This window comes from Xylocopa sonorina, unplaced genomic scaffold (genome assembly GCF_050948175.1).
Source record: "Xylocopa sonorina isolate GNS202 unplaced genomic scaffold, iyXylSono1_principal scaffold0125, whole genome shotgun sequence".
In the NCBI taxonomy this organism is placed as follows: domain Eukaryota; kingdom Metazoa; phylum Arthropoda; class Insecta; order Hymenoptera; family Apidae; genus Xylocopa; species Xylocopa sonorina.
Genome location: NW_027490196.1, coordinates 438,752 through 582,930, shown reverse-complemented (window position 1 = coordinate 582,930; position 144,179 = coordinate 438,752).

The window sequence follows — 144,179 nt, the reverse complement described above, 5'->3', positions numbered from 1 at the left end:
GTATCGCAGCAATAGAGTTCAAATGCTTCCTAAAACGCGATATCGCATCACTCTTCTATGTTTCATGATAAGGTATAATATTCATTACGAAGTGTCATGTATACCTCGTATTCACTTCAAATCAATGTAAATGCGACCCTTCCATGCTAGGGAATAGCCTTTGCAGATGTCTACGTATCGTAGCAATAGAGTTCTAATGATTCTTAAAATGCCGTATCGCATCTCACTTCTATGTTTCATGATAAGATATAATTTTCATTGCGAAGTGTCATGTATATCTCGTATTCACATCAAAAGAATGTAAATGCGACACTTCCATGCTAGGAAATAGCGCTTCCAGATGACTACGTATCGTAGCAATAGAGTTCTAATGCTTCTTAAAACGCGATATCGCATCTCACTGCTATGTTTCAAGAGAAGATATAATGTTCATTGCGAAGTGTCATGTATATCTCGTATTCGCATCAAAAGAATGTAAATGCGGCACTTACATGCTAGGAAATAGCGTTTGAAGATGTCTACGTATCGTAGCAATAGAGTTCTAATGCTTTTTATAACGAGATGTCGCATCTCATATCTATGTTTCATGATCAGATATAATATTCATTGCGAAGTGTCATGTATACCTCGCATTCACTTCAAAAGGATGTAAATGCGACACTTCCTTGCTAGGAAATAGCGTTTCCAGATGACTACGTGTCGAAACAATAGAGTTCTAATGATTCTTAAAATGCCATATCGCATCTCACTTCTATGTTTCATGATAAGACATAATATTCATCGCGAAGTGTCATGTATATCTCGTATTCACTTCAAACGAATGTAAATGCGACACTTCCATGCCAGGAAATAGCGTTTGCAGATGTCTACGTATCGTAGCAATAGAGTTCTAATGCTCCTTAGAACGCGATATCGCATCTCAGTTTTATGTTTCATGATAAGATATAATATTCATTGCGAAGTGTCATGTATACCTCGTATTCACTTCAAAAGAATGTAAATCCGACACTTGCATGCTAGGAAATAGCGTTTGCAGATGTCTACGTATCGTAGAAATAGAGATCTAATGCTTCTCAAAACGCGATATAGCACCTCATTCCTATGTTTCATGATAAGATATAATATTCATTGCGAAGTGTCATGTATATCTCGTATTCCCTTCAAACGAATGTAAATGCGACACTTCCATGCTAGGAAATAGCGTTTGCAGATGTCTACGAATCGTAGCAATATAGTTCTAATGCTTCTTAGAACGCGATATCGCATCTCACTTTTATGTTTCATGATAAGATATAATATTCATTGCGAAGTGTCATGTATACCTCGTATTCACTTCAAAAGAATGTAAATGCGACACTTCCTTGCTAGGAAATAGCGTTTCCAGATGACTACGTATCGTAGCAATAGAGTTCTAATGCATCTTAAAACGCGATATCGCATCTCACTGCTATGTTTCAAGAGAAGATATAATGTTCATTCCGAAGTGTCATGTATATCTTGTATTCACATCAAAAGAATGTAAATGCGACACTTACATGCTAGGAAATAGCGTTTGCAGATGTCTACGTATCGTAGCAATAGAGTTCTAATGCTTTTTAAAACGAGATGTCGCATCTCATATCTATGTTTCATGGTCAGATATAATATTCATTGCGAAGTGTCATGTATACCTCGTATTCACTTCAAAAGGATGTAAATGCGACACTTCCTTGCTAGGAAATAGCGTTTCCAGATGACTACGTGTCGAAACAATAGAGTTCCAATGCTTCCTAAAACGCGATATCGCATCTCCCTTCTATGTTTCATGATAAGGTATAATATTCATTGCGAAGTGTCATGTATACCTCGATTTCACTTCACAAGAATGTAAATGCTACACTTCCTTGCTAGGAAATATTGTTTGCAGATGTCTACGTATCACAGCAATAGAGTACTAATGCTTCTTAAAACGAGATGTCGTATTTCATATCTATGTTTCGTAATAAGATATAATATTCATTATGTAATGTTATGTATACCTCGTATTCACTTCAGTGGAATGTAAGTGCGAAATTTCCTTGCTAGGAAATAGAGTTTGCAGATGTCTACGTATATAGGCAATAGAGTTCTAATGCTTCTCAAAACGCGATATGGCACCTCATTCCTATGTTTCATGATAAGATATAATATTCATTGCGAAGTGTCATGTATATCTCGTACTCACTTCAAACGAATGTAAATGCGACACTTCCATGCTAGGAAATAGCGTTTGCAGATGTCTACGTATCACAGCAATAGAGTACTAATGCTTCTTAAAACGAGATGTCGTATTTCATATCCATGTTTCGTAATAAGATATAATATTCATTGTGTAATGTTATGTATACCTCGTATTCACTTCAGTGGAATGTAAGTGCGAAATTTCCTTGCTAGGAAATAGAGTTTGCAGATGTCTACGTATATAGGCAACAAAGTTCTAATGCTTCTCAAAACGCGATATAGCACCTCATTCCTATGTTTCATGATAAGATATAATATTCATTGCGAAGTGTCATGTATATCTCGTATTCACTTCAAACGAATGTAAATGCGACACTTCCATGCTAGGAAATAGCGTTGCCAGATGTTTACGTGTCGAAACAATAGAGTTCTAATGATTCTTAAAATGCCATATCGCATCTCACTTCTATGTTTCATGATAAGATATAATATTCATTGTGTAATGTTATGTATACCTCGTATTCACTTCAGTGGAATGTAAGTGCGAAATTTCCTTGCTAGGAAATAGAGTTTGCAGATGTCTACGTATATAGGCAATAGAGTCCTAATGCTTCTCAAAACGCGATATAGCACCTCATTCCTATGTTTCACGATAAGGTATAATATTCATTGCGAAGTGTCATGTATACCTCGTATTCACTTCAAAAGAATGTAAATGCGACACTTCCATGCTAGGAAATAGCGTTTGCAGATGTCTACGTATCGTAACAATAGAGTTCTAGTGCTTCTCAAAAGGCGATATGGCACCTCATTCCTATGTTTCATGATAAGATATAATATTCATTGCGAAGTGTCATGTATATCTCGTATTCACATCAAAAGAATGTAATTGCGACACTTCCATGCTAGGAAATAGCGTTTGCAGATGTCTACGTATCGCAGCAATAGAGTTCAAATGCTTCCTAAAACGCGATATCGCATCACTCTTCTATGTTTCATGATAAGGTATAATATTCATTACGAAGTGTCATGTATACCTCGTATTCACTTCAAATCAATGTAAATGCGACCCTTCCATGCTAGGGAATAGCCTTTGCAGATGTCTACGTATCGTAGCAATAGAGTTCTAATGATTCTTAAAATGCCGTATCGCATCTCACTTCTATGTTTCATGATAAGATATAATTTTCATTGCGAAGTGTCATGTATACCTCGTATTCACTTCAAACGAATGTAAATGCGACACTTCCATGCTAGGAAATAGAGTTTGCAGATGTCTACGTATCGTAGCAATAGAGTAATAATGCTTCTTAAAACGAGATGTCGCATCTCACTGCTATGTTTCATGATAAGATATAATATTCATTGCGAAGTGTCATGTATATCTCGTATTCGCATCAAAAGAATGTAAATGCGGCACTTACATGCTAGGAAATAGCGTTTGAAGATGTCAACGTATCGTAGCAATAGAGTTCTAATGCTTTTTATAACGAGATGTCGCATCTCATATCTATGTTTCATGATCAGATATAATATTCATTGCGAAGTGTCATGTATACCTCGTATTCACTTCAAAAGGATGTAAATGCGACACTTCCTTGCTAGGAAATAGCGTTTGCAGATGTCTACGTATCGTAGCAATAGAGTTCTAATGCTTCTTAAAACGCGATATCGTATCCCACTGCTATGTTTCATGAGAAGATATAATATTCATTATGGAGTGATATGTATACCTCGTACTCACTTCAAAAGAAAGTAAATGCGACCCTTCCATGCTAGGAAGTAGCGTTTGCAGATGTCTACGTATCGTAGCAATAGGGGTCTAATACTTCTTAAAATGCGATATCGCATCACACTTCTATGTTTCATGATAAGATATAATATTCATTGCGAAGTGTCATGTATATCTCGTATTCACATCAAATGAATGTAATTGCGACACTTCCATGCTAGGAAATAGCGTTTGCAGATGTCTACGTATCGTAGCAATAGAGTTCTAATGCTTCTTAAAACGCGATATCGTATCCCACTGCTATGTTTCATGAGAAGAAATAATATTCATTATGGAGTGATATGTATACCTCGTACTCACTTCAAAAGAAAGTAAATGCGACCCTTCCATGCTAGGGAATAGCCTTTGCAGATGTCTACGTATCGTAGCAATAGAGTTCTAATGCTCCTTAGAACGCGATATCGCATCTCACTTTTATGTTTCGTAATAAGATATAATATTCATTGTGTAATGTTATGTATACCTCGTATTCACTTCAGTGGAATGTAAGTGCGAAATTTCCTTGCTAGGAAATAGAGTTTGCAGATGTCTACGTATATAGGCAATAGAGTTCTAATGCTTCTCAAAACGCGATGTAGCACCTCATTCCTATGTTTCATGATAAGATATAATATTCATAGCGAAGTGTCATGTATATCTCGTATTCACTTCAAACGAATGTAATTGCGACACTTCCATGCTAGGAAATAGCGTTTGCAGATGTCTACGTATCGTAGCAATAGAGTTCTAATGCTTCTTAAAACGAGATGCCTCATTTCATTTCTATGTTCCGTGATAAGATATAATATTCATTGTGGAGAGTCATGTATATCTCGTATTCACTTCAAACGAATGTAAATGCGACACTTCCATGCTAGGAAATGGCGTTTGCAGATGTCTACGTATCGTAGCAATAGAGTTCTAATGCTTCTTAAAACGCGATATCGCATCCCACTGCTATGTTTCATGAGAAGATATAATATTCATTATGGAGTGATATGTATACCTCGTACTCACTTCAAAAGAAAGTAAATGCGACACTTTCATGCTAGGGAATAGCCTTTGCAGATGTCTACGTATCGTAGCAATAGAGTTCTAATGCTTCTTAGAACGCGATATCGCATCTCACTTTTATGTTTCATGATAAGATATAATATTCATCGCGAAGTGTCATGTATATCTCGTATTCACTTCAATCGAATGTAAATGCGACACTTCCATGCTAGGAAATAGCGTTGCCAGATGTTTACGTGTCGAAACAATAGAGTTCTAATGATTCTTAAAATGCCATATCGCATCTCACTTCTATGTTTCATGATAAGATATAATATTCATTGCGAAGTGTCATGTATACCTCGTATTCACTTCAAAAGAATGTAAATGCGACACTTCCATGCTAGGAAGTAGCGTTTGCAGATGTCTACGTATCGTAGCAATAGGTTTCTAATACTTCTTAAAATGCGATATCGCATCACACTTCTATGTTTCATGATAAGATATAATATTCATTGCGAAGTGTCATGTATACCTCGATTTCACTTCACAAGAATGTAAATGCGACACTTCCTTGCTAGGAAATATTGTTTGCAGATGTCTACGTATCACAGCAATAGAGTACTAATGCTTCTTAAAACGAGATGTCGTATTTCATATCTATGTTTCGTAATAAGATATAATATTCATTGTGTAATGTTATGTATACCTCGTATTCACTTCAGTGGAATGTAAGTGCGAAATTTCCTTGCTAGGAAATAGAGTTTGCAGATGTCTACGTATATAGGCAATAGAGTTCTAATGCTTCTCAAAACGCGATATGGCACCTCATTCCTATGTTTCATGATAAGATATAATATTCATTGCGAAGTGTCATGTATATCTCGTATTCACTTCAAACGAATGTAAATGCGACACTTCCATGCCAGGAAATAGCGTTTGCAGATGTCTACGTATCGTAGCAATAGAGTTCTAATGCTCCTTAGAACGCGATATCGCATCTCAGTTTTATGCTTCATGATAAGATATAATATTCATTGCGAAGTGTCATGTATACCTCGTATTCACTTCAAAAGAATGTAAATCCGACACTTCCATGCTAGGAAATAGCGTTTGCAGATGTCTACGTATCGTAGCAATAGAGATCTAATGCTTCTCAAAACGCGATATAGCACCTCATTCCTATGTTTCATGATAAGGTATAATATTCATTGCGAAGTGTCATGTATACCTCGTATTCACTTCAAAAGAATGTAAATGCGACACTTCCATGCTAGGAAATAGCGTTTGCAGATGTCTACGTATCGTAGCAATAGAGTTCTAGTGCTTCTCAAAAGGCGATATGGCACCTCATTCCTATGTTTCATGATAAGATATAATATTCATTGCGAAGTGTCATGTATATCTCGTATTCACATCAAAAGAATGTAATTGCGACACTTCCATGCTAGGAAATAGCGTTTGCAGATGCCTACGTATCGCAGCAATAGAGTTCAAATGCTTCCTAAAACGCGATATCGCATCACTCTTCTATGTTTCATGATAAGGTATAATATTCATTACGAAGTGTCATGTATACCTCGTATTCACTTCAAATCAATGTAAATGCGACCCTTCCATGCTAGGGAATAGCCTTTGCAGATGTCTACGTATCGTAGCAATAGAGTTCTAATGATTCTTAAAATGCCGTATCGCATCTCACTTCTATGTTTCATGATAAGATATAATTTTCATTGCGAAGTGTCATGTATATCTCGTATTCACATCAAAAGAATGTAAATGCGACACTTCCATGCTAGGAAATAGCGCTTCCAGATGACTACGTATCGTAGCAATAGAGTTCTAATGCTTCTTAAAACGCGATATCGCATCTCACTGCTATGTTTCAAGAGAAGATATAATGTTCATTGCGAAGTGTCATGTATATCTCGTATTCGCATCAAAAGAATGTAAATGCGGCACTTACATGCTAGGAAATAGCGTTTGAAGATGTCTACGTATCGTAGCAATAGAGTTCTAATGCTTTTTATAACGAGATGTCGCATCTCATATCTATGTTTCATGATCAGATATAATATTCATTGCGAAGTGTCATGTATACCTCGCATTCACTTCAAAAGGATGTAAATGCGACACTTCCTTGCTAGGAAATAGCGTTTCCAGATGACTACGTGTCGAAACAATAGAGTTCTAATGATTCTTAAAATGCCATATCGCATCTCACTTCTATGTTTCATGATAAGACATAATATTCATCGCGAAGTGTCATGTATATCTCGTATTCACTTCAAACGAATGTAAATGCGACACTTCCATGCCAGGAAATAGCGTTTGCAGATGTCTACGTATCGTAGCAATAGAGTTCTAATGCTCCTTAGAACGCGATATCGCATCTCAGTTTTATGTTTCATGATAAGATATAATATTCATTGCGAAGTGTCATGTATACCTCGTATTCACTTCAAAAGAATGTAAATCCGACACTTGCATGCTAGGAAATAGCGTTTGCAGATGTCTACGTATCGTAGAAATAGAGATCTAATGCTTCTCAAAACGCGATATAGCACCTCATTCCTATGTTTCATGATAAGATATAATATTCATTGCGAAGTGTCATGTATATCTCGTATTCCCTTCAAACGAATGTAAATGCGACACTTCCATGCTAGGAAATAGCGTTTGCAGATGTCTACGAATCGTAGCAATATAGTTCTAATGCTTCTTAGAACGCGATATCGCATCTCACTTTTATGTTTCATGATAAGATATAATATTCATTGCGAAGTGTCATGTATACCTCGTATTCACTTCAAAAGAATGTAAATGCGACACTTCCTTGCTAGGAAATAGCGTTTCCAGATGACTACGTATCGTAGCAATAGAGTTCTAATGCATCTTAAAACGCGATATCGCATCTCACTGCTATGTTTCAAGAGAAGATATAATGTTCATTCCGAAGTGTCATGTATATCTTGTATTCACATCAAAAGAATGTAAATGCGACACTTACATGCTAGGAAATAGCGTTTGCAGATGTCTACGTATCGTAGCAATAGAGTTCTAATGCTTTTTAAAACGAGATGTCGCATCTCATATCTATGTTTCATGGTCAGATATAATATTCATTGCGAAGTGTCATGTATACCTCGTATTCACTTCAAAAGGATGTAAATGCGACACTTCCTTGCTAGGAAATAGCGTTTCCAGATGACTACGTGTCGAAACAATAGAGTTCCAATGCTTCCTAAAACGCGATATCGCATCTCCCTTCTATGTTTCATGATAAGGTATAATATTCATTGCGAAGTGTCATGTATACCTCGATTTCACTTCACAAGAATGTAAATGCTACACTTCCTTGCTAGGAAATATTGTTTGCAGATGTCTACGTATCACAGCAATAGAGTACTAATGCTTCTTAAAACGAGATGTCGTATTTCATATCTATGTTTCGTAATAAGATATAATATTCATTATGTAATGTTATGTATACCTCGTATTCACTTCAGTGGAATGTAAGTGCGAAATTTCCTTGCTAGGAAATAGAGTTTGCAGATGTCTACGTATATAGGCAATAGAGTTCTAATGCTTCTCAAAACGCGATATGGCACCTCATTCCTATGTTTCATGATAAGATATAATATTCATTGCGAAGTGTCATGTATATCTCGTACTCACTTCAAACGAATGTAAATGCGACACTTCCATGCTAGGAAATAGCGTTTGCAGATGTCTACGTATCACAGCAATAGAGTACTAATGCTTCTTAAAACGAGATGTCGTATTTCATATCCATGTTTCGTAATAAGATATAATATTCATTGTGTAATGTTATGTATACCTCGTATTCACTTCAGTGGAATGTAAGTGCGAAATTTCCTTGCTAGGAAATAGAGTTTGCAGATGTCTACGTATATAGGCAACAAAGTTCTAATGCTTCTCAAAACGCGATATAGCACCTCATTCCTATGTTTCATGATAAGATATAATATTCATTGCGAAGTGTCATGTATATCTCGTATTCACTTCAAACGAATGTAAATGCGACACTTCCATGCTAGGAAACAGCGTTTGCAGATGTCTACGTATCGTAGCAATAGAGTTCTAGTGCTTCTCAAAAGGCGATATGGCACCTCATTCCTATGTTTCATGATAAGATATAATATTCATTGCGAAGTGTCATGTATATCTCGTATTCACATCAAAAGAATGTAATTGCGACACTTCCATGCTAGGAAATAGCGTTTGCAGATGTCTACGTATCGCAGCAATAGAGTTCAAATGCTTCCTAAAACGCGATATCGCATCACTCTTCTATGTTTCATGATAAGGTATAATATTCATTACGAAGTGTCATGTATACCTCGTATTCACTTCAAATCAATGTAAATGCGACCCTTCCATGCTAGGGAATAGCCTTTGCAGATGTCTACGTATCGTAGCAATAGAGTTCTAATGATTCTTAAAATGCCATATCGCATCTCACTTCTATGTTTCATGATAAGATATAATTTTCATTGCGAAGTGTCATGTATACCTCGTATTCACTTCAAGCGAATGTAAATGCGACACTTCCATGCTAGGAAATAGCGTTTGCAGATGTCTACGTATCGTAGCAATAGAGTAATAATGCTTCTTAAAACGAGATGTCGCATCTCACTGCTATGTTTCATGATAAGATATAATATTCATTGCGAAGTGTCATGTATATCTCGTATTCACTTCAAACGAATGTAAATGCGACACTTCCATGCTAGGAAATAGCGTTTGCTGATGTCTACGTATCGTAGCAATAGAGTTCTAATGCTTCTTAATACGCGGTATCGCATCTCACTGCTATGTTTCATGAGAAGATATAATACTCATTATGGAGTGTTATGTATACCTCGTACTCACTTCAAAAGAATGTAAATGCGACCCTTCCATCCTAGGAAATAGCGTTTGCAGATGCCTACGTATCGTAGCAATAGAGCTCTAATGCTTCTCAAAACGCGATATAGCACTTCATTCCTATGTTTCATGACAAGGTATAATATTCATTGCGAAGTGTGATGTATACCTCGATTTCACTTCACAAGAATGTAAATGCGACACTTCCTTGCTAGGAAATATTGTTTGCAGATGTCTACGTATCACAGCAATAGAGTACTAATGCTTCTTAAAACGAGATGTCGTATTTCATATCTATGTTTCGTAATAAGATATAATATTCATTGTGTAATGTTATGTATACCTCGTATTCACTTCAGTGGAATGTAAGTGCGAAATTTCCTTGCTAGGAAATAGAGTTTGCAGATGTCTACGTATCGTAGCAATAGAGTTCTAATGCTTCTCAAAACGCGATATAGCACCTCATTCCTATGTTTCATGATAAGATATAATATTCATTGCGAAGTGTCATGTATTTCTCGTATTCACTTCAAACGAATGTAAATGCGACACTTCCATGCCAGGAAATAGCGTTTGCAGATGTCTACGTATCGTAGCAATAGAGTTCTAATGCTCCTTAGAACGCGATATCGCATCTCAGTTTTATGCTTCATGATAAGATATAATATTCATTGCGAAGTGTCATGTATACCTCGTATTCACTTCAAAAGAATGTAAATCCGACACTTCCATGCTAGGAAATAGCGTTTGCAGATGTCTACGTATCGTAGCAATAGAGATCTAATGCTTCTCAAAACGCGATATAGCACCTCATTCCTATGTTTCATGATAAGGTATAATATTCATTGCGAAGTGTCATGTATACCTCGTATTCACTTCAAAAGAATGTAAATGCGACACTTCCATGCTAGGAAATAGCGTTTGCAGATGTCTACGTATCGTAGCAATAGAGTTCTAGTGCTTCTCAAAAGGCGATATGGCACCTCATTCCTATGTTTCATGATAAGATATAATATTCATTGCGAAGTGTCATGTATATCTCGTATTCACATCAAAAGAATGTAATTGCGACACTTCCATGCTAGGAAATAGCGTTTGCAGATGCCTACGTATCGCAGCAATAGAGTTCAAATGCTTCCTAAAACGCGATATCGCATCACTCTTCTATGTTTCATGATAAGGTATAATATTCATTACGAAGTGTCATGTATACCTCGTATTCACTTCAAATCAATGTAAATGCGACCCTTCCATGCTAGGGAATAGCCTTTGCAGATGTCTACGTATCGTAGCAATAGAGTTCTAATGATTCTTAAAATGCCGTATCGCATCTCACTTCTATGTTTCATGATAAGATATAATTTTCATTGCGAAGTGTCATGTATATCTCGTATTCACATCAAAAGAATGTAAATGCGACACTTCCATGCTAGGAAATAGCGCTTCCAGATGACTACGTATCGTAGCAATAGAGTTCTAATGCTTCTTAAAACGCGATATCGCATCTCACTGCTATGTTTCAAGAGAAGATATAATGTTCATTGCGAAGTGTCATGTATATCTCGTATTCGCATCAAAAGAATGTAAATGCGGCACTTACATGCTAGGAAATAGCGTTTGAAGATGTCTACGTATCGTAGCAATAGAGTTCTAATGCTTTTTATAACGAGATGTCGCATCTCATATCTATGTTTCATGATCAGATATAATATTCATTGCGAAGTGTCATGTATACCTCGCATTCACTTCAAAAGGATGTAAATGCGACACTTCCTTGCTAGGAAATAGCGTTTCCAGATGACTACGTGTCGAAACAATAGAGTTCTAATGATTCTTAAAATGCCATATCGCATCTCACTTCTATGTTTCATGATAAGACATAATATTCATCGCGAAGTGTCATGTATATCTCGTATTCACTTCAAACGAATGTAAATGCGACACTTCCATGCCAGGAAATAGCGTTTGCAGATGTCTACGTATCGTAGCAATAGAGTTCTAATGCTCCTTAGAACGCGATATCGCATCTCAGTTTTATGTTTCATGATAAGATATAATATTCATTGCGAAGTGTCATGTATACCTCGTATTCACTTCAAAAGAATGTAAATCCGACACTTGCATGCTAGGAAATAGCGTTTGCAGATGTCTACGTATCGTAGAAATAGAGATCTAATGCTTCTCAAAACGCGATATAGCACCTCATTCCTATGTTTCATGATAAGATATAATATTCATTGCGAAGTGTCATGTATATCTCGTATTCCCTTCAAACGAATGTAAATGCGACACTTCCATGCTAGGAAATAGCGTTTGCAGATGTCTACGAATCGTAGCAATATAGTTCTAATGCTTCTTAGAACGCGATATCGCATCTCACTTTTATGTTTCATGATAAGATATAATATTCATTGCGAAGTGTCATGTATACCTCGTATTCACTTCAAAAGAATGTAAATGCGACACTTCCTTGCTAGGAAATAGCGTTTCCAGATGACTACGTATCGTAGCAATAGAGTTCTAATGCATCTTAAAACGCGATATCGCATCTCACTGCTATGTTTCAAGAGAAGATATAATGTTCATTCCGAAGTGTCATGTATATCTTGTATTCACATCAAAAGAATGTAAATGCGACACTTACATGCTAGGAAATAGCGTTTGCAGATGTCTACGTATCGTAGCAATAGAGTTCTAATGCTTTTTAAAACGAGATGTCGCATCTCATATCTATGTTTCATGGTCAGATATAATATTCATTGCGAAGTGTCATGTATACCTCGTATTCACTTCAAAAGGATGTAAATGCGACACTTCCTTGCTAGGAAATAGCGTTTCCAGATGACTACGTGTCGAAACAATAGAGTTCCAATGCTTCCTAAAACGCGATATCGCATCTCCCTTCTATGTTTCATGATAAGGTATAATATTCATTGCGAAGTGTCATGTATACCTCGATTTCACTTCACAAGAATGTAAATGCTACACTTCCTTGCTAGGAAATATTGTTTCCAGATGTCTACGTATCACAGCAATAGAGTACTAATGCTTCTTAAAACGAGATGTCGTATTTCATATCTATGTTTCGTAATAAGATATAATATTCATTATGTAATGTTATGTATACCTCGTATTCACTTCAGTGGAATGTAAGTGCGAAATTTCCTTGCTAGGAAATAGAGTTTGCAGATGTCTACGTATATAGGCAATAGAGTTCTAATGCTTCTCAAAACGCGATATGGCACCTCATTCCTATGTTTCATGATAAGATATAATATTCATTGCGAAGTGTCATGTATATCTCGTACTCACTTCAAACGAATGTAAATGCGACACTTCCATGCTAGGAAATAGCGTTTGCAGATGTCTACGTATCACAGCAATAGAGTACTAATGCTTCTTAAAACGAGATGTCGTATTTCATATCCATGTTTCGTAATAAGATATAATATTCATTGTGTAATGTTATGTATACCTCGTATTCACTTCAGTGGAATGTAAGTGCGAAATTTCCTTGCTAGGAAATAGAGTTTGCAGATGTCTACGTATATAGGCAACAAAGTTCTAATGCTTCTCAAAACGCGATATAGCACCTCATTCCTATGTTTCATGATAAGATATAATATTCATTGCGAAGTGTCATGTATATCTCGTATTCACTTCAAACGAATGTAAATGCGACACTTCCATGCTAGGAAACAGCGTTTGCAGATGTCTACGTATCGTAGCAATAGAGTTCTAGTGCTTCTCAAAAGGCGATATGGCACCTCATTCCTATGTTTCATGATAAGATATAATATTCATTGCGAAGTGTCATGTATATCTCGTATTCACATCAAAAGAATGTAATTGCGACACTTCCATGCTAGGAAATAGCGTTTGCAGATGTCTACGTATCGCAGCAATAGAGTTCAAATGCTTCCTAAAACGCGATATCGCATCACTCTTCTATGTTTCATGATAAGGTATAATATTCATTACGAAGTGTCATGTATACCTCGTATTCACTTCAAATCAATGTAAATGCGACCCTTCCATGCTAGGGAATAGCCTTTGCAGATGTCTACGTATCGTAGCAATAGAGTTCTAATGATTCTTAAAATGCCATATCGCATCTCACTTCTATGTTTCATGATAAGATATAATTTTCATTGCGAAGTGTCATGTATACCTCGTATTCACTTCAAGCGAATGTAAATGCGACACTTCCATGCTAGGAAATAGCGTTTGCAGATGTCTACGTATCGTAGCAATAGAGTAATAATGCTTCTTAAAACGAGATGTCGCATCTCACTGCTATGTTTCATGATAAGATATAATATTCATTGCGAAGTGTCATGTATATCTCGTATTCACTTCAAACGAATGTAAATGCGACACTTCCATGCTAGGAAATAGCGTTTGCTGATGTCCACGTATCGTAGCAATAGAGTTCTAATGCTTCTTAATACGCGGTATCGCATCTCACTGCTATGTTTCATGAGAAGATATAATACTCATTATGGAGTGTTATGTATACCTCGTACTCACTTCAAAAGAATGTAAATGCGACCCTTCCATCCTAGGAAATAGCGTTTGCAGATGCCTACGTATCGTAGCAATAGAGCTCTAATGCTTCTCAAAACGCGATATAGCACTTCATTCCTATGTTTCATGACAAGGTATAATATTCATTGCGAAGTGTGATGTATACCTCGATTTCACTTCACAAGAATGTAAATGCGACACTTCCTTGCTAGGAAATATTGTTTGCAGATGTCTACGTATCACAGCAATAGAGTACTAATGCTTCTTAAAACGAGATGTCGTATTTCATATCTATGTTTCGTAATAAGATATAATATTCATTGTGTAATGTTATGTATACCTCGTATTCACTTCAGTGGAATGTAAGTGCGAAATTTCCTTGCTAGGAAATAGAGTTTGCAGATGTCTACGTATATAGGCAATAGAGTTCTAATGCTTCTCAAAACGCGATATGGCACCTCATTCCTATGTTTCATGATAAGATATAATATTCATTGCGAAGTGTCATGTATATCTCGTATTCACTTCAAACGAATGTAAATGCGACACTTCCATGCCAGGAAATAGCGTTTGCAGATGTCTACGTATCGTAGCAATAGAGTTCTAATGCTCCTTAGAACGCGATATCGCATCTCAGTTTTATGCTTCATGATAAGATATAATATTCATTGCGAAGTGTCATGTATACCTCGTATTCACTTCAAAAGAATGTAAATCCGACACTTCCATGCTAGGAAATAGCGTTTGCAGATGTCTACGTATCGTAGCAATAGAGATCTAATGCTTCTCAAAACGCGATATAGCACCTCATTCCTATGTTTCATGATAAGGTATAATATTCATTGCGAAGTGTCATGTATACCTCGTATTCACTTCAAAAGAATGTAAATGCGACACTTCCATGCTAGGAAATAGCGTTTGCAGATGTCTACGTATCGTAGCAATAGAGTTCTAGTGCTTCTCAAAAGGCGATATGGCACCTCATTCCTATGTTTCATGATAAGATATAATATTCATTGCGAAGTGTCATGTATATCTCGTATTCACATCAAAAGAATGTAATTGCGACACTTCCATGCTAGGAAATAGCGTTTGCAGATGCCTACGTATCGCAGCAATAGAGTTCAAATGCTTCCTAAAACGCGATATCGCATCACTCTTCTATGTTTCATGATAAGGTATAATATTCATTACGAAGTGTCATGTATACCTCGTATTCACTTCAAATCAATGTAAATGCGACCCTTCCATGCTAGGGAATAGCCTTTGCAGATGTCTACGTATCGTAGCAATAGAGTTCTAATGATTCTTAAAATGCCGTATCGCATCTCACTTCTATGTTTCATGATAAGATATAATTTTCATTGCGAAGTGTCATGTATATCTCGTATTCACATCAAAAGAATGTAAATGCGACACTTCCATGCTAGGAAATAGCGCTTCCAGATGACTACGTATCGTAGCAATAGAGTTCTAATGCTTCTTAAAACGCGATATCGCATCTCACTGCTATGTTTCAAGAGAAGATATAATGTTCATTGCGAAGTGTCATGTATATCTCGTATTCGCATCAAAAGAATGTAAATGCGGCACTTACATGCTAGGAAATAGCGTTTGAAGATGTCTACGTATCGTAGCAATAGAGTTCTAATGCTTTTTATAACGAGATGTCGCATCTCATATCTATGTTTCATGATCAGATATAATATTCATTGCGAAGTGTCATGTATACCTCGCATTCACTTCAAAAGGATGTAAATGCGACACTTCCTTGCTAGGAAATAGCGTTTCCAGATGACTACGTGTCGAAACAATAGAGTTCTAATGATTCTTAAAATGCCATATCGCATCTCACTTCTATGTTTCATGATAAGAAATAATATTCATCGCGAAGTGTCATGTATATCTCGTATTCACTTCAAACGAATGTAAATGCGACACTTCCATGCCAGGAAATAGCGTTTGCAGATGTCTACGTATCGTAGCAATAGAGTTCTAATGCTCCTTAGAACGCGATATCGCATCTCAGTTTTATGTTTCATGATAAGATATAATATTCATTGCGAAGTGTCATGTATACCTCGTATTCACTTCAAAAGAATGTAAATCCGACACTTGCATGCTAGGAAATAGCGTTTGCAGATGTCTACGTATCGTAGAAATAGAGATCTAATGCTTCTCAAAACGCGATATAGCACCTCATTCCTATGTTTCATGATAAGATATAATATTCATTGCGAAGTGTCATGTATATCTCGTATTCCCTTCAAACGAATGTAAATGCGACACTTCCATGCTAGGAAATAGCGTTTGCAGATGTCTACGAATCGTAGCAATATAGTTCTAATGCTTCTTAGAACGCGATATCGCATCTCACTTTTATGTTTCATGATAAGATATAATATTCATTGCGAAGTGTCATGTATACCTCGTATTCACTTCAAAAGAATGTAAATGCGACACTTCCTTGCTAGGAAATAGCGTTTCCAGATGACTACGTATCGTAGCAATAGAGTTCTAATGCATCTTAAAACGCGATATCGCATCTCACTGCTATGTTTCAAGAGAAGATATAATGTTCATTCCGAAGTGTCATGTATATCTTGTATTCACATCAAAAGAATGTAAATGCGACACTTACATGCTAGGAAATAGCGTTTGCAGATGTCTACGTATCGTAGCAATAGAGTTCTAATGCTTTTTAAAACGAGATGTCGCATCTCATATCTATGTTTCATGGTCAGATATAATATTCATTGCGAAGTGTCATGTATACCTCGTATTCACTTCAAAAGGATGTAAATGCGACACTTCCTTGCTAGGAAATAGCGTTTCCAGATGACTACGTGTCGAAACAATAGAGTTCCAATGCTTCCTAAAACGCGATATCGCATCTCCCTTCTATGTTTCATGATAAGGTATAATATTCATTGCGAAGTGTCATGTATACCTCGATTTCACTTCACAAGAATGTAAATGCTACACTTCCTTGCTAGGAAATATTGTTTGCAGATGTCTACGTATCACAGCAATAGAGTACTAATGCTTCTTAAAACGAGATGTCGTATTTCATATCTATGTTTCGTAATAAGATATAATATTCATTATGTAATGTTATGTATACCTCGTATTCACTTCAGTGGAATGTAAGTGCGAAATTTCCTTGCTAGGAAATAGAGTTTGCAGATGTCTACGTATATAGGCAATAGAGTTCTAATGCTTCTCAAAACGCGATATGGCACCTCATTCCTATGTTTCATGATAAGATATAATATTCATTGCGAAGTGTCATGTATATCTCGTACTCACTTCAAACGAATGTAAATGCGACACTTCCATGCTAGGAAATAGCGTTTGCAGATGTCTACGTATCACAGCAATAGAGTACTAATGCTTCTTAAAACGAGATGTCGTATTTCATATCCATGTTTCGTAATAAGATATAATATTCATTGTGTAATGTTATGTATACCTCGTATTCACTTCAGTGGAATGTAAGTGCGAAATTTCCTTGCTAGGAAATAGAGTTTGCAGATGTCTACGTATATAGGCAACAAAGTTCTAATGCTTCTCAAAACGCGATATAGCACCTCATTCCTATGTTTCATGATAAGATATAATATTCATTGCGAAGTGTCATGTATATCTCGTATTCACTTCAAACGAATGTAAATGCGACACTTCCATGCTAGGAAACAGCGTTTGCAGATGTCTACGTATCGTAGCAATAGAGTTCTAGTGCTTCTCAAAAGGCGATATGGCACCTCATTCCTATGTTTCATGATAAGATATAATATTCATTGCGAAGTGTCATGTATATCTCGTATTCACATCAAAAGAATGTAATTGCGACACTTCCATGCTAGGAAATAGCGTTTGCAGATGTCTACGTATCGCAGCAATAGAGTTCAAATGCTTCCTAAAACGCGATATCGCATCACTCTTCTATGTTTCATGATAAGGTATAATATTCATTACGAAGTGTCATGTATACCTCGTATTCACTTCAAATCAATGTAAATGCGACCCTTCCATGCTAGGGAATAGCCTTTGCAGATGTCTACGTATCGTAGCAATAGAGTTCTAATGATTCTTAAAATGCCATATCGCATCTCACTTCTATGTTTCATGATAAGATATAATTTTCATTGCGAAGTGTCATGTATACCTCGTATTCACTTCAAGCGAATGTAAATGCGACACTTCCATGCTAGGAAATAGCGTTTGCAGATGTCTACGTATCGTAGCAATAGAGTAATAATGCTTCTTAAAACGAGATGTCGCATCTCACTGCTATGTTTCATGATAAGATATAATATTCATTGCGAAGTGTCATGTATATCTCGTATTCACTTCAAACGAATGTAAATGCGACACTTCCATGCTAGGAAATAGCGTTTGCTGATGTCTACGTATCGTAGCAATAGAGTTCTAATGCTTCTTAATACGCGGTATCGCATCTCACTGCTATGTTTCATGAGAAGATATAATACTCATTATGGAGTGTTATGTATACCTCGTACTCACTTCAAAAGAATGTAAATGCGACCCTTCCATCCTAGGAAATAGCGTTTGCAGATGCCTACGTATCGTAGCAATAGAGCTCTAATGCTTCTCAAAACGCGATATAGCACTTCATTCCTATGTTTCATGACAAGGTATAATATTCATTGCGAAGTGTGATGTATACCTCGATTTCACTTCACAAGAATGTAAATGCGACACTTCCTTGCTAGGAAATATTGTTTGCAGATGTCTACGTGTCGCAGCAACAGAGTTCTAATGCTTCTTAGAGCGCGATATCGCATCTCAATTCTATGTTTCATGATAAGATACAATATTCATTGCGAAGTGTCATGTATATCTCGTATTCACATCAAAAGAATGTAAATGCGACCCTTCCATGCTAGGGAATAGCCTTTGCAGATGTCTACGTATCGTAGCGATAGAGTTCTAATGCTTCCCAAAATGCGATATAGCACCTCCTTCCTATGTTTCATGATAAGATATAATATTCATTGCGAAGTGTCATGTATATCTCGTATTCACTTCAAACGAATGTAAATGCGACACTTCCATGCTAGGAAATAGCGTTTGCAGATGTCTACGTGTCGTAGCAATAGAGTTCTAATGCTTCTTAGAACGCGATATCGCATCTCACTTCTATGTTTCATGATAAGATATTATATTCATTGCGAAGTGTCATGTATACCTCGTATTCACTTCAAATGAATGTAAATGCGACACTTCCATGCTAGGAAATAGCGTTTGCAGATGTCTACGTATCACAGCAATAGAGTACTAATGCTTCTTAAAACGAGATGTCGTATTTCATTTCTATGTTTCATGATAAGGTATAATATTCATTGCGAAGTGTCATGTATACCTCGTATTCACTTCAAATAAATGTAAATGCGACACTTCCATGCTAGGAAATAGCGTTTGCAGATGTCTACGTATCGTAGCAATAGAGTAATAATGCTTCTTAAAACGAGATGTCGCATCTCACTGCTATGTTTCATGATAAGATATAATATTCATTGCGAAGTGTCATGTATATCTCGTATTCACTTCAAACGAATGTAAATGCGACACTTCCATGCTAGGAAATAGCGTTTGCAGATGTCTACGTATCGCAGCAATATAGTTCCAATGCTTCCTAAAACGCGATATCGCATCTCTCTTCTATGTTTCATGACAAGGTATAATATTCATTGCGAAGTGTCATGTATACCTCGTATTCACTTCAAATGAATGTAAATGCGACACTTCCATGCTAGGACATAGCGTTTGCAGATGTCTACATGTCGTAGCAATAGAGTTCTCATGCTTCCTAAAAAGCGATATCGCATCTCACCTCTATGTTTCATGATAAGATATAATATTCATTATGGAGTGATATGTATACCTCGTACTCACTTCAAAAGAATGTAAATGCGACCCTTCCATGCTAGGGAATTGCCTTTGCAGATGTCTACGTATCGTAGCAATAGAGTTCTAATGCTTCTTAGAACGCGATATCGCATCTCACATTTATGTTTCATGATAAGATATAATATTCATTGCGAAGTGTCATGTATACCTCGTATTCACTTCAAAAGAATGTAAATGCGACCCTTCCATGCTAGGAAATAGCGTTTGCAGATGCCTACGTATCGTAGCAATAGAGTTCTAATGCTTCTCAAAACGCGATATAGCACCTCATTCCTATGTTTCATGATAAGATATAATATTCATTGCGAAGTGTCATGTATATCTCGTATTCACTTCAAACGAATGTAAATGCGACACTTCCATGCTAGGAAATGGCGTTTGCAGATGTCTACGTATCGTAGCACTAGAGTTCTAATGCTTCTTAGAACGCGATATCGCATCTCACTTCTATGTTTCATGATAAGATATAATATTCATTGCGAAGTGTCATGTATATCTCGTATTCACATCAAAAGAATGTAAATGCGACACTTCCATGCTAGGAAGTAGCGTTTGCAGATGTCTACGTATCGTAGCAATAGAGCTCTAATGCTCCTTAAAACGCGATATAGCACCTCATTCCTATGTTTCATGATAAGATATAATATTCATTGCGAAGTGTCATGTATATATCGTATTCACATCAAAAGAATGTAAATGCGACACTTCCATGCTAGGAAATAGCGTTTGCAGATTCTACGTATCGTAGCAATAGAGTTCTAATGCTTCTTAAAACGCGATATAGCACCTCATTCCTATGTTTCATGATAAGATATAATATTCATTGCGAAGTGTCATGTATATATCGTATTCACATCAAAAGAATGTAAATGCGACACTTCCATGCTAGGAAATAGCGTTTGCAGATTCTACGTATCGTAGCAATAGAGTTCTAATGCTTCTTAAAACGCGATATCGCATCTCACTGCTATGTTTCATGATAAGATATAATATTCATTGCGAAGTGTCATGTATATCTCGTATTCACTTCAAACGAATGTAAATGCGACACTTCCATGCTAGGAAATAGCGTTTGCAGATGTCTACGTATCACAGCAATAGAGTACTAATGCTTCTTAAAACGAGATGTCGTATTTCATTTCTATGTTTCATGATAACGTATAATATTCATTGCGAAGTGTCATGTATACCTCGTATTCACTTCAAATGAATGTAAATGCGACCCTTCCATGCTAGGGAAAAGCCTTTGCAGATGTCTACGTATCGTAGCAATAGAGTTCTAATGCTTCTCAAAACGCGATATAGCACCTCCTTCCTATGTTTCATGATAAGATATAATATTCATTGCGAAGTGTCATGTATATCTCGTATTCACATCAAAAGAATGTAAATGCGACGCTTCCATGCTAGGAAATAGCGTTTGCAGATGTCTACGTATCACAGCAATAGATCACTAATGCTTCTTAGAACGAGATGTCGTATTTCATTTCTATGTTTCGTAGTAAGATATAATATTCTTTGTGTAATGTTATGTATACCTCGTATTCACTTCAGTGAAATGTAAGTGCGAAATTTCCTTGCTAGGAAATAGAGTTTGCAGATGTCTACGTATATTAGCAATAGAGTTCTAATGCTTCTCAAAACGCGATATAGCACCTCATTCCTTTGTTTCATGTTATGATATAATATTCATTGCGAAGTGTCATGTATATCTCGTATTCACATCAAAAGAATGTAAATGCGACACTTCCATGCTAGGAAATAGCGTTTGCAGATGTCTACGTATCGCAGCAATAGAGTTCCAATGCTTCCTAAAACGCGATATCGCATCTCTCTTCTATGTTTCATGATAACGTATAATATTCATTGCGAAGTGTCATGTATACCTCGTATTCACTTCAAATGAATGTAAATGCGACACTTCCATGCTAGGAAATAGCGTTTGCAGATTCTACGTATCGTAGCAATAGAGTTCTAATGCTTCTTAAAACGCGATATAGCACCTCATTCCTATGTTTCATGATAAGATATAATATTCATTGCGAAGTGTCATGTATATCTCGTATTCACTTCAAACGAATGTAAATGCGACACTTCCATGCTAGGAAATAGCGTTTGCAGATGTCTACGTATCACAGCAATAGAGTACTAATGCTTCTTAAAACGGGATGTCGTATTTCATTTCTATGTTTCATGATAACGTATAATATTCATTGCGAAGTGTCATGTATACCTCGTATTCACTTCAAATGAATGTAAATGCGACCCTTCCATGCTAGGGAAAAGCCTTTGCAGATGTCTACGTATCGTAGCAATAGAGTTCTAATGCTTCTCAAAACGCGATATAGCACCTCCTTCCTATGTTTCATGATAAGATATAATATTCATTGCGAAGTGTCATGTATATCTCGTATTCACATCAAAAGAATGTAAATGCGACGCTTCCATGCTAGGAAATAGCGTTTGCAGATGTCTACGTATCACAGCAATAGATCACTAATGCTTCTTAGAACGAGATGTCGTATTTCATTTCTATGTTTCGTAGTAAGATATAATATTCTTTGTGTAATGTTATGTATACCTCGTATTCACTTCAGTGAAATGTAAGTGCGAAATTTCCTTGCTAGGAAATAGAGTTTGCAGATGTCTACGTATATTAGCAATAGAGTTCTAATGCTTCTCAAAACGCGATATAGCACCTCATTCCTATGTTTCATGATAAGATATAATATTCATTGCGAAGTGTCATGTATATATCGTATTCACTTCAAAAGAATGTAAATGCGACACTTCCATGCTAGGAAGTAGCGTTTGCATCTGTCTACGTATCGTACCATTCGTGTTCTAATGCTTCTTGGAACGCGATATCGCATCTCACTTCTATGTTCCATGATAAGATATAATATTCATTGCGAAGTGTCATGTATACCTCGATTTCACTTCACAAGAATGTAAATGCGACACTTCCTTGCTAGGAAATATTGTTTGCAGATGTCTACGTATCACAGCAATAGAATTCTAATGCTTCTTAGAACGCGATATCGCATCTCACTTCTATGTTCCATGATAAGATATAATATTCATTGCGAAGTGTCATGTATACCTCGATTTCACTTCACAAGAATGTAAATGCGACACTTCCTTGCTAGGAAATATTGTTTGCAGATGTCTACGTATCACAGCAATAGAAATCTAATGCTTCTTAGAACGCGATATCGCATCTCACTTCTATGTTTCATGATAAGATATAATATTCATTGCGAAGTGTCATGTATACCTCGTATTCACTTCAAAAGAACGTAAATAAGACACTTCCACGCTGGGAAATAGCGTTTGCAGATGTCTACGTATCGTAGCAATAGAGTTCTAATGCTCCTTAAAACGCGATATAGCACCTCTTTCCTATGTTTCATGATAATATATAATATTCATTGCGAAGTGTCATGTATATCTCGTATTCACATCAAAAGAATGTAAATGCGACACTTCCATGCTAGGAAATAGCGTTTGCAGATGTCTACGTATCGCAGCAATAGAGTTCTAATGCTCCTTAAAACGCGATATAGCACCTCATTCCTATGTTTCATGATAATATATAATATTCATTGCGAAGTGTCATGTATATCTCGTATTCACATCAAAAGAATGTAAATGCGACACTTCCATGCTAGGAAATAGCGTTTGCAGATATCTACGTATCGTAGCAATAGAGTTCTAATGCTTCTTAAAACGCGATATCGCATCTCACTGCTATGTTTCATGAGAAGATATAATATTCATTATGGAGTGTTATGTATACCTCGTACTCACTTCAAAAGAATGTAAATGCCACCCTTCCATCCTAGGAAATAGAGTTTGCAGATGTATACGTATATTAGCAATAGAGTTCTAATGCTTCTCAGAACGCGATATAGCACATCATTCCTATGCTTCATGATAAGATATAATATTCATTGCGAAGTGTCATGTATATCTCGTATTCACATCAAAAGAATGTAAATGCGACACTTCCATGCTAGGAAATAGCGTTTTTCAGATGTCTACGTATCGCAGCAATAGAGTCCCAATGCTTCCTAAAACGCGATATCGCATCTCTCTTCTATGTTTCATGACAAGGTATAATATTCATTGCGAAGTGTCATGTATACCTCGTATTCACTTCAAATGAATGTAAATGCGACACTTCCATGCTAGGAAATAGCGTTTGGAGATGTCTACGTGTCGTAGCAATAGAGTTCTCATGCTTCTTAAAAAGCGATATCGCATCTCACCTCTATGTTTCATGATAAGATATAATATTCATTGTGTAACGTTATGTATACCTCGTATTCACTTCAGTGAAATGTAAGTGCGAAATTTCCTTGCTAGGAAATAGAGTTTGCAGATGTCTACGTATATTAGCAATAGAGTTCTAATGCTTCTCAAAACGCGATATAGCACCTCATTCCTTTGTTTCATGTTATGATATAATATTCATTGCGAAGTGTCATGTATATCTCGTATTCACATCAAAAGAATGTAAATGCGACACTTCCATGCTAGGAAATAGCGTTTGCAGATGTCTACGTATCGCAGCAATAGAGTTCCAATGCTTCCTAAAACGCGATATCGCATCTCTCTTCTATGTTTCATGATAACGTATAATATTCATTGCGAAGTGTCATGTATACCTCGTATTCACTTCAAATGAATGTAAATGCGACACTTCCATGCTAGGAAATAGCGTTTGCAGATGTCTACGTATCGTAGCAATAGAGTTCTAATGCTTCTTAGAACGCGATATCGCATCTCACATTTATGTTTCATGATAAGATATAATATTCATTGCGAAGTGTCATGTATACCTCGTATTCACTTCAAAAGAATGTAAATGCGACCCTTCCATGCTAGGAAATAGCGTTTGCAGATGCCTACGTATCGTAGCAATGGAGTTCTAATGCTTCTCAAAACGCGATATAGCACCTCATTCCTATGTTTCATGATAAGATATAATATTCATTGCGAAGTGTCATGTATATCTCGTATTCACTTCAAACGAATGTAAATGCGACACTTCCATGCTAGGAAATGGCGTTTGCAGATGTCTACGTATCGTAGCACTAGAGTTCTTATGCTTCTTAGAACGCGATATCGCATCTCACTTCTATGTTTCATGATAAGATATAATATTCATTGCGAAGTGTCATGTATACCTCGATTGCACTTCACAAGAATGTAAAAGCGACACTTCCTTGCTAGGAAATATTGTTTGCAGATGTCTACGTATCACAGCAATAGAGTTCTAATGCTTCTTAGAACGCGATATCGCATCTCACTTCTATGTTTCATGATAAGATATTATATTCATTGCCAAGTGTCATGTATACCTCGTATTCACTTCAAAAGAATGTAAATGCGACACTTCCATGCTAGGAAGTAGCGTTTGCAGATGTCTACGTATCGTAGCAATAGAGCTCTAATGCTCCTTAAAACGCGATATCGCATCTCACTGCTATGTTTCATGAAAAGATATAATATTCATTATGGAGTGTTATGTATACCTCGTACTCACTTCAAAAGACTGTAAATGCGACCCTTCCATGCTAGGAAATAGCGTTTGCAGATGTCTACGTATCGTAGCAATAGAGCTCTAATGCTCCTTAAAACGCGATATAGCACCTCATTCCTATGTTTCATGATAAGATATAATATTCATTGCGATGTGTCATGTATATATCGTATTCACATCAAATGAATGTAAATGCGACACTTCCATGCTAGGAAATAGCGTTTGCAGATTCTACGTATCGTAGCAATAGAGTTCTAATGCTTCTTAAAACGCGATATCGCATCTCACTGCTATGTTTCATGATAAGATATAATATTCATTGCGAAGTGTCATGTATATCTCGTATTCACTTCAAACGAATGTAAATGCGACACTTCCATGCTAGGAAATAGCGTTTGCAGATGTCTACGTATCACAGCAATAGAGTACTAATGCTTCTTAAAACGAGATGTCGTATTTCATATCTATGCTTCATGATAACGTATAATATTCATTGCGAAGTGTCATGTATACCTCGTATTCACTTCAAATGAATGTAAATGCGACACTTCCATGCTAGGAAATAGCGTTTGCAGATGTCTACGTATCGTAGCAATAGAGTTCTCATGCTTCTCAAAACGCGATATAGCACCTCCTTCCTATGTTTCATGATAAGATATAATATTCATTGCGAAGTGTCATGTATATCTAGTATTCACATCAAAAGAATGTAAATGCGACACTTCCATGCTAGGAAATAGCGTTTGCAGATGTCTACGTATCACAGCAATAGAGCACTAATGCTTCTTAAAACGAGATGTCGTATTTCATTTCTATGTTTCGTAATAGGATATAATATTCATTGTGTAATGTTATGTATACCTCGTATTCACTTCAGTGAAATGTACGTGCGAAATTTCCTAGGCTAGGAAATAGAGTTTGCAGATGTATACGTATATTAGCAATAGAGTTCTAATGCTTCTTAGAACGCGATATCGCATCTCACTTCTATGTTCCATGATAAGATATAATATTCATTGCGAAGTGTCATGTATATCTCGTATTCACATCAAAAGAATGTAAATGCTACACTTCCATGCTGGGAAATAGCGTTTGCAGATGTCTACGTATCGCAGCAATAGAGTTCTAATGCTCCTTAAAACGCGATATAGCACCTCATTCCTATGTTTCATGATAAGATATAATATTCATTGCGATGTGTCATGTATATATCGTATTCACATCAAATGAATGTAAATGCGACACTTCCATGCTAGGAAATAGCGTTTGCAGATTCTACGTATCGTAGCAATAGAGTTCTAATGCTTCTTAAAACGCGATATCGCATCTCACTGCTATGTTTCATGATAAGATATAATATTCATTGCGAAGTGTCATGTATATCTCGTATTCACTTCAAACGAATGTAAATGCGACACTTCCATGCTAGGAAATAGCGTTTGCAGATGTCTACGTATCACAGCAATAGAGTACTAATGCTTCTTAAAACGAGATGTCGTATTTCATATCTATGCTTCATGATAACGTATAATATTCATTGCGAAGTGTCATGTATACCTCGTATTCACATCAAAAGAATGTAAATGCTACACTTCCATGCTGGGAAATAGCGTTTGCAGATGTCTACGTATCGCAGCAATAGAGTTCTAATGCTCCTTAAAACGCGATATAGCACCTCATTCCTATGTTTCATGATAATATATAATATTCATTGCGAAGTGTCATGTATATCTCGTATTCACATCAAAAGAATGTAAATGCGACACTTCCATGCTAGGAAATAGCGTTCGCAGATATCTACGTATCGTAGCAATAGAGTTCTAATGCTTCTTAAAACGCGATATCGCATCTCACTGCTATGTTTCATGAGAAGATATAATATTCATTATGGAGTGTTATGTATACCTCGTACTCACTTCAAAAGAATGTAAATGCGTCCCTTCCATCCTAGGAAATAGAGTTTGCACATGTATACGTATATTAGCAATAGAGTTCTAATGCTTCTCAGAACGCGATATAGCACATCATTCCTATGCTTCATGATAAGATATAATATTCATTGCGATGTGTCATGTATATCTCGTATTCACATCAAAAGAATGTAAATGCGACACTTCCATGCTAGGAAATAGCGTTTTTCAGATGTCTACGTATCGCAGCAATAGAGTTCCAAAGCTTCCTAAAACGCGATATCGCATCTCTCTTCTATGTTTCATGACAAGGTATAATATTCATTGCGAAGTGTCATGTATACCTCGTATTCACATCAAAAGAATGTAAATGCGACACTTCCATGCTAGGAAATAGCGTTTGCAGATGTCTACGTATCACAGCAATAGATCACTAATGCTTCTTAGAACGAGATGTCGTATTTCATTTCTATGTTTCGTAGTAAGATATAATATTCATTGTGTAATGTTATGTATACCTCGTATTCACTTCAGTGAAATGTAAGTGCGAAATTTCCTTGCTAGGAAATAGAGTTTGCAGATGTCTACGTATATTAGCAATAGAGTTCTAATGCTTCTCAAAACGCGATATAGCACCTCATTCCTTTGTTTCATGATAAGATATAATATTCATTGCGAAGTGTCATGTATATCTCGTATTCACATCGAAAGAATGTAAATGCGACACTTCCATGCTAGGAAATAGCGTTTGCAGATGTCTACGTATCGCAGCAATAGAGTTCCAATGCTTCCTAAAACGCGATATCGCATCTCTCTTCTATGTTTCATGATAACGTATAATATTCATTGCGAAGTGTCATGTATACCTCGTATTCACTTCAAATGAATGTAAATGCGACACTTCCATGCTAGGAAATAGCGTTTGCAGATGTCTACGTATCGTAGCAATAGAGTTCTAATGCTTCTTAGAACGCGATATCGCACCTCACTGCTATGTTTCATTACAAGATATAATATTCATTATGGACTGATATGTATACATCGTACTCACTTCAAAAGAATGTAAATGCGACCCTTCCATGCTAGGGAAAAGCCTTTGCAGATGTCTACGTATCGTAGCAATAGAGTTCTAATGCTTCTCAAAACGCGATATAGCACCTCCTTCCTATGTTTCATGATAAGATATAATATTCATTGCGAAGTGTCATGTATATCTCGTATTCACATCAAAAGAATGTAAATGCGACACTTCCATGCTAGGAAATAGCGTTTGCAGATGTCTACGTATCACAGCAATAGATCACTAATGCTTCTTAGAACGAGATGTCGTATTTCATTTCTATGTTTCGTAGTAAGATATAATATTCATTGTGTAATGTTATGTATACCTCGTATTCACTTCAGTGAAATGTAAGTGCGAAATTTCCTTGCTAGGAAATAGAGTTTGCAGATGTCTACGTATATTAGCAATAGAGTTCTAATGCTTCTCAAAACGCGATATAGCACCTCATTCCTATGTTTCATGATAAGATATAATATTCATTGCGAAGTGTCATGTATATATCGTATTCACTTCAAAAGAATGTAAATGCGACACTTCCATGCTAGGAAGTAGCGTTTGCATCTGTCTACGTATCGTACCATTCGTGTTCTAATGCTTCTTGGAACGCGATATCGCATCTCACTTCTATGTTCCATGATAAGATATAATATTCATTGCGAAGTGTCATGTATACCTCGATTTCACTTCACAAGAATGTAAATGCGATACTTCCTTGCTAGGAAATATTGTTTGCAGATGTCTACGTATCACAGCAATAGAATTCTAATGCTTCTTAGAACGCGATATCGCATCTCACTTCTATGTTTCATGATAAGATATAATATTCATTGCGAAGTGTCATGTATACCTCGTATTCACTTCAAAAGAACGTAAATTAGACACTTCCACGCTGGGAAATAGCGTTTGCAGATGTCTACGTATCGTAGCAATAGAGTTCTAATGCTCCTTAAAACGCGATATAGCACCTCTTTCCTATGTTTCATGATAATATATAATATTCATTGCGAAGTGTCATGTATATCTCGTATTCACATCAAAAGAATGTAAATGCGACACTTCCATGCTAGGAAATAGCGTTTGCAGATGTCTACGTATCGTAGCAATAGAGTTCTAATGCTTCTTAGAACGCGATATCGCATCTCACATTTATGTTTCATGATAAGATATAATATTCATTGCGAAGTGTCATGTATACCTCGTATTCACTTCAAAAGAATGTAAATGCGACCCTTCCATGCTAGGAAATAGCGTTTGCAGATACCTACGTATCGTAGCAATAGAGTTCTAATGCTTCTCAAAACGCGATATAGCACCTCATTCCTATGTCTCATGATAAGATATAATATTCATTGCGAAGTGTCATGTATATCTCGTATTCACTTCAAACGAATGTAAATGCGACACTTCCATGCTAGAAAATGGCGTTTGCAGATGTCTACGTATCGTAGCACTAGAGTTCTAATGCTTCTTAGAACGCGATATCGCATCTCACTTCTATGTTTCATGATAAGATATAATATTCATTGCGAAGAGTCATGTATACCTCGTATTCACTTCAAAAGAACGTAAATAAGACACTTCCACGATAGGAAATAGCGTTTGCAGATGTCTACGTATCGTAGCAATAGAGCTCTAATGCTCCTTAAAACGCGATATAGCACCTCATTCCTATGTTTCATGATAAGATATAATATTCATTGCGAAGTGTCATGTATATATCGTATTCACATCAAAAGAATGTAAATGCGACACTTCCATGCTAGGAAATAGCGTCTGCAGATGTCTACGTGTCGTAGCAATAGAGTTCTAATGCTGCTTAAAACGCGGTATCGCATCTCCCTTCTATGTTTCATGATAAGGTATAATATTCATTGCGAAGTGTCATGTATACCTCGTATTCACTTCAAATGAATGTAAATGCGACACTTCCATGCTAGGAAATAGCGTTTGCAGATGTCTACGTATCGTAGCAATAGGGTTCTAATGCTTCTTAAAACGCGATATCGCATCTCACTGCTATGTTTCATGAGAAGATATAATACTCATTATGGAGTGTTATGTATACCTCGTTCTCACTTCAAAAGAATGTAAATGCGACCCTTCCATCCTAGGAAACAGCGTTTGCAGATGTCTACGTATCATAGCAATAGAGTTCTAATGCTTCTTAGAACGCGATATCGCATCTCACTTCTATGTTTCATGATAAGATATAATATTCATTGCGAAGTGTCATGTATACCTCGTATTCACTTCAGAAGAACGTAAATAAGACACTTCCATGCCAGGAAATAGCGTTTGCAGATGTCTACGTATCGTAGCAATAGAGTTCTAATGCTTCTTAGAAGGCGATATCGCATCTCACTTCTATGATTCATGATAAGATATAATATTCATTGCGAAGTGTCATGTATATCTCGTATTCACATCAAAAGAATGTAAATGCGACACTTCCATGCTAGGAAATAGCGTTTGCAGATGTCTACGTATCGCAGCAATAGAGTTCCAATGCTTCCTAAAACGCGATATCGCATCTCTCTTCTATGTTTCATGACAAGGTATAATATTCATTGCGAAGTGTCATGTACACCTCGTATTCACTTCAAATGAATGTAAATGCGACACTTCCATGCTAGGAAATAGCGTTTGCAGATGTCTACGTTTCGTAGCAATATTGTTCTAATGCTTCTTAGAACGCGATATCGCATCTCACTTCTATGTTTCATAATAAGATATAATATTCATTGTAGAGTGTTATGTATACCTCGTATTCACTACAAAAGAATGTAAATGCGACACTTCCGTGCTAGGAAACAGCGTTTGCAGATGTCTACGTATCGTAGCAATAGGGTTCTAATGCTTCTTAAAACGCGATATCGCATCTCACTGCTATCTTTCATGATAAGATATAATATTCATTGCGAAGTGTCATGTATACCTCGATTTCACTTCACAAGAATGTAAATGCGACACTTCCTTGCTAGGAAATACTGTTTGCAAGATGTTTACGTATCACAGCAATAGAGTACTAATGCTTCTTAAAACGAGATGTCGTATTTAATTTCTATGTTCCGTAATAAGATATAATATTCATTGTGTAATGTTATGCATACCTCGTATTCACTTCAAAAGTATGTAAGTGCGACACTTCCTTGCTAGGAAATATTGTTTGCAGATGTCTACGTATCGTAGAAATGAAGTTCTAGTGCTTCTTATATCACGATATCGCATCTCATTTCTATGTTTCGTGAGAAGGTGTAATATTCACTGCGAAGTGTCATGTATACATGGTATTCACTTCAAAAGAATGTAAATGCGACACTTTCTTGCTAGGAGATATTAATTGCAGATGTATACGTATCGTCGCAATAGAGCTCTAATGCTTCTCAAAACGCGAAATCGCAACTCATTCCTATGTTTCATGATAAGATATAATATTAATTGCGAAGTGTCATGTATATCTCGTATTCACTTCAATAGAATGTAAATGCGAATCTTCCATGCTAGGAAATATCGTTTGCAGATGTCTACGTATCCTAGCAATAGAGTTCTAATGCTTCTCAAAACGAGATATCGCAAATCATTCCTATGTTTCATGATAAGATATAATATTCATTGCGAAGTGTCATGTATATCTCGTATTCACTTCAAAAGAATGTAAATGCGAAACTTCCATGCTAGGAAATAGCGTTTGCAGATGTCTACGTATCGTAGCGATAGAGTTCTATTGCTTCTTAGAACGCGATATCGCATATCACTTCTATGTTTCATGATAAGATGTAATATTCATTGCGAAGTGTCATGTATACCTCGTATTCACTTCAAAAGAATGTAAATGCAAAACTTCCAGGCTAGGAAGTAGCGTTTGCAGATGTCTACGTATCGTAGCGATAGTTTTCTAATGCTTCTTAAAACGAGATGTCGCATTTCATTTCCATGTTTCGTAATAAGATATAATATTCATTGTGGAGTGTCATGCATACCTCGTACTCACATCACAAGAATGTAAATGCGACACATCCATGCAAGGAAATAGCGTTTGCAGATGTCAACGTATTTTAGCAATTGAGATCTAATGCTTCTCAATACGCGATATCGCATCTCATTCCTATGTTTCCTTATAAGATATAATACTCATTGCGAAGAGTCACGTATACCTCGTATTCACTTCAAATGAATGTAAATGTGACACTTCCATGCTAGGAAATAGCGTTTGCATATGTCTACGTATCGTAGCAATAGAATTCTAATGTTGCTTAGAACGCGATATCGCATCTCACTTCTATGTTTCATGATAAGATATAATATTCATTGCGATGTGTCATGTATACATCGTATTCACTTCAAAAGAATGTAAATGCGACACTTCATTGCTAGGAAATAGCGTTTGCAGATGTCTACGTATCGTAGCGATAGAGTTCTATTGCTTCTTAGAACGCGATATCGCATATCACTTCTATGTTTCATGATAAGATGTAATATTCATTGCGAAGTGTCATGTATACCTCGTATTCACTTCAAAAGAATGTAAATGCAAAACTTCCAGGCTAGGAAGTAGCGTTTGCAGATGTCTACGTATCGTAGCGATAGTTTTCTAATGCTTCTTAAAACGAGATGTCGCATTCCATTTCCATGTTTCGTAATAAGATATAATATTCATTGTGGAGTGTCATGCATACCTCGTACTCACATCACAAGAATGTAAATGCGACACATCCATGCAAGGAAATAGCGTTTGCAGATGTCAACGTATTTTAGCAATTGAGATCTAATGCTTCTCAAAACGAGATATCGCAAATCATTCCTATGTTTCATGATAAGATATAATATTCATTGCGAAGTGTCATGTATATCTCGTATTCACTTCAAAAGAATGTAAATGCGAAACTTCCATGCTAGGAAATAGCGTTTGCAGATGTCTACGTATCGTAGCAATAGAATTCTAATGTTGCTTAGAACGCGATATCGCATCTCACTTCTATGTTTCATGATAAGATATAATATTCATTGCGATGTGTCATGTATACATCGTATTCACTTCAAAAGAATGTAAATGCGACACTTCATTGCTAGGAAATAACATTTGCAGATGTCTACGCATCGTAAGAATGGAGTTCTAATTCTTCTTAAAATGAGATATCGCATCTCATTTCTATGTTTCATGATAAGATATAATATCCATTGCGAAATGACGTGCACACCTCGTATTCACTTCAATGGAATGTAAATGCGACACCTCCATGCTAGGAATTAGGGTTTGCAGATGTCTACATATATTAGCAATAGAGTTCTAATGCTTCTCAAAACGCGATATCGCATCTCACTTCTATGTTTCATGATTAGATATAATATTCATTGCGAAGTGTCATGTATACCTCGTATTCACTTCAAAAGAATGAAAATGCGACACTTCGTTGCTAGGAAATATTGTTCGCAGATGTCTACGTATCGTAAAAATAGAGTTCTAATGCTTCTTAAAACAAGATGTCGCACTTCATTTCTATGTTTCGTGATAAGATAAAATATTCATTGCGAAGTGTCATGTATACCTCGTATTCACTTCAAAAGAATGTAAATGCGACACTTCCATGCTAGGAAATAGCCTTTGCAGATGTCTACGTATCGTAGCAATAGAGTTCTAATACTACTTAAAACGTGATGTCGTATTTCATTTCTATGTTTCGTGATAAGATATAATATTCATTATGGAGTGTTATGTATACCTCGTATTGACTTCAAAAGAATGTAAATGCTACACTTCCTTGCTAGGAAATAACATTTGCAGATATCTACGCATCGTAGCCATAGAGTTCTAGTGCTTCTTAAACAGCGATATCGCATTTCACTTCTATGTTTCGTGATAAGACATAATATTCATTGCGAAGTGTCATGTATACCACGTATTCACTTCAAAAGAATGTAAATGCGACACTTCCATGCTAGCAAATAGCGTTTGCAGATGTCTACGTATCGTAGCAATAGAGCTCTAGTGCTTCTTAAAACGCGATTTCGCATCTCGCTTATATGTTTCATGATAAGGTATAATATTCATTGCGAAGTGTCATGTACACCTCGTGTTCACTTCAAATGAATGTAAATGCGACACTTCCCTGCTAGGAAGTAGAGTTTGCAGGTGTCTACGTATCGAAGCAATAGGGTTCTACTGCTTCTCAAAACGCGATATCGCATCTCATTTCCATGTTTCATGGTGAGATATAATATTCATTGCGAAGTGTCATGTATACCTCGTATTCACTTCAAATGAATGTAAATGCGAAACTTCCATGCTAGCAAATAGCGTTTGCAGATGTCTACGTATCGTAGCAATAGAGTTCTAATGCTTCTTAAAACGCGATATAGCACCTCATTCCTATGTTTCATGATAAGATATAATATTCATTGCGAAGTGTCATGTATATCTCGTATTCACTTCAAACGAATGTAAATGCGACACTTCCATGCTAGAAAATGGCGTTTGCAGATGTCTACGTATCGTAGCACTAGAGTTCTAATGCTTCTTAGAACGCGATATCGCATCCCACTTCTATGTTTCATGATAAGATATAATATTCATTGCGAAGTGTCATGTATACCTCGATTTCACTTCACAAGAATGTAAAAGCGACACTTCCTTGTTAGGAAATATTGTTTGCAGATGTCTACGTATCGTAGCAATAGAGTTCTAATGCTTCTTAGAACACGATATCGCACCTCACTGCTATGTTTCATGATAAGATATAATATTCATTATGGACTGATATGTATACATCGTACTCACTTCAAAAGAATGTAAATGCGACCCTTCCATGCTAGGGAAAAGCCTTTGCAGATGTCTACGTATCGTAGCAATAGAGTTCTAATGCTTCTCAAAACGCGATATAGCACCTCCTTCCTATGTTTCATGATAGGATATAATATTCATTGCGAAGTGTCATGTATATCTCGTATTCACATCAAAAGAATGTAAATGCGACACTTCCATGCTAGGAAATAGCGTTTGCAGATGTCTACGTATCACAGCAATAGATCACTAATGCTTCTTAGAACGAGATGTCGTATTTCATTTCTATGTTTCGTAGTAAGATATAATGTTCATTGTGTAATGTTATGTATACCTCGTATTCACTTCAGTGAAATGTAAGTGCGAAATTTCCTTGCTAGGAAATAGAGTTTGCAGATGTCTACGTATATTAGCAATAGAGTTCTAATGCTTCTCAAAACGCGATATAGCACCTCATTCCTATGTTTCATGATAAGATATAATATTCATTGCGAAGGGTCATGTATACCTCGTATTCACCTCAAAAGATCGTAAATAAGACACTTCCACGATAGGAAATAGCGTTTGCAGATGTCTACGTATCGTAGCAATAGAGCTCTAATGCTCCTTAAAACGCGATATAGCACCTCATTCCTATGTTTCATGATAAGATATAATATTCATTGCGAAGTGTCATGTATATCTCGTATTCACTTCAAACGAATGTAAATGCGACACTTCCATGCTAGGAAATAGCGTTTGCAGATGTCTACGTATCGTAGCAATAGAGTTCTAATGCTCCTTAAAATGCGATATAGCACCTCATTCCTATGTTTCATGATAATATATAATATTCATTGCGAAGTGTCATGTATATCTCGTTTTCACATCAAAAGAATGTAAATGCGACACTTCCATGCTAGGAAATATCGTTTGCAGATGTCTACGTATCGCAGTAATAGAGTTCCAATGCTTCCTAAAACGCTGTATCGCATCTCCCTTCTATGTTTCATGATAAGGTATAATATTCACTGCGAAGTGTCACGTATACCTCGTATTCACTTCAAAAGAATGTAGATGCGACACTTCCATGCTAGGAAATAGCGTTTGCAGATGTCTACGTATCGTAGCAATAGAGCTCTAATGCTTCTTAAAACGCGGTATCGCATCTCACTGCTATGTTTCACGAGAAGATATAATACTCATTATGGAGTGTCATGTATACCTCGTACTCACTTCAAAAGAATGTAAATGCGACCCTTCCATCCTAGGAAATAGCGTTTGCAGATGTCTACGTATCGTAGCACTAGAGTTCTAATGCTTCTTAGAACGCGATATCGCATCTCACTTCTATGTTTCATGATAAGATATAATATTCATTGCGAAGTGTCATGTATACCTCGTATTCACTTCAAAAGATCGTAAATAAGACACTTCCATGCTAGGAAATGGCGTTGGCAGATGTCTACGTATCGTAGCAATAGAGTTCTAATGCTTCTTGGAACGCGATAACGCATCTCACTCCTATGTTTCATGATAAGGTATAATATTCATTGCGAAGTGTCATGTATACCTCGTATTCATTTCAAAAGAACGTAAATAAGACACTTCCATGCTAGGAAATAGCGTTTGCAGATGTCTATGTATCGTAGCAATAGAGTTCTAATGCTTCTTAGAAGGCGATATCGTATCTCACTTCTATGATTCATGATAAGATATAATATTCATTGCGAAGTGTCATGTATACCTCGTATTCACTTCAAAAGTATGTAGATGCGACACTTCCATGCTATGAAATAGCGTTTGCAGATGTCTACGTATCGCAGCAATAGAGTTCCAATGCTTCCAGAAAGCGATATCGCATCTCTCTTCTATGTTTCATGATAAGGTATAATATTCATTGCGAAGTGTCATATATACCTCGTCTTCACTTCAAATGAATGTAAATGCGACACTTCCATGCTAGGAAATAGCGTTTGCAGATGTCTACGTATCGTAGCAATAGAGTTCTAATGCTTCTTAAAACGCGATATCGCATCTCACTGCTATGTTTCATGAGAAGATATAATACTCATTATGGAGTGTTATGTATACCTCGTTCTCACTTCAAAAGAATGTAAATGCGACCCTTCCATCCTAGGAAACAGCGCTTGCAGATGTCTACGTATCATAGCAATAGAGTTCTAATGCTTCTTAGAACGCGATATCGCATCTCACTTCTATGTTTCATGATAAGATATAATATTCATTGCGAAGTGTCATGTATACCTCGTATTCACTTCAGAAGAACGTAAATAAGACACTTCCATGCCAGGAAATAGCGTTTGCAGATGTCTACGTATCGTAGCAGTAGAGTTCTAATGCTTCTTAGAAGGCGATATCGCATCTCACTTCTATGATTCATGATAAGATATAATATTCATTGCGAAGTGTCGTGTATATCTCGCATTCACTTCAAACGAATGTAAATGCGACACTTCCATGCTAGGAAATAGCGTTTGCAGATGTCTACGTATCGTAGCAATAGAGTTCGAATGCTTCTTAAAACGCGATATCGCATCTCACTGCTATGTTTCATGAGAAGATATAATATTCATTATGGAGTGTTATGTGTACCTCGTACTCACTTCAAAAGAATGTAAATGCGACCCTTCCATCCTAGGAAATAGCGTTTGCAGATGTCTACGTATCGTAGCAATAGAGTTCTAATGCTTGTTGAAACGCGATATCGCATCTCACTGCAATGTTTCATGAGAAGATGTAATACTCATTATGGAGTGTTATGTATACCTCGTTCTCACTTCAAAAGAATGTAAATGCGACCCTTCCATCCTAGGAAACAGCGTTTGCAGATGTCTACGTATTGTAGCAATAGAGTTCTAATGCTTCTTAGAACGCGATATCGCATCTCACTTCTATGTTTCATGATAAGATATAATTATCATTGCGAAGTGTCATGTATACCTCGTATTCACTTCAAAAGAACGTAAATAAGAGACTTCCATGCTAGGAAATAGCGTTTGCAGATGTCTACGTATCGTAGCAATAGAGTTCTAATGCTCCTTAGAAGGTGATATCCCATCTCACTTCTATGATTCATGATAAGATATAATATTCATTGCGAAACGTCATGTATATCTCGTATTCACTTCAAACGAATGTAAATGCGACACTTCCATGCTAGGAAATAGCGTTTGCAGATGTCTACGTATCGTAGCAGTAGTGTTCTAATGCTTCTTAAAACGCGATATCGCATCTCACTGCTATGTTTCATGAGAAGATATAGTATTCATTATGGAGTGTTATGTATACCTCGTACTCACTTCAAAAGAATGTAAATGCGACCATTCCATCCTAGGAAATAGCGTTTGCAGATGTCTACGTATCGTAGCAATAGATTTCTAATGCTTCTTGGAACGCGATAACGCATCTCACTTCTATGTTTCATGATAAGATATAATATTCATTGTGAAGTGTCATGTATACCTCGCATTCACTTCAAAAGAATGTAAATGCGACACTTCCATGCTAGGAAGTAGCGTTTGCAGCTGTCTACGTATCGTACCATTCCTGTTCTAATGCTTCTTGGAACGCGATATCGCATCTCACTTCTATGTTCCATGATAAGATATAATATTCATTGCGAAGTGCATTGTGTACCTCGATTTCACTTCACAAGAATGTAAATGCGACACTTCCTTGCTAGGAAATATTGTTTGCAGATGTCTACGTATCACAGCAATAGAATTCTAATGCTTCTTAGAACGCGATATCGCATCTCACTTCTATGTTTCATGATAAGATATAATATTCATTGCGAAGTGTCATGTATACCTCGTATTCACTTCAAAATAACGTAAATAAGACACTTCCACGCTGGGAAATAGCGTTTGCAGATGTCTACGTATCGTAGCAATAGAGTTCTAATGCTCCTTAAAACGCGATATAGCACCTCTTTCCTATGTTTCATGATAATATATAATATTCATTGCGAAGTGTCATGTATATCTCGTATTCACATCAAAAAAATGTAAATGCGACACTTCCATGCTAGGAAATAGCGTTTGCAGATGTCTACGTATCGTAGCAATAGAGTCCTAATGCTTCTTAAAACGCGAAATCGCATCTCACTGCTATGTTTCATGATAAGATATAATATTCATTATGGAGTAATATGTATACATCGTACTCACTTCAAAAGAATGTAAATGCGACCCTTGCATGCTAGGGAATAGCCTTTGCAGATGTCTACGTATCGTAGCAATAGAGTCCTAATGCTTCTCAAAACGCGATATAGCACCTCCTTCCTATGTTTCATGATAAGATATAATATTCATAGCGAAGTGTCATGTATATCTCGTATTCACATCAAAAGAATGTAAATGCGACACTTCCATGCCAGGAAATAGCGTTTGCAGATGTCTACGTATCACAGCAATAGAGCACTAATGCTTCATAGAACGAGATGTCGTATTTCATTTCTATGTTTCGTAATAAGATATAATATTCATTGTGTAATTTTATGTATACCTCGTATTCACTTCAGTGAAATGTACGTGCGAAATTTCCTTGCTAGGAAATAGAGTTTGCAGATGTATACGTATATTAGCAATAGAGTTCTAAGGCTTCTCAGAACGCGATATAGCACATCATTCCTATGCTTCATGATAAGATATAATATTCATTGCGAAGTGTCATGTATATCTCGAATTCACATCAAAAGAATGTAAATGCGACACTTCCATGCTAGGAAATAGCGTTTGCAGATGTCTAGGTATCGCAGCAATAGAGTTCCAATGCTTCCTAAAACGCGATATCGCATCTCTCTTCTATGTTTCATGACAAGGTATAATATTCATTGCGAAGTGTCATGTATACCTCGTATTCACTTCAAAAGAATGTAAATGCGACCCTTCCATGCTAGGAAATAGCGTTTGCAGATGCCTACGTATCGTAGCAATAGAGTTCTAATGCTTCTCAAAACGCGATATAGCACCTCATTCCTATGTTTCATGATAAGATATAATATTCATTGCGAAGTGTCATGTATATCTCGTATTCACTTCAAACGAATGTAAATGCGACACTTCCATGCTAGGAAATAGCGTTTGCAGATGTCTACGTATCGTAGCACTAGAGTTCTAATGCTTCTTAGAACGCGATATCGCATCTCACTTTTATGTTTCATGATAAGATATAATATTCATTGCGAAGTGTCATGTATACCTCGTATTCACTTCATAAGAATGAAAATGCGACACTTCGTTGCTAGGAAATATTGTTCGCAGATGTCTACGTATCGTAAAAATAGAGTTCTAATGCTTCTTAAAACAAGATGTCGCACTTCATTTCTATGTTTCGTGATAAGATAAAATATTCATTGCGAAGTGTCATGTATACCTCGTATTCACTTCAAAAGAATGTAAATGCGACACTTCCATGCTAGGAAATAGCCTTTGCAGATGTCTACGTATCGTAGCAATAGAGTTCTAATACTACTTAAAACGTGATGTCGTATTTCATTTCTATGTTTCGTGATAAGATATAATATTCATTATGGAGTGTTATGTATACCTCGTATTGACTTCAAAAGAATGTAAATGCTACACTTCCTTGCTAGGAAATAACATTTGCAGATATCTACGCATCGTAGCCATAGAGTTCTAGTGCTTCTTAAACAGCGATATCGCATTTCACTTCTATGTTTCGTGATAAGACATAATATTCATTGCGAAGTGTCATGTATACCACGTATTCACTTCAAAAGAATGTAAATGCGACACTTCCATGCTAGCAAATAGCGTTTGCAGATGTCTACGTATCGTAGCAATAGAGCTCTAGTGCTTCTTAAAACGCGATTTCGCATCTCACTTATATGTTTCATGATAAGGTATAATATTCATTGCGAAGTGTCATGTACACCTCGTGTTCACTTCAAATGAATGTAAATGCGACACTTCCCTGCTAGGAAGTAGAGTTTGCAGGTGTCTACGTATCGAAGCAATAGGGTTCTACTGCTTCTCAAAACGCGATATCGCATCTCATTTCCATGTTTCATGGTGAGATATAATATTCATTGCGAAGTGTCATGTATACCTCGTATTCACTTCAAATGATTGTAAATGCGAAACTTCCATGCTAGCAAATAGCGTTTGCAGATGTCTACGTATCGTAGCAATAGAGTTCTAATGCTTCTTAAAACGCGATATAGCACCTCATTCCTATGTTTCGTGATAAGATATAATATTCATTGCGAAGTGTCATGTATATCTCGTATTCACTTCAAACGAATGTAAATGCGACACTTCCATGCTAGAAAATGGCGTTTGCAGATGTCTACGTATCGTAGCACTAGAGTTCTAATGCTTTTTAGAACGCGATATCGCATCCCACTTCTATGTTTCATGATAAGATATAATATTCATTGCGAAGTGTCATGTATACCTCGATTTCACTTCACAAGAATGTAAAAGCGACACTTCCTTGTTAGGAAATATTGTTTGCAGATGTCTACGTATCACAGCAATAGAGTTCTTATGCTTCTTAGAACGCGATATCGCATCTCACTTCTATGTTTCATGATAAGATATAATATTCATTGCCAAGTGTCATGTATACCTCGTATTCACTTCAAAAGAACGTAAATAAGACACTTCCACGCTAGGAAATAGCGTTTGCAGATGTCTACGTATCGTAGCAGTAGAGCTCTAATGCTCCTTAAAACGCGATATAGCACCTCATTCCTATGTTTCATGATAATATATAATATTCATTGCGAAGTGTCATGTATATATCGTATTCACATCAAAAGAATGTAAATGCGACACTTCCATGCTAGGAAATAGCGTTTGCAGATGTCTACGTATCGTAGCAATAGAGTTCTAATGCTTCTTAGAACACGATATCGCACCTCAGTGCTATGTTTCATGATAAGATATAATATTCATTATGGACTGATATGTATACATCGTACTCACTTCAAAAGAATGTAAATGCGACCCTTCCATGCTAGGGAAAAGCCTTTGCAGATGTCTACGTATCGTAGCAATAGAGTTCTAATGCTTCTCAAAACGCGATATAGCACCTCCTTCCTATGTTTCATGATAGGATATAATATTCATTGCGAAGTGTCATGTATATCTCGTATTCACATCAAAAGAATGTAAATGCGACACTTCCATGCTAGGAAATAGCGTTTGCAGATGTCTACGTATCACAGCAATAGATCACTAATGCTTCTTAGAACGAGATGTCGTATTTCATTTCTATGTTTCGTAGTAAGATATAATGTTCATTGTGTAATGTTATGTATACCTCGTATTCACTTCAGTGAAATGTAAGTGCGAAATTTCCTTGCTAGGAAATAGAGTTTGCAGATGTCTACGTATATTAGCAATAGAGTTCTAATGCTTCTCAAAACGCGATATAGCACCTCATTCCTATGTTTCATGATAAGATATAATATTCATTGCGAAGAGTCATGTATACCTCGTATTCACCTCAAAAGATCGTAAATAAGACACTTCCACGATAGGAAATAGCGTTTGCAGATGTCTACGTATCGTAGCAATAGAGCTCTAATGCTCCTTAAAACGCGATATAGCACCTCATTCCTATGTTTCATGATAAGATATAATATTCATTGCGAAGTGTCATGTATATCTCGTATTCACTTCAAACGAATGTAAATGCGACACTTCCATGCTAGGAAATAGCGTTTGCAGATGTCTACGTATCGTAGCAATAGAGTTCTAATGCTCCTTAAAATGCGATATAGCACCTCATTCCTATGTTTCATGATAATATATAATATTCATTGCGAAGTGTCATGTATATCTCGTTTTCACATCAAAAGAATGTAAATGCGACACTTCCATGCTAGGAAATATCGTTTGCAGATGTCTACGTATCGCAGTAATAGAGTTCCAATGCTTCCTAAAACGCTGTATCGCATCTCCCTTCTATGTTTCATGATAAGGTATAATATTCACTGCGAAGTGTCACGTATACCTCGTATTCACTTCAAAAGAATGTAGATGCGACACTTCCATGCTAGGAAATAGCGTTTGCAGATGTCTACGTATCGTAGCAATAGAGCTCTAATGCTTCTTAAAACGCGGTATCGCATCTCACTGCTATGTTTCACGAGAAGATATAATACTCATTATGGAGTGTCATGTATACCTCGTACTCACTTCAAAAGAATGTAAATGCGACCCTTCCATCCTAGGAAATAGCGTTTGCAGATGTCTACGTATCGTAGCACTAGAGTTCTAATGCTTCTTAGAACGCGATATCGCATCTCACTTCTATGTTTCATGATAAGATATAATATTCATTGCGAAGTGTCATGTATACCTCGTATTCACTTCAAAAGAACGTAAATAAGACACTTCCATGCTAGGAAATGGCGTTCGCAGATGTCTACGTATCGTAGCAATAGAGTTCTAATGCTTCTTGGAACGCGATAACGCATCTCACTCCTATGTTTCATGATAAGGTATAATATTCATTGCGAAGTGTCATGTATACCTCGTATTCATTTCAAAAGAACGTAAATAAGACACTTCCATGCTAGGAAATAGCGTTTGCAGATGTCTATGTATCGTAGCAATAGAGTTCTAATGCTTCTTAGAAGGCGATATCGTATCTCACTTCTATGATTCATGATAAGATATAATATTCATTGCGAAGTGTCATGTATACCTCGTATTCACTTCAAAAGTATGTAGATGCGACACTTCCATGCTATGAAATAGCGTTTGCAGATGTCTACGTATCGCAGCAATAGAGTTCCAATGCTTCCAGAAAGCGATATCGCATCTCTCTTCTATGTTTCATGATAAGGTATAATATTCATTGCGAAGTGTCATATATACCTCGTCTTCACTTCAAATGAATGTAAATGCGACACTTCCATGCTAGGAAATAGCGTTTGCAGATGTCTACGTATCGTAGCAATAGAGTTCTAATGCTTCTTAAAACGCGATATCGCATCTCACTGCTATGTTTCATGAGAAGATATAATACTCATTATGGAGTGTTATGTATACCTCGTTCTCACTTCAAAAGAATGTAAATGCGACCCTTCCATCCTAGGAAACAGCGCTTGCAGATGTCTACGTATCATAGCAATAGAGTTCTAATGCTTCTTAGAACGCGATATCGCATCTCACTTCTATGTTTCATGATAAGATATAATATTCATTGCGAAGTGTCATGTATACCTCGTATTCACTTCAGAAGAACGTAAATAAGACACTTCCATGCCAGGAAATAGCGTTTGCAGATGTCTACGTATCGTAGCAGTAGAGTTCTAATGCTTCTTAGAAGGCGATATCGCATCTCACTTCTATGATTCATGATAAGATATAATATTCATTGCGAAGTGTCGTGTATATCTCGCATTCACTTCAAACGAATGTAAATGCGACACTTCCATGCTAGGAAATAGCGTTTGCAGATGTCTACGTATCGTAGCAATAGAGTTCGAATGCTTCTTAAAACGCGATATCGCATCTCACTGCTATGTTTCATGAGAAGATATAATATTCATTATGGAGTGTTATGTGTACCTCGTACTCACTTCAAAAGAATGTAAATGCGACCCTTCCATCCTAGGAAATAGCGTTTGCAGATGTCTACGTATCGTAGCAATAGAGTTCTAATGCTTGTTGAAACGCGATATCGCATCTCACTGCAATGTTTCATGAGAAGATGTAATACTCATTATGGAGTGTTATGTATACCTCGTTCTCACTTCAAAAGAATGTAAATGCGACCCTTCCATCCTAGGAAACAGCGTTTGCAGATGTCTACGTATTGTAGCAATAGAGTTCTAATGCTTCTTAGAACGCGATATCGCATCTCACTTCTATGTTTCATGATAAGATATAATATTCATTGCGAAGTGTCATGTATACCTCGTATTCACTTCAAAAGAACGTAAATAAGACACTTCCATGCTAGGAAATAGCGTTTGCAGATGTCTACGTATCGTAGCAATAGAGTTCTAATGCTCCTTAGAAGGTGATATCCCATCTCACTTCTATGATTCATGATAAGATATAATATTCATTGCGAAACGTCATGTATATCTCGTATTCACTTCAAACGAATGTAAATGCGACACTTCCATGCTAGGAAATAGCGTTTGCAGATGTCTACGTATCGTAGCAGTAGTGTTCTAATGCTTCTTAAAACGCGATATCGCATCTCACTGCTATGTTTCATGAGAAGATATAGTATTCATTATGGAGTGTTATGTATACCTCGTACTCACTTCAAAAGAATGTAAATGCGACCATTCCATCCTAGGAAATAGCGTTTGCAGATGTCTACGTATCGTAGCAATAGATTTCTAATGCTTCTTGGAACGCGATAACGCATCTCACTTCTATGTTTCATGATAAGATATAATATTCATTGTGAAGTGTCATGTATACCTCGCATTCACCTCAAAAGAATGTAAATGCGACACTTCCATGCTAGGAAGTAGCGTTTGCAGCTGTCTACGTATCGTACCATTCCTGTTCTAATGCTTCTTGGAACGCGATATCGCATCTCACTTCTATGTTCCATGATAAGATATAATATTCATTGCGAAGTGCATTGTATACCTCGATTTCACTTCACAAGAATGTAAATGCGACACTTCCTTGCTAGGAAATATTGTTTGCAGATGTCTACGTATCACAGCAATAGAATTCTAATGCTTCTTAGAACGCGATATCGCATCTCACTTCTATGTTTCATGATAAGATATAATATTCATTGCGAAGTGTCATGTATACCTCGTATTCACTTCAAAAGAACGTAAATAAGACACTTCCACGCTGGGAAATAGCGTTTGCAGATGTCTACGTATCGTAGCAATAGAGTTCTAATGCTCCTTAAAACGCGATATAGCACCTCTTTCCTATGTTTCATGATAATATATAATATTCATTGCGAAGTGTCATGTATATCTCGTATTCACATCAAAAAAATGTAAATGCGACACTTCCATGCTAGGAAATAGCGTTTGCAGATGTCTATGTATCGTAGCAATAGAGTCCTAATGCTTCTTAAAACGCGAAATCGCATCTCACTGCTATGTTTCATGATAAGATATAATATTCATTATGGAGTAATATGTATACATCGTACTCACTTCAAAAGAATGTAAATGCGACCCTTGCATGCTAGGGAATAGCCTTTGCAGATGTCTACGTATCGTAGCAATAGAGTCCTAATGCTTCTCAAAACGCGATATAGCACCTCCTTCCTATGTTTCATGATAAGATATAATATTCATAGCGAAGTGTCATGTATATCTCGTATTCACATCAAAAGAATGTAAATGCGACACTTCCATGCCAGGAAATAGCGTTTGCAGATGTCTACGTATCACAGCAATAGAGCACTAATGCTTCATAGAACGAGATGTCGTATTTCATTTCTATGTTTCGTAATAAGATATAATATTCATTGTGTAATTTTATGTATACCTCGTATTCACTTCAGTGAAATGTACGTGCGAAATTTCCTTGCTAGGAAATAGAGTTTGCAGATGTACACGTATATTAGCAATAGAGTTCTAAGGCTTCTCAGAACGCGATATAGCACATCATTCCTATGCTTCATGATAAGATATAATATTCATTGCGAAGTGTCATGTATATCTCGAATTCACATCAAAAGAATGTAAATGCGACACTTCCATGCTAGGAAATAGCGTTTGCAGATGTCTAGGTATCGCAGCAATAGAGTTCCAATGCTTCCTAAAACGCGATATCGCATCTCTCTTCTATGTTTCATGACAAGGTATAATATTCATTGCGAAGTGTCATGTATACCTCGTATTCACTTCAAAAGAATGTAAATGCGACCCTTCCATGCTAGGAAATAGCGTTTGCAGATGCCTACGTATCGTAGCAATAGAGTTCTAATGCTTCTCAAAACGCGATATAGCACCTCATTCCTATGTTTCATGATAAGATATAATATTCATTGCGAAGTGTCATGTATATCTCGTATTCACTTCAAACGAATGTAAATGCGACACTTCCATGCTAGGAAATAGCGTTTGCAGATGTCTACGTATCGTAGCACTAGAGTTCTAATGCTTCTTAGAACGCGATATCGCATCTCACTTTTATGTTTCATGATAAGATATAATATTCATTGCGAAGTGTCATGTATACCTCGTATTCACTTCAAAAGAATGTAAATGCGACCCTTCCATGCTAGGAAATAGCGTTTGCAGATGCCTACGTATCGTAGCAATAGAGTTCTAATGCTTCTCAAAACGCGATATAGCACCTCATTCCTATGTTTCATGATAAGATATAATATTCATTGCGAAGTGTCATGTATATCTCGTATTCACTTCAAACGAATGTAAATGCGACACTTCCATGCTAGGAAATAGCGTTTGCAGATGTCTACGTATCGTAGCACTAGAGTTCTAATGCTTCTTAGAACGCGATATAGCATCTCACTTCTATGTTTCATGATAAGATATAATATTCATTGCGAAGTGTCATGTAAACCTCGATTTCACTTCACAAGAATGTAAAAGCGACACTTCCTTGCTAGGAAATATTGTTTGCAGATGTCTACGTATCACAGCAATCGAGATCTAATGCTTCTTAGAACGCGATATCGCATCTCACTTCTATGTTTCATGATAAGATATAATATTCATTGCGAAGTGTCATGTATACCTCGTATTCACTTCAAAAGAACGTAAATAAGACACTTCCACGCTAGGAAATAGCGTTTGCAGATGTCTACGTATCGTAGCAGTAGAGCTCTAATGCTCCTTAAAACGCGATATAGCACCTCATTCCTATGCTTCATGATAAGATATAATATTCATTGCGAAGTGTCATGTATATCTCGTATTCACATCAAAAGAACGTAAATAAGACACTTCCACGCTAGGAAATAGCGTTTGCAGATGTCTACGTATCGCAGCAATAGAGTTCCAATGCTTCCTAAAACGCGATATCGCATCTCTCTTCTATGTTTCATGACAAGGTATAATATTCATTGCGAAGTGTCATGTACACCTCGTATTCACTTCAAATGAATGTAAATGCGACACTTCCATGCTAGGAAATAGCGTTTGCAGATGTCTACGTTTCGTAGCAATAGAGTTCTAATGCTTCTTAGAACGCGATATCGCATCTCACTTCTATCTTTCATGATAAGATATAATATACATTGCGAAGTGTCATGTATACCTCGATTTCACTTCACAAGAATGTAAATGCGACACTTCCTTGCTAGGAAATATTGTTTGCAAGATGTTTACGTATCACAGCAATAGAGTACTAATGCTTCTTAAAACGAGATGTCGTATTTAATTTCTATGTTCCGTAATAAGATATAATATTCATTGTCTAATGTTATGCATACCTCGTATTCACTTCAAAAGTATGTAAGTGCGACACTTCCTTGCTAGGAAATATTGTTTGCAGATGTCTACGTATCGTAGCAATAGAGTTCTAATGCTTCTTAGAAGGCGATATCGTATCTCACTTCTATGTTTCATGATAAGATATAATATTCATTGCGAAGTGTCATGTATACCTCGTATTCACTTCAAAAGAACGTAAATAAGACACTTCCATGCTAGGAAATGGCGTTCGCAGATGTCTACGTATCGTAGCAATAGAGTTCTAATGCTTCTTGGAACGCGATAACGCATCTCACTCCTATGTTTCATGATAAGATATAATATTCATTGCGAAGTGTCATGTATACCTCGTATTCATTTCAAAAGAACGTAAATAAGACACTTCCATGCTAGGAAATAGCGTTTGCAGATGTCTACGTATCGTAGCAATAGAGTTCTAATGCTTCTTAGAAGGCGATATCGTATCTCACTTCTATGATTCATGATAAGATATAATATTCATTGCGAAGTGTCATGTATACCTCGTATTCACTTCAAAAGTATGTAGATGCGACACTTCCATGCTATGAAATAGCGTTTGCAGATGTCTACGTATCGCAGCAATAGAGTTCCAATGCTTCCAGAAAGCGATATCGCATCTCTCTTCTATGTTTCATGATAAGGTATAATATTCATTGCGAAGTGTCATATATACCTCGTCTTCACTTCAAATGAATGTAAATGCGACACTTCCATGCTAGGAAATAGCGTTTGCAGATGTCTACGTATCGTAGCAATAGAGTTCTAATGCTTCTTAAAACGCGATATCGCATCTCACTGCTATGTTTCATGAGAAGATATAATACTCATTATGGAGTGTTATGTATACCTCGTTCTCACTTCAAAAGAATGTAAATGCGACCCTTCCATCCTAGGAAACAGCGTTTGCAGATGTCTACGTATCATAGCAATAGAGTTCTAATGCTTCTTAGAACGCGATATCGCATCTCACTTCTATGTTTCATGATAAGATATAATATTCATTGCGAAGTGTCATGTATACCTCGTATTCACTTCAGAAGAACGTAAATAAGACACTTCCATGCCAGGAAATAGCGTTTGCAGATGTCTACGTATCGTAGCAATAGAGTTCTAATGCTTCTTAGAAGGCGATATCGCATCTCACTTCTATGATTCATGATAAGATATAATATTCATTGCGAAGTGTCGTGTATATCTCGCATTCACTTCAAACGAATGTAAATGCGACACTTCCATGCTAGGAAATAGCGTTTGCAGATGTCTACGTATCGTAGCAATAGAGTTCGAATGCTTCTTAAAACGCGATATCGCATCTCACTGCTATGTTTCATGAGAAGATATAATATTCATTATGGAGTGTTATGTGTACCTCGTACTCACTTCAAAAGAATGTAAATGCGACCCTTCCATCCTAGGAAATAGCGTTTGCAGATGTCTACGTATCGTAGCAATAGAGTTCTAATGCTCCTTAAAACGCGATATAGCACCTCTTTCCTATGTTTCATGATAATATATAATATTCATTGCGAAGTGTCATGTATACCTCGTATTCACTTCAAATGAATGTAAATGCGACCCTTCCATCCTAGGAAACAGCGTTTGCAGATGCCTACGTATTGTAGCAATAGAGTTCTAATGCTTCTTAGAACGCGATATCGCATCTCACTTCTATGTTTCATGATAAGATATAATATTCATTATGGAGTGATATGTATACCTCGTATTCACTTCAAAGGAATGTAAATGCGACCCTTCCATGCTAGGGAATTGCCTTTGCAGATGTCTACGTATCGTAGCAATAGAGTTCTAATGCTTCTTAGAACGCGATATCGCATCTCACTTTTATGTTTCATGATAAGATATAATATTCATTGCGAAGTGTCATGTATACCTCGTATTCACTTCAAAAGAATGTAAATGCGACCCTTCCATGCTAGGAAATAGCGTTTGCAGATGCCTACGTATCGTAGCAATAGAGTTCTAATGCTTCTCAAAACGCGATATAGCACCTCATTCCTATGTTTCATGATAAGATACAATATTCATTGCGAAGTGTCATGTATTTCTCGTATTCACTTCAAACGAATGTAAATGCGACACTTCGATGCTAGGAAATAGCGTTTGCAGATGTCTACGTATCGTAGCACTAGAGTTCTAATGCTTCTTAGAACGCGATATAGCATCTCACTTCTATGTTTCATGATAAGATATAATATTCATTGCGAAGTGTCATGTAAACCTCGATTTCACTTCACAAGAATGTAAAAGCGACACTTCCTTGCTAGGAAATATTGTTTGCAGATGTCTACGTATCACAGCAATAGAGTTCTAATGCTTCTTAGAACGCGATATCGCATCTCACTTCTATGTTTCATGATAAGATATAATATTCATTGCGAAGTGTCATGTATACCTCGTATTCACTTCAAAAGAACGTAAATAAGACACTTCCACGCTAGGAAATAGCGTTTGCAGATGTCTACGTATCGTAGCAGTAGAGCTCTAATGCTCCTTAAAACGCGATATAGCACCTCATTCCTATGCTTCATGATAAGATATAATATTCATTGCGAAGTGTCATGTATATCTCGTATTCACATCAAAAGAATGTAAATGCGACACTTCCATGCTAGGAAATAGCGTTTGCAGATGTCTACGTATCGCAGCAATAGAGTTCCAATGCTTCCTAAAACGCGATATCGCATCTCTCTTCTATGTTTCATGACAAGGTATAATATTCATTGCGAAGTGTCATGTACACCTCGTATTCACTTCAAATGAATGTAAATGCGACACTTCCATGCTAGGAAATAGCGTTTGCAGATGTCTACGTTTCGTAGCAATAGAGTTCTAATGCTTCTTAGAACGCGATATCGCATCTCACTTTTATGTTTCATGATAAGATATAATATTCATTGCGAAGTGTCATGTATACCTCGTATTCACTTCAAAAGAATGTAAATGCGACCCTTCCATGCTAGGAAATAGCGTTTGCAGATGCCTACGTATCGTAGCAATAGAGTTCTAATGCTTCTCAAAACGCGATATAGCACCTCATTCCTATGTTTCATGATGAGATATAATATTCATTGCGAAGTGTCATGTATATCTCGTATTCACTTCAAACGAATGTAAATGCGACACTTCCATGCTAGGAAATAGCGTTTGCAGATGTCTACGTATCGTAGCAATAGAGTTCTAGTGCTTCTTAAAACGCGATATCGCATCTCACTGCTATGTTTCATGAGAAGATATAATACTCATTATGGAGTGTTATGTATACCTCGTTCTCACTTCAAAAGAATGTAAATGCGACCCTTCCATCCTAGGAAACAGCGTTTGCAGATGTCTACGTATCATAGCAATAGAGTTCTAATGCTTCTTAGAACGCGATATCGCATCTCACTTCTATGTTTCATGATAAGATATAATATTCATTGCGAAGTGTCATGTATACCTCGTATTCACTTCAGAAGAACGTAAATAAGACACTTCCATGCCAGGAAATAGCGTTTGCAGATGTCTACGTATCGTAGCAATAGAGTTCTAATGCTTCTTAGAAGGCGATATCGCATCTCACTTCTATGATTCATGATAAGATATAATATTCATTGCGAAGTGTCGTGTATATCTCGCATTCACTTCAAACGAATGTAAATGCGACACTTCCATGCTAGGAAATAGCGTTTGCAGATGTCTACGTATCGTAGCAATAGAGTTCGAATGCTTCTTAAAACGCGATATCGCATCTCACTGCTATGTTTCATGAGAAGATATAATATTCATTATGGAGTGTTATGTGTACCTCGTACTCACTTCAAAAGAATGTAAATGCGACCCTTCCATCCTAGGAAATAGCGTTTGCAGATGTCTACGTATCGTAGCAATAGAGTTCTAATACTCCTTAAAACGCGATATTGCACGTCTTTCCTATGTTTCATGATAATATATAATATTCATTGCGAAGTGTCATGTATACCTCGTATTCACTTCAAATGAATGTAAATGCGACCCTTCCATCCTAGGAAACAGCGTTTGCAGATGCCTACGTATTGTAGCAATAGAGTTCTAATGCTTCTTAGAACGCGATATCGCATCTCACTTCTATGTTTCATGATAAGATATAATATTCATTATGGAGTGATATGTATACCTCGTACTCACTTCAAAGGAATGTAAATGCGACCCTTCCATGCTAGGGAATTGCCTTTGCAGATGTCTACGTATCGTAGCAATAGAGTTCTAATGCTTCTTAGAACGCGATATCGCATCTCACTTTTATGTTTCATGATAAGATATAATATTCATTGCGAAGTGTCATGTATACCTCGTATTCACTTCAAAAGAATGTAAATGCGACCCTTCCATGCTAGGAAATAGCGTTTGCAGATGCCTACGTATCGTAGCAATAGAGTTCTAATGCTTCTCAAAACGCGATATAGCACCTCATTCCTATGTTTCATGATAAGATATAATATTCATTGCGAAGTGTCATGTATTTCTCGTATTCACTTCAAACGAATGTAAATGCGACACTTCGATGCTAGGAAATAGCGTTTGCAGATGTCTACGTATCGTAGCACTAGAGTTCTAATGCTTCTTAGAACGCGATATAGCATCTCACTTCTATGTTTCATGATAAGATATAATATTCATTGCGAAGTGTCATGTAAACCTCGATTTCACTTCACAAGAATGTAAAAGCGACACTTCCTTGCTAGGAAATATTGTTTGCAGATGTCTACGTATCACAGCAATAGAGTTCTAATGCTTCTTAGAACGCGATATCGCATCTCACTTCTATGTTTCATGATAAGATATAATATCATTGCGAAGTGTCATGTATACCTCGTATTCACTTCAAAAGAACGTAAATAAGACACTTCCACGCTAGGAAATAGCGTTTGCAGATGCCTACGTATCGTAGCAGTAGAGCTCTAATGCTCCTTAAAACGCGATATAGCACCTCATTCCTATGCTTCATGATAAGATATAATATTCATTGCGAAGTGTCATGTATATCTCGTATTCACATCAAAAGAATGTAAATGCGACACTTCCATGCTAGGAAATAGCGTTTGCAGATGTCTACGTATCGCAGCAATAGAGTTCCAATGCTTCCTAAAACGCGATATCGCATCTCTCTTCTATGTTCATGACAAGGTATAATATTCATTGCGAAGTGTCATGTACACCTCGTATTCACTTCAAATGAATGTAAATGCGACACTTCCATGCTAAGAAATAGCGTTTGCAGATGTCTACGTTTCGTAGCAATAGAGTTCTAATGCTTCTTAGAACGCGATATCGCATCTCACTTTTATGTTTCATGATAAGATATAATATTCATTGCGAAGTGTCATGTATACCACGTATTCACTTCAAAAGAATGTAAATGCGACCCTTCCATGCTAGGAAATAGCGTTTGCAGATGCCTACGTATCGTAGCAATAGAGTTCTAATGCTTCTCAAAACGCGATATAGCACCTCATTCCTATGTTTCATGATGAGATATAATATTCATTGCGAAGTGTCATGTATATCTCGTATTCACTTCAAACGAATGTAAATGCGACACTTCCATGCTAGGAAATAGCGTTTGCAGATGTCTACGTATCGTAGCACTAGAGTTCTAATGCTTCTTAGAACGCGATACAGCATCTCACTCCTATGTTTCATGATAAGATATAATATTCATTGCGAAGTGTCATGTAAACCTCGATTTCACTTCACAGGAATGTAAAAGCGACACTTCCTTGCTAGGAAATATTGTTTGCAGATGTCTACGTATCACAGCAATAGAGTTCTAATGCTTCTTAGAACGCGATATCGCATCTCACTTCTATGTTTCATGATAAGATATAATATTCATTGTAGAGTGTTATGTATACCTCGTATTCACTACAAAAGAATGTAAATGCGACACTTCCGTGCTAGGAAACAGCGTTTGCAGATGTCTACGTATCGTAGCAATAGGGTTCTAATGCTTCTTAAAACGCGATATCGCATCTCACTTCTATCTTTCATGATAAGATATAATATTCATTGCGAAGTGTCATGTATACCTCGATTTCACTTCACAAGAATGTAAATGCGACACTTCCTTGCTAGGAAATATTGTTTGCAAGATGTTTACGTATCACAGCAATAGAGTACTAATGCTTCTTAAAACGAGATGTCGTATTTAATTTCTATGTTCCGTAATAAGATATAATATTCATTGTGTAATGTTATGCATACCTCGTATTCACTTCAAAAGTATGTAAGTGCGACACTTCCTTGCTAGGAAATATTGTTTGCAGATGTCTACGTATCGTAGAAATGATGTTCTAGTGCTTCTTAAATCACGATATCGCATCTCATTTCTATGTTTCGTGAGAAGGTGTAATATTCACTGCGAAGTGTCATGTATACATGGTATTCACTTCAAAAGAATGTAAATGCGACACTTTCTTGCTAGGAGATATTGTTTGCAGATGTATACGTATCGTCGCAATAGAGCTCTAATGCTTCTCAAAACGCGAAATCGCAACTCATTCCTATGTTTCATGATAAGATATAATATTAATTGCGAAGTGCCATGTATATCTCGTATTCACTTCAATAGAATGTAAATGCGAAACATCCATGCTAGGAAATATCGTTTGCAGATGTCTACGTATCCTAGCAATAGAGTTCTAATGCTTCTCAAAACGAGATGTCGCAAATCATTCCTATGTTTCATGATAAGATATAATATTCATTGCGAAGTGTCATGTATATCTCGTATTCACTTCAAAAGAATGTAAATGCGAAACTTCCATGCTAGGAAATAGCGTTTGCAGATGTCTACGTATCGTAGCGTTAGAGTTCTATTGCTTCTTAGAACGCGATATCGCATATCACTTCTATGTTTCATGATAAGATGTAATATTCATTGCGAAGTGTCATGTATACCTCGTATTCACTTCAAAAGAATGTAAATGCGAAACTTCCAGGCTAGGAAGTAGCGTTTGCAGATGTCTACGTATCGTAGCGATAGAGTTCTAATGCTTCTTAGAACGAGTTGTCGCATTTCATTTCCATGTTTCGTAATAAGATATAATATTCATTGTGGAGTGTCATGCATACCTCGTACTCACATCACAAGAATGTAAATGCGACACATCCATGCAAGGAAATAGCGTTTGCAGATGTCAACGTATTTTAGCAATTGAGATCTAATGCTTATCAATACGCGATATCGCATCTCATTCCTATGTTTCCTTATAAGATATAATACTCATTGCGAAGAGTCACGTATACCTCGTATTCACTTCAAATGAATGTAAATGTGACACTTCCATGCTAGGAAATAGCGTTTGCAGATGTCTTCGTATCGTAGCATTAGAATTCTAATGTTGCTTAGAACGCGATATCGCATCTCACTTCTATGTTACATGAAAAGATATAATATTCATTGCGATGTGTCATGTATACCTCGTATTCACTTCAAAAGAATGTAAATGCGACACTTCCTTGCTAGGAAATAACATTTGCAGATGTCTACGCATCGTGGCAATAGAGTTCTAGCGCTTCTTAAATCGCGATATCGCATCTCACTTCTATGTTTCGAGATAAGATATAATATTCATTGCGAAGAGTCATGTATACCTCGTATTCACTTCAAAAGAATGTAAATGCGACACTTCCTTGCTAGGAAGTAGCGTTTCCAGATGACCACGTATCGTAAGAATGGAGTTCTAATTCTTCTTAAAATGAGATATCGCATCTCATTTCTATGTTTCATGATAAGATATAATATCCATTGCGAAATGACGTGCACACCTCGTATTCACTTCAATGGAATGTAAATGCGACACCTCCATGCTAGGAATTAGGGTTTGCAGATGTCTACATATATTAGCAATAGAGTTCTAATGCTTCTCAAAACGCGATATCGCATCTCACTTCTATGTTTCATGATTAGATATAATATTCATTGCGAAGTGTCATGTATACCTCGTATTCACTTCAAAAGAATGAAAATGCGACACTTCGTTGCTAGGAAATATTGTTCGCAGATGTCTACGTATCGTAAAAATAGAGTTCTAATGCTTCTTAAAACAAGATGTCGCACTTCATTTCTATGTTTCGTGATAAGATAAAATATTCATTGCGAAGTGTCATGTATACCTCGTATTCACTTCAAAAGAATGTAAATGCGACACTTCCATGCTAGGAAATAGCCTTTGCAGATGTCTACGTATCGTAGCAATAGAGTTCTAATACTACTTAAAACGTGATGTCGTATTTCATTTCTATGTTTCGTGATAAGATATAATATTCATTATGGAGTGTTATGTATACCTCGTATTGACTTCAAAAGAATGTAAATGCTACACTTCCTTGCTAGGAAATAACATTTGCAGATGTCTACGCATCGTAGCCATAGAGTTCTAGTGCTTCTTAAACAGCGATATCGCATTTCACTTCTATGTTTCGTGATAAGACATAATATTCATTGCGAAGTGTCATGTATACCACGTATTCACTTCAAAAGAATGTAAATGCGACACTTCCATGCTAGCAAATAGCGTTTGCAGATGTCTACGTATCGTAGCAATAGAGCTCTAGTGCTTCTTAAAACGCGATTTCGCATCTCACTTATATGTTTCATGATAAGGTATAATATTCATTGCGAAGTGTCATGTACACCTCGTGTTCACTTCAAATGAATGTAAATGCGACACTTCCCTGCTAGGAAGTAGAGTTTGCAGGTGTCTACGTATCGAAGCAATAGGGTTCTACTGCTTCTCAAAACGCGATATCGCATCTCATTTCCATGTTTCATGGTGAGATATAATATTCATTGCGAAGTGTCATGTATACTTCGTATTCACTTCAAATGAATGTAAATGCGAAACTTCCATGCTAGCAAATAGCGTTTGCAGATGTCTACGTATCGTAGCAATAGAGTTCTAATGCTTCTTAAAACGCGATATCACACCTGACTGCTATGTTTCATGATAAGATATAATATTCATTGCGAAGTGTCATGTATACCTCGTATTCACTTCAAAAGATTGTAAATGCGACACTTCCTTGCTAGGAAATATTGTTTGCAGATGTCTACGTATCGTAAAAATAGAGTTCTATTGCTTCTTAAAACGCGATATCGCATATTTCCACTATGTTTCTTGATGAGATATAATATTCATTGCGAAGTGTCATGTGTACCTCGTATTCACTTCAAAAGATTGTAAATGCGACACTTCCTTGCTAGGAAATATTGTTTGCAGATGTCTACGTATCGTAAAAATAGAGTTCTATTGCTTCTTAAAACGCGATATCGCATATTTCCACTATGTTTCTTGATAAGATATAATATTCATTGCGAAGTGTCATGTATACCTCGTATTCACTTCAAAAGAATGTAAATGCGACACTTGCATGCTAGGAAATAGCGTTTGCAGATGCCTACGTATCGTAGCAATAGAGTTCTAATGCTTCTAAAACGCGATATCGCGTCTCACTTCTATGTTTCATGACAAGATATAATATTCATTGCGAAGTGTCATGTATACCTCGTAGTCACTTCAAGTGAATGTAAATGCGACACTTCCATGCTAGGAAATAGCGTTTGCAGATGTCTACGTATCGTAGCAAAGGAGTTCTAATGTCTACGTATCGTAGCAACGGCTTCTTAAAACGAGATGTCGCATCTCACTTCTATGTTTCGTGATAAGATATAATATTCATTGCGAAGTGTCATGTATACCTCGTATTCACTTCAAATGAATGTAAATGCGAAACTTCCATGCTAGCAAATAGCGTTTGCAGATGTCTACGTATCGTAGCAATAGAGTTCTAGTGCTTCTTAAAACGCGATTTCGCATCTCACTTATATGTTTCATGATAAGGTATAATATTCATTGCGAAGTGTCATGTATACCTCGTATTCACTTCAAATGAATGTAAATGCGACACTTCCCTGCTAGGAAGTAGAGTTTGCAGGTGTCTACGTATCGAAGCAATAGGGTTCTACTGCTTCTCAAAACGCGATGTCGCATCTCATTTCCATGTTTCATGATGAGATATAATATTCATTGCGAAGTGTCATGTATAGCTCGTAGTCACTTCAAATGAATGTAAATGCGACACTTCCATGCTAGGAAATAGCGTTTGCAGATGTCTACGTATCGAAGCAATAGGGTTCTACTGCTTCTCAAAACGCGATGTCGCATCTCATTTCCATGTTTCATGATGAGATATAATATTCATTGCGAAGTGTCATGTATACCTAGTAGTCACTTCAAATGAATGTAAATGCGACACTTCCATGCTAGGAAATAGCGTTTGCAGATGTCTACGTATCGTAGCAACGGAGTTCTAATGCTTCTTAAAACGAGATGTCGCATCTCACTTCTATGTTTCGAGATAAGATATAATATTCATTGCGAAGTGTCATGTATACCTCGTATTCACTTCAAAAGAATGTAAATGCGACACTTCCATGCTAGGAAATAGCGTTTGCAGATGTCTACGTATCGTAGCAATAGAGTTCTAATGCTTCTTAAAATGAGAAGTCGCATTTCATTTCTATGTTTCGTAATAAGATGTAATATTCATTGTGGAATGTTATGCATACGTCGTATTCACTTCAAAGTATGTTAAGGCGACACTTGCTTGCTAGGAAATAACATATGCAGATGTCTACGCATCGTAGCAATAGAGTTCTAATGCTTCTTAAATCGCGATGTCGCATCTCATTTCTATGTTTCATGATCAGATATAATATTCATTGCGAAGTGTCATGTATACCTCGTATTCACTTCAAAGGGATGTAAGTGCGGCACTTCCTTGCTAGGAAATAGCGTTTCCAGATGACTACGTGTGGAAACAGTAGAGTTCTAATGATTCTTAAAACGCGATATCGCATCTCACTTCTATGTTTTATGATAAGATATAATATTCATTGCGAAGTGTCATGTATACCTCGTATTCACTTCAAAAGAATGTAAATGCGACACTAGCATGCTAGGAAATAGTGTTTGCAGATGTCTACGTATCGTAGCAATAGAGTTCTAATGCTTCTTAAAACGCGATATCGCATCTCACTTCTATGTTTCATGATAAGATATAATATTCATTGCGAAGTGTCATGTATACCTCTTATTCACTTCAAAAGAATGTAAATGCGACACTTCCATGCTAGGAAATAGCGTTTGCAGATGTCTACGCATCGTAGCAATATAGTTCTAGCGCTTCGTAAATCGCGATATCGCATCTCACTTCTATGTTTCGTGATAACATATAATATTCATTGTAGAGTGTTATGTATACCTCATATTCACTTCAAAAGAATGTTAATGCGACACTTCCATGCTAGGAAATAGCGTTTGCAGATGTCTACGTATCGTAGCAATAGAGTTCTAATGCTTCTTAAAATGCGATATCACATCTCACTTCTATGTTTCATGATAATGTATAATATTCATTGCGAAGTGTCATGTATACCTCGTATTCACTTCAAATGAATGTAAATGCGACACTTCCCTGCTAGGAAGTAGAGTTTGCAGATGTCTACGTATCGAAGCAATAGGGTTCTACTGCTTCTCAAAACGCGATGTCGCATCTCATTTCTATGTTTCATGATCAGATATAATATTCATTGCGAAGTGTCATGTATACCTCGTATTCACTTCAAAGAGATGAAAATGCGACACTTGCATGCTAGGAAATAGCGTTTGCAGATGTCTACGTATCGTAGCAATAGAGTTCTAATGCTTCTTAAAACGCGATATCGCATCTCACTTCTATGTTTCATGATAAGATATAATATTCATTGCGAAGTGTAATGTATACCTCGTATTCACTTCAAAAGAATGTAAGTGCGACACTTCCATGCTAGGAAATAGCGTTTGCAGATGTCTACGTATCGAAGCAATAGAGTTCTAATGCTTCTTAAATCGCCATATTACATCTCATTTCTATGTTTCATAATGAGATATAATATTCATTGTGGAGTGTTATGTATACCTCGTATTCACTTCAAAAGAATGTAAAAGCGACACTTCCTTGCTAGGAAATATCGTTTGCGGATGTCTACGTATCGAAGATCTAGACATCTAATGCTTCATAAATCGCCATATCGCATCTCATTTCTATGTTTCATGATAAGATATAATATTCATTGCGAAGTGTCATGTATGCCTCGTATTCCTTTCAAAAGAATAAATGCGACACTTCCTTGCTTGGAAATAGCGTTTGCAGATGTCTACGTACCGAAGCAATAGTTTTCTAATGCTTCTTAAATCGTCACATCGCATCCCATATCTACGTTTCATGATAAGATATAATATTCATTGTGGAGTGTTATGTATACCTCGTATTCACTTCAAAAGAATGTAAATGCGACACTTCCTTGCTAGGAAATAGCGCTTGCAGATGTCTACGTATCGAAGCAATAGAGTTCTAAAGCTTGCTAATTCGCGGTATTGCATCTCATTTCTATGTTTCATGATAAGATATAATATTCATTGCGGAGTGTTATGTATACCTCGTATTCACTCAAAAGAATGTAAACGCGACACTTCCTTGCTAGAAAATAGCGTTTGCAGATGTCTACGTATCGAAGCAATAGAGTTCTAAAACCTTCTAATTCGCGATATCGCATCTCATTTCTATGTTTCATGATAAGATATAATATTCATTGCAAAGTGTCTTGTATACCTCGTATTCACTTCGAAAGAATGTAAATGCGTCTATTCCTTGCTAGGAAATAGCGTTTGCAGATGCCTACGTATCGTAGCAATAGAGTTCTGATGTTTCTTAGATCGTGATATAGCATCTCATTTCTATGTATCGTGATGAGATATAATGTTCTTTGCGAAGTGCCATGTGTACCTCGTTTTCACTTCAAAAGAAAGTAAATGCGACTACTGCTTGCTAGGAAATAGGGTTTGCAGATGTCTACGTATCGTAGAAATAGAGTTCTAATGCTACTTAAATCGCGATATCGCATCTCATTTGTATGTTTCGTGATAAGATATAATATTCATTGCGAAGTGTCATGTATACCTCGTATTCACTCCAAAAGAATGTAAATGCGACTATTGCTTGCTACGAAATAGCGCTTGCAGATGTCTAGGTATTGTAGCAATAGAGTTCTAATGTTACTTAAATCGCGATATCGCATCTCATTTATATGTTTCGTGATAAGATATAATATTCATTGCGAAGTATCATGTATACCTCGTATTCACTTCAAAAGAATGTAAGTGCGACACTTCCATGCTTGGAAATAGCGTTTGCAGATGTCTCCGCATCGAGGCCATAGAGTTCTAATGCTTCTTAAAACGCGATATCGCATCTCTCTTCTATGTTTCATGATAAGGTATAATATTCATAGCGAAGTGTCATGTATACCTCGTATTCACTTCAAAAGAATGTAAGTGCGACACTTCAATGCCAGGAAATAGCGTTTGCAGACGTCTCCGCATCGAGGCCGTAGAATTCTAATGCTTCTTAAAACGCGATATCGCTTCTCTCTTCTATGTTTCATGATATGATATAATTTTCATTGCGAAGTGTCATGTATACCTCGTATTCACTATAAAAGAATGTAAATGCGACTATTGCTTGCTACGAAATAGCGTTTGCAGATGTCTACGTATCGTAGCAATAGAGTTCTAATGCTACTTAAATCGCGATATCGCAACTCATATATATGTTTCGTAATAAGATATAATATTCATTGCGAAGTGTCATGTATACCACGTATTCACTTCAAAAGAATGTAAGTGCGACACTTCCGTGCTAGCAAATAGCGTTTTCAGATGTCTGCGTATCGTAGCAATGGAGTTTTAATGCTACTTAAATCGCGATATCGCGTCTCATTTCTATGTTTCGTGATAAGATATAATATTCATTGCGAAGTGTCATGTATACCTCTTATTCACTTCAAAAGAATGTAAGTGCCACACTTCCATGCTAGGAAATAGCGATTGCAGATGTCTCCGCATCGAGGCCACAGAGTTCTAATGCTTCTTAAAACGCGATATCGCATCTCTCTTCTATGTTTCATGATAAGGTATAATATTCATTGCGAAGTGACATGTATGCCTCGTATTCATTTCAAAAGAATGTAAATGCGACTATTGCTTGTTAGGAAATAGCGTTTGCAGATGTCTACGTATCGTAGCAATGGAGTTCTAATGCTTCTAAAAACGCGATATCGCATCGCATTTCTGTGTTTCATGATAAGATATATTATTCATTGCGAAGATGTTATGTATTCCTCGTCTGCACTTCAAATGAATGTAAATGCGACATTTTGTTTCTAGGAAATAGCGTTTGCAGATGTCCACCTATCGAAGCAATAGAGTTCTAATGCACCGTATATCGCGATATCTCATATCATTTCTATGTTTCATGATAAGATATAGTATTCATTGTGCAATGTTATGTATACCTCGTATTCACATCAAAAGGAAATAAATGCGACACTTCCTTGCTAGGAAGTAGCGTTTGCAGATGTCTACGTGTCGAAGCAATAGTGTTCTAATGCTCCTTCAAACGGGATATCGCATCTCATTTCTATGTTTCAGGATAATATATAATATTCATTGCGATGTGTCGTGTATACTTCGTATTCACATCAAAAGAATGTAAATGCGGTACTTCCTTGCTAGGAAATAGCAATTCCAGATATCTATGTATCGTAGCAGTAGAGTTCTAATGCTACTTAAAACGCGATATCACATCTCTCTTCTATGTTTCATGATAAGATATAATATTCATTGCGAAGTGTCATGTATACCTCGTATTCACTTCAAAAGAATGTAAATGCGACACTTCCATGCTAGGAAATAGCGTTTGCAGATGTCTACGTATCGTAGCAATAGATTTCTAATGCTTCTTAAGACGCGATATCGCATCTCACCGCTATGTTTCATGAAAAGATATAATATTCATTATGGAGTGTTATGTATACCTCGTACTCACTTCAAAAGACTGTAAATGCGACCCTTCCATGCTAGGAAATAGCGTTTGCAGATGTCTACGTGTCGTAGCAATAGAGTTCTAATGCTTCTTAGAACGCGATATCGCATCTCATTTCTATGTTTCATGATAAGATATAATATTCATTGCGAAGTGTCATGTATACCTCGTATTCACTTCAAAAGAATGTAAATAAGACACTTCCATGCTAGGAAATAGCGTTTGCAGATGTCTACGTATCGTTGCAATAGAGTTCTAATGCTTCTTAGAACGCGATATAGCATCTCACTTCTATGTTTCGTGATAAGATATAATATTCATTGCGAAGTGTCATGTAAACCTCGATTTCACTTCACAAGAATGTAAATGCGACACTTCCATGCTAGGAAATAGCGTTTGCAGATGTCTACGTATCGCAGCAATAGAGTTCCAATGCTTCCTAAAACGCGATATCGCATCTCTCTTCTATGTTTCATGACAAGGTATAATATTCATTGCGAAGTGTCATGTACACCTCGTATTCACTTCAAATGAATGTAAATGCGACACTTCCATGCTAGGAAATAGCGTTTGCAGATGTCTACGTTTCGTAGCAATAGAGTTCTAATGCTTCTTAGAACGCGATATCGCATCTCACTTTTATGTTTCATGATAAGATATAATATTCATTGCGAAGTGTCATGTATACCTCGTATTCACTTCAAAAGAATGTAAATGCGGCCCTTCCATGCTAGGAAATAGCGTTTGCAGATGCCTACGTATCGTAGCAATAGAGTTCTAATGCTTCTCAAAACGCGATATAGCACCTCATTCCTATGTTTCATGATAAGATATAATACTCATTGCGAAGTGTCATGTAAACCTCGATTTCACTTCACAAGAATGTAAAAGCGACACTTCCTTGCTAGGAAATATTGTTTGCAGATGTCTACGTATCACAGCAATAGAGTTCTTATGCTTCTTAGAACGCGATATCGCATCTCACTTCTATGTTTCATGATAAGATATAATATTCATTGCGAAGTGTCATGTATACCTCGTATTCACTTCAAAAGAACGTAAATAAGACACTTCCACGCTAGGAAATAGCGTTTGCAGATGTCTACGTATCGTAGCAGTAGAGCTCTAATGCTCCTTAAAACGCGATATAGCACCTCATTCCTATGTTTCATGATAATATATAATATTCATTGCGAAGTGTCATGTATATCTCGTATTCACATCAAAAGAATGTAAATGCGACACTTCCATGCTAGGAAGTAGCGTTTGCAGATGTCTACGTATCGTAGCAATAGAGCTCTAATGCTCCTTAAAACGCGATATCGCATCTCACTGCTATGTTTCATGATAAGATATAATATTCATTATGGAGTGTTATGTATACCTCGTCCTCACTTCAATAGACCGTAAATGCGACCCTTCCATCCTAGGAAATAGCGTTTGCAGATGTCTACGTATCGTAGCAATAGAGTTCTAATGCTTCTTAGAACGCGATATCGCATCTCACTTCTATGTTTCATGATAAGATATAATATTCATTGCGAAGTGTCATGTATACCTCGCATTCACTTCAAAAGAACGTAAATAAGACACTTCCACGCTAGGAAATAGCGTATGCAGATGTCTACGTATCGTAGCAGTAGAGCTCTAATGCTCCTTAAAACGCGATATAGCACCTCATTCCTATGTTTCATGATAATATATAATATTCATTGCGAAGTGTCATGTATATCTCGTATTCACATCAAAAGAATGTAAATGCGACACTTCCATGCTAGGAAGTAGCGTTTGCAGATGTCTACGTATCGTAGCAATAGAGCTCTAATGCTCCTTAAAACGCGATATCGCATCTCACTGCTATGTTTCATGATAAGATATAATATTCATTATGGAGTGTTATGTATACCTCGTCCTCACTTCAAAAGACCGTAAATGCGACCCTTCCATCCTAGGAAATAGCGTTTGCAGATGTCTACGTATCGTAGCAATAGAGTTCTAATGCTTCTTAGAACGCGATATCGCATCTCACTTCTATGTTTCATGATAAGATATAATACTCATTGCGAAGTGTCATGTATACCTCCTATTCACTTCAAAAGAACGTAAATAAGACACTTCCGTGCTAGGAAATAGCGTTTGCAGATGTCTACGTATCGTAGCAGTAGAGCTCTAATGCTCCTTAAAACGCGATATAGCACCTCATTCCTATGCTTCATGATAAGATATAATATTCATTGCGAAGTGTCATGTATATCTCGAATTCACATCAAAAGAATGTAAATGCGACACTTCCATGCTAGGAAATAGCGTTTGCAGATGTCTACGTATCGCAGCAATAGAGTTCTAATGCTTCTCAAAACGCGATATAGCACCTCACTCCTATGTCTCATGATAAGATATAATATTCATTGCGAAGTGCCATGTATACCTCGTATTCACTTCAAAAGAATGTAAATATGACACTTCCATGCTAGGAAATAGCGTTTGCAGATGTCTACGTATCGCAGCAATAGAGTTCTAATGCTCCCTAAAATGCGATATCGCACCTCTCTTCTGTGTTTCATGATAAGGTATAATATTCATTGCGAAGTGTCATGTATACCTCGATTTCACTTCACAAGAATGTAAATGCGACACTTCCTTGCTAGGAAATATTGTTTGCAAGATGTTTACGTATCACAGCAATAGAGTACTAATGCTTCTTAAAACGAGATGTCGTATTTAATTTCTATGTTCCGTAATAAGATATAATATTCATTGTGTAATGTTATGCATACCTCGTATTCACTTCAAAAGTATGTAAGTGCGACACTTCCTTGCTAGGAAATATTGTTTGCAGATGTCTACGTATCGTAGAAATGAAGTTCTGGTGCTTCTTAAATCACGATATCGCATCTCATTTCTATGTTTCGTGAGAAGGTGTAATATTCATTGCGAAGTGTCATGTATACATGGTATTCACTTCAAAAGAATGTAAATGCGACACTTTCTTGCTAGGAGATATTGTTTGCAGATGTATACGTATCGTCGCAATAGAGCTCTAATGCTTCTCAAAACGCGAAATCGCAACTCATTCCTATGTTTCATGATAAGATATAATATTAATTGTGAAGTGTCATGTATATCTCGTATTCACTTCAATAGAATGTAAATGCGAAACTTCCATGCTAGGAAATAGCGTTTGCAGATGTCTACGTATCGTAGCGATAGAGTTCTATTGCTTCTTAGAACGCGATATCGCATATCACTTCTATGTTTCATGATAAGATGTAATATTCATTGCGAAGTGTCATGTATACCTCGTATTCACTTCAAAAGAATGTAAATGCGAAACTTCCAGGCTAGGAAGTAGCGTTTGCAGATGTCTACGTATCGTAGCGATAGAGTTCTAATGCTTCTTAAAACGAGATGTCGCATTTCATTTCCATGCTTCGTAATAAGGTATAATATTCATTGTGGAGTGTCATGCATACCTCGTACTCACATCACAAGAATGTAAATGCGACACATCCATGCAAGGAAATAGCGTTTGCAGATGTCAACGTATTTTAGCAATTGAGATCTAATGCTTCTCAATACGCGATATCGCATCTCATTCCTATGTTTCCTTATAAGATATAATACTCATTGCGAAGAGTCACGTATACCTCGTATTCACTTCAAATGAATGTAAATGTGACACTTCCATGCTAGGAAATAGCGTTTGCAGATGTCTACGTATCGTAGCAATAGAGTTCTAATGTTGCTTAGAACGCGATATCGCATCTCACTTCTATGTTTCATGATAAGATATAATATTCATTGCGATGTGTCATGTATACCTCGTATTCACTTCAAACGAATGTAAATGCGACACTTCCTTGCTAGGAAATAACATTTGCAGATGTCTACGCATCGTAGCAATAGAGTTCTAGCGCTTCTTAAATCGCGATATCGCATCTCACTTCTATGTTTCGAGATAAGATTTAATATTCATTGCGAAGAGTCATGTATACCTCGTATTCACTTCAAAAGAATGTAAATGCGACACTTCCTTGCTGGGAAGTAGCGTTTCCAGATGACCACGTATCGTAAAAATAGAGTTCTAATGCTTCTTAAAACAAGATGTCGCACTTCATTTCTATGTTTCGTGATAAGATAAAATATTCATTGCGAAGTGTCATGTATACCTCGTATTCACTTCAAAAGAATGTAAATGCGACACTTCCATGCTAGGAAGTAGCCTTTGCAGATGTCTACGTATCGTAGCAATAGAGTTCTAATGCTACTTAAAACGTGATGTCGTATTTCATTTCTATGTTTCGTGATAAGATATAATATTCATTGTGGAGTGTTATGTATACCTCGTATTGACTTCAAAAGAATGTAAATGCTACACTTCCTTGCTAGGAAATAACATTTGCAGATGTCTACGCATCGTAGCCATAGAGTTCTAGTGCTTCTTAAACAGCGGTATCGCATTTCACTTCTATGTTTCGTGATAAGACATAATATTCATTGTGAAGTGTTATGTATACCTCGTATTATCTTCAAAAGAATGTAAATGAGGCACTTCCATGCTAGGATATAGCGTTTGCAGATGTCTACGTATCGTAGCAATAGAGTTCTAATGCTTCTTAAAACGAGATGTCGCATTTCATTTCTATGTTGCGTGATAAGATATAATATTCATTGTGGAGTGTCATGTATACCTCGTATTCACTTCAAAAGAATGTAAATGCGACACTTCCATGCTAGGAAATAGCCTTTGCAGATGTCTACGTGTCGTAGCAATAGAGTTCTAATGCTTCTTAGAACGCGATATCGCATCTCACTTCTCTGTTTCATGATAAGATATAATATTCATTGGGAAGTGTCATGTATATCTCGTATTCTCTTCAAGGGAATGTAAATGCAACACTTCCATGCTAGGAAATATTGTTTGCAGATGTCTACGTATCACAGCAATAGAGTACTAATGATTCTTAAAGCGAGATGTCGTATTTCATATCTATGTTTCGTAATAAGATATAATATTCATTGTGTAATGTTACGTATACCTCGTATTCACTTCAATGGAATGTAAGTGCGACATTTCCTTGATAGGAAATAGAGGTTGCAGATGTCTACGTATATTAGCAGTAGAGTTCTAATGCTTCTCAAAACGTGATATAGCACCTCATTCCTATGTTTAATGATAAGATATAATATTCATTGCGAAGTGTCATGTATATCTCGAATTCACTTCAAAAGTATGTAAATGCGACACTTCCATGCTAGGAAATAGCGTTTGCTGATGTCTAGGCATCGTAGCAATAGAGTTCTAGCGCTTCTTAAATCGCGATATCGCATCTCACTTCTATGTTTCGTGATAAGATATAATATTCATTGTAGAGTGTTATGTATACCTCGTATTCACTACAAAAGAATGTAAATGCGACACTTCCGTGCTAGGAAACAGCGTTTGCAGATGTCTACGTATCGTAGCAATAGGGTTCTAATGCTTCTTAAAACGCGATATCGCATCTCACTTCTATCTTTCATGATAAGATATAATATTCATTGCGAAGTGTCATGTATACCTCGATTTCAGTTCACAAGAATGTAAATGCGACACTTCCTTGCTAGGAAATATTGTTTGCAAGATGTTTACGTATCACAGCAATAGAGTACTAATGCTTCTTAAAACGAGATGTCGTATTTAATTTCTATGTTCCGTAATAAGATATAATATTCATTGTGTAATGTTATGCATACCTCGTATTCACTTCAAAAGTATGTAAGTGCGACACTTCCTTGCTAGGAAATATTGTTTGCAGATGTCTACGTATCGTAGAAATGAAGTTCTAGTGCTTCTTAAATCACGATATCGCATCTCATTTCTATGATTCGTGAGAAGGTGTAATATTCACTGCGAAGTGTCATGAATACATGGTATTCACTTCAAAAGAATGTAAATGCGACACTTTCTTGCTAGGAGATATTGTTTGCAGATGTATACGTATCGTCGCAATAGAGCTCTAATGCTTCTCAAAACGCGAAATCGCAACTCATTCCTATGTTGCATGATAAGATATAATATTAATTGCGAAGTGTCATGTATATCTCGTATTCACTTCAATAGAATGTAAATGCGAAACTTCCATGCTAGGAAATATCGTTTGCAGATGTCTACGTATCCTAGCAATAGAGTTCTAATGCTTCTCAAAACGAGATATCGCAAATCATTCCTATGTTTCATGATAAGATATAATATTCATTGCGAAGTGTCATGTATATCTCGTATTCACTTCAAAAGAATGTAAATGCGAAACTTCCATGCTAGGAAATAGCGTTTGCAGATGTCTACGTATCGTAGCGATAGAGTTCTATTGCTTCTTAGAACGCGATATCGCATATCACTTCTATGTTTCATGATAAGATGTAATATTCATTGCGAAGTGTCATGTATACCTCGTATTCACTTCAAAAGAATGTAAATGCGAAACTTCCAGGCTAGGAAGTAGCGTTTGCAGATGTCTACGTATCGTAGCGATAGAGTTCTAATGCTTCTTAAAACGAGATGTCGCATTTCATTTCCATGTTTCGTAATAAGATATAATATTCATTGTGGAGTGTCATGCATACCTCGTACTCACATCACAAGAATGTAAATGCGACACATCCATGCAAGGAAATAGCGTTTGCAGATGTCAACGTATTTTAGCAATTGAGATCTAATGCTTCTCAATACGCGATATCGCATCTCATTCCTATGTTTCCTTATAAGATATAATACTCATTGCGAAGAGTCACGTATACCTCGTATTCACTTCAAATGAATGTAAATGTGACACTTCCATGCTAGGAAATAGCGTTTGCAGATGTCTACGTATCGTAGCAATAGAATTCTAATGTTGCTTAGAACGCGATATCGCATCTCACTTCTATGTTTCATGATAAGATATAATATTCATTGCGATGTGTCATGTATACATCGTATTCACTTCAAAAGAATGTAAATGCGACACTTCCTTGCTAGGAAATAACATTTGCAGATGTCTACGCATCGTAGCAATAGAGTTCTAGCGCTTCTTAAACAGCGATATCGCATTTCACTTCTATGTTTCGTGATAAGACATAATATTCATTGTGAAGTGTTATGTATACCTCGTATTATCTTCAAAAGAATGTAAATGAGGCACTTCCATGCTAGGATATAGCGTTTGCAGATGTCTACGTATCGTAGCAATAGAGTTCTAATGCTTCTTAAAACGAGATGTCGCATTTCATTTCTATGTTGCGTGATAAGATATAATATTCATTGTGTAATGTTACGTATACCTCGTATTCACTTCAATGGAATGTAAGTGCGACATTTCCTTGCTAGGAAATAGAGGTTGCAGATGTCTACGTATATTAGCAGTAGAGTTCTAATGCTTCTCAAAACGTGATATAGCACCTCATTCCTATGTTTAATGATAAGATATAATATTCATTGCGAAGTGTCATGTATATCTCGAATTCACTTCAAAAGTATGTAAATGCGACACTTCCATGCTAGGAAATAGCGTTTGCTGATGTCTAGGCATCGTAGCAATATAGTTCTAGCGCTTCTTAAATCGCGATATCGCATCTCACTTCTATGTTTCGTGATAAGATATAATATTCATTGTAGAGTGTTATGTATACCTCGTATTCACTACAAAAGAATGTAAATGCGACACTTCCGTGCTAGGAAACAGCGTTTGCAGATGTCTACGTTTCGTAGCAATAGGGTTCTAATACTTCTTAAAACGCGATATCGCATCTCACGTCTATCTTTCATGATAAGATATAATATTCATTGCGAAGTGTCATGTATACCTCGATTTCACTTCACAAGAATGTAAGTGCGACACTTCCTTGCTAGGAAATATTGTTTGCAAGATGTTTACGTATCACAGCAATAGAGTACTAATGCTTCTTAAAACGAGATGTCGTATTTAATTTCTATGTTCCGTAATAAGATATAATATTCATTGTGTAATGTTATGCATACCTCGTATTCACTTCAAAAGTATGTAAGTGCGACACTTCCTTGCTAGGAAATATTGTTTGCAGATGTCTACGTATCGTAGAAATGAAGTTCTAGTGCTTCTTAAATCACGATATCGCATCTCATTTCTATGTTTCGTGAGAAGGAGTAATATTCACTGCGAAGTGTCATGTATACATGGTATTCACTTCAAAAGAATGTAAATGCGACACTTTCTTGCTAAGAGATATTGTTTGCAGATGTATACGTATCGTCGCAATAGAGCTCTAATGCTTCTCAAAACGCGAAATCGCAACTCATTCCTATGTTTCATGATAAGATATAATATTAATTGCGAAGTGTCATGTATATCTCGTATTCACTTCAATAGAATGTAAATGCGAAACTTCCATGCTAGGAAATATCGTTTGCAGATGTCTACGTATCCTAGCAATAGAGTTCTAATGCTTCTCAAAACGAGATATCGCAAATCATTCCTATGTTTCATGATAAGATATAATATTCATTGCGAAGTGTCATGTATATCTCGTATTCACTTCCAAAGAATGTAAATGCGAAACTTCCATGCTAGGAAATAGCGTTTGCAGATGTCTACGTATCGTAGCAATAGAGTACTAATGCTTCTTAAAATGAGAAGTCGCATTTCATTTCTATGTTTCGTAATAAGATGTAATATTCATTGTGGAATGTTATGCATACCTCGTATTAACTTCAAAAGATGTTAAGGCGACACTTGCTTGCTAGGAAATAACATATGCAGATGTCTACGCATCGTAGCAATAGAGTTCTAATGCTTCTTAAATCGCGATGTCGCATCTCATTTCTATGTTTCATGATCAGATATAATATTTATTGCGAAGTGTCATGTATACCTCGTATTCACTTCAAAGGGATGTAAGTGCGGCACTTCCTTGCTAGGAAATAGCGTTTCCAGATGACTACGTGTGGAAACAGTAGAGTTCTAATGATTCGTAAAACGCGATATCGCATCTCACTTCTATGTTTTATGATATGATATAATATTCATTGCGAAGTGTCATGTATACCTCGTATTCACTTCAAAAGAATGTAAATGCGACACTAGCATGCTAGGAAATAGCGTTTGCAGATGTCCACGTATCGTAGCAATAGAGTTCTAGTGCTTCTTAAAACGCGATATCGCATCTCACTTCTATGTTTCATGATAAGATATAATATTCATTGCGAAGTGTCATGTATACCTCGTATCCAATTGAAAAGAAAGTAAATGCGACTATTGCTTGCTAGGAAATAGCGTTTGCAGATGTCTACGTATCGTAGCAATAAAGTTCTAAAGCTTGCTAATTCGCGGTATTGCATCTCATTTCTATGTTTCATGATAAGATATAATATTCATTGCGGAGTGTTATGTATACCTCGTATTCACTCAAAAGAATGTAAACGCGACACTTCCTTGCTAGAAAATAGCGTTTGCAGATGTCTACGTACCGAAGCAATAGATTTCTAATGCTTTTTAAATCGGGATATCGTATATCATTTCTATGTTTCATGATGAGATACAATATTCATTGTGCAGTGTTATGTATACCTCGTATTCACTTCAAAAGGATGTAAATGCGACACTTCCTTGCTAGGAAATAGCGTTTTCAGATGTCTACGCATCGTAGCAAAAGTGAACTAATGCTACTTAAATCGCTATATCGCATCCCTCTTCTGTGTTTCATGATAAGATATAATATTCATTGCGAAGTGTCATGTACACCTCGTATTCACTTCAAAAGAATGTAAATGCGACACTTCCTTGCTAGGAAATAGCTTATTTAGATGTCTACGTATCGTAGCAATAGAGTTCTAATGCTACTTAATTCGCGATATCGCATCTCATTTCTATGTTTCGTGATAAGATATAGTATTCATTGCGAAGTGTCATGTATACCTCGTATTCACTTCAAAAGAATGTAAATGCGACTATTGCTTGCTAGGAAATAGCGTTTCCAAATGTCTACGTAGCGTAGCAATAGCGTTCTAATGCTTCTTAGATCGCGATATCGCATCTCATTCCTATGTTTCGTGATAAGATATAATATTCATTCCGAAGTGTCATGTAAACCTCGTATTCACTTCAAAAGAATGTAAATGCGACTATTCCTTGCTAGGAAATTCCGTTTGCAGATGCCAACGTATCATAGCAATAGAGTTCTAATGCTCCTCAAAACGCGATATCGCATCTCATTTCTATGTTTCCTGATAAGATATAATATTCATTGCGAAGTGTCATGTATACCTCGTATTCACTTCAAAAGAATGTAAATGCGACTATTGCTTACTAGGAAATAGCGTTTGCAGATGTCTACGTATCGTAGCAATAGCGTTCTAATGCTTCTTAGATCGCGATATCGCATCTCATTTCTATGTTTCGCGATAAGTTATAATATTCATTCCGAAGTGTCATGAAAACCTCGAATTCACTTCAAAAGTATGTAAATGCTACTACTGCTTGCTAGGAAATAGCGTTTGCAGAAGTCTACGTATCGAAGCAATAGAGATCTAGAGCTTCTTAAATCGCCATATTGCATCTCATTTGTATGTTTCATCATAAGATATAATATTCATTGTCGAGTGCTATGTATACCTCGTATTCACTTCAAAAGAATGTAAATGCGACACCGCCTTGCTAGGATATAGCGTTTGCAGATATCTCCCCATCGAGGCAATAGGATTCTAATGCTTTTTAAGACGCGATGTCGCATCTCACTTATATGTTACATGATTAGATATAATGTTCAGTACGAAGTGTCATGTATACCTCGTATTCACTTCAAAAGAATGTAAATGCGACACTTCCATGCTAGGAAATAGCGTTTGCAGATGTCTACGTATCGTAGCAATAGAGCTCTAATGCTACTTAAATCGCGATATCGCATCTCACCTCTATGATTCATGATAAGATATAATATTCATTGCGAAGTGTCATGTATACCTCGTATTCACTTCAAAAGAGTGTAAATGCGACACTTCCTTGCTAGGAAGTAGCGTATTCAGATGTCTACGTATCGTATCAACAGTGTTCTAATGCTACTTAAATCGCGATATCGGATCTCATTTCTATGTTTCGTGATAAGATATAATATTCATTGCGAAGTGTTGTGTACACCTCATACTCAATTGAAAAGAAAGTAAATGCGACTATTGCTTGCTAGGAAATAGCGTTTGCTGATGTCTCCGCATCGATGCCATAGAGTTCTAATGCTTCTTAAAACGCGATATCGTATCTCATTTTTATGTTTCATGATAAGATATAATATTCATTGCAAAGTGTCATGTATACCTTGCATACACTTCAAATGAATGTAAATGCGACACTTCCTATCTTGGAAATAGCGTTTGCAGATGTCTACGTATCAAAGCTATAAATTTCTAATCTTTCTTAAAACGCGACATCGCACCTCATTTCTATGTTTCATGATAAGATATAATATTCGTTGAGGAGGGTTATGTATATATCGTCTACACTTAAAAAGAATGTAATCGCGACACTTCCTTGCTGGGAAATTGCGCTTCCAGATGACTACGTATCGAACCAAGAGTGTTCTAATGCTTCATAAATCGCGATATCGCATCTCATTTCTATGTTTCATGATAAGATATAATATTCATTGCGAAGTGTCATGTATACCTTGTATTCCTTTCTAAAGAATGTAAATGCGACACTTCCTTGCTAGGAAGTAGCGTTTGCAGATGTCTACGTATCGAAGAAATAGTGTTCTAATGCTTCTTGAATCGCCATATTACATCACATTTCTATGTTTCATGATAAGATATAATATTCATTGTGGAGTGTTATGTTTACCTCGTTTTCACTTCAAAAGAATGTAAATGCGACACTTCCTTGCTAGTAAATGGCGTTTGCAGATGTCTACGTATCGAAGCAGTAGAGTTCTAGTGCTTCTTAAATCGCCATATCGCATCTCATTTCAATGTTTCATGATAAGATATAATATTCATTGTGCAGTGTTATGTATATCTCGTCTATACTTCAAATGGATGTAAATGCGACACTTCTTTGCTAGGAAATAGCGTTTTCAGATATCTGCGTATCGAAGCAAATGAGTTCTAATGCTTCTTAAATATCCATATCGCATGTCATTTCTATGTTTCATGATAAGATATAATACTCATTGTGCAGTGTTATGTATATCTCGCCTATTCTTCAACTGGATGTAAATGCGACGCTTCCTTGCTAGGAAATAACGTTTGCAGATGTCTACGTATCGTGGCATTAGAGTTCTAATGCTTCTCAAAACACGATATCGCTACTCATTACTATGCTTCATGGTAATATATAATATTCATTGCGAAGTATCATGTATACCTCGTATTCACTTCAAAAGAATGTAAGTGCGACACTTCAATGCTTGGAAATAGCGTTTGCCGATGTCTCCGCATCGAGGCCATAGAGTTCTAATGCTTCTTAAAACGCGATATCGCATCTCTCTTCTATGTTTCATGATAAGGTATAATATTCATAGCGAAGTGTCATGTATACCTCGTATTCACATCAAAAGAATGTAAGTGCGACACTTCAATGCTAGGAAATAGCGTTTGCAGATGTCTCCGCATCGAGGCCGTAGAATTCTAATGCTTCTTAAAACGCGATATCGCTTCTCTCTTCTATGTTTCATGATATGATATAATTTTCATTGCGAAGTGTCATGTATACCTCGTATTCACTATAAAAGAATGTAAATGCGACTATTGCTTGCTACGAAATAGCGTTTGCAGATGTCTACGTATCGTAGCAATAGCGTTCTAATGCTACTTAAATCGCGATATCGCAACTCATATATATGTTTCGTAATAAGATATAATATTCATTGCGAAGTGTCATGTATACCACGTATTCACTTCAAAAGAATGTAAGTGCGACACTTCCATGCTAGCAAATAGCGTTTGCAGATGTCTGCGTATCGTAGCAATGGAGTTTTAATGCTACTTAAATCGCGATATCGCATCTCATTTCTATGTTTCGTGATAAGATATAATATTCATTGCGAAGTGTCATGTATACCTCTTATTCACTTCAAAAGAATGTAAGTGCCACACTTCCATGCTAGGAAATAGCGATTGCAGATGTCTCCGCATCGAGGCCACAGAGTTCTAATGCTTCTTAAAACGCGATATCGCATCTCTCTTCTATGTTTCATGATAAGGTATAATATTCATTGCGAAGTGACATGTATGCCTCGTATTCATTTCAAAAGAATGTAAATGCGACTATTGCTTGTTAGGAAATAGCGTTTGCAGATGTCTACGTATCGTAGCAATAGAGTTCTAATGCTTCTAAAAACGCGATATCGCATCGCATTTCTGTGTTTCATGATAAGATATATTATTCATTGCGAAGATGTTATGTATTCCTCGTCTGCACTTCAAATGAATGTAAATGCGACATTTTGTTTCTAGGAAATAGCGTTTGCAGATGTCCACCTATCGAAGCAATAGAGTTCTAATGCACCGTATATCGCGATATCTCATATCATTTCTATGTTTCATGATAAGATATAGTATTCATTGTGCAATGTTATGTATACCTCGTATTCACATCAAAAGGAAATAAATGCGACACTTCCTTGCTAGGAAGTAGCGTTTGCAGATGTCTACGTATCGAAGCAATAGAGTTCGAACGCTTCTCAAACGCGATATCGCATCTCATTTCTATGTTTCACGATAAGATATAATATTCATTGTGGAGTGTTATGTATACCTAGTATTTACATCAAAAAAATGTAAATGCGACACTTCCATGCTAGGAAATAGCGTTTGCAGATATCTCCGCATCGAGGAAATAGGGTTCTAATTCTTCTTAAGACGCGATATCGCATCTCACTTTTATGTTACATGATAAGATATAATGTTCATTGCGAAGTGTCATATATACCTCGTATTCACTTCAAAAGAATGTAAATGCTAATCTTCCTTGCTAGGAAATAGCGTATTCAGATGTCTACGTATGGTAGCAATAGAGTTCTAATGCTACTTAAATCTCGATATCGCATCTCATTTCTATGTTTCGTGATAAGATATAATATTCATTGCGATGTGTCATGTACACCTCGTATTCACTTCAAAAGAATGTAAATGCGACACTTCCATGCTAGGAAATAGCGTCTGCAGATGTCTACGCGTCGTGGCAATAGAGTTCTAATGCTTCTTAAAACGCGATATCGAATCTCAATTCTATGAATATTCAATTCATTATAAGATATAATATTCATTGCGAAGTGTCATGTATTCCTCGTATTCACATCAAAAGAATGTAAATGCGATTATTCCTTGCTAGGGCATAGCGTTTGCAGATGCCTATGTATCGTAGCAATACAGTTCTAATGCTTCTCAAAACTCGTTATAGAATCACAATTCTATGGTTCCTGATAAGATATAATATTCATTGCGAAGTGTCATGTACACCTCGTATTCACTTCAAAAGAATGTAAATGCGACACTTCCATGCTAGGAAATAGCGTATGCAGCTGTCTACGTATCGTAGCAATAGAGTTCTAATGCTTCTTAGAACGCGATATCGCATCTCACTTCTATGTTCCATGATATGATATAATATTCATTGCGAAGTGTCAAGTATACCTCGATTTCACTTCACAAGAATGTAAATGCGACACTTCCTTGCTAGGAAATATTGTTTGCAGATGTCTACGTATCGTAGCAATAGAGTCCTAATGCGTCTTAAAACGAGATGCCGCATTTCATTTCTATGTTTCGTGATAAGATATAATATTCACTGTGGACTGCTATGTATACCTCGTACTCACTTCAGTGGAATGTAAGTGTAATGCTAGGAAATGGCGTTTGCAGATGTCTGCGTGTCGCAGCAATAGAGTTCTAATGCTTCTTAGAACGCGATATCGCATCTCACTTCTATGTATCATTATAAGATATAATATTCATTGCGAAGTGTCATGTATATCTCGCATTCACTTCAAAAGAATGTAAATAAGACACTTCCATGCTAGGAAATAGCGTTTGCAGATGTCTACGTATCGCAGCAATAGAGTTCTAATGCTTCTTAGAACGCGATATCGCATCTCACTTCTATGTTCCATGATAAGATATAATATTCATTGCGAAGTGTCATGTATAACTCGTATTCACTTCAGTGCAATGTAAGTGGAATGTAAGTGTAATGCTAGGAAATAGAGTTTGCAGATGTCTACGCATATTAGCAATAGAGTTCTAATGCTTCTCAAAACGCGATATCGCATCTCACTTCTATGTTCCATGATAAGATATAATATTCATTGCGAAGTGTCATGTATATCTCGTATTCACTTCAAAAGAATGTAAATGCGATACTTCCATGCTAGGAAATAGCGTTTGCAGTTGTCTACGTATCGCAGCAATAGAGTTCTAATGCTTCCTAAAACGCGATATCGCATCTCACTGCTATGTTTCATGAGAAGATATAATATTCATTATGGAGTGTTATGTATACCTCGTACTCACTACAAAAGAATGTAAATGCGACCCTTCCACGCTAGGAAAGAGCGTTTGCAGATGTCTACGTATCGTAGCAATAGGGTTCTAATGCTTCTTAGAACGCGATATCACATCTCACTTCTATGTTTCATGATAAGATATAATATCCATTGCGAAGTGTCATGTATACCTCGTATTCACTTCAATGGAATGTAAATGCGACATTTCCTTGCTAGGAAATAGAGTTTGCAGATATCTACGTATATTAGCAAGGGAGTTCTAATGCTTCTCAAAACGCGATACAGCACCTCATTCCTATTTTTCATGATAAGATATAATATTCACTGCGAAGTGTCATGTATATCTCGTATTCACTTCAAAAGAATGTAAATGCGACACTTCCATGCTAGGAAATAGACTTTGCAGATGTCTACGTATCGTAGCAATAGAGTTCTAATGCTTCTTAGAGCGCGATATCGCATCTCACATCTATGTTTCATGATAAGATATAATATCCATTGCGAAGTGTCATGTATACCTCGTATTCACTTCAAAAGAATGTAAATGCAACACTTCCATGCTAGGAAATAGCGTTTGCCGATGTCTACGTATCGCAGCAATAGAGTTCTAATGCTTCTTAAAACGCAATATCGCATCTCACTTCTATGTTTCATGAAAAGATATAATATTCATTATGAAGTGTCATGTACACTTCGTATTCACTTCAAAAGAATGTAATTGCGACACTTCCCTGCTAGGAAGTAGAGTTTGCAGATGTCTACGTTTCAAAGCAATAGGGTTCTAATGCTTCTCAAAACGCGATGTCGCATCTCATTTCTATGTTTCATGATAAGATATAATATTCATTGCGAAGTGTCATGTATACCTCGTATTCACTTGAAAAGAATGTAAATGCGTCATTTCCATGCTAGGAAATAGCGTTTGCAGATGACAACGTATCGAAAGAATAGAGTTCTAATACTTCTTAAAACGAGATGTCGCACTCATTTCTATGTTTCATGTTAAGATATAATGTCGATTGCGAAGTTTCATGCATATCTCGTATTCACTTCAATGGAATGTAAATGCGACACTTCCACGTTAGGAAATAACGTTTGCAGACGTCTACGTATCGTAGCAAGAGTGTTCTAATACTTCTTAAAACGAGATGTCGCATTTCATTTCTATGTTTTATGATAAGACATAATATTCATTGCGAAGTGTCATGTATACCTCGTATTCACTTCAACAGAATGTAAATGCGCCACTTGCATGCTAGGAAATATTGTTTGCAGATGTCTACGTATCGTAGCAATAGAGTTCTAATGCTTCTTAAAACCCAATATCGCATCTCACTTCTATGTTTCATGATAAGATATAATATTCATTATGAAGTGTCATGTATACTTCGTATTCACTTCAAAGGAATGTAAATGCGACACTTCCTTGCTAGGAAATATTGTTTGCAGATGTCTACGTATCGTTGCAATAGGGTTCTAATGCTTCTTAAAACGCGATATCGCATCTCACCCCTATGTTTCATGATAAGATATAATATTCATTGCGAAGTGTCATGTATACCTCGTATTCACTTCAAAATAATGTAAATGCGACACTTGCATGCTAGGAAATAGCGTTTGCAGATGTCTACGTATCGTTGCAATACTGTTCTAATGCTTCTTAAAACGCGATATCGCATCTCACTTCTATGTTTCATGATAAGATATAATATTCATTGCGAAGTGTCATGTATACCTCGTATTCACTTCAAAAGAATGTAAATGCGAAACTTGCATGCTAGGAAATAGCGTTTCCAGATGACCACGTATCGTAAGAATGGAGTTCTAATACTTCCTAAAACGAGATATCGCATCTCACTTCTATGTTTCATGATAAGATATAATATCCATTGCGAAGTGTCATGCATACCTCGTATTCACTTCAATGGAATGTAAATGCGACACTTCCTTGCTAGGAAATAGAGTTTGCAGATGTCTACGTATATTAGCAATAGAGTTCTAATGCTTCCCAAAACGCGATATAGTACCTCATTCCTATGTTTCATGATAAGATATAATATTCATTGCGAAGTTTCATGCATATCTCGTATTCACTTCAATGGAATGTAAATGCGACACTTCCATGCTAGGAAATTACGTTTGCAGACGTCTACGTATCGTAGCAAGTGTGTTCTAATACTTCTTAAAACGAGATGTCGCATTTCATTTCTGTTTCATGACAAGACATAATATTCATTGCGAAGTGTCATGTATACCTCGTATTCACTTCAACAGAATGTAAATGCGCCACTTGCATGCTAGGAAATATTGTTTGCAGATGTCTACGTATCGTAGCAAGAGTGTTCTAATACTCCTTAAAACGAGATGTCGCATTTCATTTCTATGTTTCATGTTAAGACATAATATTCATTGCGAAGTGTCATGTATACCCCGTATTCACTACAAAAGGATGTAAATGCGACACTTCCTTACTAGGAAATATCGTTTCCAGACGACTACGTGTCGAAACAATAGAGTTCTAATGATTCGTAGAACGTGATGTCGCATCTCACTTCTATGTTTCGTGATAAGATATAATATTCATTGTGGAGTGTTATGTATACCCGGTATTCACTTTAAGAGAATGTAAATGCGACACTTCCTTGCTAGGAAATATTGTTTGCAGATGTCTACGTATCATAGCAATAGAGTTCTAATGCTTCTTAAAATGAGAAGTCGCATTTCATTTCTATGTTTCGTAATAAGATGTAATATTCATTGTGGAATGTTATGTATTCCTCGTATTCACTTCAAAAGAATGTAAATGCGACACTTCCTTGCTAGGAAATAACATTTGCAGATGTCTACGCATCGTAGGAATAGAGTTCTAATGCTTCTTAAAACGGGATATCGTATCTCACAGCTATGATTCATGATAAGATATAATATTCATTATGGAGTGTCATGTATACCTCATATTCACTTCAAAGGAATGTAAATACGAATCTTCCGTGCTGGGAAATAGCGTTTCCAGACCACGTATCGAAAGAATAGAGTTCTAATACTTCTTAAAACGAGATGTCGCATCTCATTTCTATGTTTCATGATAAGATATAATATCCATTGCGAAATGTCATGTATACCTCGTATTCACTTCAATGGAATGTAAATGCGACATTTCCTTGCTAGGAAATAGAGTTTGCAGATGTCTACGTATATTAGCAAGGGAGTTCTAATGCTTCTCAAAACGCGATACAGCACCTCATTCCTATGTTTCATGATAAGATATAATATTCACTGCGAAGTGTCATGTATATCTCGTATTCACTTCAAAAGAATGTAAATGCGACACTTCCATGCTAGGAAATAGCCTTTGCAGATGTCTACGTATCGTAGCAATAGAGTTCTAATGCTTCTTAGAGCGCGATATCGCATCTCACATCTATGTTTCATGATAAGATATAATATCCATTGCGAAGTGTCATGTATACCTCGTATTCACTTCAAAAGAATGTAAATGCAACACTTCCATGCTAGGAAATAGCGTTTGCAGATGTCTACGTATCGTAGCAATAGAGTTCTAATGCTTCTCAAAACGCGATATAGTAACTCATTCCTATGTTTCATGATAAGATATAATATTCATTGCGAAGTTTCATGCATATCTCGTATTCACTTCAATGGAATGTAAATGCGACACTTCCATGCTAGGAAATAACGTTTGCAGACGTCTACGTATCGTAGCAAGTGTGTTCTAATACTTCTTAAAACGAGATGTCGCATTTCATTTCTGTTTCATGACAAGACATAATATTCATTGCGAAGTGTCATGTATACCTCGTATTCATTTCAAAAGGATGTAAATGCGACACTTCCTTACTAGGAATTAGCGTTTCCAGACGACTACGTGTCGAAACAATAGAGTTCTAATGATTCGTAGAACGCGATATCGCATCTCACTTCTATGTTTCGTGATAAGATATAATATTCATTGTGGAGTGTTATGTATACCTGGTATTCACTTCAAGAGAATGTAAATGCGACACTTCCTTGCTAGGAAATATTGTTTGCAGATGTCTACGTATCGAAGCAATAGGGTTCTAATGCTTCTCAAAACGCGATGTCGCATCTCATTAATATGTTTCATGGTCAGATATAATATCCATTGCGAAGTGTCATGTATACCTCGTATTCACTTCAAATGAATGTAAATGCGACACTTCCTGGCTAGGAAATGTTGTTTGCAGATGTCTACGTATCGAAACAATAGAGTTCTAATACTTCTTAAAACGAGATGTCGCATCTCATTTCTATGTTTCATGATAAGATATAATATCCATTGCGAAGTGTCATGTATACCTCGTATTCACTTCAATGGAATGTAAATGCGACATTTCCTTGCTAGGAAATAGAGTTTGCAGATGTCTACGTATATTAGCAAGGGAGTTCTAATGCTTCTCAAAACGCGATACAGCACCTCGTTCCTATTTTTCATGATAAGATATAATATTCACTGCGAAGTGTCATGTATATCTCGTATTCACTTCAAAAGAATGTAAACGCGACACTTCCATGCTAGGAAATAGCCGTTGCAGATGTCTACGTATCGTAGCAATAGAGTTCTAATGCTTCTTAGAGCGCGATATCGCATCTCACATCTATGTTTCATGATAAGATATAATATCCATTGCGAAGTGTCATGTATACCTCGTATTCACTTCAAAAGAATGTAAATGCAACACTTCCATGCTAGGAAATAGCGTTTGCCGATGTCTACGTATCGTAGCAATAGAGTTCTAATGCTTCTCAAAACGCAATATCGCATCTCACTTCTATGTTTCATGAAAAGATACAATATTCATTATGAAGTGTCATGTACACTTCGTATTCACTTCAAGAGAATGTAATTGCGACACTTCCCTGCTAGGAAGTAGAGTTTGCAGATGTCTACGTTTCAAAGCAATAGGGTTCTAATACTTCATAAAACGAGATGTCGCATTTCCTTTCTATGTTTCATGATAAGACATAATATTCATTGCGAAGTGTCATGTATACCTCGTATTCACTTCAACAGAATGTAAATGCGCCACTTGCATGCTAGGAAATATTGTTTGCAGATGTCTACGTATCGTAGCAAGGGTGTTCTAATACTTCTTAAAACGAGATGTCGCATTTCATTTCTATGTTTCATGATAAGACATAATAGTCATTGCGAAGTGTCATGTATACCTCGTATTCACTTCAAAAGGATGTAAATGCGACACTTCCTTACTAGGAAATATCGTTTCCAGACGACTACGTGTCGATACAATAGAGTTCTAATGATTCGTAGAACGCGATGTCGCATCTCACTTCTATGTTTCGTGATAAGATATAATATTCATTGTGGAGTGTTATGTATACCTGGTATTCACTTCAAGAGAATGTGAATGCGACACTTCCTTGCTAGGAAATATTGTTTGCAGATGTCTACGTATCATAGCAATAGAGTTCTAATGCTTCTTAAAATGAGAAGTCGTATTTCATTTCTATGTTTCGTAATAAGATGTAATATTCATTGTGGAATGTTATGTATACCTCGTATTCACTTCAAAAGAATGTAAATGCGACACTTCCTTGCTAGGAAATAACATTTGCAGATGTCTACGCATCGTAGGGATAGAGTTCTAATGCTTCTTAAAACGGGATATCGTATCTCACAGCTATGATTCATGATAAGATATAATATTCATTATGGAGTGTCATGTATACCTCATATTCACTTCAACGGAATGTAAATACGAATCTTCCGTGCTAGGAAATAGCGTTTCCAGACCACGTATCGAAAGAATAGAGTTCTAATACTTCTTAAAACGAGATGTCGCATCTCATTTCTATGTTTCATGATAAGATATAATATCCATTGCGAAATGTCATGTATACCTCGTATTCACTTCAATGGAATGTAAATGCGACATTTCCTTGCTAGGAAATAGAGTTTGCAGATGTCTACGTATATTAGCAAGGGAGTTCTAATGCTTCTCAAAACGCGATACAGCACCTCATTCCTATGTTTCATGATAAGATATAATATTCACTGCGAAGTGTCATGTATATCTCGTATTCACTTCAAAAGAATGTAAATGCGACACTTCCATGCTAGGAAATAGCCTTTGCAGATGTCTACGTATCGTAGCAATAGAGTTCTAATGCTTCTTAGAGCGCGATATCGCATCTCACATCTATGTTTCATGATAAGATATAATATCCATTGCGAAGTGTCATGTATACCTCGTATTCACTTCAAAAGAATGTAAATGCAACACTTCCATGCTAGGAAATAGCGTTTGCAGATGTCTACGTATCGTAGCAATAGAGTTCTAATGCTTCTCAAAACGCGATATAGTAACTCATTCCTATGTTTCATGATAAGATATAATATTCATTGCGAAGTTTCATGCATATCTCGTATTCACTTCAATGGAATGTAAATGCGACACTTCCATGCTAGGAAATAACGTTTGCAGACGTCTACGTATCGTAGCAAGTGTGTTCTAATACTTCTTAAAACGAGATGTCGCATTTCATTTCTATGTTTCATGATAAGACATAATATTCATTGCGAAGTGTCATGTATACCTCGTATTCACTTCAAAAGGATGTAAATGCGACACTTCCTTACTAGGAATTAGCGTTTCCAGACGACTACGTGTCGAAACAATAGAGTTCTAATGATTCGTAGAACGCGATATCGCATCACACTTATATGTTTTGTGATAAGATATAATATTCATTGTGGAGTATTATGTATACCTGGTATTCACTTCAAGAGAATATAAATGCGACACCTCCTTGCTAGGAAATATTGTTTGCAGATGTCTATGTATCGAAGCAATAGGGTTCTAATGCTTCTCAAAACGCGATGTCGCATCTCATTACTACGTTTCATGGTCAGATATAATATTCATTGCGAAGTGTCATGTATACCTCGTATTCACTTCAAATGTATGTAAATACGACACTTCCTGGCTAGGAAATATTGTTTGCAGATGTCTACGTATCGTAGCAATAGAGTTCTAATGCTTCTTAAAATGAGAAGTCGTATTACATTTCTATGTTTCGTAATAAGATGTAATATTCATTGTGGAATGTTATGTATACTTCGTATTCACTTCAAAAGAATGTAAATGCGACACTTCCTTGCTAGGAAATAACATTTGCAGATGTCTACGCATCGTAGGAATAGAGTTCTAATGCTTCTTAAAACGGGATATCGTATCTCACTGCTATGATTCATGATAAGATATAATATTCATTATGGAGTGTCATGTATACCTCATATTCACTTCAAAAGAATGTAAATACGAATCTTCCGTGCTAGGAAATAGCGTTTCCAGACCACGTATCGTAAGAATGGGGTTCTAATACTTCCTAAAACTAGATATCGCATCTCATTTCTATGTTTCATGATAAGATATAATATCCATTGCGAAGTGTCATGTATACCTCGTGTTCACTTCAATGGATTGTAAATGCGACATTTCCTTCCTAGGAAATAGAGTTTGCAGATATCTACGTATGTTGGCAATAGAGTTCTAAAGCTTCTCAAAACGCGATATAGCACCTCATTCCTATGTTTCATGACAAGATATAATATTCATTGCGAAGTGTCATGTATATCTCGTATTCACTTCAAAAGAATGTAAATGCGACACTTCCTTGCTAGGAAATAGCGTTTCCAGATGTCTACGTATCGTAGCAATAGAGTTCTGATCCTACTTAAAACGAGATGTCGCATCTCATTTCTATGTTCCATGATATGATAAAATATCCATTGCGAAGTGTCATGTATACCTGGTATTCACTTCAAAAGAATGTAAATGCGACACTTCCTTGCTAGGAAATAGCGTTTCCAGATGTCTACGTATCGTAGCAATAGAGTTCTGATCCTACTTAAAACGAGATGTCGCATTTCATTTCTATGTTTCATGATATGATAAAATATCCATTGCGAAGTGTAATGCATACCTCGTATTCACTTCAATGGAATGTAAATGCGACACTTCCATGCTAGGAAATAGCGCTCGCAGGTGTCTACGTATCGTAGCAAAAGGGTTCTAATGCTTCTTAGAACGCGATATCGCATCTCACTTCTATGTTTCATGATAAGATATAATATTCATTGCGAAGTGTCATGTATACCTCGTATTCGCATCAAAAGAATGTAAATGCGACACTTCCTCGCTAGGAAATAGCGTTTCCAGATGATCACGTATCGAAAGAATAGAGTTCTAATACTTCTTAAAACGAGATGTAGCATCTCATTTCTATGTTTCATAATAATATATAATATCCATTGCGAAGTGTCATGTATACCTCGTATTCACTTCAAAAGAATGTAAATGCGAAACTTCCATGCTAGGAAATAGCGTTTGCAGATGTCTACGTATCGTAGCAATAAAGTTCTAATGCTCCTCAAAATGCGATATAGCACCTCATTCCTATGTTTCATGATAAGATATAATATTCATTTCGAAGTGTCATGTATATCTCGTATTCACTTCAAAAGAAAGTAAATGCGACACTTCCATGCTAGGAAATAGCGTTTGCAGATGTCTACGTATCGCAGCAATAGAGTTCTAATGCTTCCTAAATCGCGATATCGCATCTCACTGCTATGCTTCATGAGAAGATATAATATTCATTATGGAGTGTTATGTATACCTCGTACTCACTTCAAAAGAATGTAAATGCGACACTTCCATGCTAGGAAATAGCGTTTGCAGATGTCTACGTATCGAGGCAATAGAGTTCTAACGCTTCCTAAATCTCGATAACGCATCTCACTTCTATGTTTCATGATAAGATATAATATTCATTGCGAAGTGTCATGTATATCTCGTATTCACTTCAAAAGAATGTAAATGCGACACTTCCATGCTAGGAAGTAGCGTTTGCAGATGTCTACGTATCGTAGCAATAGGGTTCTAATGCTTCTTAGAACGCGATATCGCATCTCACTTCTATGTTTCATGATAAGATATAATATTCATTGCGAAGTGTCATGTATACCTCGTATTCACTTCAAAAGAATGTAAATGCGACACTTCCATGCTAGGAAGTAGCGTTTGCAGATGTCTACGTATCGTAGCAATAGAGTTCTAGCGCTTCTTAAACCGCGATATCGCATGTCACATCTATGTTTCGTGATAAGATATAATATTCATGGTAGAGTGTAATGTATACCTCGTATTCACTTCAAAAGAATGTAAATGCGACACTTCCATGCCAGGAAACAGCGTTTGCAGATGTCTACGTATCGTAGCAATAGAGTTCTAATGCTTCTTAAAACGCGATATAGCATCTCACTCCTATGTTTCATGATAAGATATAATATTCAATGCGAAGTGTCATGTATACCTCGTATTCACTTCAAAAGAATGTAAATGCGAAACTTCCATGCTAGGAAATAGCGTTTGCAGATGTCTACGTATCGTAGCGATAGAGTTCTAATGCTTCTTAAAACGAGATGTCGCATTTCATTTCCATGTTTCGTAATAAGGTATAATATTCATTGTGGAGTGTCATGTATACCTCGTGCTCACATCATAAGAATGTAAATGCGACACATCCATGCAAGGAAATAGCGTTTGCAGATGTCAACGTATATTAGCAATAGAGATCTAATGCTTCTCAATACGCGATATCGCATCTCACTTCTATCTTTCATGATAAGATATAATATTCATTGCGAAGTGTCATGTATATCTCGTATTCACTTCAAAAGAATGTAAATGCGACACTTCCATGCTAGGAAGTAGCGTTCGCAGATGTCTACGTATCGTAGCAATAGGGTTCTAATGCTTCTTAGAACGCGATATCGCATCTCACTTCTACGTTTCATGATAAGATATAATACTCATTGCGAAGTGTCATGTATACCTCGTATTCACTTCAAAAGAATGTAAATGCGACACTTCCATGCTAGGAAATAGCGTTTGCAGATGTCTACGTATCCTAGCAATAGAGTTCTAATGCTTCTTAAAACGCGATATCGCATCTCACTTCTATGTTTCATGATAAGATATAATATCCATTGCGAAGTGTCATGTATACCTCGTATTCACTTCAAAAGAATGTAAATGCGACACTTCCATGCTTGGAAATAGCGTTTGCAGATGTCTACGTATCGTAGCAACAGTGTTCTAATGCTTCTTAAAACGAGATGTCGCATCTCACTTCTATGTATCGAGATAAGGTATAATATTCATTGCAAAGTGTCATGTATACCTCGTATTCACTTCAAATGAATGTAAATGCTACACTTCCTTGCTCGGAAATAACATTTGCAGATGTCTACGCATCGCAGCCATAGAGTTCTAGTGCTTCTTAAACAGCGATATCGCATTTCACTTCTATGTTTCGTGATTAGACATAATATTCATTGTGAAGTGTTATGTATACCTCGTATTATCTTCAAAGGAATGTAAATGCGGCACTTCCATGCTAGGATATAGCGTTTGCAGATGTCTACGTATCGTAGCAATAGAGTTCTAATGCTTCTTGGAACGCGATATCGCATCTCAATTCTATGTTTCATGATAAGATATAATATTCATTGCGAAGTGTCATGTATACCTCGTATTCACTTCAAATGAATGTAAATGCGAAGCTTCCTTGCTAGGAAATAGCGTTTGCAGATGTCTACGTATCGTAGCAATAGATTTCTAATGCTTCCTAAAACGCGATATCACATCTCACTTCTATGTTTCGAGATAAGATATAATTTTCATTGCGAAGTGTCATGTATACCTCTTATTCACTTCAAAAGAATGTAAAAGCGACACTTCCTTGCTAGGAAATAGCGTTTCCAGATGACCACGTATCGTAAGAATGGAGTTCTAATGCTTCTTCAAACGCGATATCGCATCTCACTTCTATGTTTCATGATAAGATATAATATTCATTGCGAAGTGTCATGTATACCTCGTATTCACTTCAAAAGAATGTAAATGCGACACTTCCTTGCTAGGAAATAGCGTTTGCAGATGTCTACGTATCACAGCAATAGAGTACTTATGCTTCTGAAAACGAGATGTCGTATTTCATTTCTATGTTTCGTAATAAGATATAATATTCATTGTGTAATGTTATGTATACCTCGTATTCACTTCAATGGAATGTAATGGGACATTTCCATGGTAGGAAATAGAGTTTGGAGATGTCTACGTATATTAGCAATAGTGTTCTAATGCTTCTCAAAACGCAATATAGCACCTCATTCCTATGTTTCATGATAAGATATAATATTCATTGCGAAGTGTCATGTATATCTCGTATTCACTTCAAAAGAATGTAAATGCGACACTTCCATGCTAGGAAATAGCGTTTGCAGATGTCTACGTATCGTAGCAATAGAGTTCTAATGCTTCTTAAAACGCGATATCGCATCTCACTTCTATGTTTCATGATAAGATATAATATCCATTGCGAAGTGTCATGTATACCTCGTATTCACTTCAAAAGAATGTAAATGCGACACTTCCATGCTTGGAAATAGCGTTTGCAGATGTCTACGTATCGTAGCAACAGAGTTCTAATGCTTCTTAAAACGAGATGTCGCATCTCACTTCTATGTATCGAGATAAGGTATAATATTCATTGCGAAGTGTCATGTATACCTCGTATTCACTTCAAAAGAATGTAAATGCGACACTTCCTTGCTAGGAAATAGCGTTTGCAGATGTCTACGTATCACAGCAATAGAGTACTTATGCTTCTGAAAACGAGATGTCGTATTTCATTTCTATGTTTCGTAATAAGATATAATATTCATTGTGTAATGTTATGTATACCTCGTATTCACTTCAATGGAATGTAATGGGACATTTCCATGGTAGGAAATAGAGTTTGGAGATGTCTACGTATATTAGCAATAGTGTTCTAATGCTTCTCAAAACGCAATATAGCACCTCATTCCTATGTTTCATGATAAGATATAATATTCATTGCGAAGTGTCATGTATATCTCGTATTCACTTCAAAAGAATGTAAATGCGACACTTCCATGCTAGGAAATAGCGTTTGCAGATGTCTACGTATCGTAGCATTAGAGTTCTAATGCTTCTTAAAACGCGATATCGCATCTCACTTCTATGTTTCATGATAAGATATAATATCCATTGCGAAGTGTCATGTATACCTCGTATTCACTTCAAAAGAATGTAAATGCGACACTTCCATGCTTGGAAATAGCGTTTGCAGATGTCTACGTATCGTAGCAACAGAGTTCTAATGCTTCTGAAATCGAGATGTCGTATTTCATTTCTATGTTTCGTAATAAGATATAATATTCATTGTGTAATGTTATGTATACCTCGTATTCACTTCAATGGAATGTAATGGGACATTTCCATGGTAGGAAATAGAGTTTGCAGATGTCTACGTATATTAGCAATAGTGTTCTAATGCTTCTCAAAACGCAATATAGCACCTCATTCCTATGTTTCATGATAAGATATAATATTCATTGCGAAGTGCCATGTATATCTCGTATTCACTTCAAAAGAATGTAAATGCGACACTTCCATGCTAGGAAATAGCGTTTGCAGATGTCTACGTATCGTAGCAATAGAGTTCTAAAGCTTCTTAAAACGCGATATCGCATCTCACTTCTATGTTTCATGATAAGATATAATATCCATTGCGAAGTGTCATGTATACCTCGTATTCACTTCAAAAGAATGTAAATGCGACACTTCCATGCTCGGAAATAGCGTTTGCAGATGTCTACGTATCGTAGCAACAGAGTTCTAATGCTTCTTAAAACGAGATGTCGCATCTAACATCTATGTATCGAGATAAGGTATAATATTCATTGCGAAGTGTCATGTATACCTCGTATTCACTTCAAATGAATGTAAATGCGAAGCTTCCTTGCTAGGAAATAGCGTTTGCAGATGTCTACGTATCGTAGCAATAGAGTTCTAATGCTTCCTAAAACGCGATATCACATCTCACTTCTATGTTTCGAGATAAGATATAATTTTCATTGCGAAGTGTCATGTATACCTCTTATTCACTTCAAAAGAATGTAAAAACGACACTTCCTTGCTAGGAAATAGCGTTTCCAGATGACCACGTATCGTAAGAATGGAGTTCTAATGCTCCTTAAAACGAGATGTCGCATTCCATTTCTATGTTTCGTGATAAGATATAATATTCATTGTGGAGTGTTATGTATACCTCGCATTCACTTCAAAAGATTGTAAATGCGACAATTCCTTGCTAGGAAATATTGTTTGCAGATGTCTACGTATCGTAAAAACAGAGTTCTAATGCTTCTTAAGACGCGATATCGCATATTTCCTCTATGATTCTTGATAAGATATAATATTCATTGCGAAGTGTCATGTATACCTCGTATTCACTTCAAAAGAATGTAAATGCGACACTTGCATGCTGGGAAATAGCGTTTGCAGATGTCTACGTATCGTAGCAGTAGAGTTCTAATGCTTCTTCAAACGCGATATCGCATCTCACTTCTATGTGTCATGATAAGATATAATATTCATTGCGAAGTGTCATGTATACCTCGTATTCACTTCAAAAGAATGTAAATGCGACACTTCCTTGCTAGGAAATAGCGTTTGCAGATGTCTACGTATCACAGCAATAGAGTACTTATGCTTCTGAAAACGAGATGTCGTATTTCATTTCTATGTTTCGTAATAAGATATAATATTCATTGTGTAATGTTATGTATACCTCGTATTCACTTCAATGGAATGTAATGGGACATTTCCATGGTAGGAAATAGAGTTTGGAGATGTCTACGTATATTAGCAATAGTGTTCTAATGCTTCTCAAAACGCAATATAGCACCTCATTCCTATGTTTCATGATAAGATATAATATTCATTGCGAAGTGTCATGTATATCTCGTATTCACTTCAAAAGAATGTAAATGCGACACTTCCTTGCTAGGAAATAGCGTTTGCAGATGTCTACGTATCACAGCAATAGAGTACTTATGCTTCTGAAAACGAGATGTCGTATTTCATTTCTATGTTTCGTAATAAGATATAATATTCATTGTGTAATGTTATGTATACCTCGTATTCACTTCAATGGAATGTAATGGGACATTTCCATGGTAGGAAGTAGAGTTTGGAGATGTCTACGTATATTAGCAATAGTGTTCTAATGCTTCTCAAAACGCAATATAGCACCTCATTCCTATGTTTCATGATAAGATATAATATTCATTGCGAAGTGTCATGTATATCTCGTATTCACTTCAAAAGAATGTAAATGCGACACTTCCATGCTAGGAAATAGCGTTTGCAGATGTCTACGTATCGTAGCAATAGAGATCTAATGCTTCTTAAAACGCGATATCGCATCTCACTTCTATGTTTCATGATAAGATATAATATCCATTGCGAAGTGTCATGTATACCTCGTATTCACTTCAAAAGAATGTAAATGCGACACTTCCATGCTTGGAAATAGCGTTTGCAGATGTCTACGTATCGTAGCAACAGAGTTCTAATGCTTCTTAAAACGAGATGTCGCATCTCACTTCTATGTATCGAGATAAGGTATAATATTCATTGCGAAGTGTCATGTATACCTCGTATTCACTTCAAATGAATGTAAATGCGAAGCTTCCTTGCTAGGAAATAGCGTTTGCAGATGTCTACGTATCGTAGCAATAGAGTTCTAATGCTTCCTAAAACGCGATATCACATCTCACTTCTATGTTTCGAGATAAGATATAATTTTCATTGCGAAGTGTCATGTATACCTCTTATTCACTTCAAAAGAATGTAAAAGCGACACTTCCTTGCTAGGAAATAGCGTTTCCAGATGACCACGTATCGTAAGAATGGAGTTCTAATGCTCCTTAAAACGAGATGTCGCATTCCATTTCTATGTTTCGTGATAAGATATAATATTCATTGTGGAGTGTTATGTATACCTCGCATTCACTTCAAAAGATTGTAAATGCGACACTTCCTTGCTAGGAAATATTGTTTGCAGATGTCTACGTATCGTAAAAACAGTGTGTTCTAATGCTTCTTAAGACGCGATATCGCATATTTCCTCTATGATTCTTGATAAGATATAATATTCATTGCGAAGTGTCATGTATACCTCGTATTCACTTCAAAAGAATGTAAATGCGACACTTGCATGCTGGGAAATAGCGTTTGCAGATGTCTACGTATCGTAGCAATAGAGTTCTAATGCTTCTTGGAACGCGATGTCGCATCTCACTTATATGTTTCATGATAAGATATAATATTCATTGCGAAGTGTCATGTATACCTCGTATTCACTTCAAAAGAATGTAAATGCGACACATCCATGCTAGGAAGTAGCGTTTGCAGATGTCTACGTATCGTAGCAATAGAGTTCAAGCGATTCTTAAACCGCGATATCGCATGTCACATCTATGTTTCGTGATAAGATATAATATTCATTGCGATGTGACATGTATACCTCGTATTCACTTCAAAAGAATGTAAATGCGACACTTCCATACTAGGAAATAGCGTTTGCAGATGTCTACGTATCGCAGCAATAGAGTTCTAATGCCTCTCAAAACGCGATATAGCACCTCATTCCTATGTCTCATGATAAGATATAATATTCATTGCGAAGTGTCATGTATATCTTCGTATTCACTTCAAAAGAATGTAAATGCGACACTTCCATGCTAGGAAATAGCGTTTGCAGATGTCTACGTATCGCAGCAATAGAGTTCTAATGCTCCCTAAAATGCGTTATCGCACCTCTCTTCTATGTTTCATGATAAGATATAATATTCATTGCGAAGTGCCATGTATATCTCGTATTCACTTCAAAAGAATGTAAATGCGACACTTCCATGCTAGGAAATAGCGTTTGCAGATGTCTACGTATCGTAGCAATAGAGTTCTAATGCTTCTTAAAACGCGATATCGCATCTCACTTCTATATTTCATGATAAGATATAATATCCATTGCGAAGTGTCATGTATACCTCGTATTCACTTCAAAAGAATGTAAATGCGACACTTCCATGCTCGGAAATAGCGTTTGCAGATGTCTACGTATCGTAGCAACAGAGTTCTAATGCTTCTTAAAACGAGATGTCGCATCTCACATCTATGTATCGAGATAAGGTATAATATTCATTGCGAAGTGTCATGTATACCTCGTATTCACTTCAAATGAATGTAAATGCGAAGCTTCCTTGCTAGGAAATAGCGTTTGCAGATGTCTACGTATCGTAGCAATAGAGTTCTAATGCTTCCTAAAACGCGATATCACATCTCACTTCTATGTTTCGAGATAAGATATAATTTTCATTGCGAAGTGTCATGTATACCTCTTATTCACTTCAAAAGAATGTAAAAGCGACACTTCCTTGCTAGGAAATAGCGTTTCCAGATGACCACGTATCGTAAGAATGGAGTTCTAATGCTCCTTAAAACGAGATGTCGCATTCCATTTCTATGTTTCGTGATAAGATATAATATTCATTGTGGAGTGTTATGTATACCTCGCATTCACTACAGAAGATTGTAAATGCGACACTTCCTTGCTAGGAAATATTGTTTGCAGATGTCTACGTATCGTAAAAACAGAGTTCTAATGCTTCTTAAGACGCGATATCGCATATTTCCTCTATGATTCTTGATAAGATATAATATTCATTGCGAAGTGTCATGTATACCTCGTATTCACTTCAAAAGAATGTAAATGCGACACTTGCATGCTGGGAAATAGCGTTTGCAGATGTCTACGTATCGTAGCAATAGAGTTCTAATGCTTCTTCAAACGCGATATCGCATCTCACTTCTATGTTTCATGATAAGATATAACATTCATTGCGAAGTGTCATGTATACCTCGTATTCACTTCAAAAGAATGTAAATGCGACACTTCCTTGCTAGGAAATAGCGTTTGCAGATGTCTACGAATCACAGCAATAGAGTACTTATGCTTCTGAAAACGAGATGTCGTATTTCATTTCTATGTTTCGTAATAAGATATAATATTCATTGTGTAATGTTATGTATACCTCGTATTCACTTCAATGGAATGTAATGGGACATTTCCATGGTAGGAAATAGAGTTTGGAGATGTCTACGTATATTAGCAATAGTGTTCTAATGCTTCTCAAAACGCAATATAGCACCTCATTCCTATGTTTCATGGTAAGATATAATATTCATTGCGAAGTGTCATGTATACCTCGTATTCACTTCAAAAGAATGTAAATGCGAAACTTGCATGCTAGGAAATAGCGTTTCCAGATGACCACGTATCGTAAGAATGGAGTTCTAATACTTCCTAAAACGAGATATCGCATCTCATTTCTATGTTTCATGATAAGATATAATATCCATTGCGAAGTGTCATGCATACTTCGTATTCACTTCAATGGAATGTAAATGCGACACTTCCTTGCTAGGAAATAGAGTTTGCAGATGTCTACGTATATTAGCAATAGAGTTCTAGTGCTTCTCAAAACGCGATATAGTACCTCATTCCTATGTTTCATGATAAGATATAATATTCATTGCGAAGTTTCATGCATATCTCGTATTCACTTCAATGGAATGTAAATGCGACACTTCCATGCTAGGAAATAACGTTTGCAGACGTCTACGTATAGTAGCAAGAGTGTTCTAATACTTCATAAAACGAGATGTCGCATTTCCTTTCTATGTTTCATGATAAGACATAATATTCATTGCGAAGTGTCATGTATACCTCGTATTCACTTCAACAGAATGTAAGTGCGCCACTTGCATGCTAGGAAATATTGTTTGCAGATGTCTACGTATCGTAGCAAGAGTGTTCTAATACTTCTTAAAACGAGATGTCGCATTTCATTTCTATGTTTCATGATAAGACATAATATTCATTGCGAAGTGTCATGTATACCTCGTATTCACTTCAAAAGGATGTAAATGCGACACTTCCTTACTAGGAAATATCGTTTCCAGACGACTACGTGTCGAAACAATAGAGTTCTAATGATTCGTAGAACGCGATGTCGCATCTCACTTCTATGTTTCGTGATAAGATATAATATTCATTGTGGAGTGTTATGTATACCTGGTATTCACTTCAAGAGAATGTAAATGCGACACTTCCTTGCTAGGAAATATTGTTTGCAGATGTCTACGTATCATAGCAATAGAGTTCTAATGCTCCTTAAAATGAGAAGTCGTATTTCATTTCTATGTTTCGTAATAAGATGTAATATTCATTGTGGAATGTTATGTATACCTCGTATTCACTTCAAAAGAATGTAAATGCGACACTTCCTTGCTAGGAAATAGCGTTTGCAGATGTCTACGTATCGTAGCAATAGAGTTCTAATGCTTCTTAAAATGCGATATCGCATCTCACTGCTATGTTTCATGATAAGATACAATATTCATTATGGAGTGTTATGTATACCTCGTACTCAATTCAAAAGAATGTAAATGCGACCCTTCCATTCTTGGAAATAGCGTTTGCAGATGTCTACGTATCGTAGCAATAGAGTTCTAATGCTTCTTAAAACGCGATAAAGCATCTCACTTCTATGTTTCATGATAAGATATAATATTCAGTGCGATTTGTCATGTATACCTCGATTTCACTTCACAAGAATGTAAATGCGACACTTCCTTGCTAGGAAATATTGTTTGCAGATGTCTACGTATCACAGCAATAGAGTACTAATGCTTCTTAAAACGAGATGTCGTATTTCATTTCTATGTTTAATAATAAGATATAATTCTCATTGTGTAATGTTATGCATACCTCGCATTCACTTCAGTGGAATGTAAGTGCCACATGTCCATGCTAGGAAATAGAGTTTGCAGATGTCTACATATATTAGCAACAGAGTTCCAATGCTTCTCAAAACGCGATATAGCACCTCATTCCTATGTTTCATGATAAGATATAATATTCATTTCGATGTGTCATGTATATCTCGTATTCACTTCAAAAGAATGTAAATGCGACACTTCCATGCTTGGAAATAGCGTTTGCAGATGTCTACGTAACGTAGCAATAGATTTCTGATGCTTCTTAAAACGCGATATCGCATCTCACTGCTATGTTTCATGAAAAGATATAATATTCATTATGGAGTGTTTTGTATACCTCGTACTCACTTCAAAAAAGTGTAAATGCGACCCTTCCATGCTAGGAAATAGCATTTGCAGATGTCTACGTATCGTAGCAATAGAGTTCTAATGCTTCTTAGAACGCGATATCGCATCTCACTTCCATGTTCCATGATATGATATAATATTCATTGCGAAGTGTCATGTATACCTCGATTTCACTTCACAAGAATGTAAATGCGACACTTCCTTGCTAGGAAATATTGTTTGCAGATGTCTACGTATCGTAGCAATAGAGTCCTAATGCGTCTTAAAACGAGATGCCGCATTTCATTTCTATGTTTCGTGATAAGATATAATATTCACTGTGGACTGCTATGTATACCTCGTACTCACTTCAGTGGAATGTAAGTGTAATGCTAGGAAATGGCGTTTGCAGATGTCTACGTATCGCAGCAATAGAGTTCTAATGCCTCTCAAAACGCGATATAGCACCTCATTCCTATGTCTCATGATAAGATATAATATTCATTGCGAAGTGTCATGTATATCTCGTATTCACTTCAAAAGAATGTAAATGCGACACTTCCATGCTAGGAAATAGCGTTTGCAGATGTCTACGTATCGCAGCAATAGAGTTCTAATGCTCCCTAAAATGCGTTATCGCACCTCTCTTCTATGTTTCATGATAAGGTATAATATTCATTGCGAAGTGTCATGTATACCTCGTATTCACTTCAAAAGAATGTAAATGCGACACTTCCTTGCTAGGAAATATTGTTTGCAGATGTCTACGTATCACAGTAATAGAGTACTAATGCTTCTTAAAACGAGATGTCGCATTTCCTTTCTATGTTTCATGATAAGACATAATATTCATTGCGAAGTGTCATGTATACCTCGTATTCACTTCAACAGACTGTAAGTGCGCCACTTGCATGCTAGGAAATATTGTTTGCAGATGTCTACGTATCGTAGCAAGAGTGTTCTAATACTTCTTAAAACGAGATGTCGCATTTCATTTCTATGTTTCATGATAAGACATAATATTCATTGCGAAGTGTCATGTATACCTCGTATTCACTCCAAACGAATGTAAATGCGACTATTCCTTGCAAGGAAATAGCGTTTGCAAATGCCTGCGTATCGTAGCAATAGAGTTCTAATGCTACTTAAATCACGATATCGAATCTCATTTATATGTTTCGTGATAAGATGTAATATTCATTGTGAAGTGTCATGTATACCTCGTATTCACTTCAAAAGAATGCAAGTGCGACACTTCCATGCTAGCAAATAGCGTCTGCAGATGTCCACGCGTCGAGGCAATAGGGTTCTAATGCTTCTTTAGACGCGATATCGCATTTCACTTTTATGTTACATGATAAGGTATAATATTCATTGCGAAGTGTCATGTATACCTCGTATTCACTTCAAAAGAATGTAAGTGCGACTATTCCTTGCTAGGGCATAGCGTTTGCAGATGCCTACGTATCGTAGCAATAGAGTTCTAATGCTTCTTAGATCGCGATATCGCATCTCATTTCTATGTTTCGTGATAAGTTATAATACTCATTCCGAAGTGTCATGCAAACCTCGAATTCACTTCAAAAGAATGTAAATGCGACTATTGCTTGCTAGGAAATGGCGTATTCAGATGTGTACGTATCGTAGCAATAGAGCTCTAATGCTACTTAAATCGCGATATCGCATCCCATTTCTATGTTTCGTGATTAGATATAATATTCATAGCGGAGTGTCATGTACACCTCGTATTCACTTCAAATGAATGTAAATGCGACATTTCCATGCTAGGAACTAGCGTTTGCAGATAACTCCGCATCGAGGCAATAGGGTTCTAACGCTTCTTAAGACGCGATATCGCATTTCACTTTTATGTTACATGATAAGCTATAATGTTCATTGCGAAGTGTCATGTATACCTCGTATTCACTCCAAACGAATGTAAATGCGACTATTCCTTGCAAGGAAATAGCGTTTGCAAATGCCTGCGTATCGTAGCAATAGAGTTCTAATGCTTCTTAGATCGCGATATCGCATCTCATTTCTATGTATCTTGATAAGTTATAATATTCATTCCGAAGTGTTATGTAAACCTCGAATTCACTACAAATGAGTGTAAATGCGACATTTCCATGCTAGGAGCTAGCGTTTGCAGATGTCTCCGCATCGAGGCAATAGAGCTCTAATGCTTCTTAAAACGCGATATCGCATCTCATTTATATGTTTCGTGATAAGATATAACACTCATTGCGATGTGTCATGTATACCTCGTATTCACTTCAAAAGAATGTAAGTGCGACACTTCCATGCTAGGAAATAGCGTTTGCTGATATCTCCGCATCGAGGCCATAGAGTTCTAATGCATCTTTAAATGCGATATCGCATCTCATTTCTATGTTTCGTGAAAAGACATAATATTCATTGCGAAGTGTCATGTACACCTTGCATTCGCTACAGAAGAATGTAAATGCGACACTTCCATGCTGGGAAATGATGTTTGCAGATGTCTACGAATCGTAGCAAGAGAGTTCTAATGCTTCTTAAAACGAGATGTCGCATCTCACTTCTATGTTTCATGATAAGGTACAATATTCATTGCGAAGTGTCATGTACACCTCGTATTCAATTCAAAAGAAAGTAAATGCGACTATTGCTTGCTAGGAAATAGCGTTTGCAGATGTCCACGTATCGTAGCAATAGAGTTCTAATGTTACTTAAATCGCGATATCGCATCTCACCTATATGTGTTGTGATAAGATATAATATTCATTGCGAAGTGTCATGTATACCTCGTATTCACTTCAAAAGAATGCAAGTGCGACACTTCCATGCTAGGAAATAGCGTTCGCAGATGTCTCCGCATCGAGGCCATAGAGTTCTAATGTTTCTTAAAACGCGATATCGCATCTCATATCTATGTTTCATGGTAAGATATAATATTCATTGCGAAGTGTCATGTATACCTCGTATTCACTTCAAAAGAATTTAAATGCGACTATTCCTTGCTAGGGCATAGCGTTTGCAGATGCCTACGTATCGTAGCAATAGAGTTCTAATGCTTCTTAAAACGCGATATCGCATCTCACTTCTATGTTTCATGATAAGATATAATATTCATTGCGAAGTGTCATGTATACATCGTATTCACTACAAAAGAATGTAAATGCGACTATTGCTTGCTAGGAAGTAGTGAATGAAGATATATACGTATCGTAGCAATGGAGTTCTAATGCTACTTAAATCGCGGTATCGCATCTCATTTATATGATTCCTGATAAGATATAATATTCATTGCAAAGTGTCATGTATACCGCGTACTCACTTCAAAAGAATGTAAGAGCGACACTTCCATGCTAGGAAATAGCGTTTGCAGATGTCTCCGCATCGAGGCCATCGAGTTCTAATGCTACTTAAATCACGATATCGAATCTCATTTCTATTTTTCGTGATAAGTCATAATATTCATTGCGAAGTGTCATGTACACCTCGTATTCACTCCAAAAGAATGTATATGCGACACTTCCATGCTAGGAAAGAGCGTATGCAGATGTCTACGCGTCGAGGCTATAGAGTTCTAATGCTTCTTAAAACGCGATATCGCATCTCACTTCTATGTTTCGTGATAAGATATAATATTCATTGCGAAGTGTCATGTATACCTCGCATTCACTCCAAACGAATGTAAATGCGACACTTCCTTGCTAGGAAATAGCGTATTCAGATGTGTACGTATCGTAGCAATAGAATTCTAATGCTACTTAAATCGCGATATCGCATCTCATTTCTATGTTTCGTGATTAGATATAATATTCATTGCGAAGTGTCATGTACACCTCGTATTCACTTCAAAAGAATGTAAATGCGACACTTCCATGCTAGGAAATAGCGTCTGCAGATGTCTACGCGTCGAGGCAATAGGGTTCTAATGCTTCTTTAGACGCGATATCGCATTTCACTTTTATGTTACATGATAAGGAATAATATTCATTGCGAAGTGTCATGTATACCTCGTATTCACTTCAAAAGAATGTAAGTGCGACTATTCCTTGCTAGGGCATAGCGTTTGCAGATGCCTACGTATCGTAGCAATAGAGTTCTAATGCTTCTTAGATCGCGATATCGCATCTCATTTCTATGTTTCGTGATAAGTTATAATACTCATTCCGAAGTGTCATGCAAACCTCGAATTCACTTCAAAAGAATGTAAATGCGACTATTGCTTGCTAGGAAATAGCGTATTCAGATGTGTACGTATCGTAGCAATAGAGCTGTAATGCTACTTAAATCGCGATATCGCATCCCATTTCTATGTTTCGTGATTAGATATAATATTCATAGGGAAGTGTCATGTACACCTCGTATTCACTTCAAATGAATGTAAATGCGACATTTCCATGCTAGGAACTAGCGTTTGCAGATAACTCCGCATCGAGGCAATAGGGTTCTAATGCTTCTTAAGACGCGATATCGCATTTCTCTTTTATGTTACATGATAAGATATAATGTTCATTGCGAAGTGTCATTTATACCGCGTATTCACTCCAAACGAATGTAAATGCGACTATTCCTTGCAAGGAAATAGCGTTTGCAAATGCCTGCGTATCGTAGCAATAGAGTTCTAATGCTTCTTAGATCGCGATATCGCATCTCATTTCTATGTTTCTTGATAAGTTATAATATTCATTCCGAAGTGTTATGCAAACCTCGTATTCACTTCAAATGAATGTAAATGCGACATTTCCATGCTAGGAACTAGCGTTTGCAGATAACTCCGCATCGAGGCAATAGGGTTCTAACGCTTCTTAAGACGCGATATCGCATTTCACTTTTATGTTACATGATAAGATATAATGTTCATTGCGAAGTGTCATGTATACCTCGTATTCACTCCAAACGAATGTAAATGCGACTATTCCTTGCAAGGAAATAGCGTTTGCAAATGCCTGCGTATCGTAGCAATAGAGTTCTAATGCTTCTTAGATCGCGATATCGCATCTCATTTCTATGTATCTTGATAAGTTATAATATTCATTCCGAAGTGTTATGTAAACCTCGAATTCACTACAAATGAGTGTAAATGCGACATTTCCATGCTAGGAGCTAGCGTTTGCAGATGTCTCCGCATCGAGGCAATAGAGCTCTAATGCTTCTTAAAACGCGATATCGCATCTCATTTATATGTTTCGTGATAAGATATAACACTCATTGCGATGTGTCATGTATACCTCGTATTCACTTCAAAAGAATGTAAGTGCGACACTTCCATGCTAGGAAATAGCGTTTGCTGATATCTCCGCATCGAGGCCATAGAGTTCTAATGCATCTTTAAATGCGATATCGCATCTCATTTCTATGTTTCGTGAAAAGACATAATATTCATTGCGAAGTGTCATGTACACCTTGCATTCGCTACAGAAGAATGTAAATGCGACACTTCCATGCTGGGAAATGATGTTTGCAGATGTCTACGAATCGTAGCAAGAGAGTTCTAATGCTTCTTAAAACGAGATGTCGCATCTCACTTCTATGTTTCATGATAAGGTACAATATTCATTGCGAAGTGTCATGTACACCTCGTATTCAATTCAAAAGAAAGTAAATGCGACTATTGCTTGCTAGGAAATAGCGTTTGCAGATGTCCACGTATCGTAGCAATAGAGTTCTAATGTTACTTAAATCGCGATATCGCATCTCACCTATATGTGTTGTGATAAGATATAATATTCATTGCGAAGTGTCATGTATACCTCGTATTCACTTCAAAAGAATGCAAGTGCGACACTTCCATGCTAGGAAATAGCGTTCGCAGATGTCTCCGCATCGAGGCCATAGAGTTCTAATGTTTCTTAAAACGCGATATCGCATCTCATATCTATGTTTCATGGTAAGATATAATATTCATTGCGAAGTGTCATGTATACCTCGTATTCACTTCAAAAGAATTTAAATGCGACTATTCCTTGCTAGGGCATAGCGTTTGCAGATGCCTACGTATCGTAGCAATAGAGTTCTAATGCTTCTTAAAACGCGATATCGCATCTCACTTCTATGTTTCATGATAAGATATAATATTCATTGCGAAGTGTCATGTATACATCGTATTCACTACAAAAGAATGTAAATGCGACTATTGCTTGCTAGGAAGTAGTGATTGAAGATATATACGTATCGTAGCAATGGAGTTCTAATGCTACTTAAATCGCGGTATCGCATCTCATTTATATGATTCCTGATAAGATATAATATTCATTGCGAAGTGTCATGTACACATCGTATTCAATTCAAAAGAAAGTAAATGCGACTATTGCTTGCTAGAAAATAGCGTTTGCAGATGTCCACGTATCGTAGCAATAGAGTTCGAATGCTACTTATATCGCGATATAGCATCTCATTTATATGTTTCGTGATAAGATATAATATTCATTGCGAAGTGTCATGTACACCTCGTATTCACTTCAAAGTATGTAAATGCGAATCTTCCTTGCTAGGAAATAGCGTTTGCAAATGTCTACGTATTGTAGCAATAAAGTTCTAATGCTACTTAAATCGCGATATCGCATCTCACCTATATGTGTTGTGATAAGATATAATATTCATTGCGAAGTGTCATGTATACCTCGTATTCACTCCAATCGAATGTAAATGCGACTATTCCTTGCAAGGAAATAGCGTTTGCAAATGCCTGCGTATCGTAGCAATAGAGTTCTAATGCTACTTAAATCACGATATCGAATCTCATTTATATGTTTCGTGATAAGATGTAATATTCATTGTGAAGTGTCATGTATACCTCGTATTCACTTCAAAAGAATGCAAGTGCGACACTTCCATGCTAGGAAATAGCGTTTGCAGATGTCTCCGCATCGAGGCCATAGAGTTCTAATGTTTCTTAAAACGCGATATCGCATCTGATATCTATGTTTCATGATAAGATATAATATTCATTGCGAAGTGTCATGTATACCTCGTATTCACTTCAAAAGAATTTAAATGCGACTATTCCATGCTAGGGCATAGCGTTTGCAGATGCCTACGTATCGTAGCAATAGAGTTCTAATGCTTCTTAAAACGCGATATCGCATCTCACTTCTATGTTTCATGATAAGATATAATATTCATTGCGAAGTGTCATGTATACCTCGTATTCACTTCAAAAGAATGTAAATGCGACTATTGCTTGCTAGGAAGTAGTGTTTGAAGATATATACGTATCGTAGCAATGGAGTTCTAATGCTACTTAAATCGCGGTATCGCATCTCATTTATATGTTTCCTGATAAGATATAATATTCATTGCGAAGTGTCATGTATACCGCGTATTCACTTCAAAAGAATGTAAGAGCGACACTTCCATGCTAGGAACTAGCGTTTGCAGATGTCTCCGCATCGAGGCAATAGAGCTCTAATGCTTCTTAAATCGCGATATCGAATCTCATTTATATGTTTCGTGATAAGATGTAATATTCATTGCGAAGTGTCATGTACACCTCGTATTCACTCCAAAAGAATGTATATGCGACACTTCCATGCTAGGAAAGAGCGTATGCAGATGTCCACGCGTCGAGGCAATAGAGTTCTAATGCTTCTTAAAACGCGATATCGCATCTCACTTCTATGTTTCGTGATAAGATATAATTTTCATTGCGAAGTGTCATGTACACCTTGCATTCACTACAAAAGAATGTAAATGCGACACTTCCATGCTAGGAAATCATGTTTGCAGATGTCTACGAATCGTAGCAAGAGAGTTCTAATGCTTCTTAAAACGAGATGTCGCATCTCACTTCTATGTTTCATGATAAGGTACAATATTCATTGCGAAGTGTCATGTACACCTCGTATTCAATTCAAAAGAAAGTAAATGCGACTATTGCTTGCTAGGAAATAGCGTTTGCAGATGTCCACGTATCGTAGCAATAGAGTTCTAATGTTACTTAAATCGCGATATCGCATCTCACCTATATGTGTTGTGATGAGATATAATATTCATTGCGAAGTGTCATGTATACCTCGTATTCACTTCAAAAGAATGCAAGTGCGACACTTCCATGCTAGGAAATAGCGTTTGCAGATGTTTCCGCATCGAGGCCATAGAGTTCTAATGTTTCTTAAAACGCGATATCGCATCTCATATCTATGTTTCATGATAAGATATAATATTCATTGCGAAGTGTCATGTATACCTCGTATTCACTTCAAAAGAATTTAAATGCGACTATTCCTTGCTAGGGCATAGCGTTTGCAGATGCCTACGTATCGTAGCAATAGAGTTCTAATGCTTCTTAAAACGCGATATCGCATCTCACTTCTATGTTTCGTGATAAGATATAATATTCATTGCGAAGTGTCATGTATACCTCGTATTCACTTCAAAAGAATGTAAGTGCGACACTTCCATGCTAGGAAATAGCGTTTGCAGATAACTCCGCATCGAGGCAATAGGGTTCTAATGCTTCTTAAGACGCGATATCGCAGTTCACTTTTATGTTACATGATAAGATATAATGTTCATTGCGAAGTGTCATGTATACCTCGCATTCACTCCAAACGAATGTAAATGCGACACTTCCTTGCTAGGAAATAGCGTATTCAGATGTGTACCTATCGTAGCAATAGAATTCTAATGCTACTTAAATCGCGATATCGCATCTCATTTCTATGTTTCGTGATTAGATATAATATTCATTGCGAAGTGTCATGTACACCTCGTATTCACTTCAAAAGAATGTAAATGCGACACTTCCGTGCTAGGAACTAGCGTTTGCAGATAACTCCGCATCGAGGCAATAGGGTTCTAATGCTTCTTAAGACGCGATATCGCATTTCACTTTTATGTTACATGATAAGATATAATGTTCATTGCGAAGTGTCATGTATACCTCGTATTCACTCCAAACGAATGTAAATGCGACTATTCCTTGCAAGGAAATAGCGTTTGCAAATGCCTGCGTATCGTAGCAATAGATTTCTAATGCTTCTTAGATCGCGATATCGCATCTCATTTCTATGTTTCTTGATAAGTTATAATATTCATTCCGAAGTGTTATGCAAACCTCGAATTCACTTCAAATGAATGTAAATGCGACATTTCCATGCTAGGAACTAGCGTTTGCAGATGTCTCCGCATCGAGGCAATAGAGCTCTAATGCTTCTTAAAACGCGATATCGCATCTCATTTATATGTTTCGTGATAAGATATAACACTCATTGCGAAGTGTCATGTATACCTCGTATTCACTTCAAATGAATGTAAATCCGACTATTCTATTCTAGGAAATAGCGTTTGCGGTTGCCTACATATCGTAGCAATAGAATTCTAATGCTACTTAAATCGCGATATCGCATCTCATTTATATGTTTCCTGATAAGATATAATATTCATTGCGAAGTGTCATGTATACCTCGTATTCACTTCAAAAGAATGCAAATGCGACTATTCCTTGCTAGGGCATAGCGTTTGCAGATGCCTACGTATCGTAGCAATAGAGTTCTAATGCTTCTTAGATCGCGATATCGCATCTCATTTCTATGTTAGATGATAGGATATAATGATCATTGCGAAGTGTCATGTATACCTCGTATTCACTTCAAAAGAATGTAAATGCGACTATTGCTTGCTAGGAAGTAGTGATTGAAGATATATACGTATTGTAGCAATGGAGTTCTAATGCTACTTAAATCGCGGTATCGCATCTCATTTATATGATTCCTGATAAGATATAATATTCATTGCAAAGTGTCATGTATACCGCGTACTCACTTCAAAAGAATGTAAGAGCGACACTTCCATGCTAGGAAATAGCGTTTGCAGATGTCTCCGCATCGAGGCCATCGAGTTCTAATGCTACTTAAATCACGATATCGAATCTCATTTCTATGTTTCGTGATAAGTCATAATATTCATTGCGAAGTGTCATGTACACCTCGTATTCACTCCAAAAGAATGTATATGCGACACTTCCATGCTAGGAAAGAGCGTATGCAGATGTCTACACGTCGAGGCTATAGAGTTCTAATGCTTCTTAAAACGCGATATCGCATCTCACTTCTATGTTTCGTGATAAGATATAATATTCATTGCGAAGTGTCATGTATACCTCGTATTCACTTCAAAAGAATGTAAGTGCGACACTTCCATGCTAGGAAATAGCGTTTGCAGATAACTCCGCATCGAGGCAATAGGGTTCTAATGCTTCTTAAGACGCGATATCGCAGTTCACTTTTATGTTACATGATAAGATATAATGTTCATTGCGAAGTGTCATGTATACCTCGCATTCACTCCAAACGAATGTAAATGCGAAACTTCCTTGCTAGGAAATAGCGTATTCAGATGTGTACGTAACGTAGCAATAGAATTCTAATGCTACTTAAATCGCGATATCGCATCTCATTTCTATGTTTCGTGATTAGATATAATATTCATTGCGAAGTGTCATGTACACCTCGTATTCACTTCAAAAGAATGTAAATGCGACACTTCCATGCTAGGAAATAGCGTCTGCAGATGTCTATGCTTCGAGGCAATAGGGTTCTAATGCTTCTTTAGACGCGATATCGCATTTCACTTTTATGTTACATGATAAGGAATAATATTCATTGCGAAGTGTCATGTATACCTCGTATTCACTTCAAAAGAATGTAAGTGCGACTATTCCTTGCTAGGGCATAGCGATTGCAGATGCCTACGTATCGTAGCAATAGAGTTCTAATGCTTCTTAGATCGCGATATCCCATCTCATTTCTACGTTTCGTGATAAGTTATAATACTCATTCCGAAGTGTCATGCAAACCTCGAATTCACTTCAAAAGAATGTAAATGCGACTATTGCTTGCTAGGAAATAGCGTATTCAGATGTGTGTACGTATCGTAGCAATAGAGCTCTAATGCTACTTAAATCGCGATATTGCATCCCATTTCTATGTTTCGTGATTAGATATAATATTCATAGCGAAGTGTCATGTACACCTCGTATTCACTTCAAATGAATGTAAATGCGACATTTCCATGCTAGGAACTAGCGTTTGCAGATAACTCCGCATCGAGGCAATAGGGTTCTAGTGCTTCTTAAGACGCGATATCGCATTTCACTTTTAGGTTACATGATAAGATATAATGTTCATTGCGAAGTGTCATGTATACCTCGTATTCACTCCAAACGAATGTAAATGCGACTATTCCTTGCAAGGAAATAGCGTTTGCAAATGCCTGCGTATCGTAGCAATAGAGTTCTAATGCTTCTTAGATCGCGATATCGCATCTCATTTCTATGTTTCTTGATAAGTTATAATATTCATTCCGAAGTGTTATGCAAACCTCGAATTCACTTCAAATGAATGTAAATGCGACATTTCCATGCTAGGAACTAGCGTTTGCAGATGTCTCCGCATCGAGGCAATAGAGCTCTAATGCTTCTTAAAACGCGATATCGCATGTCATTTATATGTTTCGTGATAAGATATAACACTCATTGCGAAGTGTCATGTATACCTCGTATTCACTTCAAATGAATGTAAATCCGACCATTCTATTCTAGGAAATAGCGTTTGCGGTTGCCTACATATCGTAGCAATACAATTCTAATGCTACTTAAATCGCGATATCGCATCTCATTTATAAGTTTCCTGATAAGATATAATATTCATTGCGAAGTGTCATGTATACCTCTTATTCACTTCAAAAGAATGCAAATGCGACTATTCCTTGCTAGGGCATAGCGTTTGCAGATGCCTACGTATCGTAGCAATAGAGTTCTAATGCTTCTTAGATCGCGATATCGCATCTCATTTCTATGTTACATGATAGGATATAATGATCATTGCGAAGTGTCATGTATACCTCGTATTCACTTCAAAAGAATGTAAGTGCGACACTTCCATGCTAGGAAATAGCGTTTGCAGATGTTTCCTCACCGATACCATAGAGTTCTAATGCTTCTTAAAACGCGATATCGCTTCTCTCTTCTATGTTTCATGATAAGATATAATATACATTGCGAAGTGTCATGTATACTTCGTATTCACTTGAAAAGAATGTAAGTGCGACACTTCCATGCTAGGAAATTGCGTCTGCAGATGTCTATGCGTCGGGGCAATAGATTTCTAATGCTTCTTAAAACGCGATATCGCATCTCACTCCTATGTTTCATTATAAGATATAATATTCATTGCGAAGTGTCATGTATACCTCGTATTCACATCAAAAGAATGTAAATGCGACTATTCCTTGCTAGGGCATTGCGTTTGCAGATGGCTACGTATCGTAGCAATAGAGTTCTAATGCTTCTTAGATCGCGATATAGCATCTCATTTCTATGTTTCGTGATTAGATATAATATTCATTGCGAAGTGTCATGTACACCTCCTCTTCACTTCAAAAGAAAGTAAATGCGACACTTCCTTTCTAGGAAATAGAGTTTGCAGATGTCTACGTATCGTAGCAATAGAGTCCTAATGCTTCTTAAAACGAGAAGTCGCATCTTATTTCTATGCTTCCTGATAAGACATAATATCCATTGCGAAATGTCATGTATACCTCGTATTCACTTCAAAAGAATGTAAATGCGACACTTCCTTGCTAGGAAATAGCGTTTGCAGATGTCTACGTATCCAAGCAATAGAGTTCTAATGCTTCTTGAAACGCGATATCGCATCTCACTTCTATGTTTCATGATAAGGTATAATATTCATTGCGAAGTGTCATGTAAACCTCGTATTCACTCCAATCGAATGTAAATGCGACACTTCCATGCTAGGAAATAGCGTTTGCAGATGTGTCCGCATCGAGGCCATTGGGTTCTAATGCTTCTTAAAACGCGATATCGCATCTCACTCCTATGTTTCATTATAAGATATAATATTCATTGCGAAGTGTCATGTATACCTCGTATTCACATCAACAGAATGTAAATGCGACTATTCCTTGCTAGGTAATAGCGTTTGTAAATGTCTACGTATCGAAGCAATAGAGTTCTAATGCTTCTTAAAACGTGATGTCGCATCTTATTTCTATGTTTCATGATAAGACATAATATACATTGCGAAATGTCATGTATACCTCGTATTCACTCCAATCGAATGTAAATGCGACACTTCCTTGCTAAGAAATAGCGTATTCAGATGTCTACGTATCGTAGCAATAGAGTTCTAATGCTACTTAAATCGCGATATCGCATCTCATTTAAATGTTTGGTGATAAGATATAATATTCATTGCGAAGTGTCATGTATACCTCGTATTCACTTCAAAAGAATGTAAGTGCGAAACTTCCATGCTAGGAAATAGCGTTTGCAGATGTCTCCGCATCGAGGCCATTGGGGTCTAATGCTTCTTAAAACGCGATATCGCATCTCTCTTCTGTGTTTCATGATAAGATATAATATTCATAGCGAAGTGTCATGTATACCTCGTATTAACTTCAAAAGAATGTAAATGCGACTATTGCTTGCTAGGAAATAGCGTTTGCAGATGTCTACGTATCGTAGCAATGGTGTTCTAATACTGCTTAAAACGCGATTTCGCATCTCAGTTCTATGTTTCATGATAAGGTATAATATTCATTGCGAAGTGTCATGTACACCTCCTCTTCACTTCAAAAGAAAGTAAATGCGACACTTCCTTTCTAGGAAATAGCGTTTGCAGATGTCTACGTATCGTAGCAATAGAGTCCTAATGCTTCTTAAAACGAGAAGTCGCATCTTATTTCTATGTTTCCTGATAAGACATAATATCCATTGCGAAATGTCATGTATACCTCCTATTCACTTCAAAAGAATGTAAATGCGACACTTCCTTGCTAGGAAATAGCGTTTGCAGATGTCTACGTATCGAGGCAATAGTGCTCCAATGCTTCTTAAAACGCGATATCGCATCTCATTTCTATGTTTCATGATAAGATATAATATTCATTGCGATGTGTTATGTATACCTCGTCTACAGTTCAAAAGAATGTTAATGCCCACACTTCCTTGCTAGGAAATGCGTTTCCAGTTGTCTACGAATCGAAGCATAGAGCTCCAATGATTCTTAAAACGGGATATCGCATCTCAGTTCTATGCTTCATTATATGATATAATATTCATTGCGAAGTGTTACGTATACCTTGACTACCTTTCAAAGGAATGTAAATGCCACAATTCCTTGCTAGGAAATAGTGTTTCGAGATGACCATGTATCGAAGGATTAGAGTTCTACTGCTTCTCAAAACGCGATATCGCATCTCAATTCTGCGTTTCGTGATAGGATATAATATACTTTGCAAAGTGTTACGTATACCTCGTCTACACTCCAAATGAATGTAAATGCCACACATCCTTGCTAGGAAACGCGTTCCCAGATGTCTACGTATCGAAGCAATGGAGCTGTAATGCTTCTTCAAACGCGATATCGCATATCAATTCTATGTTTCATGATAGGATATAATATTCACTGCGAAGTGTTACGTATACCTCGTCTGCACTTCAAAAGAATGTAAATGCGACTATTTCTTGCTAGGAAATAGCGATTGCAGATGCCTACGTATCATAGTAATAGAGTTCCAATACTTCTTAGATCGCGATATCGCATCTCATTTCTATGTTACATGATAAGATATAATGTTCATTGCGAAATGTCACGTATACCACGTATTCACTTCAAAAGAATGTAAATGCGAATCTTCCTTGCTAGGAAATAGGGTTTGCAGATGTCTAAGTATCGTAGCAAAAGGGTCCTAATGCTCCTTAAAACGAGATGTGAAACCTCATTTCTATGATTCGTGATAAGTTATAATATTCATTCCGAAGTGTCATGTATACCTCGAATTGACTTCAAAAGAACGTAAATGCGACGTTTCCATACTAGGAAATAGCGTTTGCAGCTGTCTACGTATCGTAGCAAAAGTGTCCTAATGCTTCTTAAAACGAGATGGCGCATTACATTTCTATGTTTCGTGATAAGATTTAATATTCATTGTGAAGTGTCATGTATACCTCGTATTCACTCCAAACGAATGTAAATGCGACACTTCCTTGCTAGAAAATAGCGTATTCAGATATCTACGTATCGTAGCAATAGAGTTCTAATGCTACTTAGTTCGCGATATCGCGTCTCATTTCTATGTTTCGTGATAAGATATAATTTTCATTGCGAAGTGTCATGTAAACCTCGTATTCACTCCAAGCGAATGTAAATGCGACACTTCCTTGCTAGGAAATAGCGTATTCAGATGTCTTCGTCTCGTAGCAATAGAGTTCCAATGCTACTTACATCGCGATATCGCATCTCATTTCTATGTTTCGTGATAAGATATAATATTCATTGCGAAGTGTCATGTATACCTCGTATTCACTTCAAAAGAATGTAAATGCGACTATTCCTTGCTAGGAAATAGCGTTTGCAGATGCCTATGTATCGTAGCAATAGAGCTCTAATGCTTCTCAAAACGCGATATCGCATCTCATTTCTATGCTTCATGATAAGACATAATATTCATTGCGAAGTGTCATGTATACCTCGTATTCACTCCAAACGAATGTAAATGCGACACTTCCTTGCTAGGAAATAGCGTATTCAGATGTCTACGTATCGTAGAAATAGAGTTGTAGTGCTACTTAAATCGCGATATCGCATCTCATTTCTATGTTTCGTGGTAAGACATAATATTCATTGCGAAGTGTCATGAATACCTCGTATTCACTTCAAAAGAATGAAAGTGCGAAACTTCCATGCTAGGAAATAGCGTTTGCAGATGTCTCTGCATCGAGGGCATAGAGTACTAATGCTTCTTAAAACGCGATATCGCATCTCTCTTCTATGTTTCATGATAAGATATAATATTCATTGCGAATTGATATGTATACCTCGGATACACTTCAAATGAATGTAAATGCGACACTTCCTTGCAAGGATGTAGCGTTTGCAGATGTCTAGGTATCGAAGCAATAGAGTTCTAATGCTTCTTAAAACGCGATATCGCATCTCATTTATATGTTTCGTGATAAGATATAACACTCATTGCGAAGTGTCATGTATACCTCGTATTCACTTCAAATGAATGTAAATCCGACTATTCTATTCTAGGAAATAGCGTTTGCGGTTGCCTACATATCGTAGCAATAGAATTCTAATGCTACTTAAATCGCGATATCGCATCTCATTTATATGTTTCCTGATAAGATATAATATTCATTGCGAAGTGTCATGTATACCTAATATTCACTTCAAAAGAATGCAAATGCGACTATTCCTTGCTAGGGCATAGCGTTTGCAGATGCCTACGTATCGTAGCAATAGAGTTCTAATGCTTCTTAGATCGCGATATCGCATCTCATTTCTATGTTAGATGATAGGATATAATGATCATTGCGAAGTGTCATGTATACCTCGTATTCACTTCAAAAGAATGTAAATGCGACTATTGCTTGCTAGGAAGTAGTGATTGAAGATATATACGTATTGTAGCAATGGAGTTCTAATGCTACTTAAATCGCGGTATCGCATCTCATTTATATGATTCCTGATAAGATATAATATTCATTGCAAAGTGTCATGTATACCGCGTACTCACTTCAAAAGAATGTAAGAGCGACACTTCCATGCTAGGAAATAGCGTTTGCAGATGTCTCCGCATCGAGGCCATCGAGTTCTAATGCTACTTAAATCACGATATCGAATCTCATTTCTATGTTTCGTGATAAGTCATAATATTCATTGCGAAGTGTCATGTACACCTCGTATTCACTCCAAAAGAATGTATATGCGACACTTCCATGCTAGGAAAGAGCGTATGCAGATGTCTACACGTCGAGGCTATAGAGTTCTAATGCTTCTTAAAACGCGATATCGCATCTCACTTCTATGTTTCGTGATAAGATATAATATTCATTGCGAAGTGTCATGTATACCTCGTATTCACTTCAAAAGAATGTAAGTGCGACACTTCCATGCTAGGAAATAGCGTTTGCAGATAACTCCGCATCGAGGCAATAGGGTTCTAATGCTTCTTAAGACGCGATATCGCAGTTCACTTTTATGTTACATGATAAGATATAATGTTCATTGCGAAGTGTCATGTATACCTCGCATTCACTCCAAACGAATGTAAATGCGAAACTTCCTTGCTAGGAAATAGCGTATTCAGATGTGTACGTAACGTAGCAATAGAATTCTAATGCTACTTAAATCGCGATATCGCATCTCATTTCTATGTTTCGTGATTAGATATAATATTCATTGCGAAGTGTCATGTACACCTCGTATTCACTTCAAAAGAATGTAAATGCGACACTTCCATGCTAGGAAATAGCGTCTGCAGATGTCTATGCTTCGAGGCAATAGGGTTCTAATGCTTCTTTAGACGCGATATCGCATTTCACTTTTATGTTACATGATAAGGAATAATATTCATTGCGAAGTGTCATGTATACCTCGTATTCACTTCAAAAGAATGTAAGTGCGACTATTCCTTGCTAGGGCATAGCGATTGCAGATGCCTACGTATCGTAGCAATAGAGTTCTAATGCTTCTTAGATCGCGATATCCCATCTCATTTCTACGTTTCGTGATAAGTTATAATACTCATTCCGAAGTGTCATGCAAACCTCGAATTCACTTCAAAAGAATGTAAATGCGACTATTGCTTGCTAGGAAATAGCGTATTCAGATGTGTGTACGTATCGTAGCAATAGAGCTCTAATGCTACTTAAATCGCGATATTGCATCCCATTTCTATGTTTCGTGATTAGATATAATATTCATAGCGAAGTGTCATGTACACCTCGTATTCACTTCAAATGAATGTAAATGCGACATTTCCATGCTAGGAACTAGCGTTTGCAGATAACTCCGCATCGAGGCAATAGGGTTCTAGTGCTTCTTAAGACGCGATATCGCATTTCACTTTTAGGTTACATGATAAGATATAATGTTCATTGCGAAGTGTCATGTATACCTCGTATTCACTCCAAACGAATGTAAATGCGACTATTCCTTGCAAGGAAATAGCGTTTGCAAATGCCTGCGTATCGTAGCAATAGAGTTCTAATGCTTCTTAGATCGCGATATCGCATCTCATTTCTATGTTTCTTGATAAGTTATAATATTCATTCCGAAGTGTTATGCAAACCTCGAATTCACTTCAAATGAATGTAAATGCGACATTTCCATGCTAGGAACTAGCGTTTGCAGATGTCTCCGCATCGAGGCAATAGAGCTCTAATGCTTCTTAAAACGCGATATCGCATGTCATTTATATGTTTCGTGATAAGATATAACACTCATTGCGAAGTGTCATGTATACCTCGTATTCACTTCAAATGAATGTAAATCCGACCATTCTATTCTAGGAAATAGCGTTTGCGGTTGCCTACATATCGTAGCAATACAATTCTAATGCTACTTAAATCGCGATATCGCATCTCATTTATAAGTTTCCTGATAAGATATAATATTCATTGCGAAGTGTCATGTATACCTCTTATTCACTTCAAAAGAATGCAAATGCGACTATTCCTTGCTAGGGCATAGCGTTTGCAGATGCCTACGTATCGTAGCAATAGAGTTCTAATGCTTCTTAGATCGCGATATCGCATCTCATTTCTATGTTACATGATAGGATATAATGATCATTGCGAAGTGTCATGTATACCTCGTATTCACTTCAAAAGAATGTAAGTGCGACACTTCCATGCTAGGAAATAGCGTTTGCAGATGTTTCCTCACCGATACCATAGAGTTCTAATGCTTCTTAAAACGCGATATCGCTTCTCTCTTCTATGTTTCATGATAAGATATAATATACATTGCGAAGTGTCATGTATACTTCGTATTCACTTCAAAAGAATGTAAGTGCGACACTTCCATGCTAGGAAATTGCGTCTGCAGATGTCTATGCGTCGGGGCAATAGATTTCTAATGCTTCTTAAAACGCGATATCGCATCTCACTCCTATGTTTCATTATAAGATATAATATTCATTGCGAAGTGTCATGTATACCTCGTATTCACATCAAAAGAATGTAAATGCGACTATTCCTTGCTAGGGCATTGCGTTTGCAGATGGCTACGTATCGTAGCAATAGAGTTCTAATGCTTCTTAGATCGCGATATAGCATCTCATTTCTATGTTTCGTGATTAGATATAATATTCATTGCGAAGTGTCATGTACACCTCCTCTTCACTTCAAAAGAAAGTAAATGCGACACTTCCTTTCTAGGAAATAGAGTTTGCAGATGTCTACGTATCGTAGCAATAGAGTCCTAATGCTTCTTAAAACGAGAAGTCGCATCTTATTTCTATGCTTCCTGATAAGACATAATATCCATTGCGAAATGTCATGTATACCTCGTATTCACTTCAAAAGAATGTAAATGCGACACTTCCTTGCTAGGAAATAGCGTTTGCAGATGTCTACGTATCCAAGCAATAGAGTTCTAATGCTTCTTGAAACGCGATATCGCATCTCACTTCTATGTTTCATGATAAGGTATAATATTCATTGCGAAGTGTCATGTAAACCTCGTATTCACTCCAATCGAATGTAAATGCGACACTTCCATGCTAGGAAATAGCGTTTGCAGATGTGTCCGCATCGAGGCCATTGGGTTCTAATGCTTCTTAAAACGCGATATCGCATCTCACTCCTATGTTTCATTATAAGATATAATATTCATTGCGAAGTGTCATGTATACCTCGTATTCACATCAACAGAATGTAAATGCGACTATTCCTTGCTAGGTAATAGCGTTTGTAAATGTCTACGTATCGAAGCAATAGAGTTCTAATGCTTCTTAAAACGTGATGTCGCATCTTATTTCTATGTTTCATGATAAGACATAATATACATTGCGAAATGTCATGTATACCTCGTATTCACTCCAATCGAATGTAAATGCGACACTTCCTTGCTAAGAAATAGCGTATTCAGATGTCTACGTATCGTAGCAATAGAGTTCTAATGCTACTTAAATCGCGATATCGCATCTCATTTAAATGTTTGGTGATAAGATATAATATTCATTGCGAAGTGTCATGTATACCTCGTATTCACTTCAAAAGAATGTAAGTGCGAAACTTCCATGCTAGGAAATAGCGTTTGCAGATGTCTCCGCATCGAGGCCATTGGGGTCTAATGCTTCTTAAAACGCGATATCGCATCTCTCTTCTGTGTTTCATGATAAGATATAATATTCATAGCGAAGTGTCATGTATACCTCGTATTAACTTCAAAAGAATGTAAATGCGACTATTGCTTGCTAGGAAATAGCGTTTGCAGATGTCTACGTATCGTAGCAATGGTGTTCTAATACTGCTTAAAACGCGATTTCGCATCTCAGTTCTATGTTTCATGATAAGGTATAATATTCATTGCGAAGTGTCATGTACACCTCCTCTTCACTTCAAAAGAAAGTAAATGCGACACTTCCTTTCTAGGAAATAGCGTTTGCAGATGTCTACGTATCGTAGCAATAGAGTCCTAATGCTTCTTAAAACGAGAAGTCGCATCTTATTTCTATGTTTCCTGATAAGACATAATATCCATTGCGAAATGTCATGTATACCTCCTATTCACTTCAAAAGAATGTAAATGCGACACTTCCTTGCTAGGAAATAGCGTTTGCAGATGTCTACGTATCGAGGCAATAGTGCTCCAATGCTTCTTAAAACGCGATATCGCATCTCATTTCTATGTTTCATGATAAGATATAATATTCATTGCGATGTGTTATGTATACCTCGTCTACAGTTCAAAAGAATGTTAATGCCCACACTTCCTTGCTAGGAAATGCGTTTCCAGTTGTCTACGAATCGAAGCATAGAGCTCCAATGATTCTTAAAACGGGATATCGCATCTCAGTTCTATGCTTCATTATATGATATAATATTCATTGCGAAGTGTTACGTATACCTTGACTACCTTTCAAAGGAATGTAAATGCCACAATTCCTTGCTAGGAAATAGTGTTTCGAGATGACCATGTATCGAAGGATTAGAGTTCTACTGCTTCTCAAAACGCGATATCGCATCTCAATTCTGCGTTTCGTGATAGGATATAATATACTTTGCAAAGTGTTACGTATACCTCGTCTACACTCCAAATGAATGTAAATGCCACACATCCTTGCTAGGAAACGCGTTCCCAGATGTCTACGTATCGAAGCAATGGAGCTGTAATGCTTCTTCAAACGCGATATCGCATATCAATTCTATGTTTCATGATAGGATATAATATTCACTGCGAAGTGTTACGTATACCTCGTCTGCACTTCAAAAGAATGTAAATGCGACTATTTCTTGCTAGGAAATAGCGATTGCAGATGCCTACGTATCATAGTAATAGAGTTCCAATACTTCTTAGATCGCGATATCGCATCTCATTTCTATGTTACATGATAAGATATAATGTTCATTGCGAAATGTCACGTATACCACGTATTCACTTCAAAAGAATGTAAATGCGAATCTTCCTTGCTAGGAAATAGGGTTTGCAGATGTCTAAGTATCGTAGCAAAAGGGTCCTAATGCTCCTTAAAACGAGATGTGAAACCTCATTTCTATGATTCGTGATAAGTTATAATATTCATTCCGAAGTGTCATGTATACCTCGAATTGACTTCAAAAGAACGTAAATGCGACGTTTCCATACTAGGAAATAGCGTTTGCAGCTGTCTACGTATCGTAGCAAAAGTGTCCTAATGCTTCTTAAAACGAGATGGCGCATTACATTTCTATGTTTCGTGATAAGATTTAATATTCATTGTGAAGTGTCATGTATACCTCGTATTCACTCCAAACGAATGTAAATGCGACACTTCCTTGCTAGAAAATAGCGTATTCAGATATCTACGTATCGTAGCAATAGAGTTCTAATGCTACTTAGTTCGCGATATCGCGTCTCATTTCTATGTTTCGTGATAAGATATAATTTTCATTGCGAAGTGTCATGTAAACCTCGTATTCACTCCAAGCGAATGTAAATGCGACACTTCCTTGCTAGGAAATAGCGTATTCAGATGTCTTCGTCTCGTAGCAATAGAGTTCCAATGCTACTTACATCGCGATATCGCATCTCATTTCTATGTTTCGTGATAAGATATAATATTCATTGCGAAGTGTCATGTATACCTCGTATTCACTTCAAAAGAATGTAAATGCGACTATTCCTTGCTAGGAAATAGCGTTTGCAGATGCCTATGTATCGTAGCAATAGAGCTCTAATGCTTCTCAGAACGCGATATCGCATCTCATTTCTATGCTTCATGATAAGACATAATATTCATTGCGAAGTGTCATGTATACCTCGTATTCACTCCAAACGAATGTAAATGCGACACTTCCTTGCTAGGAAATAGCGTATTCAGATGTCTACGTATCGTAGAAATAGAGTTGTAGTGCTACTTAAATCGCGATATCGCATCTCATTTCTATGTTTCGTGGTAAGACATAATATTCATTGCGAAGTGTCATGAATACCTCGTATTCACTTCAAAAGAATGAAAGTGCGAAACTTCCATGCTAGGAAATAGCGTTTGCAGATGTCTCTGCATCGAGGGCATAGAGTACTAATGCTTCTTAAAACGCGATATCGCATCTCTCTTCTATGTTTCATGATAAGATATAATATTCATTGCGAATTGATATGTATACCTCGGATACACTTCAAATGAATGTAAATGCGACACTTCCTTGCAAGGATGTAGCGTTTGCAGATGTCTAGGTATCGAAGCAATAGAGTTCTAATGCTTCTTATATCGCGATATCGCATCTCATTTCTATGTTTCATGACAAGATATAATATTCGTTGCGAAGTGCCATGTACTCCTCGTCTACACTTCCGATGAATGTAAATGCGACACTTCCTTGCTAGAAAACAGAGTTTTCAGATGTCTACGTATCGAAGCAATAGCGTCCTAATGCTTCTTAAAACGAGATATTGCATCTCTTTTCTATGATTCATGATAAGATATAATATTCGTTGCGAAGTGCTATGCACTCCTCGTCTACACTTCCGATGAATGTAAATACGGCTCTTCCTTGCTAGGAAATAGCGCTTGCAGATGTTTACGTATCGAAGCAATAGGGTTCTAATGCATCTTATATAGCGATATCGCACCTCATTTCTATATTTCATGATAAGATATAATATTTATTGCGATGTGTCATGTATACCTCGGACACACTTCAAATGAATGTAAATGCGACACTTCCTTGCTAGGAAATAGCGTTTGCAAATGTCTAAGTATCGAAGCAATAGAGTTCTAGTGCTTCTTAAAACGCGATATCGCACCTCATTTCTATGTTTCATGATAAGATACAATATTCATTGCGAAATGTTGTGTATTCCTAGTCTACACTTCAAATGAATGTAAATGCGACACTTCCTTGCTAGGAATTAGCGTTGGCAGATATCTATATATCGAAGCAACAGATTTCTAATGCTTCTCAAAGCGAGATGTCGCATCTCTTTCCTATGTTTCATGATAAGATATAATATTCATTGCGAAGTGTCATGTATACCTCGTATTCACATCAAAAGAATGTAAATGCGACACTTCCTTGCCAGGAAGTAGCGTATGCAGATGTCCACGTATCGAAGCAATAGGATTCTAATGCTTCTTAAATAGCGATATCGCTCCTAATTTCTATGTTTCATGATATGAAATAATATTCATTGCGAAGTGTCATGTATACCTCGTTTTCAGTTCAAAAGAATGTAAATGCGACATTTCCTTGCTAGAAAATATCGTTTGCAGATGTCTACGTATCGTAGCAATAGAGTTCTATTGCTTCTTAAAACGCGATATTGCATCTCATTTCTATGTGTCATGATAAGATATAATATTCGTTGGGAAGTGTCATATATACCTAGTATTCACTTCAAAAGAATGCAAATGCGACACTTCCTTGCTAGGAAATAGCGTATTCAGATGTCTACGTATCGTAGAAATAGAGTTGAAGTGCTACTTAAATCGCGATATCGCATCTCATTTCTATGTTTCGTGATAAGACATAATATTCATTGCGAAGTGTCATGAATACCTCGTATTCACTTCAAAAGAATGTAAGTGCGAAACTTCCATGCTAGGAAATAGCGTTTGCAGATGTCTCCGCATCGTGGGCATAGAGTACTAATGCTTCTTAAAACGCGATATCGCATCTCTCTTCTATGTTTCATGATAAGATATAATATTCATTGCGAAGTGACATGTATACCTCGTATCCACTTCAAATGAATGTAAATGCGACCATTGCTTGCTAGGAAATAACGTTTGCAGATGTCTACGTATCGTTGCAATAGAGTTATAATGCTTCTTAAAACGGGATATCATATCTCATTTCTATGTTTCATGATACGATATGATATTCATTGCGAATTGATATGTATACCTCGGATACACTTCAAATGAATGTAAATGCGACACTTCCTTGCAAGGATGTAGCGTTTGCAGATGTCTAGGTATCGAAGCAATAGAGTTCTAATGCTTCTTATATCGCGATAGCGCATCTCATTTCTATGTTTCATGACAAGATATAATATTCGTTGCGAAGTGCCATGTACTCCTCGTCTACACTTCCAATGAATGTAAATGCGACACTTCCCTGCTAGAAAACAGAGTTTTCAGATGTCTACGTATCGAAGCAATAGCGTCCTAATGCTTCTTGAAACGAGATATTGCATCTCTTTTCTATGATTCATGATAAGATATAATATTCGTTGCGAAGTGCTATGTACTCCTCGTCTGCACTTCCAATGAATGTAAATACGGCTCTTCCTTGCTAGGAAATAGCGCTTGCAGATGTTTACGTATCGAAGCAATAGGGTTCTAATGCATCTTATATAGTGATATCGCACCTCATTTCTATATTTCATGATAAGATATAATATTTATTGCGATGTGTCATGTATACCTCGGACACACTTCAAATGAATGTAAATGCGACACTTCCTTGCTAGGAAATAGCGTTTGCAAATGTCTAAGTATCGAAGCAATAGAGTTCTAGTGCTTCTTAAAACGCGATATCGCATCTCATTTCTATGTTTCATGATAAGATACAGTATTCATTGCGAAATGTTGTGTATTCCTAGTCTACACTTCAAATGAATGTAAATGCGACACTTCCTTGCTAGGAAGTAGCGTTGGCAGATATCTATATATCGAAGCAATAGATTTCTAATGCTTCTCAAAGCGAGATGTCGCATCTCTTTTCTATGTTTCATGATAAGATATAATATTCATTGCGAAGTGTCATGTATACCTCGTATTCACATCAAAAGAATGTAAATGCGACACTTCCTTGCCAGGAAGTAGCGTATGCAGATGTCCACGTATCGAAGCAATAGGATTCTAATGCTTCTTAAATAGCGATATCGCTCCTAATCTCTATGTTTCATGATAAGATATAATATTCATTGCGAAGTGTCATGTATACCTCGTATTCACATCAAAAGAATGTAAATGCGACACTTCCTTGCCAGGAAGTAGCGTATGCAGATGTCCACGTATCGAAGCAATAGGATTCTAATGCTTCTTAAATAGCGATATCGCTCCTAATTTCTATGTTTCATGATAAGATATAATATTCATTGCGAAGTGTCATGTATACCTCGTATTCACATCAAAAGAATGTAAATGCGACACTTCCTTGCCAGGAAGTAGCGTATGCAGATGTCCACGTATCGAAGCAATAGGATTCTAATGCTTCTTAAATAGCGATATCGCTCCTAATCTCTATGTTTCATGATAAGATATAATATTCATTGCGAAGTGTCATGAATACCTCGTATTCACATCAAAAGAATGTAAATGCGACACTTCCTTGCCAGGAAGTAGCGTATGCAGATGTCCACGTATCGAAGCAATAGGATTCTAATGCTTCTTAAATAGCGATATCGCTCCTAATTTCTGTTTCATGATAAGATATAATATTCATTGCGAAGTGTCATGTATACCTCGTTTTCAGTTCAAAAGAATGTAAATGCGACATTTCCTTGCTAGAAAATGTCGTTTGCAGATGTCTACGTATCGTAGCAATAGAGTTCTATTGCTTCTTAAAACGCGATATCGCATCTCATTTCTATGGGTCATGATAAGATATAAAATGCATTGTGGTGTGTGATGTATACCTCGTATTCGCTTCAGATGAATGTAAATGCGGCACTTCCTTGCAAGGAAATAGCGTTGACAGATGTCTACGCATCCAACCAATAGTGTTCTAATGCTTCTTAAAACGAGATATGGCATCGCATTTCTATGTTTCACGATAAGACATAATATTCATTGCGATGTGTCATGTATACCTCGTATTCACTTCAAAAGAATGTAAATGCGACACTTCCTTGCTAGGACGTAGCGTTTGCAGATGTCTACGCATCGAAGCAATAGAGCTCTAATGCTTCTTAAAATGAGATATCGCATCACATTTCTATGTTTCATTATAAGATATAATATTCATTGCGAAGTGTCATGTATACCTCATATTCACTTCTAAAGAATGTAAATGCGACACTTCCTTGCCAGGAAGTAGCGTTTGCAGATGTCTACGTATCGAAGAAATAGAGCTCTAATGCTTCTTAAAACGAGATATCGCATTTCATTTCTATGTTTCATTATAAGATATAATATTCATTGCGAAGTGTCATGTATACCTCGTATTCACGTCTAAGAATGTAATTGCGACACTTCCTTGCTAGGACGTAGCGTTTGCAGATGTATACGTGTCGAAGCAAGAGAATTCTAATGCTTTTTAAATCGCGATTTTGCATGTCATTTCGATGTTTCGCGATTAGATATAATATTCATTGTGAAGTGTTATGTATACCGCGAATACACATCAAATGAATGTAATTGCGACACATGCTTGCTAGGAAATAGCGTTTGCAGATATCTACGTATCGAATCAATATAGTTCTAATGCTTATTAAAATGAGATATCGCATCTCATTTCTATGTTTCATTATAATATATAATATTCATTGGTAAGTGTCATGTATACCTCGTATTCACTTCAAAAGAATGTAAATGCAACACTTCCTTGCTAGGACGTAGCGTTTGCAGATATCTACATATCGAAGCAAGAGAGTTCTAATGCTTTTTAAATCGCGATTTCGCATGTCATTTCTATGTTTCGTGATAAGATATAATATTCATTGTGCAGAGTTATGTATACCTCGAATTCACGTCAAATGAAAGTAATTGCGACACATCCTTGCTAGGAAATAGCGTTGACAGATGTCTACGCATCGAAGCAGTAGAGTTCTACTGCTTCTTAAAACCCGATATCGCTTCTCATTTCTATGTGTCATGATAAGATATAATATTCGTTGCGAAGTGTCATATATACCTCGTATTCACTTCAAATGATCGTAACTGCGACACTTCCTTTCTAGGAAATAGCGTTTCCAGATGTCTGCGTATCGTAGCAATATAGTTCTAATGCTTCTTTCTAATACGCGATATTGCATCTCATTTCTATGTGTCATGATAAGATATAATATTCATTGCGAAGTGTCATGTATACCTCGTATTCTCTCCAAACGAATGTAACTGGCGACACTTCCATACTAGGAAGTAGCGTTTGTAGATGTCTCCGCATCGAGGCCATAGAGTTCTAATGCTTCTTAAAACGCGATATTGCATCTCTCTTCTATGTTTCATGATAAGATATAATATTCATTGCGAAGTGTCATCTATACCTCGTATTCTCTCCAACCGAATGTAAATGCGTCACTTCCTTGCTAGGAAATAGCGTCTGCAGATGTCTACGTATTGTAGCAAAGGGTTCTAATGCTACTTAAATCGCGATATCGCATCTCATTTCTATGTTTCGTGATAAGATATAATATTCATTGCGAAGTGTCATGTACACCTCGTATTCAATTCAAAAGAAGGTAAATGCGACTATTGCTTGCTAGGAAATAGCGTTTGCAGATGTCTACATATCGAAGCAAGAGAGTTCTAATGCTTTTTAAATCGCGATTTCGCATGTCATTCCTATGTTTCGTGATAAGATATAATATTCATTGTGGAGAGTTATGTATACCTCGAATTCACGTCAAATGAAAGTAATTGCGACACATCCTTGCTAGGAAATAGCGTTGACAGATATCTCCGCATCGAGGCAATAGGGTTCTAATGCTACTCAAAACGCGATATCGCATCTCATTTCTATGCTTCATGATAAGACATAATATTCATTGCGATGTGTCATGTATACCTCGTATTCACTTCAAAAGAATGCAAAATGCAACTATTGCTTGCTAGCAAATAGCGTTAGCAGATGTCTACGTATCGTAGCAATAGCGTTCTAGTGCTACTTAAATCGCGATATCGCATCTCATTTATATGTTTCGTGATAAGATATAATATTCATTGCGAAGTGTTATGTATACCTCGTATTCACTTCAAAAGAATGTAAGTGCGACACTTCCATGCTAGGAAATAGCGTCGGCAGATGTATACACGTCGAGGCAATAGAGTTCTAATGCTTCTCAAAACGCGATGTCGCATCTCACTCTTATGTTTCATGATAAGATATAATATTCATTGCGAAGTGTCATGTATACCTCGTATTCACTTCGAAAGAATGTAAATGCGACTATTGCTAGCTAGGAAATAGCGTTTGCAGATGTCTACGTATCGTAGCAATGGAGTTCTAATGCTTCTCAAAGCGCGATATCGCATCTCATTTCTATGCTTCATGATAGGATATAATATTCATTGCGAAGTGTCATGTATACCTCGTATTCACTTCAAAAGAATGTAAATGCGACTATTCCTTGCTAGGAAATAGCGTTTGCAGATGGCTACGTATCGTAGCAATAGAGTTCTAATGCTTCTTATATCGCGATATCGCATCTCATTTCTATGTCTCGTGATAAGTTATAATATTCAATCCGAAGTGTCATGTATACCTCGAATTCACTTCAAAAGAATGTAAGTGCGACAATTCCATGCTAGGAAATAGCGTTTGCAGATATCTCCGCATCGAGGCGGTATGGTTCTAATGCTTCTTAAGACGCGATATCGCATTTCACTTTTATGTTTCATGATAAGATATAATGTTCATTGCGAAGTGTCATGTATACCTCGTATTCACTTCAAAAGAATGCAAATGCGACGCTTCCATCCTAGGAAATAGCGTTCGCACATGTCTACGTATCGTAGCAATAGAGTCCTAATGCTTCTTAAAACGAGATGTCGCATTTCATTTCTATGTTTCGTGATAAGATATAATATTCATTGCGCAGTGTCATGTATACCTCCTATTCACTCCAAGCGAATGTAAATGTGACACTTCCATGCTAGGAAATAGCGTCTGCCGATCTCTACGCGTCGAGGCAATAGAGTTCTAATGCTTCTTAAAACGCGATATCGCATTTCACTCCTAGGTTTCACGATAAGATATAATGTTCTTTGCGAAGTGCAATGTATACCTCGTATTGACTTCAAAAGAATTTAAGTGCGAATCTTCCTTGCTAGGAAATAGCGTTTGCAGATCCCTACGTATCCTAGCAATAGAGTTCTAATGCTTCTTAGATCGCGATGTCGCATCTCATTTCTATGTTTCGTGATAAGTTATAATATTCATTCCGAAGTGACATGTATACCTCGAATTCACTTCAAAAGAATGTAAATGCGACACTTCCATGCAAGGAAATAGCGTTTGCAGATATCTGCGCATCGAGGGAATAGGGTTCTAATGCTTCTTAAAACGCGATATCGCATCTCACTTGTATGTTTCATGATAAGATATAATATTCATTGTGAAGAGTCATGTATTCTCGTCTACACGTCAAAAGAATGTAAATGCAACACTTCCTTGCTAGGGAATAGCGTTTCCAGATGTCTACGTATCGAAGCAATAGAGTTCTAATGGGCAGGGGTAAAGGTCCTTCTCACACCCGAGAACCATCCTGTTTGTCTCCATGGACTATGGCAGCGGTCTTATTGTTGCAGAGCTCTGGATCCTATCCTTCGGGCTTCAGGGTCTCCTCTTGCTCACTTCCCGACTCCTCCTCCGTCGAGCACGTCACGCTACCTCGGTGCACAGCCCTTCCGCGAACCTGCTGTCTTGTTATCCGCCGAGGAGGCGTCTTATGGGTCGCTTCTTCCATCAGCTCGCCAGTCTAATCCGTAGAACGTAGAGAGAGAAACGAACGGTGGTCGGGAGGGAGGGGGGGGGGCGAGGTTCTACCATCGTGTATTTCACGCTCCTCGCAAATACAGCTATCGCGATGGTCCGTGTCGATCTTCTCGCATGGGTGGTGATCTGTGAGCTAGTCTAACCGAAGCAGGGGGGGGGGGGTGAGCGAGCCTTGTGACTTCACCACGTCACAGTACATACAAATTAGCGATTAAGTAGCTATGTGTTCAAATTCAATTCCGAATAATGCACTAAAAAGCATCCCAGACGACAAACGGCAAGATGGTAGCGACACCATGCCGGCACTATATTGCCACTTCCGAGGAGTGTCAACTGATTCGTAGTCATCTGTGACCAGATTCGTTGACTAAAATGCCAGAACGTGTTACCAGCGCGTTCTTGACAAGCGAATCGCGCAGAACCAGCACCATGGTGACACGCGTATTATCGCTCCATTCATGAATTTCCTCAGCAATGACGCAGGATCACATTTGGCAATGGGGTACCTGTGCTTTCATACAAATTAGAACCGTTAGATGTCAGTAGATGTTCAGCATATGAGTATTGATAGACATTTTGATGGTCGTTTTCCTATATTTATAGTTATTGAGCGAGTCGTATATATTTCTTTCAATCCATCATAGACTAAAAATATTATTTATAAAAAAAATATTACTTATAAAATAAAAATTCATGTTGTTGCGTCCCTAACTTCGCCTTGTGTAATTTTTGAAATAACATGCTGTCATCGTATTTAATGTAACCCTCAATTGCATGAATTTGTAACAATAAATTGAAGAAAATATATATAAAATAAGTGTGTATATTTTTATGACAAAGTAATTATCGACTTTATGGAAAAAATCGCCCTATCGAGCTAGTTTATAGAAAATAATAAAATCGAGTTCTTATATCTTTGTTTTGTGCCGGTGTATCTATATTGGAATCAAAATAAATAAATTACACAGTTTAGTCATTTTTCATATTTGCTTATAATTTTTATGGAAACAGCTTCCCCATTAGTAAATGTCAGCCTACGCCACAACCACGCGTGTAGCTATGGTGAGCTGATAGTGTCATTGTCACGGCCGTGTAGCCCGTGTGCTATATCTCGGTGCTTTAATAGTGCCGTGATACGAATGCCGCCCCAGTACTAACAGTATGCCATTTCGAAAGCTGAGTAGGAGCACTTTGTTAGCACAGTTCTGTCACGGAATTCGTTCCATCCGTTGTCATTGGCGTGCCAATCGCTGGCTGTTTGGGATATTGTAGTGCATGAGGCAGACTTGTTTCTTATCATCGTCAAGGAGATGGACTTTCACTCCCCACGTTTTGAATTTTTTAAATTATTGTTTGCAATTTTTGCCGTTTCTGTATCTCTATGACTGCATTGTGGATTCAACTTATGTACGATCTTTTTGGTCTTCATCTTTTCTTACATGTAATATTATATATGTGATGCACGTTTGTTATGTAATGCTCCGATTTGTAAGCCTCAGAGACTTTTATTCTTTGGTAAAGCAACTTATTCGATTAATATATATTTATTAGACATAGATATAAACAATTAGAAAAATGTTATTAAAACGATATTAAATATGTTGTTGCAATTATATATTTAAGGTCTGAAGATGTAGATGCAATTAATGTCCGATATTTTACGTGATCCAATCGACGTATCGAGTGAGGCTATGAAATATAAAAATCTTTTACTATTCTTCGACCCCTTTACATGTTAAATGAATGATTAGTTCTGCAAGACAAGAAGCCTGAATTAGTGAGATATCTAGGAACATAAGTAATTTGTAAGTAACACATCTTTTCTCTTCGAAATATTTGCCTTTGCATAGAATAGAACGTATAGATATAATTGCCTGTTTTGTACCCATTTCGGTCCAATTCTATTATAGCCTTTGAGCAGAAGTAATATTGATTATACTTGATTTTTGCAATAGTTCTTTGATTAACAGATTTTATTAACCTAGAATCATCATTTGACGGATGTATCAATCTACTTTGTAGCTCCATCAGTTTCGTTTTCTGCTCGCTACTTTCCATTTTCAGTTCCGTATACTTATCCTTTATCATCATCATATATGTTGCGTAAAATTACAATAACTTTTTGTCCTCAAATTTTGCGGATATTTCAATTAAATTTCCTTTGATTAAATAAACGGAAATTAAAAAACAGTGGCACGTACCATTTCTTGGAAACGTTGTGTCGTAATTTGCATCTGACTGTTTTGAAAGGCACGCACTTTACTTAACGTTTGCAATGATTCGGTTAGCGAAGTAAAGAAATATTCTACTTTCGAAATTGTTGGCTCTTGTAATTCTAAGGCAAATATATTCATCTGTCGACATCGTGAACATTGTTTTTTGGCAAAATTTCAGAAAAACAAATATATTATAAGTAAAATAATAAACATCATAATATTAAATTTAACTCTGTTCATCGTTGCCTTGTTGGACACATCCATAACAATATACAGGTTGGGGCAGTAATAATTAGCACCTCAGATATCCACGAAACTGTAAGTTTCATAGAAGTTTTTGCCAATATAAAATTGCATAGTACAAAGGGCCCATCCGTTGATAAAAATAGTTTTTTTGTAAGTGGAGTTATGTTGAACATATGAAGGTTACCTTCATTTTTTAAAATGAATTGGTATGTCCATTCTTCCGTAATACGATAGAGCATTTTAAAGCAAGTTTAACGATCTGTAACATGAAGGCATTGAAGGTTACAAAAAGTAAAGAAAGGCGATAATACTCACGGATTTGATAGTAATTAAAACATACGTATTATAAACAGTGGTGGAAGGCGTAATACTTACCGTTTACTTCACTGTGAATAAACACTTTTCGAAGGGCATTCCAATAGTTTGCAGCATAAGTTAAACATGATAAGATTAGTATTGAAAAATCGGTTCGAATACGTTTGGTTAGGCTGTCCTTTGTGTCGTTCATTTTATAAGTACTAAGCTGCGGATTTCTGAGAACAGCTCACAAAATTGTTGAACTATGGAAGATTATCATTGTGAATTTGAATCAAAAGGTAATTAAATTCCATTAAATAGTAAACAGATCTCAATGTTTCATTTTAGATAGTAAGATTAGATACTCTTTACAAAACTACAAGAATGGATACATACCTTTCTGTTATTATTATTTCATAAAGAATTATAATTGCAATTATATAGTTCATTGCGATAAAAAATGTTTCTCAGAAAATTCCAAATATTAAATTAAAGAATCAAGTAAAACATTTTTAATAATTACGAATATGAAAAATACTTGAACATTCCAATAGAAAGATGTCTAAACAGGAGTTAGAAAAGTTAAATATTCAATTTCAATTCCAGAATTCATCTATAAGAGGTAAAATGTTTCGAAAGCTTTAATTACAGTCTTTAATGCAAGCAGTTGGGCAGTATTTCAATTTTTAAGAAAATTGATGAAAGTCAACCATTTTGAAGTGGTCAGAATCTTTGTCGTTTGAGCAATAAGTGAATAACAAATAACTGCATAAATTCCAGGCTTAAAAACTTATGGATTAAATCCTATGCAGACTCGTTTATGAGCGAGTTACTAAATAATAATCCACACTAAGTAATCATTTTAAAACTTAAATGATTACATCTCGCGAACTTTCAAAGATATCAGAAGCGTGAAAAGTATGTGGTTTATCAAAAACTCTTCTAAAAGAACGGACGAAGCCAATAGAAATCTTTGTTGAAGTAAGCAAGTTCTAAAGTTCTAAGCAACGCGATGGCCCTTATCTGCCTATGTTTCATAGCAAGTAAGTTCTGAATTTCTATGAAATCCGATGGAATTCCTCACTACTAATGTTTCAAAGTAAGTTCTCAAATTCTCAGTTCTACGCTTAAGACTATGTGTGTTCTATATATCTATGTAAAGTGATGGTTCCTATTAGTTGTGACGGAAACCTATATATAGTAAGTCAGGGAAGCTCGAAGGGGATAATTATCTAAATGCTTTAAGGTGTAAAACGAACTTTAATCTAAAGCGATCTATCGTTCCAAGGTATCCGCTCACGTACAACTTTTCCTGGGCACCAGATGCTCAGAAAGTAGCAAAGCGATAGACTACACGACCCTGGGAACCCTGGGGCGGAACAACCCTTGAAACATCGAAATGCTCCTCCTCTCGACTACGCCTACCCAAGTACACACTCAGGTCGCGCGATACTGAAGTCGCGGCATGTTTATTTATGGTCTCGACCTGGGTTTAACTAACAAGGGCTACGGGAAACTACGCAACACACCCCGAATTACCGCGTATCATAACTCGCTTCACGATATAAGATACAATATACAATATGCGACACAAGAAATGGGACGCTTTAGCGAATAAGCACTCACGTTCTCTTCTTCAGGTTCCTTGAATTCGCTGGGTGTCCCTGAGGGGATCATCGTGATCATTTAAATTGCATAGCGCCTCGTGCGCCGCGCTCCCATGGCCCACCTGCAGGGCCGCTGGACTTTTGACTTCTCTTTAGGGGGTTAAGGATGGTTGAGGACCTTCTCACATCCCAGAGCATTACAAAGCACAGAAGCATATAAGCATAATGCGATGCTATGAATATTACATCTTATCATGAAATATAGAAGTAAGATGCGCAGCTGCGTTTTACGAAGCATTAGAACTCTATTGCTTCTAAACCTTCAGATCTAGAAACGATAGTCCGTCGCAAGGAAGTGTGGCATTTACATTCTTTTGAAGTGTAGAAGAGGTATACATAACACTTCGTAATGAATATTATATCTTACCATCAAACATAGAAAAGAGCTGCGATATCGCGTTTTAAGAAGCATTACAACACTAGAGCTTCGATACGTAGACATCTGGAAACGCTATTTCATAGCAAAGAAGAGTGGCATTTACATTCTTTTGAAGTGTAGACGTGGTAATCATTACACTTCGCAATGAATATTATATCTTATCATGAAACATAGAAATGAGATGCGATATCCCGTTCTAAGAAGCGTTAGAACTATATTACTTCGATTTGTAGATATTTGGAAACTCATTTCCTACCAAACAAGTGTGGCATTTACATTCTTTTGAAGTGGATACGAGGTATACATGACACTTCGCAATGAATATGATATCTTATCATGAGACATAGAAACGAGATGCGATATCCCGTTCTAAGAAGCATTAGAACTCTATTGCTTCGATGCGTAGAGATCTGCAAACGCTATTTGCTAGCAAGGAAGTGTCGCATTTACATTCATTTGAGGTATATGCGAGGTATAAATGAAACTTCGCAATGAATATTATATCTTATCATGAAACATTGAAATGAGACGCGATATCGCGCTTTAAGAAGCATTAGTACTTTATTGCTACGATACGTAGATATCTGGAGACGCTATTTCCTAGCAAGGAAGTGTCGCATTTACATTCTTTTGAAGTGTAGTCGAGTTATACATTACACTTCGCAATGAATATTATATCTTATCATGGAACATAAAAATGAGATGCAATATCGCGTTTCAAGAAGCATTAGATCTCTTTTACTTCTTTAAAGGAATGTAAACTCTGCAGTTCCTTGGAACGGGATGGTGCTTCACAGTATCTGCGTGTGAAAACCATGAAGTTCTAATGCTCCGCGCAACGCAATAATACATCTCATTTCAACGTTTCAGAGTAAGTAACCTGTAATCTTCTAAGCATATCATTATGCTCATCTGCTCATTCACTTCAAACGAATGTGAATTTTACAGTTCCTTGCGGGTAAGTATAGTGCTGTGCACAGAAGGTTACAGCTCACTTACTTTGAGATGTTAAAATAGTATGCGCCATCGCATTGCGTTGAACGTTGGGAATTTGTTTTGACACGCAGACACTATGAAACACTATCCTGCTGCATGGAACCGTATAATTCACATTTTTTGTAGAGTTGAAGCAGATAAGCAAAATGCAGTGCATTGATGATTACAGTATCCTTACGTGGAAACATTGAAATGAAATGAGCCATCGCATTGCACGGAGCATTAGAATTTTACTGCTTTGACGCATATACTGCAGAGGAGACATTTCGTTGCATAGTACTGTAGAATTCACATACTTTTGAAATGTAGAAGAGGATAAACATTATGCTTTGTATAGAAGATTACAGCTTATCTAATTTGAAGCGTTAGAATGAGATGTGACTTCGTATTGCATGTACCAGAAGGATTCAACTGTATTGCCACGCAGACACTGTTAAGCGCCATCTCGTTGAATTGAACTGTAGATTTCAGATTCTTTAGAAATGTGGAAGAAGATAAGCATAATGCTATGCGTAGATCATTACAGCTTACTTACTTTGAAACGTTGAAATGATGTGCGCCTTCGCATTGCATGTAGCATCAGAAAACCATTGCTTTTACATGTAGAGACAATGGAGCGCCATCTTGTTGCAAGCAAACGTAGGATTAACATTTTTTTCAAGCTTAGAAGCAGATCATAATAATGTGATGAGTAGAACATTACAACCTACATACTTTGAAACGATGAAATGATATGCGTTATCCTGTTGCTAGGACCTTACTTACTTTGAAATGCTGATATGAGATGCGTCATCCCAATGCATGGAACTGTAAAATGTACATTCTTTTGAACATGTCAAAGCAATTGAATTCCAAAATTTTATGCAACGCAATGGTGCTTCTCAGTCCTGCGTTTGAAGGAAATGAGTTGTTAGTTTGTATACAACTTAATTATGCACACTGTGATTCACGTTACAAAGTATGCAATTTCTACAGATCCATGTAACAGGACATTGTTTCTAAGTGGCATCTTATCAAAGCAATTGAATTCCAAAGCTACGTGCAACGCGATGACTCTTCTTAGATTTACGTTACAAGGTAAGTAATTTTAAAGGTTTTATACGAAGCAAATATGCTTATTTTGGTTGTACGTTATAAGGCACGTAATTTGTACAGACCAATGTAACTGTATAGTGCTTCTAAGTGTCAACTTGACACAATAAGCGCTATGTAGATACACGAGTCCGTATAAATTACACACATTGTAATGTAGTATGTATTCACATTCTTTTGAAGTGTAGAAGCTAATAAACATATCGCGTTGCACTGAATATTACATCATATCATGACACATTGGAATGAGCTGCGACACCGCTTTGAATGAAGTATTAGAAATCCATTGCTTCCACACGTAGACGTCTAGAAATGCCATACCTTTGCAAATCAGTTTATGATCCACAATCTTTTGAAGTCTGAAAGCAGATAAACATAATGCGTTGCATTGAATATTACAACTTGTCATGAATCACTGAAATGAGATGCGACATTGCGTTGAATGAAGTATTGGAACTCCATTTCTTCGACAAGTAGACATCTAGAAATGCTATCGCGTTGCCAGGAAGTGTAGGATTCACATTTTCTTGAAGTGTAGTGGCAGATAAACATAACGCTATGCATTGAGTATTACACCTTATTATGAAACATCGAAGTGAGATGCGAGATCGCGTTGAATGAAGCATTTAAACTCTATTGCTTCGACACGTAGACATCTAGAAACGCTATTCCGTTAAAGGTCAGTTTAGGATTCACATTCTGTTCACGTTTAGAAGCAGATAGACATAACGCGTTGCATTGAAATTACATCCTACCATGAAACTTTGTAATGAGACGCAACATTGCGTTGAATGGAGCAGTAGAAGTATATTTCATTGGCATGCAGATAATATGGAGCGCCATCTTGAATTGTATATTTCTCATTCTTTTGAAGAGCTCCAGCAGATAAGCATAATGCTATGCATTGAAGGCTATAGCTTTCTCACTTTAAAACGTTGAAATGAGAAATACCATCGCATTGCATGTAAAACTAGCACTATACTGCTTTGACACGTAGACAATACGAAGCGCCATCCCGTTGCATGAAGCTGTATAATTCACATTCATTTGATGACTAGAAGCAGTTAAGCATAATGCTATGCATAGGGGATTACAGCTTGCTTACATTGAAACGTTGAAATGCGTTGCGCCAACGCATTGCATGGAGCATCGGAACTCTCTTGCTCTGACACGTAAACACTATAAAGCGCCATTTCGTTTCAAGGAATTGTAGAATTCACATTCTTTTGAAGTGCAGAAACAGATAAGTATAATGCGATGCACAGAACGGTACAGCTTTCATACTCTGAAACTTATCGCTTTGTACGATTCAGAAGAATATGAATTTGCAGTTCGCTGCAACCAGATGGCGCTTCATAATATCTGTGTCTCATTGCAATAGAGATCTACTGCTCCAAGTAATGCAATGGCGCATTTCAATTCAACGTTTCAAAGTTAGTAAGCTATTAATTTATATGATTAGCATTATGTTTATCTGATTCAGCGCATCATAAGAATGTGAATTCTTCAGTTCCAAGCAACGGGATGGCGGTTCGTATTGCCTGCGTGTCAAAGTAATTGATGCCTGATGATCCATGCAATCTGATGGCGCTTTTCATTTCAATGGTTCAATCCAACGAGACTGTAATCTTTTGTGCGTAGCATTATTCTTGTCTGTTTGTACACTTGAAAAGAATGTGAACTCTACAGTTCCTTGCTATGGGATCTCGCTACATTGTGTCTTCATGTTAAAGCTATTGAGATCTAAATGCTCCATGTGTCTCAATGGCGCGACTCATTTCAGCGATTCAAACTAAGTAAGTTTTAAGGATCTCTACATCGCATTATACTTATCAGCTTTTACACTTAAAAATAATAGCAATTCCAAATTTCCTTGCCACTGGTTAGTGCTTCATATTGTCTACCTGTAAAAGCAATGGAGTTCAAAATCTTATGTGCATCACGAGCGTTCGTCGCATTTCAAAATTTCAATGTATGTTACCTGTAACTCTCAATGCTTCTTCTAATACCTATCTGTTTATACACTTCAAAAGAATATGACTTCTACAGTTCCATGTAACGGGAAGCTGCTTCATAGCTTCGGCGTGTCAAAGCAATGCAGTTCTAGTGCTATATGTATGGTGTTGGCTCATCTCTTTTCAACGTTCGAAAGTATGTGTGTAATGTTCTATATATCTTATTATCCATATAAGCTTCTATGCGTCAAATGAATGTGAATCGTAATGTAGTTACAAGCGACTGTACGATTCATGATTGTGTCTTCGTGTCAATGCAATAGAGTTCTAATGCTTTATGCAATGCGATAGCGCAAATCATTTCAACGATTCATAGGAAGTTAGCTGTAACTTTGTACGCTTTGCATTTTGTTGATCTGTTTCTACATTTCAGAAGAATGCGAATTCTACAGATAAATGCATCGGGATGCCGTTTCATGGTGTCTACATGTATAAGCAATAGAGTTCTAATGCTACATGCTGTGTGGTGGGCTGTCTCATTTCAACGTTCGAAAGCAAGAATGTTGTAATGTTCTCTGTATCGCATTATCCTTACCTACCTCTACACTTCAAACGAATGGAAATTCGACTGTTGCTTGCACGGGGCTGGGGTTTCGTATTGTCTGCTTGCCAAAGCTGTAGTGATCTAATGCTCCACGCAATGCGATGGCACATTTAATTTCTACGTTTAGCACGTTGACGCCGGCGTGCATCACATGTGAGTCACACGTGTCTGTTCCGTGAGGCAGTGTACATCTCCGGTGGGTCACACGCGTCTATTTCGTGGGCCGGCGTGCATCACGATGGGTCGAACTTATATTTCACAAAGTAGATAGTACAAAATAGGTTTATTTTTCAATTCTCAGCATAATAAACAGACATTCTATATTTAAAACATAACAAACTAATATTATAAACCTAACTTAATTATTTAATTTTTGAAATCATGTTGGGTAGAGTTCCGGTTGGCCCTTACATCAGTTACAACAGATTTTTACGTTTATCGCCTTACTCGCGGCATACTGTTTACCATTTATTCTAGACATACGTTTATAACATTCTTTACACGTCTAGTTTTTCTCGCGCGTCCTTGGAATGACCGCAGAAAATGTGTACGCTTCTTGGGCACTGCTTTAGTTTCAGATGACGTTTGTTCACCGTGATGATCCACTGTACTGAGGAGATAATCAATAATTTTTTCGCGGAAGTTTAATATTTTCATACCTTTGGTACTCCATTTTCTATGCATATAATAGACATTGACGAGAGAAGTCCCGCATACTAATTCGATATCTATTTTCCTATACCACTTTACTGTTCTGCGTAATCAACTGTGATAAGAAGACATCTGGTCGGATGGTCAAATCACTTCTTAGCATTGTTATAAAGGAACATTGTATCCGGCTTTAACTTATTATTTCTACACTGGACAATAACACATTTGCGGTTTTCAGAAGTGGCTAGCATGCATACCGGCTTCTTATACGTCCACTTTAAAAACTTAAAGCCGCTCCGATTTTGAAAATACATGAAGCTACCCCGTTGCAATTTCCGTTTAGCCTACAGCGGAAGAAATTGTGTATTAACTTTTACTGTACCATAAATAAATGTTACTTTTTGCAGAAGTTTCTCGGCCAAAGGGACACAAATATATAAACTATTTTCCTGTAATATGCGGCTTTCAAATAATAACACCCTCCAACGTCATAACTACAGCATGCGCATGTGCTTTCGCTATTCTGGTTGCATTATTTCCGGCATAAATAAGAATATTATGTGCGTATCCTTCCGGAAGGCACAGTTTACAATGTTTTATACCATGTATATGCCGCTTTCCTGGGATATATTGACAAAAACTGTAGCGTCCTCGTCATGGAACCATGATTTCGTCGATTACAATATTTTTACCGGGCTTAACACGTTGAGTGCTACGTCAGTCCCCAGGAACTAACAGTGAACTTTCCGTTCAAGCGGCGTCAGTCCCCAGGGACTGACAATCGACTTTTCGTTTGGATAACGTGGATTCTAGGGACTGACAGCGAACTTCTTGTTTGGTCGACATCGGTGCATCAGACTGGCATTGTAAAGGGTTAAATTATTAATGACAATTAACAAATTTATACTAATATTTAATGAAGTTTATTAAAACATTTTAAACAAAGATGTGACTGCGATTTGTACATTTTACAGTATGTAGTAACTTCCTTTGTCATTTTCCTCGTAATCTGATTCTTCTGAAGAGGACTAGCAGACGAGCATATTGCATTGCATTGGACATTGCAATCTTACTTGCTTTGAAACGTTGGAATAAAATGTGTCATTGCGATACATGAAACGTTAGAACTCTATTTCTTCCATACTTACGAATTCTATGAATCCTACGGTTGCATGCAATGTAATGGCGGTTTATAGTGTCTACGTGCCAATGCATGAGAGTTCTAATGCTTCATACAACCCGATAGCCCATCTCATTTTAACGTTTCAATGTAAGTTATTTGTAATGTTCTCTGCATTGCATTCTGCTTATCTGCTTCTGCTCTTGAAAGGAATGTGAGTTCTACAAATTCATGCAACAAATTCAAGTAACGTCGTGCGTAGCGCTTGCCACCCATTCCACACATGAGCCTTCTCGCACTTCGATCATCAACCCCTGGACTCAGGCAATCTGCCGCGCTCGCCTACAGCACCGGCAACCGGCAGCGTTCGCGCGCGCACACCTGCACGCGCTTACACGCACCAAGTACCGCTATGTCACTCGAACCGACCGGTGTACATGGCTCGTTCACACCAGACATGCGGGTTCCAGAACCTGGGTGTCCAGGAAGTACCCATCCCCACCTCCTCGTGGTGGAACCTGGGCGCCGGGCTTGCCCGGTGGCTAACGGGGCTCTGGGGTTCATCGAATAAAACTGGGACTCGGAGGTTTGGTGCATTATCGATTTGCCCAAGCTAGTCCGAGACACTTTCGTAGAGCAAACATGAATGACTGAGCAGGCAGTCTGGAGCATCTATAAATTTGGCCAAACTGATGCTTAATAATTCAAAAAGGGTCAGAGTGAGCGTGTTCGCGTACACGTAGCGAGTTCGCCTCCCCGAGGTTCCCCGTGGGTACTCCGGCGGTTAGGATTCGTCCTCTCCGACGGAGTAGCTGAAGGACTCGCCCGGTGGGAAAGGCGCCCCGGCACATCTGGATTTTTCCATCGCCCCTTTCAGTGACGTGGGTGTAACTGGTTGGTAGATGGGTAGATCCGTCTGGGTATACCCGTATGGGTGAGGAACCACGTCCGACCACCGTTCTGGTGTAGGGCAGACAATAACTCACACCAGACATGCGTTCCAGAACCTGGGTGTCCAGAAAGTACCCATCCCAACCTCCTCGTGATGGAACGTAGGCGTCAGGCTTGCCCGATGGCTAACGGGGCTCTGGAACGGGGCTATCGAATTAAACTGGGACTCGGAGGTTTGGTGCATTATTAATTTGCCCAAGCTAGTCTGAGACACTTTCGTAGAGCAAAATTGAATAAGACTGAGGCTGGTAGTCTGGAACATCAAAAATTTGACCAAACTAATCCATCCTAATTCAAAAAGGGATAGAGTGAGCGTGTTCGCGTACACGTATTGAGTTCGCCTCCCCGAGGTTCTCCGTGGGTACTCCAGCGGTTGGAATTCGTCCCCCCCGACGGAGTAGCTAAAGGACTGACCCGCTGGATAGGCGCCGCGGTACATCTGGATTTTTCCATCGCCCCTTTCAGTGACATAGAAGAACTAGTTCGTAGAGGGCAAACCTATTGGCATATGCCCGCTCGGGCGAGGTATAGGATTATGGTATAGGATTAACAGTAAATGACACCAGGCATCGTTGTTTCAGTCCCACCGGCGAGCACTACTGTCTGGCTCCCACTGTCGAGTATATCTGCCTCGTTCGGACCAAAGACGAATACCCTTGTCTACCTCGCACCAGTGATTTCGTCCTGCTAAAGTGCGCAGTTGCAGCCCATCACCGCAATGGGGATTCTTCCAATTCAGGGATCCGACTTTACCAGAACCTGTATTCTACTTTTAAGATCCTTACATACATATATATACTATATCCGGACTAATGTACTGCTGCATATAAGAATCCATAAATCCAAGTTATACACATTAAGAATCCAAGACACGAACAACACACGCGTAATTGTAAGTTCATGCTATACTTACATCATTATAATATTTCATAAGTTAAACACGAAAGACGCGCCGCTGGTACCACCATGAGACGCGAGTCCCCACTCGCTGCACCGCATGCTCCTCGCAACGATCCGTTAATCGCCCATTCGCTGGATATATTAGTTAATTCTAAATACAATATCTCCTTAAGATACTCCATTACATCTAAAATCGTATCTAATTTCATATTATTTCATGATGTTTTAATTAAATATTTGAAATTGGTTTATATAATTACACTTATAATATATTTTAGTTACTTAAAAATAGACCATCCCCTCTAAATAAAAATAAATATCTATATATTATATAAGTCGATCATTTATTTGCATCGTCACAGTTCGCTTTCTTTCCATCGAGGTATGCAAATCCCTCTTTGTTATTCCTGTAATTCGTACTTTAGAAGGTATGTAGTACGTACTGATGGTCCGACGCTAAAAATATCTGAAACACTTCTGCTGTACTCAACTTAGCGTATATGCAACTTCCTGTCAACATTATGTCTATTTTTTATTTGTTTCGGTTCTTAAAGTATGTATAGTCTTCTTTCGGATTGGTCGCGATTAGATCGTTTCTTGGAGCCATTTTGATGATCTTTTCCTCTCTATGGTTGTTCTCCTTACTACTCAAGATTACTGATTTTTCGTTCAGGTCACCCGCGATTAGTATTCTGTTTGCTTTCTCTCCCTTTTCTATGTTAACCCCAGCTTGATTTATATATTCTTCGATTTCTTTCTGTTCCTGTTCAGTGAGAAGTAGCAGCTTATAGCTTTTGTTCCTTCGACCATTGCATGAACGATTCCGGTCGAGGAATATGTGGTGCCATATGTGAAACATTTTCGATTAATACCGGTTATCCATGTCGCAGCGTCACGGTTCTCCTTTTGCAGTCAGTATTCTTCCAACTTGTGTGCTTCCGATATTATTACCACGTCTGTCTCTTGAATCATTCGCATTTGCTGCATGATATTTTACGAGATTCGGAATAGGTTCAGATAGATTTGTAGGACTTTCAATTCCATATTCGTTTCCCGTTCTTTTCTATCAACGCCTTTCTGTAGGCCGGACCATTAAAAGTCCGATAACGTGTCTAATGTACGGATTCCTTTTTCCTGCCTTGCTGCACATGATACACTTCGGTTTATTCGCGATGCAACCGATCATCGTATAAATCTCAGATCCGCATCTTCTGCAGATTCCCTTATTATCTTTGACTTCTTCGCAATATCTGCCGATATGTCCCAGTTTATGACATTTGAAGCATCTCTCTATTGTCGGTAGCACTTTGCAGAGACAAGGTGTTAATGCTATTCTGAGTCGTTGGACCTTCTCCAGCTTTTTACTGTATTCCTGTCCAAATTCAACTAACGCGACTCGGTAGCCTCTCCACATTTGTTTCAACAACTTGACGTTTATACCGCTCTCCTTTCCTTCGATTATTTTTAGTGTTCGTTTTATGTAATCATTCATTCCTTCTCTGGTCACCTAACGGGTATATGTCCCTTAGTTGGAGCATTATACTCGCACTCGTACGTTTCTCTTCGAATTCTTTTGTTAGAGTTCCTTTTATCTCCTTTATTATGTTTTCTACACCTTTTTTCTTGTTAAATTCCAGGATTATATCTCCCGCTCTCGATTTTCTTGCGTCATCTTTTCGTATTTCTGTCATTTCTCCTGCTTTTCCTCATCCCATTGTTTGTCCTCGAATGCTTACTGCTCCTTTAATTGCTTCATTTTTCTCTGTACCGTTCGCCACTAGTTCCATCAAGTGTTCGATCCCAGTTCTTTTTATATGCCTCATGTCTCCCATTAACGTTTTCTAATATGTCATTACCTTCGTCGTATTCTCGCTCATAATATCTATCATTACGTCTGATATGTGGCTGCCTACTCTTCTATTTGAAAGTGAGGACGTTATTCTTATCAGTAGCTTTTCCATTATCCTGCTCTTCTTTTTGGTTCCCTTACTTCGGCTCCTAATGCTTCTCTTTTTATGTCTGTGCTACCCGAGGCTTTCTTCTTCTTCTTTATATACGCATTTCGTATTCTTCTCTATTTTCCTATCCTTTTGTGTCATCGACAGGGGGCTCCAAACCGCCCGCCCAACCTTTAATCTTCTGCGAGGACTCGATGAGGCTGATTCCGAATCGCGAGCCAGCAGCACCTTTCAGCAGCATATGCATAGCAGCCTCGCTCACGCTGGCGGTGATGGTTGGAGGGGGGTGGGGGTCTGCAAGCCCTCCAGCATCCTACTTCCTGCCCTGATGCGGGCGAGGGACCCCCCGGTCCACTTAAACCGCGACCAGCATCTATCTTATACTATAACCGATTCGTAGTCGTGGTTTCCATTAAGCTTGCCAGAATCAGTGATTCGTTCAGTCTGAAGTA